Source organism: Sparus aurata, unplaced genomic scaffold (assembly GCF_900880675.1).
Source record: "Sparus aurata unplaced genomic scaffold, fSpaAur1.1, whole genome shotgun sequence".
In the NCBI taxonomy this organism is placed as follows: Eukaryota; Metazoa; Chordata; class Actinopteri; order Spariformes; family Sparidae; genus Sparus; species Sparus aurata.
In genome coordinates this window covers 45001-177500 of record NW_022045117.1, presented here as the reverse complement: position 1 = coordinate 177500, position 132500 = coordinate 45001, and the positions used below count along the sequence as shown (strand labels likewise).

Sequence of the window (132500 nt, the reverse complement as noted above, 5' to 3'; positions counted from 1 at the left end):
CTAATTGTCTCTGCAGTGTCTGAGCTGAGGGTGGTTCTGCTGGGAAACAGCTGGTCTCAGAGGAGTTCAGTGGGGAACTTCATACTGGGAACAACTGTGTTCAACACTGAGGAAGAACCAGACGGCTGTCTGAGAGTCAGAGGACGGGTAAAGGAGAAAGAAATAGTTCTGATCAACACCCCAGATCTGTTGCATCCCAACATGTCTGAATACAGATTGAGAAGAAATGTAGAAGCCTGTGAGAGACTCTCTGCTCCTGGACCTCATGTGTTCCTGCTGGTTCTACAGCCTGAAGACTTCACTGAGGAACACAAACTGAAGCTCTGCAGAGTCCTGAACCTCTTCAGTGATCAATCATTTGATCATTCACTGGTTCTGATATCAACACCCAGAGAGGAGAGTCCAGGTCTGATGGAAAAATACATGTCAAATCCATCGTTAATATACATGATCAGAAAGTGTAGATCCAGCTCGGTGTGGCACCGTGACCGTCAACAGTTGTTGACACTCATAGACAAAATGGTGAAGACGAATAATGGAGATCATCTGAGCTGTGAGGTTTTCAAAGACGTTACATCTCTTTTACCTGCTGGTCATCAAAGTCTGAAACAAGGTGATGGAGTCCTCGTCAACTTGGATCCTGTTAGAGATGCTGGTAAGTGACAGAACTACTTTTATAATATGATGAAAACATCTTATCCGTTATCAGATTTCAATATTAAGTTCAGGTTTTTACATTTGACAGTGTTTTTCTGTTTTACAGGGCAGAAACATCTCATGTCAAGCAGGATGCATTCATTTAAAAACCCATTAATCAACTGTGAGTACACTGAGAATTAGTTATGATGCAGTAAAAGAGGAAGTTGATTTTCTCGAAATAATTCTAATGTGTTTTTTTTTTTTACAGTGATGAAACTTTGGTCCACATCACCTACTCCATCATCAGTGGAAAACACAAACAACCAGTGTAAGTAAACTAAATAAATCCAGCAGTGTATTGTTGCACTGGGCCATAATACCAGGCCCGCTGTGTGTCTTCACTGTGAAAAGATTGTCTCCATAGTGTCAGAGGGGAGAAGGGCTGGATAGATTAACATTATATAGTAACAACATCTATAGTGACAGACCACCAAACATGTTGTTGTTTATATTTTTCATTTACAGAAATTAGTTGGTAGTAGTTAGTAGCCTACATGTATTACAGCAAAAGAGAAAAAGACAAAGAACTTTTGTTTCCCTCCTTGATCAGGATTTATCTGATGGGGGTCCAACAGGGACCTGGATGGATGAGGGGGCGCTGGTCCAAAAAGAGAGAACCAGTGTTACAGGCAGTTTTCAGTCACACTACCTCCGGTTTCCTCTTGTCTGAATTTGGCTCCACTCACCTGCTGCCATCGACCCTAAACTGTGACTTTCCCTCTTTTATTACAGTGTCTGCACTCAGGATTGTTCTGGTGGGGAACAGTGAAGACAAAATGAAAAAACTTGGTAACTTCATCCTGAAGAATCAAGATTTTAATTTCCATTACCATTCCAAGCAAGTTGTGGCCTTCCAGAGACAGTGGAGAGGAAATCCTCTAACTGTAGTCAAAACTCCAGACATGTTCAGTCTGTCTGAGGAGACCGTGAGAGAAAAGATGAAGAGCTGCATCAATCTTTGTCCTCCTGGACCAAATGTTCTCCTGCTGTTAGTGAAACCTTCTGAGTTTACAGAGAAGAACAGACAAACTCTGAAGTTCATCCTGAGTTTGTTTGGTCAAGATGCTTTAAAACACTCGATGGTCATCATCACACATGAGGAGAATGAAATGACTCTCTCTGCTAATGAACTCCTTAAAGACTGTGGAGGAAGACACTACAACATGTCTGAAGACAACCACTGGTCATTAATGCAGAAGATTGAGAACATTGTCCATGAAAACAGAGGAGCCTTCCTCACCTGCAGTGAAGAGACCATCAGACCAAAGTCTGAAGACATCAGAGCAGCTTTAAACCTGGTTCTGTGTGGGAGGAGAGGAGCAGGGAAGACTTCAGCAGCTGAGGCCATTTTAGGTCAGACAGAGTTTCCTTCAGTCTCCAACTCATCAGAGTGTGTTCAGAGTCAGGGAGAGGTGTGTGGACGTTGGGTTTCCCTGGTGGAGCTGCCTGCCTTGTGTGGAAAACCTCAGGAGGAAGTGATGAAGGAATCATTCAGGTGTATCTCCCTCTGTGATCCTGAGGGCGTCCATGCCTTCATCCTGGTCCTACCTGTGGGTCCCCTCACTGATGAAGACAAGAGTGAGTTAAAGACCATCCAGAACACATTCAGTTCTCGAGTCAATGACTTCACCATGATTCTGTTCACTGTGGAGTCAGGTCCTACAGCTCCAGCTGTTGTTAACTTTGTAAGAAAGAACAGAGACATCCAGGAGCTCCTTCAGAGCTGTGGAGGAAGATATGTTGTTCTCAACATCAAGGACAAGCAGCAGATCCCAGAGCTGCTGGACACGGTGGATAAAAATAGCCAGTCTAAAAACAAACCACACTGCTATACAACTGAAACACTGGCACATGCACAGATGGATAAAATCATACAACAAGAGAAACAAATCCACAGACAACAAGCTGAACTTCAGAGGCTGAGTCAGGAAAACAAGATTACTTGTAAGTAATTTGAATTTAAACAGTATTTACAACATTTCTACATGACTGTCTGGATCCTATACTGCAGCAACTGTGAATATTTAAGTAACTCTGTGTCTTTATATTTCACAGGTGCTGATGAAGAACAGAGCCCAGAGTGTCTCAGGATTGTTCTGTTAGGGAAGACTGGCTGTGGGAAGAGCTCTTCAGGAAACACCATTCTGGGAAGAAAGAAGTTTACAGCTGAATCAAGTCAAACATCAGTCACCAAATGTTGTCAGAAAGAACAGACTGTAGTAAACGGTCGTCCAGTCATTGTGGTCGACACTCCTGGTCTGTTTGACACAACTCTGTCTCATGAAGAGGTTAATGAGGAGATGGTGAAATGCATCAGTCTTCTGGCTCCAGGACCACATGTCTTCCTGCTGGTGATACCAATTGGCAGATTTACACCAGAAGAGAAGGAGACATTAAAACTCATCCAGGAAGGCTTCGGGAAGAATGCTGAGAGGTTCACCATCATTCTGTTAACTGGAGGAGATAAACTGGAACATGATGAGCTGTCCATTGATGAATACATCAGAAATAAATGTGATGATTCCTTTAAGAAACTGATCGCTGACTGTGGAGGAAGATACCACGTGTTTAATAACTACAGTAAACAAAACCACATGCAGGTCAGTGAGCTGATCACCAAGATCGACACCATGGTGAAGACAAATGGAGGCAGCTGCTACACTAATGAGATGCTGCAAGAGGCCGAGGCAGCGATACAGAAAGAGATGGAGAGAATCCTGAAGGAGAAGGAAGAAGGGTTGAGGAGAGAGAGGGAGGAGCTAAAAAGAAAACATGAAGAAGAGATGGATGAGATGAAAAGAAGAATGGAAGAACAGAGAGCAGAAATAGAAAAGGAGAGAAAACAGAGAGAAAAACAACTTAAAGAAAAGGAAGAAAACATCAACAGAGAACGTGAGGAGAGAAAGAAAGAACAGGAAATGAGAGAAGAAGAAGACAGGAAGAGAAAACAAGAGGAAGAATTCAAACGACAGGAGTGGAAACAAAGAGTTGAAGCTTTGGAACAAAAAATCAGATCAGAGTCAGAATCAAAGGAAAACATTGACAGAAAGTTGGAGGAGAGCAGAGAAGAGCTGAGGAGAGAACGAGAGAACTGGGAGATAAAACAAAAGGAATGGTGGAAAAAACGACTTGAAGAAGATGAACAGAGACGACAGGAGGAACAAACAAGACTCATAAAACTGAGAGAAGAATATAAACAAGAAAGAGAAAATGATGAAAAGAAAAGAAAAGAAGAGGATCGAATGAGAAGAGAACAAGAGGAGAAAGAGAGAAAAGACATGGAGGAGAAATATAAGCAGAAAATGGAGAATCTGAAGAAGACGTATGAAGAAGAAGCCAGAGAGAAAGCTGAAGAGTTCAATGAGTTCAAAGAGAAATACAACAAGAAGCTTGAAGACCAGAAGAAAGAACATGAGGAACAAATGAAAGACAAAGATGAACAATACGACCTCTTAAAGGCTCTTAAAGTCCACAAAGAAGAAGAGATGAAGAAAAAAGAAGAAGAGATGAAGAAAAAAGAAGAAGAGATGAAGGAACAACATCTTGGTGAAATTTGTAACTTGGTAAAATGTGTGATAAGAAATGAAAATAATCTGGGAAAAATCTATGATTTACTGAAAAACTACCAAGAAGAAATGAAAAAAGTGAAAACTGAGGAGGAAAAGAAAGAACTGCAGGAACAACATGAAAAGCAAATGAATGACTTGATAAAGAAGCTTGTGAGTGAAGAGGGCTCATGGTGGAGTCAGATTAAGTCATGGTTCGGATTCAATAAGTGAAACTCTGAAGGAAGAAATCTTTCACTTGTGTCAAACAAACCTCAGGAGGAGCAGTGGGTTGTACTGTAACGTAGAACATGGACACAGAAAATACTTCATCGGCTGTCAGGTGTCCAAATATTTAAGTGTACAACATTTAACTGGAGGTAACCATAGCAACAGTAATTTTTTCCAGAAACATGCATTTACATTTACATACACTAGTGCAGTGCCCGTAAGAAAAATGTATTCCTATAGAAAAGTGGGAGGTTAAGGAGCTTTTTTCATGGATGGCCAAATGAGGCTGTTTGAAGGTGGGACGTCAGGGATATTTAGGTTTGTTGTGAAATCCGATATTCCAGGGTATAATTGGCCGTTTTTGACTATTTTTGATTTTGCCATTATATTTCACCTTAAAAATTATTTACTTGGTGTCGTTACTTTCAGCACAACCTCACATGTGTGACTGTACAGTTATTTTTTCATTTTGACATACTGTATTAACACAATGGACCTAAAATCACAAAAACCCCCATAAAATCCGAGTAGAAAAAGTTAGATTTTTTTACTTTAAACCACAAATATGTTTAACAAACCATTTTTTATTACTTATAATGCAAATATAAATTGTTGTTTGCTAAATATGTGCATACATTTTAAAAATGTACAAAGTTATATGTAACTATTTACATTTAAATGCAGGCAACGCTCATTCAGCATCTCCGCATTGTTTTGACTCATTAAACAAAAAAACGACTCCACTACACACTAAACACACTACACCAAACACTACATAACACACTAACTACACACTCCAAACACGCTAAATGTCACAAATCTCTCAACCCTCAATATCGCTGTCCGACCATCGTTGCCTGTCATTCATCTGCCTCCGTCCCTCCCACAACTTTCTGTTCCTCAACAACCAAACTTGCTGCTTGCCTTTACCCTAGGTCCGGTTTTGGATGTGCTGATGCGTCCGGTCCGTCGCCTCGGGAGGTGGGCCGTGTGGGCTAGCTGCTAGCTAGCGGCTAGCTACACACGAACATCCACAGATTCCGATTCCACTTTGTTGTCCGCGCGTCTCCGGATCTCCTCAGACCCGAACAGACTCGGTCCGGACTCTTTTAGTCTCATTAATACACAACAGTCAGTTTAGATGCACAGAACAGAACGGGACCGAACTGCCAGGAAAATCCTGGTCCAGCTCGCGCCGCTGCGCAGGTATAAATCTGCTTGTTTCTTAAGGTGGGGGTCGCGGTGGGCTCTGCAGTGATTGGCTCTGGTGCACAATTCATGAAATTTGTAAAGCATTTATGAAATATTTAATTAACGGTATCATTGCAGTCCAAACAAATGCGAAGTCGCACACCCTTGAACCACGCAGCAGCCATGTTGAAACTCTCAGCTCAGTCTGATCCTGATCCGCAGAGATATTTGAGGTATACACACACACACACACACACACACACACACACACACACACACACACACACACACAGAGATTCCTTGCTTTTATAGAGAGCTGTATTAACTGTCTCACAGGGCTAAGGTTACAGCTCACACAAGACAGAAGACAAGTGAGAGAAGGAAACTGTGTTAATATGAATCTCTGACATCAGTCATTGACTAGTTCTGGTTCAAAATGATCTAGAGAGGAACAGTTAACTAAAGTTAAACTACTGTTTGTTTGTGTGTTTCATGAGCCACCCAGTGGACGGCTGATGTAACTGCACTGCTGTGTAAAGAAATTCTGTTCTATTCTGTGATTGTGAAATGTGTCGGTTAAACATCAGCACATGTTCACTTTGTAGAAAGTCTTTACGATGTTTTGTTTTGTTCTGTACGGTTGAGTTGTGAATAATTTCTTGTTTTGCTGATTGTTTTCTTTCCTTTTATTGTTTGTGTGATTTATTTACAAATTAAAAACAGACAACCGCTCAGTAAAGAAAGATTATGAGAAAAAACATGATGTTTGTGTCATGACTGTAGATTCTTGTTCGTTGTGTTCTTGTGTCTGGTTTTGTCTTGTGGTTTCTTGTATTTGATTTCCGTGTCTTTGTATCTTGTCTTGTCTTTCGTTTTTCCATGCCCTCATGTGTCCTTTAAGTTCTCCTGTGTATTTTCTTATGTTCTTCCCTCTGGCTCCCTCTGTCTATTGTTTTGTTCCCTTCATGTTCTCATGTGCTCCTCCCCTTCATTATCTCACCTGTTGGTCCACCTCACCTGTTCCTTGTCTGTTCATCAGTGTCTGTTTATTTAGTCTGTGTGTTCCCTTCACTCCTTGTCTGGTCATTGTATTTGTCAGCCTCTGTCTTTGTCAGCCTCTGTCTTTGTCCATGCTCCCAGTCTTGCTCCTGTTCATGGTCTTCGTGTCCCCATGGTATGTGTTCATTGGATTTTGATTTCTGGTTTTCTGATGTTTGATTTGAACTTTGATTTTTCCTTTTGTACTTTGTCTTGCCTTTTAGTTGTTACTTTGTCTTGCTGTTTTTGGTTGCTACTTTGCCTCTTGCCCCCGTTTTGTCTGCTTTTGGTTTTTGGACTCAGCTTTAAAATAAAGCTCGCTTTTTGTTTCCCCATATCCTTGCCTCTCGTGTAAAACTGCATTTGGGTCCACTTTCCCTTTATCCATAGTCTTCCCTCTAACCCCCTGCCTGACAGTTTGTAAGTGAAATTAAAGGTCAAATATTATATATTAACATATCAACTGTTCATATAAAAATGATTTTAAAAATGCCATTATAGACAGTTAATGTTTATGTTTTTCTTACATGTTTTGTAACTGATTACATCAACTTAAAAAAATCCAGATGAATCTTAAATAGTTCTGTCTGTGATCTTTGGTTTCTTTGTCATGATAAAAGATGAATAAAGTGTTTCCTGTAGTTCAGTGTGACTGCTTTTGTTTCTACCTGCAGGAGACACTGAGGGAGGAAGTGGGTTCAGTCTGACACACGTCTTTATTCACCTCTCTAGTTATTTATGTACTTTATTCTTCTTTAGATAAAACTGTTACTGAGATACTCTCAAGTATTCAAAGTATCCAAAGACTACTACAGTTTACTACACATGTACAAATGTAACAACTTCAACAGCTGAAATACATCAAATCTGAATCAACCTCAGTAATAGATTACTTCAGGACTCAGTGGCTGATGTTATTCAGTTTTAGTCATTTCCACAGATTGAATGTGTCTCATGATGTTCTAACAGTTAAAAACTTAAACAGTCAAGTAATATCCCTGATATTTGTTAATTACATAGATCTCTTTGTTTTCTATCTTTTCATGTGATGCATGTAAACAGTGTGTAGGTTCAGAGGACATTTAGGGTGAAGGACTGTAGTTTTCAGGAGCTCCACAAGATGTCGCCCCCAGGACAGAGAAGAGAACCTGAGCTCTGCACCTGAGCTGAAACATGATGCTGTTTCCAAACTATGTCACATTTCAGACATGTTTTACAAACTTCCTCTTTGCTTACAGGCTCTATGCAACACAGTGAAAAGAGCTGCGGGTTGTCTTCTCCTCTCATCGTGTTAAAGACGATTATGATTTTATTCACACATCTTACACATCATACTTATTATACATCATCCTTAATTTAAAATTTTCAAATTCCAACTCTAAAATAAAGTTTATCTGTAAATCAGTTCTAACTGGGAGGACCATGTAAGCTGACCTGACAGCTCATTTGACCTGGCAGCTGGAGCTAACTTCTAAAACTTAATCTGGTGACAACAACAATAACAACAGTTCGAGATAAAAATGATAACTTACACGTCTGTGTTGGCTAGTGTCCTCCATCACTGCTGCTGGTTGATACAAAATGCATGCTGGGATATTTGATCATCGCAGGTTCGCACAAGTGGCGTCCCGAAATCATCCTCGATGAAAATAAAATGGACGAAGCGAAAATACGTGACGGCATTTGAACCACACTTTAATGTAAATGTTACATTCAGGGCAGCACTTTGGTCATTACTGACAACATTTCACAAGAACAGACGTGAGTGTAGATTCAGAAAGGTCTCAGATATCTGGAAGAGCCTCTGATGTCTGTTTGGTTTGTTGTTTAGGAGCGTTTTGGTTTCCTAATTAAATACAGAGATTAACAGAACTTTAACCAGATAAAATACTTTGCAGAGACGGTTTAACTCAAGGTGGGTATGTCCTCTATTCTTAACAGTGTGACATCATCACCTCAATGAATCCTGCTATAATTGTCCTTCATGTGTGCATTAGTCAGTCTGTTAAAGGTCTAATCTTTAAGAAAGTAGATTTTTGAGTCTCATTTCTGACAAAAACCACACATTGGGATTGTAGGTCAGGTCGGCTGTCAGCCCAAAGCATCAGAATTGACAAGTTGGAGTTCTTTCAAATTGGACCTTTGAACCCGGCCTGTAGAAACTTGCAATTATCCACCACCCATCAGCTGCCCTCATCACAGATGGCTGGAGATCTACAGCCGACAGAGACAAACTGTGTCAACTGGACACTGGAGTAAAGTTTAATATGTTTCTTATATCATCCTACTGTTACGACCCTAGAGGTCATAAATGTTTGTCTGTATCCCTTTTTACCTGAGTGAGAGTATGAGTGTGTGATTGGTTGCAGGTGTATTTGAGTGGTTGTAGGTTGTCCCTGGGAGCTGATTGGTTCCTGCCTGGAAGATGAAGGTTTAAAGGCTGGCTTCTCTCCCATTCCTGTGGGCGCTCTCATCCATTGGTCCAGCATGCATGTTTGTGTACAATCCATGTTTGTTAATACAACCATTTAAATATGCTATTGCTGCTGGTGCTTGGAGGATGGGGAAGAGGGGGAGTCTCACACTCTTGGTGCACCAGGGTTTCCCCTAGGCCCTGGTCGTAACAATTGGGGGCTTGTCCGGGATCTGAATGTCCATGAGGTGAGGTAGATGTGGTTTGGTTTAGTTTGTGTTAGTGTAAGTGGCCTTTAGTTAAGTGTAGTGGTCATCTCTTTTGTTAAGTTGTTGCTACATGTTGTGTGTCTGTCTGAGCACCCTGACCAGATAGCTGCTGGGCACTTTCAAGGATTTGCCATGTTTGTTATTTTGCCTTTCTTATTTTTGGTGGTAATCCTGGGTGGGGGTACGCTTCAGTGCTTGACAGTTGACTAGGTTCCTGGTCTTCTGTGATTCACTGAGTTCAGCGTTTAAAGACGCCTCGAGCTCGGCAAGCCACTGAAGACTAGCTAGGTGAGTTAGCCACCTTTTGTAGGCAGGTCAAGTTGGGGTGTCTCTACAGTTTCCCTTCATTTTATAATTTGCACAGCAATGTGGTTTTGTGTGAGATGGCTGGTTTTGTGTTGGTCACGTTGTGATGTGTGGCCCTAATTAATACTTGTGTGCAGTAACTTTTGTGACTTTTTGGTTGTGGTAACTGGACTCCACTTTTGTTGGGACACTTCTGGTTGCAGCTCCAGTGTAAGCTGGTAACATTTTGTGTTGTGGTGACTGCAGAGTGGTGGCTTTTGTGTGGTTGTTGCAGTCCACTTTTGGTGTGGTCACATAGTGTTACTGATTTAGTGTATTTATTAGTGTGATTGGCATGGTGTCACTCCCCAGATCAGTGGATCTTGAGTGGTGGATGTGGCTTCTCAGTTTGTCTGGTTTTGTCTCTTTTTGTTCCACTCCTTTTACAGTAACGTGTGGTTGGAGATCCCAAGGTGTCCATTTTGAGTGTGGTAGTGGTAGTTCACTTTTGTTGGGTCACTTGTGTTTGCAGCTTCGAAGCTGGCAACATTTGTGTGTAGTGTTGACTACACAGTGATGCATTTTGAGTGGTGGTTGTTGCACTCTACTGTTGTGTTGGGCACTTGTTGCTGTTTTTGTTGTGTTACCACAGTTTGTGGATTTGTTTTTGTGTTCTCTCCTCATGGTGGTGGCCATTTTGTTACTGGGAGTGGTACCCACAGACTTGATTTTAGTTCTGTGCAGAAGTGTTTTTATGTAGATTGGTTTTAAGGGGGAACAGATTTATGATTGCTCAACACCCGACTGCATTAACTTGAACATTTCTTTAGGGGCGAAATGTTCAGTTTTAAGGGGGCAGGTGTTACGATCCTAGAGGTCATGAATGTTTGTCTGTATCCCTTTTTACCTGAGTGAGAGTATGAGTCTGTGATTGGTTGCAGTTTCTTTTGAGTGGTTGTAGGTTGTCCCTGGAAGCTGATTGGTTCCTGCCTGGAAGATAAGTGTTTAAAGGCTGGCTTCTCTCCAGTTCCTGTGGGCTCTTTCCTCCATTGTTCCAGCTTGCATGTTTGTTAATAAAACCATTTAAAAATGCTATTGCTGCTGGTGCTTGGAGGATGGGGAAGGGGGGAGTCTCACTCTCTTGTTGCACCAGGTTTTCCCCTAGGCCCTGATCGTAACACTGCACTTGTCTTGATGAAGATACATCATTTTAAATTTGAGAATGTGAAGGTTAGAGAAGTTCTTGGTAAGAATCAATCAACTCTGATTTTCCCATTTAATGTCGATTTTTCTTAGTTCAAAACATAAAAAAAAAAATGGAATGTGAAGACAAAACAGGTTTAAAATTATTTCAAAGACTATCTGTTGTGTTGCAGAGTTGCCTACTGAAGTAGCATGCTAACCAGCTAACCTTGTGCCTAAAAACCTCGGTCCAAAGCTCCAGTTCAAGCAGTGTAAACATCCACACTCCCCAGGTAGTCTAGTAGCTGCACTGCTAACTGAGCTAACTAGCTAAAAATAATTATATTCATGGAACAGAATACAGTTATCAGCAGTTAGCTGCTACTCTGGTGATATGCTCCCTCTATTTGTTGGCAGTATGAATTCAACAGGGAGCCAATTCTTAATCATTGTACCTTAACTGACCATATGACAACATACTGTGAGAATTATTATATTTGATGATGAACTCTGAACTTCTGAAGTCGACAGCAGGTCTGTTGAACTGATCAGAACCTTCAGAACTGCTTTTAACCTCATGCTGTTTGTCTTTGTTTCTAATGTGTCGGTTTCAGTGTATTTTTTTTTAATGTAATTTGGTGAAGTGTCTTTGAGTATCATGAAAGGTGCCTTATGAATTACATCTTATTATTATTATTATTATTATTATTATTATTATTAGTTGAATCAGTAGCGTGAATGAGCAGCCCCTCCTAAAATAAAACGGTCCTACCTTGACCTGAAGTCTGGATGCTGGTCCTCTGCTCAAGTTTGGCAGTAAAAGTCAGTAAATGAAATACTGGAGAAAGAGAGAAAGAAGTATTCTGTCAGTAATAACTAATGTATCATGTGAAGTTGATTCAAACTCATCAACTGCTAAACAGTGTTAAACTTTAAAATAAGTGCACTGACGGACATGTTGGATAAAGTTAAAGTTCAAACTGCCTGAAACAGTCAGTTCAGTTCAGTCAGGCTGTTTAAAATGTGAGTCTACTTACAGACATACACATTAAGACACATTAAACTCTTTTTACTCAAACATAATTTAAGGTGTTTACAGCACAAAAACATCTGATTTAATCCTCTTACAGAATGTCCCATCCACAACAGCATCTGATTGGTAACACGTCACAGTAAACAGCCTATACACTGAATGATTTGAATCTGCAAAGTAGCTAGTAATTAAATGATTTTCAAATGTGCTGGAGAGGAAGCAGAAAGTAACAGAAAAAGGAAATACTCAAGTTAAGTCTCTGAAAATGTACTGAAGAACAGTACTTGGTCAATTAATTGGTCATCACTGGCTGTTGGACATTTTTACTGTAAATGAATATTGATCACAAATATCAGTTTTCAGTCTCCTTGATTTCAAATAATCACTTCTGGCCCTGAAAAAGCCAAATCAGTCGCCCCCTAGTTCAACCCTGATGCAGCTGATACAATAAAAAATGTTTTTAATGTATAAGTCACATTTTGGATTCCGTGTCAAAAACCGTCATTAAAATACAATATTAATATTATCTGAACCTTTCAGTGGGTTACATTTTTCAACCAAATCAGTCCTGATAATAACGACCAAATATTCATTAATTTTCAGGATTTTAACCCTTAAAATATCAGTTTGTTTACATGATGCCACTCTTTTTTCAATGAAAAAACACAACAAATGGTCATTTTCCATACATTTAATTTCAAGTATTTTCATGGCAGTTTTCACATGGAACATTCTTTGTTCTAAATGATCTTTTATCAGTTGCATGAGGGTTTGCATGTAGTTTTATGATGAGGCAGAGCCCCCTACAGGACACAAGGGAAATACCATGCATTTGGCCTATGGGACAAAATACAGGTAAATTGCCCTTTATAGTGAAAATTACAAAAATTCATCCAGGACCACCGAATGAAAGACTGATAACTGTAATTACTGTGGGATAGGAAAACGAGTTTTAATGGTACAATGTATGTACAACAGTTTTAGCTGTCTGGCTGTGATATACACAACAATTAGTCATATGAGCTGAGGGTGAAATTTAAAAGAAAAAACATAAAATAAACACCTTTGTCAAAGTGTATGTAATATGCATTACAACGGCCAAAAAACACAACATTTCATTTTCATTGTGTCATTAAATCTCTTCATGTGCTCCTTGGTAATACAGTTTGTGTCAAGCCCTGAAATAACTTCTCTGCTTAGAATACAATCCTACAATATCATATATAGTTGTAATCAATATATAGTGTTTTTAATGACAAGTACAAAATGTTAAACTAAGCGTCTCTTCCCATGGCGGGTGTTTGTTCTGTCACTACCAGCTCACCTCCTCTCTCCGTCATCAGTGAGCATCCTCCGGGCTGAAGTAAGTCCCACTCCGCCTCAGTCTGCAGGTTCCATCCGTCTGTCCGTCCTCCTGGAGACACAAACACAATCTGTTAACAACATCTGCTAACGTTCCACTACCAACGGCCATTTAACGTCGGTCACTGACAGCAGACTGACTACACATTTCAACAGCTGAAATAAATCACACAGAAGAAGATATTATCTCCTCCACAACTTCTGTGCTACCAAGATCCAACAAAAATATTAAAATAATGACAAAATAATGAAGTAACTGGAGTGTTTGCTGGTTAACTGCTGATGTCTGGGTTAGCTAGCTTAAATATAACGAGTCATTGAACATCAAGCTAGGAACCTAAATGAATCCTCACATCTGCAGCAGGCTCTACAACTAAATACACACGACTAATACAGTCACAGAATCATTAATAACAGTCATTAGAAGCCCTGTGAACACAACAGAATAAAGAAAAAACTTTTCTACGTACTAAATGAAGATATTGACGGACTTTGACGGAGTTTGTTACAGAGCGACATGTTCCGTCTGACTGCTCATGAACTTTGGGGTTCACCACTCAACTATATGCTCTATAATCTGAATGAGATGTTGCCTCTGACCAAGTCTTTACAGTTTTTTCTAGTTGCTAACGCACTAAAATGACATGCATAGCACAGATAATTAAACTGACACAGAGCAAAACCTCTTCTCAAGTCTCCAAAACATAAAAAAAAATTCTGCTTTACACACATTTTGCAATTCGAAATGGCACATTTAAATGCACTGAACACAGTTCTCTGCATAAGAGACAACAATCTGACATAAAGTCACATGTTTGCTATTTCAAAACACTGCCATTTAAAATAACACTACATGAGCTCATTGGCCACTATATGTGCCACCTGCCAAACAATTGTTACCGTAATTGTTACCACTTCAATCAGGAAGTAAGCACTAAAAGACCACAGGTGAGAGAAAGAGGAGGAGGGAGGGTGAGAATGACAGAGGGAGGAAGAGTGAGAGGTAGAGCTGGTAGAGGAGGTCATGGCCAAAGAAGACGACAACTTTCAAATGAAATCAGAGCAAACTTAGTTGATCATATCATTAACCATGGGCTGACACTGCGAGAGGCCTCTCGCATTGACGCATTTCTTTTCTGCAATTTTCTTTTTCAGTTTACTGTTTTGAGCATATTTTTGTACACACTAAATATATCTGCTGTGCATATGTTGCACTGACTTGTTTGGTGATAAATAAAAAAATAAATGTTTTAACAGCATGTGTGTGTATCTGCAAATATTTCTATGCATGTGAACAATCTGAAGAATTCGCTACAGTTTGAACTATGTTAGTATTATGGCAAAGCATACTAAAGATAGGAGTGCTTTTCATTAAGTATAGTATAGTATAGTATAATTGAGGTCAACGAGCATACAGGTTTATCTCCTTATGTGAGACTTAAAAACATTACCTAAGTGTCAGAATAGCTGCTGAAATTAGCAAGGATTCAACTGGCTAGCTAGGCTAGTTCACACACACTGGTCAAACTGTTAGCTAACACATTACTGATTACCAGCTGCCTGGACACAATATTCCCCAGCAACAGAAATCAAATCATGAGGTGACTTACTGTACTCAGAGGATCTGGTCTTCTCCCATGTCGATCAGTCTGTAGCTACTTCGGTGAGACGTGGATCGATGTGTCAGCTGTCTTCTTCTGTAGCTACTTCAGCGAGCGTCTGAATCGGGAATATCTAAATCTTACCCGCATACAGCAATGCTATTTTTTGATTGGCTGTTTGGTAGCTACATTCTTTTATTGGATTGGCTGGTGTGTGGCAGGCGCCTTCTGAACTCTGCGGGGAACCCTCTTGATTCCTACCTGTTCCACTGTTATTAAAAAATAGCGCGCAACTTGGTGGCTGTTATCCTGGTAATTTCTCTGCGTGAGAAATACAAGGTGTGGCGTGTGAACGTGTTGAAATGCGAGAGAGCTTTGCAACTGTGTTTTACTAACAGTAAAGAGCCATCTGTGAGTTAAACACTCAAGTAAATCCACTTATTTATTTAGTACAAAAAGAACTATAACATAACAACTATCTACGTACCAAATGAAGATATTGACGGACTTTGACGGAGTTTGTTACAGACCGACATGTTCCGTCTGACTGCTCATGAACTTTGGGGTTCACCACTCAAGTCTGCAGGGGCTCCACAAGATGGCGCCCGTCCCAAAGAAACGGACCCTGATCAGAACAAACTGAGAGAAGATCAATGAGTCCGCCTTCAGTTCATTACAGCACAATTAACAGTTTATAGCATTATGGTCAAATATAGCAGCGACTCATAAAACATCACATTAACAGTGGTGATGGTAAATACTTACTGTACAGATCCAGCATGAACCACCAGGACAGCTTCAGAGACATTTGAGGTGAAGGACTGTACTTTTCAGAGGCTCCACCAGATGTCGCCCGCAGCACAGAGAAGAGAACCTGAGCTCTGCACCTGAGCTGAAACATGACGCTGTTTCCAAACTCTGTCACATTTCAAACATGTTTTACAAACTTCCTCTTTGCTTATAGACTCTATGCAACTCAGTGAAAAGAGCTGCGGGTTGTCTTCTCCACTCATCGTGTTAAAGACGATTATGTTTTTATTCACACCTCTTGATGACTCAATCATCAGAAATGTTCTGCAGTCACGCCTTCACTTTACTTTCACTGCCAACTGGTTCACCTGATGACGATGGCGCAGCACGAATTTCAGCAGGTGAGTAAACGACTAAAACCAGAATAATAGAATAAATCAATAAGTGCAGGCTGTCTGTTAAAGAGGGTACAGCTTGTTATCATCACAGTCACTTCACTAACTGAGCTGCTAACAGCTGTTTGTTCACTTCACTGACAGAATACAGACAAACCGTCAGTCCACTTTATAAATGTGGGAAATTCACACTGTCGGTAAGAAAACGATGATTGTGTTGTTTGAATGCAGTCAGAGGAAGTTGTGTCGACTTTCAACTGAATAATCTCTTTAAGCTTCTATTGTTTTATTTCATGTAGGATGAGATAATATTAAAGTCATTCAGTCATTTAAGGTGATCAGCAGCTCAACAGGAGCAGGAAGACGAGTTAGAACTCATTAAAGTTACATCAGGACGTTAAGGACACTTGTGGGGGAAACAAGAGTTTCTCTGAGTTTACATTAAAATACATGTTAAAATATGTTATATGAAGATATTTATCTAAAAATGATTTAACACTGTTGGTACACACCCAACACACAGACACACACACACACAAACATACACACACGTTTTTATTCCTGTGTGATGACAAAGACTGTGATGATGATGATGATGACGACATGTTACAGGACAGTTGGTGACACAGAGTTTTTGACTTCACTCCTCAGAGATCAGAGGACACCGTGCAACAACACTGACACAAGTAAGAGTTCACTGTTTGTACAAAGACATTAACTTCACACAGATTCATGATGACGTGTCACTAGATAACTTTTACTGTGATTTGACTTTATATAAATCAAGCTGACTATCATGAGTTAATCATGGCTGTCTGGGTGAAACAGAGAGTTCAGTATCAGAGAACATAAATTCTGTTCCTTCTTCCCTCCAGGTGAACGAGTCTCTGCGGTTTCCAGCAGAGTGACATCATGGCGGCAGCAGGATCAGGTCAGTCCAGTCAGACTTGATTAGTCCTAATAACACACCGTCTTCTCTCTCTGTCAACATATTAACTTTGTCCTCAGATGTGCTCTATAATCTGAATGAGATGTTGCCTCTGACCAAGTCTTTACAGTTTTTTCTAGTTGCTAACGCACTAAAATGACATGCATAGCACAGATAATTAAACTGACACAGAGCAAAACCTCTTCTCAAGTCTCCAAAACATAAAAAAAAAATTCTGCTTTACACACATTTTGCAATTCGAAATGGCACATTTAAATGCACTGAACACAGTTCTCTGCATAAGAGACAACAATCTGACATAAAGTCACATGTTTGCTATTTCAAAACACTGCCATTTAAAATAACACTACATGAGCTCATTGGCCACTATATGTGCCACCTGCCAAACAATTGTTACCGTAATTGTTACCACTTCAATCAGGAAGTAAGCACTAAAAGACCACAGGTGAGAGAAAGAGGAGGAGGGAGGGTGAGAATGACAGAGGGAGGAAGAGTGAGAGGTAGAGCTGGTAGAGGAGGTCATGGCCAAAGAAGACGACAACTTTCAAATGAAATCAGAGCAAACTTAGTTGATCATATGATTAACCATGGGCTGACACTGCGAGAGGCCTCTCGCATTGACGCATTTCTTTTCTGCAATTTTCTTTTTCAGTTTACTGTTTTGAGCATATTTTTGTACACACTAAATATATCTGCTGTGCATATGTTGCACTGACTTGTTTGGTGATAAATAAAAAAATAAATGTTTTAACAGCATGTGTGTGTATCTGCAAATATTTCTATGCATGTGAACAATCTGAAGAATTCGCTACAGTTTGAACTATGTTAGTATTATGGCAAAGCATACTAAAGATAGGAGTGCTTTTCATTAAGTTCAACAGTGTGTAGTTAGTTAGACAAAAATCTGTAATATGAATGAAGTGTTTGCCATCTGGTGCAACAGTTTGATTTTGATAATGCTATATGTAGTTTTGGTTGCAGTGCTTCATTTTGCAGGATATATGAGGTATTTTGCAGTTTGGGTGTGTGGTTTTGTAAATTGTGTTAAGTATTTTGATAAAACCACACTAGTTTGCAAAATTGTGTTTTAGCAATCGGAGAAAACTGTAATGTGACTGTAAATACTGTTAACTAAGTCTCACTTCAACAATCATTTACTACGTTTGTAAACTAGAGCTCAGGCCTGAAACTGAGACCTGAGTCTTTGACCCCATTTACACTTTTCATTTCAAGTCTCATCAGATAAATATAAATATCCAGACTTGCCCTCCCCTCAGACCCTCCTCTCCTCTCCACGCCAAAACTATGACAGAAAGTTAAATCTGAAAACCAGGGACACTGAAAAAATACTGACATGAAGGAAAAAGTCAGAAGATCGTCACTGAAAGATTTAATTGATCAAAAACTAATGGAAAAAAAAAAGAAATCATATTTAATGTCTGTGTTTTATTTGTTCCGTGTCAGAACAACTTTCAGATCATTTCAATGTCAGTGTTTCCTTTGTCAAGTTCAGGTTTTGTTTTCAATAACAAATTTTATGTCTTTGATGCCAAAATTCACTGTAACTGTTCTGACTCCATGTATACATACTGTACACCAGTGGTTCTCAATTATTTTTTGTCATGCCCCCCCCAGAGGACAGAATTGTTTTCCGCCAGATATATAGAGGTCCTGCGTGTCTGCTGCGTATCTGCTCTGTCCATCTCCGGCAGTCCGGAGCTGGACAGACACGCAGCGCAGTGGACCTGCTGGAAATTTACTAGACTAAAGTGAAAGTGAAACCTATCAGCTCCGCTGGTGAGACGGAGACGTAATGCAGAGCGGATGCGTATCCAGTGGAAATAGACCTTCGAGTCCTGCCCTGCCTCTCGCACCCTCCCCCACACCTCACCACCGCAGCTGTATCTCCGTTTACTTCCTTCAAAAGCTTCGACTACAGTCTCGTCTTTCTAATTCTGAAGCACACATGGACTGATAAGAATGACACAGTCAGAGACAGAAAGAGATGCATTTCTTAATAATTAGTATTTGAAATAAACAAACTCGACCACGAACCTTTTACAACAACACAGTCCAAACCTACAACCTGATACTTTGTCCAGACCCATCAGGTCCAGGTTGCAAGTAGACCTCAAGGGTCAATGTTCATTAAACTGTCGTCTACAACACAAGGTTGTACAATCAAATGTAAGTTGTCACTACTTTTTTAATTTAATGTTTTATTGGAACAGCAGTTCATATAGAAGGTCACATTTTTACACAAAGCCATTTTAAACTCTTCTGCAGTCGACATATTTTCTGTATACAAAAACTATTTACATGTTGGGAGAAGAAAGCTGTGCATAAAAAAATAAGTAATATAAAATATAAGTAAATAAATAAAAGTGTAGACAGGGGGAGATTTATAAGAAGCTAAAACAAGTACCTTTTGCTAGATACAAGCAGCAAAGCAGGGTCTCTCATATCTCCACAAAATCTGGCTGTAAAGGTTTTACATATTTAATCTATTTTGTCCAGAATTTATTGAACACTTTTTCTGAAGACGCGTAATCCTTTCCATGACATAAATGCTGCTCGCTATATCAACCCATTCCTGTATTGTGGACAGTTCATCACTGATATCAAAATACCATACATATATTTATCGGCGCACCTTGTCAGAGGGTCAATATTTCCTAAGAATAATACAGTAAATTCCAAGGGTAGGTCAGTGTTAAGTGTGTTTTTGAGTGCTTGGTGAAACTCCACCCAAAATGTTTTATCACTGCATAATCCCAAAGGTATTCAAAGTCTTTCAGCCGTTCTTTTTCTGTTAGGGAGTAAAAAGTTGTGATTCCTGTTGCAATCCAAGATTTAAATCTACAGTCCATTTTGTTTGGCTTGAACATAGGATCATAAGCACACTGTTGAATTATTTGTAGTTTATCTTCTAGTTTATATTCCTCCCAAATAGTGTTTGAGATTTTTAGTTGAGCTTTGAGAGGTGGGTTCTTTACATCATTTATGAATCCCTCCAGGTTTTTTGAGGTAGTACTGCATAGATTGGAGGGTCATTCATAATGGAAAGTTCAATGTCTTTCCACCAGCCTGGCATGTCGGGGTACATTGATCAATGGTTTAATTTGAGCTGCAGTATAATAAGCTTTTAAATTGGGTAGAGCCATTCCTCCTTCCTGTCTTGGGAGTTATGAGTTTTGTATTTAATCCTAGGTTTTTTCATGCCAAAAGAATCTAGAGATTTTTTTCAATTAAATTCAGAAAAATGTTTTGAGGGAACTTCTACAGGAAAGTCTTGAAACAGAAAAAGATATCGTGGAAGGATGTTTATTTTCACACAATCAATTCTACGACTGAGGCCAAGGGCCGTGATCAGCGTTGGGGCTCATTACTCAAAAAAGTAATATATTACACATTCAGGCAAGTCGCATGCAGCAGCATGTTCTGCTCGTGTTGTTGAAACTGCTATTGTTATCCCATCTCCCCTTGCGGGTGGCGACTTACCAATCGGTGATGGTGAAAGATACCTCGTACCAAACCCCAACCAATCACTGTTCCATTATTGACCCCCCAGCCCGTTGTGTGTGATGCATGCGACTATGCTGTTAAAATTGATTAGCCTAGCAATGTAATGTAAGCAACGAGCTTGGCAAACTGTAATGTGATTACTACATTCAGAACAGCAATGCCTTACACTACTCGTTACTGAAAAGAGTATTGTGATTACAGTTAACGCGTTACAACACTGGCAGTGATGAACTGTGACAGTTTGTGATGTTTCCGGTCAGGATGCTTTCTGTTGCTCCTCTGGCAAAGTTTAAATTTAAAATTTAAAGAGGAGGAAATGAAAAGAACACTCGAGGGCACAATTTAAAAATAAAACAGGAAATCACAGAAACCCAAACAGGAACATGACAGAAGACATTCTTAAGAGTAGAGACGTGGTAAATCGCAGTTATTAATACAAAATCCCAATAACTGCACATGTGAATGATGCCATTGTGTCCAAATCGTGTCCATCAGAGATTACATGAAAAAGAGAGAATGACTGAAGGAATGTTTGTGTTTCTGTATCTTATAGTTACAGATGAACTTCAACCTCGTGAATGCAGGAACAGCCTTGATCTGCCTCCTCTCAGTGAGTCAAACTGAACTGAGTCAGAATTATTCTTGTGTTCAATAAGATTTAAATTCAGTGTTAATAGTTTATCATTCTCAGAGTTTAGTGTGTTCACTGTAAATTGTTATTAGTGCAGCAGTTCTTTATTCATTTTATTTTACATGATGAAGGAGAATGAATAATTAAACTAATTGTCTCTCCAGTGTCTGAGCTGAGGGTGGTTCTGCTGGGGAACAGCTGGTCTCAGAGGAGTTCAGTGGGGAACTTCATACTGGGAACAACTGAGTTCAACACTGAGGAAGAACCAGACCGCTGTCAGAGAGTCAGAGGGCGGGTAAAGGAGAAAGAAGTAGTTCTGATCAACACCCCAGATCTGCTGCATCCCAACATGTCTGAATACAGACTGAGAAGAAACGTAGAAGCCTGTGAGAGACTCTCTAAACCTGGACCTCATGTGTTCCTGCTGGTTCTACAGCCTGAAGACTTCACTGAGGAACACAAACTGAAGCTCTGCAGAGTCCTGAACCTCTTCAGTGATCGATCATTTGATCATTCACTGGTTCTGATATCAACACCCAGAAAGAAGAGTCCAGGTCTGATGGACAAATACATGTCAAATCCACCGTTAAGAAGCATGATCAGAAAGTGTAGATCCAGCTCTTTGTGGCTTCTTGACCATCAACAGCTGTTGACACTCATAGACACAATGGTGAAGGAGAATAATGGAGATAATCTGAGCTGTGAGGTTTTTAAAGACTTAAAATCGGATTTACCTGCTGGTCATCAAAGCCTGAAACAAGGTGAAGGAGTCCTTGTCAACTTGGATCCTGTTAGAGATGCTGGTAAGTGACAGAACTACTTTTCTGATGTGATGAAAACATCTTATCCATGATCAGATTTCAATATTAAGTTCAGGTTTTTTCAGTTGGTGTTTCCTTTTTACAGGGCAGAAACATCTCAAGTCAAGCAGAGGGCATTCAGTTAAAAGAAGATTCAGTTTCTGTGAGTACACTGATAATTAGTTATCATGCAGTTAGAGAGGAAGTTAATTTGCTGTAATTAATACTGATGGTTTTGTGTTCTAACAGTGATGAAACGATTGCCTACATCACGTACTCCATCATCAGTGGAAAACACAAACAACCAGTGTAAGTAAACTAAATAAATCCAGCAGTGTATTGTTGCACTGGGCCATAATACATTACCTAGCAGCAGGCCTACTAGTGTGTCTTCACTGTGAAAAGATTATCTCCATATTGTAAGGGGGGAGGAGGAGCTGGACAGATTAACATTAAACTCTTGATCTATAGTGAAAGACCATCAAACCTGTTGTTTTTATCTAGTTTTTCAATAACAAAAATAGTTAGTTGCCTACACGTTTTCCAAGAAAAGAAAAAAATACAAAGAAGAATTTGTGTTCCTCCTCAATCAGGATTTATCTGATGGGGGTCCAACAGGGACCTGGATGATGAATGAGGGGGCGCTGGTCCAAAAAGAGAGAACCAGTGTTACAGGCGGTTTTCAGTCACACTGCCTCCTGTTGTTCCTCTTACTCACCTGTTGCCATCGACCCTAAACTGACTTTCCCTCTTTTATTACAGTGTCTGCACTCAGGATTGTTCTGGTGGGGAACAGTGAAGACAAAATGACAAAACTTGGTAACTTCATCCTGAAGAATCAAGATTTTAATTTACAAAAACATTCCAAACAAGTTGTGGCCGCCCGGAGACAGTGGAGAGGAAATCCTCTATCTGTAGTTAAAACTACAGACATGTTCAGCCTCTCTGTGGAAGCAGTCAGAGAAAAGATGAAGAGCTGCATCAGTCTTTGTCCTCCTGGACCAAATGTTCTCCTGCTGTTAGTGAATCCTTCTGAGTTCACAGAGAAGAACAGAGAAACTCTGAAGTTCATCCTCAGTTTGTTTGGTCAAGATGCTTTAAAACACTCGATGGTCATCATCACACATGAGGAGAAGAAAACAAGTTTCACTTTGAATCAGCTCCTTAAAGACTGTGGAGGAAGACAGTACAACATGTCTGAAGAAGACCACAGGTCATTAATGCAGAAGATTGAGAACATTGTCCATGAAAACAGAGGAGCCTTCCTCACCTGCAGTGAAGAGACCATCAGACCAAAGTCTGAAGACATCAGAGCAGCTTTAAACCTGGTTCTGTGTGGGAGGAGAGGAGCAGGGAAGACTTCAGCAGCTGAGGCCATTTTAGGTCAGACAGAGTTTCCTTCAGTCTCCAACTCATCAGAGTGTGTTCAGAGTCAGGGAGAGGTGTGTGGATGTTGGGTTTCCCTGGTGGAGCTGCCTGCCTTGTGTGGAAAACCTCAGGAGGAAGTGATGAAGGAATCACTCAGGTGTATCTCCCTCTGTGATCCTGAGGGCGTCCATGCCTTCATCCTGGTCCTACCTGTGGGTCCCCTCACTGATGAAGACAAGAGTGAGTTAAAGACCATCCAGAACACATTCAGCTCTCCAGTCAATGACTTCACCATGATTCTGTTCACTGTGGAGTCAGATCCTACAGCTCCAGCTGTTGTTAACTTTGTAAGAAATAATGGAGACATCCAGGAGCTCCTTCAGAGCTGTGGAGGAAGATATGTTGTTCTCAACATCAACAACAAGCAGCAGATCCCAGAGCTGTTGGATTCTGTTGAAAAGATGAGAGCTGAAGGATCCAGAAGCTTCACAAAGGACATGTTGACTAAAGCTCTGATGAAGAAGGTTGTAAAGCTGCAGAACATGAATGCAGAACTTAAAGCTGAGCTGCAGGATGTGAAAAGGAAGCGTGAAGTTTTAGGTGATGATGAACATCAGAGCAGAGAGTGTCTCAGGATGGTGCTGATTGGGAAGACTGGCTGTGGGAAGAGTGCAACAGGAAATACGATTCTGGGCAAAAATCTTTTTAAATCTAAAGCTTGCTCAAATTCTGTGACCAGGCTTTGTGTGAAAGCATCAGGAGAGATTGATGGACGACCTGTCGCTGTTGTCGACACCCCCGGCTTGTTTGACACGACTCTGTCCAATGATGATGTTCAACAGGAACTTCTAAAATGCATCAGCATGTTGTCTCCTGGACCTCATGTCTTCTTACTGGTGCTGCAGATCGGTCGATATACACAGGAGGAGAAAGACTCTGTGGAACTGATCAAGAAATGCTTTGGCAAGAAGTCAGTAGATTTCATCATTGTTGTCTTCACAAGAGGAGATCAACTTGAAGATCAAACGATCAAGAGTTATATAGAAGATGAACAGGACGGCTTTCTAACAAAAGTGATAAGTGACTGTGGAGGGAGATACCTCGTCTTCAATAATAAGGAGCAGACAGACCGCACACAAGTCAGAGAGTTGATGACAAAGTCAAACGAAATGTTGAGGGAAAATGACGGCAGGTGCTACACCTCAGAGATGTTCCAGGAGGCCGAGACAGCGATACAGAAGGAGGTGGAGAGGAACCTGAAGGAGAAAGAAGAAGAAATGGAGAGACAGAAGGAAGAACTTCAAAGAAAACATGAGGAGGAAATTAAAACGATGAAGAGAAGGATGGAAGATCAGACAGCTGAAATTGAGCAGGAGAGAAAAACAAGAGCTGAACAACTTAAAGAAATGGAGGAAAACATCAACAAGGAGCGAGAGGTGAGAAGGAAAGAACAGGAAAGTAGAACTGAGGAGGAAAGCAAAAAGAAAACACAGGAAGAACTTTATAAACAAGAGTGGGAACAAAAACTTGAAGCAATGGAGAAAAAAATAAAGTCTGAATCAAAGGAAAAGGAAACCATCGACAGAGAGTTGGAGCAGACCAGAGAAGAGATGAAGAAGCAACGAGCGCACTGGGAGAAAGAAAGAGAAGAATGGTGGGACAAACGATGTCAAGAAAATGAACAGAAACAACAAGAGGAGGAAACTAAAATCAAAAAGCTCCAAGAAGAGCTTGACCAGGAAAGAGAAAAATATGAAAAGAAAAGAAAAGCAGAAGATCGAATCAGAAGAGAGCAGGAGGAGAAGGAGCGCAGAGAGTTAGAGGAAAAGTATAAGACAGAAAAAGAGGAAATGAAGAAGAAGCATGAAGATGAGGCCAGAAAACAAGCTGAAGAATTCAATGAGTTCGGAAAGAGATACACCAAAGACTTCACAGCTCTGGTAGAGAAACAGGTCGAGGAAATGCTGGAAATGAAGCAGGAACATGAGAGAGAATTGACAGAGACAGAAGGAAGTCATTCCAAAGAGTACTGTCTGTTAAAAGGAGACAAAGAAAAACATCTGAAAGAACAAATGGAGGAGCAGAAGAAGAAACATGAACAAGAAACAAATAAACTACAAAAGAAATACAAAGAAAAATGTGTCATCCTCTGATCTCCACACTGACATCTTTGAACAGCACATGAACATTCATGAAGGTTTCGGACTGTATCTCAATATTTAGAGCAACAAAATGATGTGATGACACTCTCCAGTTGGAGCCAGTCTAGAACATACACTTTAATTCATCAATTTACAAAAACCCAACATTTCAGTGACAGTAGTGAGAAGAAACTGTCTGCTGGTGTTTCATCAGTTCTGTGTGGCAGCAGGACGCTGATGCAGACTTCAGAAAAGAGCTGCTGGATTCAAGTTTTACAAAACGTCACCAACTCTGATATTTAGATTTGTTTTGTGTCTATACAGATCTGTGTGTTTCTATATGTGGTGTCTGTAAAACCACCAGCATTGTTTTTATTCTTTCAGTTGATGTGTTTTTATGGACTGTAAATAACTATTTGTGTATAGATCAGCTCTCTGGTGCAGGTGCACCTTCACTTTTACCTGCTGTGCATTTAGTTGGTAAATTCAATAAGTAAATCACTGTCACTGTGAGTTCATGTTTCTGATGAGGTCACGTGATTTCTTTTAATGAATTTGCTAATGAGAATTACCCACACATATTGTTACTGCCACTACTTAACAGAGTTTAAACTGTGTCATCCTTTTTATGATTTAAACACATAATATATGTGAGTATTTAGAGAGCAGTCAGCTGTTGTTCTTTTGTCATCAACTGTATGATTCATTTTTGCATCATTATCACCTCCAGCGAGGAGGTTATGTTTTCTCTCATGTTGTTTCCACTGAACTTGGATGGATGACGGGTCTCAGAATAAACCACATTAACTTCAGTGTGGCTCCAGATAAAGAGTAAATGATGAGTAGACTGTGTGTGAGTACAAGTTGATGCAGATCCAAATACAAATCAAGATCTAGCAGATTAAAATATGTTTTATTTGATTTCAGTTGCACCTTGGTGGAGGTATGCATTCTACTGAGTGCTATTGTTTCTTAAGTTGATTATTATTTCAAGTGAAGTGTGATTGCATTATATACATGTTACTGCATCACCTACAGTCTTAATGAATAAATGTGTTGATAACTTGACTTCTGTGTCCTGACTGAGTCTTCACAGTCACAGAGCAGAGACTTTCACTGACCTTGAAAAGACCAGCTGATGAAATAATGTCACCACCAGGTCCGTTTAGTTGATGTTCTGGAGGTTCTGATTGTATACATGATCTTGTAGATAACATATAGTGCTCAAACAACCAGTTATACATGCAGTGCAATTATCAAAATAATGTCAATGCTTGGAATTATGTATCCTATTCACACATTACAGATGGACCAACACATAAAGCTGTACAGTAGATGGTTCCAGTGATGCTCTGGGTGGTTTTAATCAGCAGCTGTCGAGCCTTCATGACAGTTTATATTTGTTTATAATAACCTCTTTCACACTACCTTTTCAAAGCAGGTCTTTTCATGTGTCATACTGTATTTACACTCAGCACTGTGAACGTACTCACAGTCATACTCGAGTAAAAGTAAAGATATGATGTTGAAATATTACTTTGGTAAAAGTGCAAGTCAGCCAGGTGAAGAGTATTTGAGTAAAAGTCTTACAGTAACTTATATTAAACGAATTTAAGTATCAAAAGCATCAGTAAAGTCGATTATCGATTATTAATTGATTATGATACAATAATTTGTCTGATTGATGATAAAATAAATTCAAAATGTTCTACTTTGGCTAGTCAGAGACGAAAAGACAAACTGTCCCCTGAATGCCTCACACATTAGAGTCAACGAGACAAACTGTCCCCTGAACGCCTCACACATTAGAGTCAACGAGACAAACTGTCCCCTGAACGCCTCACACATTAGAGTCAACGAGACAAACTGTCCCCTGAATGCCTCACACATTAGAGTCAACGAGACAAACTGTCCCCTGAACGCCTCACCATATTTAAAACATACACAACATGACTCAGCCTCTCTGTACACGTGTCATATACATGGAGCTAAAACTGATGCAGTGAGTATTTATGATCGTCTGCTGCTCATGTGTGTAGACAGTGTTTTGTCCAGCAGGTGGAGCTCTAACATTAACTGCTGATCTGAAGTCAGTTTTACATCCTCTGATCCTCTTAGGCTACGTTCACACCGCAGGTCTTAATGCACAATTCCGATTTATTGCTCAAATCCGATTTTTTGTTTGGCTGTTCACATTACCTCTTTAAATGCGGCCTGTCTACAGATTGCTGTGTGAACAGCTCACGCTCCTGAAGTGACCCGCATGCGCAGTTGATCATTGATGACATCACGCCACAGCAGTGTTTACGGAAGCGAACATGGCAACGGCAACCGGTAACGTGGGACTGTATGGCTTAATGCTAAAAACAGTGTGTGGTGGCAGCCGGCAAATTTGTGAGCGGGTGATATCACGAAGGAGGAAGAGGAGAAAGAAAATTCATATTTTAATGATGGCTCTATGCGGAGCAATAGCGGCATCATCCATACAGAGGAGTATTTGGATGCGGCGTCGGAGCCAGGAGTGGTGGGATCAGGATGTGGCTGGTTACACCGAGCGGGATCACTGCTGTCCTCCATGTTTGTTTTGATTATGTTCGTGGCTCCCGCTCGCTCCCGCCTGTGGCACACTTTTTTTCAATCAACTTTATTTGTCATTCATTTACAAAACAGTGCAGCGTGGGTCAGAATGACGTCAAAGTCGCATTAAATGCGACCTGGCTGTTCAGATTGCGGTCGCATTAAAAAAAATCCGATACGTATCCGATTCAGGACCACATTTAAATGTGGCCTGAATCTGATTAGAAAATGTCAGATTCAATGCGACTTGTGCTGTTCACACTGTCAAAAGCAAATCAGATATGGGTCACATATGAGTGAAAAAATCGGATTCAGGTCACTTGTAACTGCAGTGTGAACGTAGCCTTATTCGTGTTCCAAGAGCGAGGATCGAGGAGCAGAGAGCGACCAAGGACGTTAATTAGCAGTGTTCATTCCTATGAAAACTTCTCGGTGGTGTTTAGAAGCCAGAAAAATACTACTGTCCTCTTATAAAAACTCCTGAAACAGAAAAAAAACTACTGTCCTCTTATAAAAACACCTGAAACAGAAAAAAAAACTACTGTCGTCTTATAAATAAATAAGTGGATTTACTTGAGTGTTTAACTCACAAATGGCTCTTTACTGTTGGTAAAACACAGCTGCAAAGCTCTCAAGTCTCATGCACTGGGCGTGAGACACACGCATTTCAACCTGTTCACACATTCACACGCCACACCTTGTATATCTCACGCAGAGAAATTACCAGGATAACGGCCACCAAGTTGCGCCGCTATTTTATCCTCTGCGTAATTAATGGAAATCATGCTGGTCTAGTGTGTGTGACAGAGATAATGGTTAGTACTGTTTATTGTTGGTGTAGGTGGCAGGTTTTGAGGCCTAGCTGCACCTCCTGAGGTGAGATGTCTCCAGCCTCAAGGAGCCTGTTGAGGGTATCTCTGGTGGTGAAGCCAACATTTAGCTTCTCTCCTACCAGACAGAGAACAGAAAGAGATAAAGCAAATTAAGAACAGGTAGTCTGAACAATATCTCAGAATCAAAAATCACTTTTTATTCGCCAAATGCATCATGTAGATACACAGGAATTTGACTTGGCAATCAGCACTTTAACTAAAAACAAGACAGACAAACAGTAAGTGCACATAGATTCAGTGAGATATGCACAATAAGTGCAAGTGGTTGAAGGTATTCCTCTATGTAAGCATGCTATTGTACCCATAGACTACATATACATTGTATACCTACATACATTTTATGTCTTTTCCATCACATCAGAGATATCACCCAACTCATAACAACAATCTTCCCAAAAAAGTATATTTGAGGTCAACGAGCATACGGGTTTATCTCCTTATGTGAGACTTAAAAACATTACCTAAGTGTCAGAATAGCTGCTGAAATTAGCAAGGATTCAACAGGCTAGCTAGGCTAGTTCACAGACTCTGGTCAAACTGTTAGCTAACACATTACTGATTACCAGCTGCCTGGACACAATATTCCCCAGCAACAGAAATCAAATGATGAGGTGACTTACTGTACTCAGAGGATCTGGTCTTCTCCCATGTCGATCAGTCTGTAGCTACTTCGGTGAGACGTGGATTGATGTGACAGCTGTCTTCTTCTGTTGCTACTTCAGCGAGCGTCTGAATCGGGAATATCTAAATCTTACCCGGATACAGCAATGCTATTTTTTGATTTGCTGTTCGGCAGCTTCATTCTTTTATTGGATTGGCTGGTGCGTGGCAGGCGCCTTCTGAACTCTGCGGGGAACCCACTTGATTCCTGCCTGTTCCACTGTTATTAAAAAATAGCGCACAGCTTGCTGGCCGTTATCCTGGTAATTTATCTGCTTGAGAAATACAAGGTGTGGCGTGTGAACGTGTTGAAATGCGAGAGAGCTTTGCAACTGTGTTTTACGAACAGTAAAGAGCCATCTGTGAGTTAAACACTCAAATAAATCCACTTATTTATTTAGTACAAAAAGGACTATTACATGAAGTAAATCTTTTCTCTTTGTTTTATATATTTCCATGTGATGCATGTAAACATGTATCGAGAGAAGGTATGAAAATATATTATTACTGAAGCATCACGTGATCACAGAGAACAATTCTATAGTATTTTGACTACAAATAACCAAATGTTAAACTTACCGTCTCTTCACATGGCGGGTGTTTGTTCTGTCACTACCAGCTCACCTCCTCTCTCCGTCATCAGTGAGCATCCTCTGGGCTGAAGTGAGTCCCACTCCGCCTCAGTCTGCAGGTTCCATCCGTCTGTCCGTCCTCCTGGAGACACAAACACAATCTGTTAACAACATCTGCTAACGTTCCACTACCAACGGCCATTTAACGGTCACTGACAGCAGACTGACTACACATTTCAACAGCTGAAATAAATCACACAGAAGAAGATATTATCTCCACCACAACTTCTGTGCTACCAAGATCCAACACAAATATTAAAATAATGACAAAATAATGAAGTAACTGGAGTGTTTGCTGGTTAACTGCTGATGTCTGGGTTAGCTAGCTTAAATATAACGAGTCATTGAACATCAAGCTAGGAACCTAAATGAATCCTCACATCTGCAGCAGGCTCTACAACTAAATACACACGACTAATACAGTCACAGAATCATTAATAACAGTCATTAGAAGCCCTGTGAACACAACAGAATAAAGAAAAAACGTTTCTACGTACCAAATGAAGATATTGACGGACTTTGACGGAGTTTGTTACAGACCGACATGTTCCGTCTGACTGCTCATGAACTTTGGGATTCACCACTCAAGTCTGCAGGGGCTCCACAAGATGGCGCCCGTCCCAAAGAAACGGACCCTGATCAGAACAAACTGAGAGAAGATCAATGAGTCCGCCTTCAGTTCATTACAGCACAATTAACAGTTTATAGCATTATGGTCAAATATAGCTGCAACTCATAAAACATCACATTAACAGTGGTGATGGTAAATACATTTAAATCTGCTACATATTTAATATTTTATTACATTTGGAAACGTTTCACATGAATTAGATTTTAGACTTTTATTTTTTCCCACATCTGGGAAATTTACTCTTCACAATAGCAAGGTGGACAGACATACAGACATACAATAAGTACAACACTAAAGAAATACTAAAAAAGATTTGAATAAGAGAGAAAAAATAAAGTAAAATAAATTAAAATAGAAATTGACAGACATGTTATCCTATTAAAGGGTAACTGCACCAGTTTTACACATTGAAGTGTGTTAACAGGTGTTGGGGAGGAAAAAGGTATAAAGTCCTTTAGGCTCCAGAGGAAGCTGCATGTAATCTGATAAACTGCTACATTGCATTGTGGGTAATAATGGCGGCAGATTTTGAAAAGGAAGAAGAACGTGTGGAATAATGAAGGTGATATCTCTGAATCTGCTCGGTCAGTTGGTTTAGGGTCATTTGTTTAAACCTGGTGCCTACATTACCCACAATGCAGTGTAGCCACTGAGTGACATCACTGGAGGTAGTTTATCAGATCACATGCTGCTTCTTCTGGAGACACAAAAGGCTTCATAATATTGTTTCATGTGAGGTTTGGTTGCTGGTGGACCCAGAAGATAGTTGTTGAATAAAAATGTTTATCTTAAACAAAAAAAGAGAGAATTTTGACAAAGATGAGTGCAGGCAGGTGAGCAGGTTCACATGGGAGCCAGAGTGGAGTGATCTCACCTGGTTTCTAGAACAGGAGTAGGAATCACAGGTGAGGACGTCGTTCCTGTCCACCATCTTGCAGGTCGTCCCAATTTTCTTATTTGTGCTCCAAAGAGCGAGGATCGATGAGCGGAGAGCGACCAAGGACGATAATTATCTGGACATGGCCGTGTTCATTCCTATGAAAACTGCTTTGTGGTGTTTTAAAGTTCAACTATCCGTTTATAAAAACACCTGAATCGTCAGTGTTTTTGGGGCCTGAACACTAGAGAGTTCCTCCAACCAAGCCAGCGTATCTGGTTTAGTGCCTGGCTCACTTGAATGGGGTTAAAATAATTGAATCATGTGACTTTTAACAGTTTATTGGACGAACAGCTCAAATTATGACAGTCAAATGACTCATTTCACGGGGTTGAGGCTCCTCCTGGTGGGCGCTTGGGAAACAAGCGAGCTGCCTTCAGAAGTCTATTACAGGCTGACACACCCTCTTAGTTATTGATTGGACGCTGCAGGAGACAGTGTTGTGCCTGAATGTGTTCAGTGAACGATCGTTCATGAACTCGTTCATATTTTGGGTGAACGTAAACTGAACGTACTGTATTCTGCCTGATGAACGTCATTGTGAACACGTTCATTCTGGAGTTTGTTATCGGTGCTCTCTCACAGTTTAACTTAAGTGCCAGATTTCCATTGAACCTTCCAGGCAAAAACAGTGTGTGCTAACACACACTGTAAACAGGCCTTTATATGTAGCGGAAAAAACATCTGGCAGCACCAGCCACCAGAGTCGCACCGCCGCATGTGTCATCAAAATGCTAAACATGGAGGTAAAAACAAATAAAGACAGCAGCACCTCAGACTCTGCCTCCACCATTAATACACCATCTTCGTGTGATTACTTAAAACAATTTTATGAAAAGGTCAGTGATGATCCAGGTGGGAAAAATCTGACCTTTTTGTGTAAACTTTGCCCGCCGGGTTTCAAGACGCAACTCCGTACGCCAACAACGTCAACAGCAAACCTGAAACGGCACATTGAATTAAAGCACCCGGCGAGCCTGTCAAGGTCTGTGCAAGTGAATAAAAAATCAAAAGACACGGAAACCGTGAGCCAAAACAGATCCTCTACCACCCGAAACACAGCAACACATTGAAAAAAAAAGAACTAGTTTTAGAACTGTGAACTTAGTTCAAAATGAACAGTGAACTGAACTAGTTCATTTTAAAATTTGTGAACCGAACTTTGAACTAGTTCATGTAGAAAGTGAACTTTCCCAACACTGACAGCGGATCAGACTGATCTGACACGTCACAACATGACTGGAGTTCCATACGGAGTGAAGAAAGATAACAGATTAAACTCAAGTGTGTCACATCAAGTTTTATTGACAGTAAAAATCTGCTGACGCTGAGTTAACACTGGACCCCAAAACAAAGAAATAAAAAACTGTTGAGCTTCACGTCTGAATCTTTGATTCAGTTTGTTTGTATTCAGTCAAACGTTTCAAATGTTATACAGTATAACTTATACTCCTTTACATTCAACTGACAGCTGAAGTGACTGGAATAAAAAATCTGATCAGTGTTTTCAATATAATACATTTTTCCGGCTGTATACAAAGTAGATAAATGAGCTGCACCTCCAGCAGCTGTAATATCAAAACACTGCTTACATGTGAAATCATCAGTAACAATATTCCAGTAACTGGATCAATGTAACGGTGAACTGGACCAACAAGTACTTTTACTTTAAAGGAGCAGTCTGTAGTTTTGCTGAAGAAATGTTAATGAGCAGAGAAAGATGTTCATTGGCTGATTTTCCTCCATCAGGTGGCTGAATTAACAAACTGACCTGAAAGAGCAAAACAAGTTCATACTGTTCTAATTTGTTTTTATGTGGCGTACTCTGCCACCTTTCTTTCTGAGTTTGTATCCTCATCTCATTGATATTTTAAATATTCAAATTCTGACTTTGAATTTCTTCTACAAAACTACAGACTGCTCCTTTAAAAATCTCAGTACATTTTCTTAATACTACTTTTGTACTTTTTGCCTGTAACAGAGTATTTTTACAACACAGTGCTGCAACTTTTGCTTCAGTCAGAGATACGAGTGCAGTGATCACTGATCCTGATTAATAAACATTATCCGTCATCACCAACCACATTCTGTACAATGTGCGCACACAAAGAATGTAAAGACACAAGTACAAGTACCTTAACATTTAAAACTTGAGTAAATGTACTCAGTTACACTCCATCACTGCTAATTACATTTTCTGAAATACTGAGTCTGTTTTCTGCTACTTCATATTTCCACTTCACTACATTTCAGAAGCAAATGTTTTACTTTTTACTCCACTATATGTATCTGATTACTTTAGTTACTAGTTACTCTTCAGATGTAGAGTTTACACACACAAACATGAGATCAGTGTGTAAAATATGATGCTGTGTTTTAGATTTAACCGCAGAAAGTATTTAAAATGAGCTCCACCTCAACCAGCTGTAACTTTACCCAGTGATGGAATGTAACTAAGTACATTTACTCATTTACTGCACTTAAATTCTGAGGTACTTGTACTTTGCTTGAGTATTAGCATTTTCTGTTACTTAATACTTCCACCTCACTACATTTTGGAGGCAAACGTTCTTGTACTTTTTTACTCCACTACATTTATTTGATTACCTTAGTTGCTAGTTACTTTACAGATTACATGCTGCATCACATGCCAAAGTATCACGTCTTTAAAGTAATTTATTTCATCATCAGTCAGATAAAAAACAGTGACCGTGATGATCAGTCTGTAGATGTTTGAGGTGTTCTTATTGAACCCATCACTGTTTTCTGTATGAGCAGCAAAATTAGTAACAACTAAAAATTAACCGGTAAGTTCTTACTTAAAACTATTTCAGTTCCATAGTAGGTCTCCTTGTAAAGTCTTACAAATACTGAGGATCTTTTGTCCTCTGAACAAATAAGGGACATGCCTTTAAATTTAAAGCTCCATCTAATCAGAGCAGCCGTCAGTTTACTCAGATCTGTTACCTGCTTTCATTTCTTTAAGGCTGAGGGTCCCAAACTTTACAGATCATATTTACCAAACCAAACTCTCCCACCAACTGCTGCTGCCAACAAAAACAATGAAAGAGCGTCCTCACATGTAACAACATTACAAAATTTCTTTAAAAATGATAATAAAGCACATATATTCACAATGTACACAGATAATACACCATCCAAAGAGATGGATGAGTCTGTTTGTCTGACTGGTGACGTCTCTTTACCTTCTCATGAGAAGTAACGCCGGCCGGCTCGACTGCCGACTCACAGACTTCATCTGATCCGTCAGAACCAGCGTTGTCATCTGCCTCTCAACTGTTCTATGAAGATATTTCTTTTCACTTATCATGAATCACAGTGCTCTTACTTGTAATTATAATTATGCTTGAGATATGGTAATAAATGTCCTTGTACTGTGTGTATTTAGGCCTCATTAGTGGGATCAGCGAGTGAGTGGCTGACAGGGGAGATGGTTCATCTCAAGGGTTTATCCTGAAAACATTTCTGTGCAGTCTGCTTCTTCCTCAGTGATGTACGCAGTGTTGATGCGTCTCTTCCGATGCCTACAATGTATCTGGGCAAATCCAAACAAAGAAAAGAACGAATTAGAAAAATCTTCACAGGCAGACGTCATTCAAAACAAATATAATTAAGCTGAATGTACGGTCAATGAGGAAGTCACACTTAAGGTGGACTTAAAACATTCTGTTTATCCATGATTAACTTTAAACATGTAAATTCACCAACAAATACAAAACAATTTAATTCTAAATGTTAACAGACCAATTAAAGGCTGCTGCAGTGTGTCACACAGCTGCTCCTGATGGACACAGAAAATACAGTTATTGATTAATTTCTTCGTCCACATGTAATCTGTAATAAATCTGCTCATCAGTGATTGTTGGTGAACAACTTATTATCTGACATCTGTATGAACATCTGGAGGCCACACCTCTGTACCTGTGATGTCTGCACTGAATATAAAAACGGAAACAAGGAGCAGAAGAAGAGCGGCTTGCTGTCTGCACAATATGATCATCAGTAATGGTGCTGAAAAAGCTTCATGTCAGTGGGCGTGAAGCAAACATCCATCTGATCTCTACATCAGTGACTCCTGCTGGTACCAGAGCCTCACTGAATCTGCACTCTGACTGGCCTAGAGACCAGAAACTGTCATTTCATTTCATTGTATTAAACACAAAAGTTATATAAACACATCACGAGGGAAAACAGAGGTGATGTGTTTCAATATTTTACATTGTGAAATTAAATGTGCCTTCTGTAACCATGTAGGGTGAACATGAAGGAGACATGACGTGACCTAAACGTCCATGGATACATAATACATTATTATTATTATTATTATCATTATTATTTTATTGTCACCAAATATTGTTAAATAGTCTCTACTGTCTCTGACTCTCTTTGCTGTTTTGGTGTCTTTCTTCTTCTTCTCTGATTATCTGTTCTTTTCTTCTTCTCTTGTTACTTCCTATTTTTTTCCTCCTTCTACTCACCTGATTTTGAGAGGATGTGAGACATCATGTCATCAAACATCATCATCTCGTATTCCACTAAAAAGAAAAAAACAGTGAATTAGAGAACACAGTAAATTTGGACTTAATCCATGTTTCACACAATAACATTGGATTAACAACCGATAATGGAGTCACAGCTTCTTTAAGGTGGATTTAACACATTCTGTTTATCCATCATTAACTTTAAACAGACACATTCACCAGCGAGCTCACAGAACTAAAGGTCCCATATCATACTGTTTTTCATCAATTTCACACAACTGTCAGAGGGCCAACAACTCTGTATTCGATATGTATTGCCCCAAACACATCCGTGGTCCTGAACTCTAGCTGTCTCTAAAAGTTCACAGCACTCTGTTTCTGTGCCTGCACCTTTAAATGCTAATGAGCTCCGTCTGTCAACACCTACTTGGGGAGCTTTGCCTGCAACGTCACTCTCAGGGAGAGGAAGCCCCTTATGCTAACGGTAGCATGTGCTAATGTTTACGGTGGATGTATATATATGTAACACTATGGCTCGCGGAGATTTTTTCGTTCAACCGAACCAGTTTGACCCAGAATCGGACCCAGAAGGAGAGGCTCCAGAAGAGTACAGACTCTGCGGCTGCAGCAGGATGTTTCAGAATGGTTAGTGTGTCTGAATAATGTTCGTTTGTTTGTGTTGTTACAGTTACTACCATGTCACTAACAGCTAACAACTAGCGAAAGCTGTGTTTATCTCCAACACAGTCTCCAAACTCTTGGACACTGTTCGCATCGTCTCTGTCTCCAGTCTGTACATGTTTCCAGACTTTCTACTGTGACAACCAAGCTCCATCGTAATATCATTAACATCAAACTCGCTTCAAACGCCATTGCATAGCGGACCCAAGTGGAGCTAACTAGTTAGCTGATTTCCACCTGACTTCATCATACTCGTCGGCAACTGCAGTTGCTGGGTCCGGTATGGTTGAGACTGATCCTTTTTACGAGGGTCAGTGTCGAGGCAAAGCCAGCGACGAGGTGCTAAACACTGCTGTCTCTCCGCTGGACACACCGAACTTCACCTCGGGGATGGACCCCCCCTCTCTGATATCTCCTATCACCACGCAGAGGAGGTCGGCCTATGATAATGACTCCTTTCGCAACATACCGAAAGGAGCAGAATCTGAACAGCCTGTCGGAGCGCCGTGTTACCAGTGGGTGGGCTGCAGAGACCATACAGGACTCACTTGTTTTCCTCATTCTGGGAGTTGGCAGGCTCAGGGAGGACCAGCTTATATATGTAGAGACCAGAGAAAACGTGTTTTTATGATATGGGACCTTTAAAAATAAATAAAAAGTGAGTTTGTGCCAATAAATAACAGTTTAATTCTAGAGGTTAATACAGACGAGAATATTTCTGACTCAGTTCAGATGAACTTACTGAGACGTGTCCATCTGTCAGATCTGCAGCTCAGATGATCTCCATCGTGCTCTTTCACAACTTGACCCAAGCGTGTCAACAGCTCTGCAGGTTCAAGATCCTTCTGCCACAGAAACCTGTAGTGACAGTCTCTGATCATTTCCTTTAAGGGTGGATGTTGATGATATTTTTCCATCAGACCTGGACTCTCCTCTCTGGGTGTTGATATCAGAACCAGTGAATGATAAAATGATCGATGACTGAAGAGGTTCAGGACTCTGCAGAGCTTCAGTTTGTGTTCCTCAGTGAAGTCTTCAGGCTGTAGAACCAGCAGGAACACATGAGGTCCAGGATCAGAGAGTCTCTCACAGGTTCCTACATTTCTTCTCAGTCTGTATTCAGACATGTTGGGATGCAGCAGATCTGGGATGTTGATCAGAACTATGTGTTTCTCCTTTACCCGTCCTCTGACTGTCAGACACCAATCTGCTTCTGCCTCAGTGCTGAACTTGTTCTCTCCCAGTATGAAGTTCCCCACTGAACTCCTCTGAGACCAGCTGTTCCCCAGCAGAACCACCCTCAGCTCAGACACTGGAGAGAAAACACTGACTTAGAAAAGTGTAACTGTGAAAAAAATTAAGACTTCATTCATTCATTTATAAGCTTTGGCTTCTCCCGCTTTTCCCTTTCGGCCATGTGTATTGTATTATTTGAACAATGATGAAATGTGATGTTTATGAATTGACATGCCCGAAATAAACAACATAAATTCTGAATACAACAGAATTAAATTAACAACAGATAAGAAAGTTCCTTAATTTAGACTTCAGAGATTATGTCATACATTTTAATTTACAACTTGCAAATTCACCAGTGAGCTTGTAAATATTCAAATGTAAAAAAAAGAATCTGGTTCCAGATGTTAATATGTTTCTGATTGAGTTCAGATTAACTCACTGTTGGGTGGCAGGAATTCAAAGCTGCTGCTGTGCCTCAAGGCTGATGCAGATGCTCCTGATGGACACAAAATGTAGATATTGATTAATTCCTTCATCCACATGTGATCTGTAATAAACCTGCTCATCAGTGATTGTAGGGGTCCACTAGAGCTGTCACAATATCAGGTTTTCACTCGTGGCCAAAATAATTCAACATAACGACATTATACATGATATATATAAAGATTGTTAAAATAAAATGCTGTCAGTCAAAGTCATCTTGTGGGTGTTTTGTCTGTTGTCTGTCAAATGAAGAACACTCACAATACAACTGTCTGTACAAATGTCTGTCGGCTCAGACATGATTTTCCACAGCAGCAGTAAATCAATGAGGAGCAGCCACACAACAGGTCTGTGCCACACTAACTAACTAGCTAACAGTTCACTGTCACTGCAGCTCTGACTGCTTTTTCTTTCTCCATTTAATTGCAGGTGACAACCAGCACATCACCTCCACCTGTTACAAACTGCATAACCATGTAGGGTGAACGTGAAGGAGACATGACGTGACCTAATGATAATACCAATAATAATAATGTACATATATATATATATATATAAGTACATTATTATTATTGGTATTATCATTTTATTGTCATTAAATATTATTAAATAGCCTCTACTTTCCCTGACTCTTTGTCTCTTCCTTCTTCTTCTCTTGTTACCTCCTATTTTTTCTCCTACTCACCTGATTCTGAGAGGCTGTGAGGCCTCATGTCGTCAGAGCTCTTCCCGTTTAACATCATTATAATCTTCACTGAAAAGAAAACAGTGAATTAGAGAACACAGTGAGTTTGGACATAATCCATGTTTCACACAATAACACTGGATTAACAACCAGTAATGGAGTCACAGCTTCTTTAAACTGGACTTAACACATTCTGTTTATGCATCATTAACTTTAAACTTACAATTTCACCAGCGAGCTCACAAGATAAAATTAAATAAAAAGTTGGTTTGTGCCAACAAATAAGAAACAGATTAATAGTACTAGATGTTAGTACAGACGGGAATATTTCTGACTATGAACTTACTGTGAAGTGTCTGTATGTGAAATCTGCAGTTCAGATGTTCTCCATCGTGCTCTTTCACAACTTGACCCAAACGTGTCAACAGCTCTGGAGGTTCAAGATCCTTCTGCCACAGAAACCTGTAGTGACAGTCTCTGATCATTTCCTTTAAGGGTGGATGTTGATGATATTTGTCCATCAGACCTGGACTCTCCTCTCTGGGTGTTGATATCAGAACCAGTGAAAGATCAAATGATTGATGACTGAAGAGGTTCAGGACTCTACAGAGCTTCAGTTTGTGTTCCTCAGTGAAGTCTTCAGGCTGTAGAACCAGTAGGAACACATGAGGTCCAGGATCAGAGAGTCTCTCACAGGTTCCTATATTTCTTCTCAGTCTGTATTCAGGGATGTTGGGATGCAGCAGATCTGGGGTGTTGATCAGAACTATTTCCTGCTCCTTTACCCGTCCACTGACTGTCAGACAGCTGTCTGGTTCTGCCTCAGTGTTGAACTTTGTCTCTTCCAGTATGAAGTTCCCCACTGAACTCCTCTGAGACCAGCTGTTCCCCAGCAGAACCACCCTCAGCTCAGACACTGGAGAGAATATTGAATTAGAATAAACCTCCTCAGTGAAGATTCTGTGGTTGCACTTTATTATACAGTACGTTAATGACATGTAACAAGCCGTGCTTTGTCTCAATTTAGACAACTAGAAATAATCTAATCTTTATTAGACAGTAAACAAGAAAAGTTATAGGTAATTAGACACCATATAGCCTACCCAAATTATGCTGTAATCAGAAACCGCATATAAGTCTTATTACTTAAAATATAAGCAACTATACTTGACACTATTATACCAAATTATACTGTATTTACAAACCCAATCAGAGATCCTAATACACTTTTAGACACCATTTTACAAGATCTTAGTCTAACTAGAAATCACACACAATGCCACATCAGATACAAAATAGCTAGTTAGACGCTATTCTACCCTCACTAACAAGTCATGCATTTAATATAACCAACATCGGTCTATAGCTTAATTAGACGAATGTACTGCAAAATTATATTGGGCATGGCCTTTATAATAGTTGGACAAAACACAGAGAGTTCAGAGGAAAATACATTTATTTGAGCTTTATTTACCATAGTTTCACTTTCTTACAGTCATTTATTGATCATTAGAAGAAAACAGTACCTTAACTAAAGTCAAACCACATCGGTTCCCTTGTGGTCGCTACTACACACGTCCCTGGTAACCTGGATGCTCTCTGGAGTCTTGTGAAGTTTGTAGGTGGCTTCCTTGACGCTCTACTCCCATAGTTAAGACATCAGACCATTTAAAGCCATGTCACTATCGAACCCCAGTAACATTAGACCAGCTATTGAAGCTGCCAGGACATTTATCTTTATTTCCCACTGTTAGACCTTTATTACCTACAAAATGACATGTACAGCCTTCTTAAGAACAAACCTCATGTTTTGGCTGCTTATATCATCCGCTTACTGTTACCTCTGCTGCTAAACACCGACTTTATTTGTAAAAGATATAACCATATAAACTGCTTATCTTCACAGTTAATATTATAATGGCCATGGAACAACATGTTTATATGTACCAAATTAACTGCTCATATAAGCTGCTGAACATTACGTGTTACACTGAACATCTTATTGCATGTGCAACACTTCTTATAACTGCTTAAATCTTTGGCTTCATGTTAACAAATTCCAAAACTCAACATTTATATGCATGAGAACAATAAAACAGTATGGTGAGGTCACTAACATTACGGCGCGACGCCATTAAGCATCGTTTATGCTAGGCATGGCAGGGCCGCCATAAGAGGGGTTGGAGAAGGCTGAACGCGGGTAAAGGCATACGGCGGGCCTTGAGGCCACTGGTGAGCCAGAGCATCCATCCCTAGTGGTGGGTTGTCCCTCCCCAGGGAGAAGAACATTGGACAATGGGCCGTCCCCCTGGAGGCAAACAGATCGGCTACTGCCATCTCAAAGCGGCGCCAGATGTGCGCAACAACCTCTGGATGGAGCCTCCACTCTCTTGGCTGAGGGTGTCCCCTGGACAACAAGTCCGCCGCAGTGCCTGAGAGCCTCTTGTGAGCATAAACGATGCTTAATGGCGTCGCGCTGTAATGTTAGTGACCTCACCATACTGTTTTATTGTTCTTGTTATAAGATGTGTTGCACATGCAATAAGGTGTTCAGTGTAACACGTAATGTTCAGCAGCTTATATGAGCAGTTCATTTGGTACATATAAACATGGTGTTCAGTGGCCAATATAATATTAACTGTGAATATAAGCAGTTTATATGGTTATATCTTTTACAAATAAAGTCGGCGTTTAGCAGCAGAGGTAACAGTGAGCGGATGATATAAGCAGCCAAAACATGAGGTTTGTTCGTAATTAGGCTGTACATGTCATTTTGTGTATTAAGTATTAATTAAATTCATTTAATATGAAGACAGTAATAGCTATATAATTTCTTTTTATATTATTTTGGCTGTAATCTGGTAAACAAGGAAGTAAGCTCAGTTGGGAAGCGTAGACAGTCAAGATAGCAGCATGGAGAGTCTGTGCCCACACAAGACTGTCTTTTGTTGTATTTGCAGTATTCGCAGTTTTTTCCTGTGAAATAAAGACACTGGCACCTGGACGGACACTGACATAATTGTGCAAGTGTGTAACAAGTTCATAAATTTCGGAGATACGTTGTTTTTCTGAAAGCTTAGATAGCTCAGCAAACCTCCAGAGAAGGACTTCCAGAGAGCGACCATCAGCTCCTCACCAGCAGCGTGTGTTTGAGCTGGAGCTCGGCTACAAGCAGCTGTGGAGGTTCCAGGGCTCTGTGTGAATAGCCGGCCACAGGGACGCATCTTGAGCCGCACAGCGACCTTTAGCCCTGTGCTGGCAGGGCTATGGAGCACTGGAGGCCATCCACAGGGGTCAGAAAAGCGACCCTATAAGAAAGTCTAACAAGGGTCTACCAGTGAGAAGGACCACTTTATTTTACAGTGCAGTTCTGTTGTAATGTGCCACAAATTACCCTGTAAGTAGGTCTAGTAAGACTGTAATAAAGGTCTAACAATGGGAAATAAAGATGCTATGTCCTTGCAGCTTCAATAGCTGGTCTAATGTTACTGGGGTTGGATAGTGACATGGCTTTAAATGGTCTGATGTCTTAACTATGGGAGTAGAGCGTCGAGGAAGCCACCTACAAACTTCACAAGACTCCAGAGAGCATCCAGGTTACCAGGGGCGTGTAGTAGCGACCAGATGGGAACCGATGTGGTTTGACTTTAGTTAAGGTACTGTTTTCTTCTACTGATCAATAAATGACTGTAAGAAAGTGAAACTATGGTAAATAAAGCTCAAATAAATGTATCTATTGGGATGCTCATAAGTGTACGTGGTACCAGAGCACCCTAGGTCGAAGGTCAATGATCGATTTTGTGATCGTATCATCTGATCTTCGACCGTGTGTCTTGGACACTCGGGTGAAGAGAGAGGCAGAGCTGTCAACTGATCACCACCTGGTGGTGAGTTGGTTTCGGTGGCAGGGGAAATCCCTGGACAGACCTGGTAAGCCCAAACGAGTAGTGCGGGTAAGCTGGGAACGTCTGGGGGAGGCCCCTGTGCGAGAAGCCTTCAACTCCCGCCTCCGAAGGAGCTTCTCTAGCATCCCTGTGGAGGCTGGGGATATCGAACCTGAATGGACGATGTTCAAAGCTTCCATTGTTGAAGCTGCAGCTGTGTCCTGTGGCCATAGGGTCTTAGGTGCCTCAAGGGGCGGCAACCCTCGGACACCGTGGTGGACACCGGTGGTCAGGGAAGCGGTCCGACTGAAGAAGGAGTCCTTCAGGGACATGTTGTCCCGGGGGACTCCTGAGGCAGTTTTGGGGTACCGACGGGCCCGAAGGGCGGCAGCCGCAGCTGTGGCAGAGGCAAAGCAGCGGGTTTGGGAGGAGTTCGGCGAGGCCATGGAGAAGGACTTTCGGGCGGCGCCAAAGCGCTTCTGGAAAACTGTCCGCCACCTCAGGAGGGGGAAGCGGGGAACCATCCAAGCTGTGTACAGCGGGGATGGGACCTTGTTGACTTCAACTGAGGAGGTTATAGGGCGGTGGAAAGAGTACTTTGGTGACCTCCTAAATCCCACTCAGCCACCCTCTGTAATGGAGACAGAGCTGGAGGATGATGGGGTATCGTCGCCAATTTCCCTGGGTGAAGTCACTGTGGTAGTCAAACAACTCCACAGTGGCAAAGCCCCAGGGATCGATGAGATATTAGCAGAAATGCTGAAGGCTCTGGGTGTTGAGGGGCTGTCTTGGTTGACACGCCTCTTCAACATCGCGTGGGGGTCGGGGTCGGTGCCGAAGGAGTGGCAAACAGGTGTGGTGGTCCCTCTCTTTAAGAAAGGAGACCAGAGGGTGTGTGCCAATCACAGAGGTATCACACTACTCAGCCTGCCTGGGAAAGCCTACTCCAAGGTGCTGGAAAGGAGGGTCCGGCCGATTGTCAAACCTCGGATTGAAGAGGAACAATGCGGATTCCGTCCTGGTCGTGGAACAACGGACCAGCTCTTTACTCTGGCAGGGGTCTTGGAGGGGGCCTGGGAGTACAATCTCCCAGTCCACATGTGTTTTGTGGATCTGGAGAAGGCGTACGACCGGGTCTCCCGAGATGTTCTGTGGGAGGTGCTGCGGGAGTATGGGGTGAGGGGGTCCCTTCTCAGGGCCATCCAATCCCTATATTCTCAAAGCGAGAGCTGTGTGCGTATACTCGGAAGTAAGTCGGACTTGTTCCAAGTGGGTGTTGGCCTCCGCCAGGGCTGTGCCTTGTCCCCAATCCTGTTTGTGATATACATGGACAGGATTTCGAGGCGCATGGAGGGGTTACAGGTCGGTGACCTTAAGATCGCATCACTGCTTTTTGCGGATGATGTGGTCTTGATGGCATCATCGGCTGTAGATCTACAACGCTCATTGGATCAGTTCGCAGCTGAGTGTGAAGCGGCAGGGATGAGGATCAGCACCTCTAAATCTGAGGCCATGGTTCTCAGTAGGAAACCGGTGGATTGCCTACTCCAGGTGGGGAATGTGTCCTTGCCCCAAGTGAAGGAGTTCAAGTACCTCGGGGTTTTGTTCACGAGTGAGGGGATGATGGGGCGTGAGATTGACAGGAGAGTCGGAGCAGCGGGTGCGGTGTTGCATGCGCTTCACCGCACGTTTGTGACGAAAAGGGAGCTGAGCCGAAAGGCAAAGCTCTCAATCTACCGGTCAATCTTCGTCCCTACCCTCACCTATGGTCATGAGCGATGGGTCATGACCGAAAGAATGAGATCGCGGGTACAAGCGGCCGAAATGGGTTTTCTTCGCAGGGTGGCTGGGGTCTCCCTTAGAGATAGGGTAAGAAGCTCAGCCATCCGGGAGGGACTGGGAGTAGAGCCGCTGCTCCTCTGCGTGGAAAGGAGCCAGTTGAGGTGGTTCGGGCATCTGATGAGGATGCCACCAGGGCGCCTTCCTAGGGAGGTGTTCCTGGCACGTCCAACTGGGAGGAGACCTAGGCGTAGACCCAGGACCAGGTGGAGGGATTATATCTCTTCTCTGGCCTGGGAGTGCCTGGGGATTCCCCAGTCAGAGTTAGCCAATGTGGCCGGGGAAAGGGATGTCTGGGACTCGCTACTGAAGCTGCTGCCCCCGCGACCCGATTTTCGCGACCAACTTTGTATAATATTTATAATCCATGAAGAAGTCAGAGTTTCTTTAAGATGGACTCCTGTCATCCATTATTAACTTGAAACGTGAATTCAGCAGTGAGCTCACGCATACTTAAATGAAACATGAGAGTTTGCATCCACCATGTACAAGCAGTGAGTGTAGATGTTAATACAGACGAGAATGTTTCTGACTCAGTTCAGATTAACTCACTGTTGGGTGGCAGGAATTCAAAGCTGCTGCTGTGCCTCACAGGTGATTCATCTTCTTCTGATGGACACAGAAAATGTAGATATTGATTAATTCCTTCATCCACATGTATTCTGTAATAAACCTGCTCATCAGTGATTGTTGGTGAATGTTGTCACAGCTTTAATAGACTGATAGAGTTATTATCTGACATCTGTATCAACATCTGGAGGCCACACCTCTGTACCTGTGATGTCTTTTTTGTATATTTACATATTTTTAGGCCCGAGCAGGTCTCGACCTACGAGGTCCCTATTGTTTTTGTAGTGCCGACTTTTTTGTCCCAAATGATCACATTTTTCACTGCCTGAACATACCCCAAAACTCACCAAACTTGGAATATAGCTCACACCTGCCGAAAAATTGTATCATCTATTGTCATCAGTTTCTACGGAAGCCCTAAATGGCCATGCATTCATATATTTTATTTCCTCCGTTTTCCTGTGATAACGACTTAATTTCCTCTGTTTTCCCGAGATAACGGGATCATTTTCTCGAGATCTCATGATAACGAAACTTTGTTTTCCCGAGATAACGATATAATTAATTCAAGAACTCGAGAAAACAAAACATCATTCACTGTAGCAATGTCAGAGGAGCAGGAGCATATCGATCACTGCGTTACATATCTATTCAATCAAGGCCTCACACAGGCATTATGCCTTGCTATTACAGATAATATTCACATTAATGTGCATGATATAAGAAGACGGTTAGCAAGGCTTCAGCTATATCGGCGGCGCAATCTAAGTGAGCCTGATGTAGTCATTGTAGCATCCCCAGCTGGATGATGGTCTCTACTGATGGTCCAAAGTGTTTATTACAGGAACCTTGTACACTGGAACACCTTCGGACTACAAGAGCTTGTACCCTTTATCAGCCAGGTGCTAAGTAAATCATTTTCATCACGTTAGCAAAAAACATGCAGGCACACTTCCAACACGCAGACACACACGATTCACAAGAACACCGGTGTTCTCAGTTCAGAGCGAGAAGCTTTCAAAATAAAAGTCGCGCATTTAGCGTCTAATATAATTAATGAAATAATAACCTGGCTTTAAAGAATATCAGTAAACTAAATGAAAACAAGATGTTCTTATAAACAATTATCACATTAAAGGTTATTTACAGTTGAAACACTAACTGACTGACTCATTCACACACACACACACACACACACTCTTAATTATATCGTTATCTCGGGAAAACAGAGGAAATTAACTCATTATCACAGGAAAACGGAGGAAATAAAATGTATGACTGCATGGCCGTTTAGGGCTTCCGTAAATTTCCACCACTAGGTGGTGCTATACTTGAGGAAAGTGCGTTTTGCCTTATAACTCCCATATACTTTATTGCACATTCAAAAACCTTATATCCACGCAACCAGTGAATTGTGTTGAGTCTCGTGATATAGGCAAGGCATATTTCCGTTTTTTTTCCCCGTCCCTCCTCTTGTTATTTCCTAATTTTTTCTCATTCTACTCGCCTGATTCTGAGAGGCTGTCAGACATCATGTCGTCAAACATCATCATCATCCTCCTGTGAATCATCCTCCTCATTTTCTCCACTAAAAAGAAAACAGTGAGTTAGAGAACACAGTAAATTTGGACATAATCCATGTTTCAAACAATAACACTGGATTAACAACCAGTAATGGAGTCACAGCTTCTTTAAACTGGACTTAACACATTCTGTTTATCCATCATTAACTTTAAACTTACAAATTCACCAGCAAGCTCACAAAATAAAAAAATAAAAATTTGGTTTGTGCCAACAAATAAGAAACAGATTAATTCAGATGTTAATACAGACGAGAATATTTCTGACAGTTCAGATTAACTTACTGTCACGTGTCCATATCTCAGATCTGCAGTTCAGATGTTTTCCATCGTGCTCTTTCACAACTTGACCCAAACGTGTCAACAGCTCTGCAGGTTCAAGATCCTTCTGCCACAGAAACCTGTAGTGACAGTCTCTGATCATTTCCTTTAAGGGTGGATGTTGATGATATTTTTCCATCAGACCTGGACCCTCCTCTCTGGGTGTTGACATCAGAACCAGTGAATGATCAAATGATTGATCACTGAAGAGGTTCAGGACTCTGCAGAGCTTCAGTTTGTGTTCCTCAGTGAAGTCTTCAGGCTGTAGAACCAGCAGGAACACATGAGGTCCAGGATCAGAGAGTCTCTCACAGGTTCCTATATTTCTTCTCAGTCTGTATTCAGAAATGTACGGATGCAGCAGATCTGGAGTGTTGATCAGAACTATGTGTTTCTCCTTCACCCATCCTCTGACAGTCAGACAACAGTCTGGTTCTTCCTCAGTGTTGAACACAGTTGTTCCCACAATGAAGTTCCCCACTGAACTCCTCTGAGACCAGCTGTTCCCCAGCAGAACCACCCTCAGCTCAGACACTGGAGAGAATACTGAATTAGAATAAAACTCCTCAATGAAGACTTTGTATCATATTTATAATCAATGAAGAAGTCAGAGTTTCTTTAAGGTGGACTTCTCTCATCCATTATCAACTTGAAACATGTGAATTCAGCAGTGAGCTCACAAACATTTAAATGAAACATAAGAGCTTGTATCCACCATCTACAAAACAGTGAGTGTAGATGTTAATACGAGAATGTTTCTGACTCATTTCAGATAAACTCACTGTTGGGTGGCAGGAATTCAAAGCTGCTCCAGAGCCTCACAGGTGATGCAGCTGCTCCTGATGCACACAGAAAATATAGATATTCATTAATTCCTTCATCCACATGTTGGGGTCTACTAGAGCTGTCACGATATCAGGTTTCCACTCGTGGCCAAAATAATTCACCATAACGACATTATCCTGATATATACAATATTATGAAAATAAAAAGCTGTCAGTCAAAGTCATCTTGTGGGTGTTTTGTCTGTTGTCTGTCAAATGAAGAACACTCACAATACAACTGTCTGTACAAATGTCTGTCGGCTCAGAGATGATTTTCCACAGCAGCAGTAAATCAATGAGGAGCAGCCACACAACAGGTCTGTGCCACACTAACTAACTAGCTAACAGTTCACTGTCACTGCAGCTCTGACTGCTTTTTCTTTCTCCATTTAATGGCGGGTAACAACCAGCACATCACCTCCACCTGTTACAAACTGCTTAACCATGTAGGGTGAACATGAAGGAGACATGACGTGACCTAAACGTCCATGGACGTGATGTGACGACATGAAGCAGTGAGCTAATGACTGCAGTGAGATTCAGACTCCTCAGATTAAAAAGCAGCATGAGTGGAATATTGAAATGGCTACAAAGAGTCTGACAGGTCAGACGACCTCCATGCAGAAGAGAAGTCGGAGTGAGCGGTCGAGCTGCCGACGCTGGAGCCGAGTGGCACCACTTCTATTAACAAAGTAAAGAGACGTCACCAGATGAGCTATCTCCATCTGTGATTTACTGTCAGGAGGATGTTAACCAAACAGACTCATCTGTCTCACTCAAATGCTGTGTTATGTCTGTACATTATATGTATATATATATGTACATTAATATTATTATTATCTTATTGTCACCAAATATTGTTAAATAGTCTCTACTGTCTCTGACTCTCTTTGCTGTTTTTGTGTCTTTCTTCTTTTTCTCTGATTATCTGTTCTTTTCTTCTTCTCTTGATTTTTCCTATTTTTCACCTCCTTGTACTCACCTTCTGAGAGGCTGCAAGGCCTCGTGTGGCCAAACATAATCCTGGGGTCTTCCACTAAAAAGAAAACAGTGAATTAGAGAACACAGTGAGTTTGGACTTAATCCATGTTTCACCCAATAACACTGGATTAACAACCAGTGATGGAGTCACAGCTTCTTTAAGGTGGACTGAACACATTCTGTTTATCCATCATTAACTTTAAACAGACACATTCACCAGCGAGCTCACAAAATAAAAATAAAATAAAAAGTGAGTTTGTGGCAACAACTAAGAAACAGTTTAATTCTAGATGTTAATACAGACGAGAATATTTCTGACTGAGTTCAGATTAACTCACTGACGAGTGGCAGGAATGGAATGCTGCTGATGCGCCCCACACACTGTAAAAATTGTTAAGCTCAATAAGTTATCATAACTTGTTTTTATCAATTACTTCTAATTAACATAATGAATTGTGAAATTTCAACTTAATTTAATGAGTTATTGGTATTCCAACTCAAGGTTTTAAGCCAGTTGAGTGAAATGGAAATTTCAATGTGTCAACATAACTTAACAGTCTGAGTTTTCGGTGTTAACCTGATCTCTTAGAAACTGATCATGACCGTGGTGTGACAGCAATATTAATGCGCCGTAAAAATAGTGCTTGTTGAAATTTCGTCTTGATCTGATAAGGGACTAATCATTTTGATATAATACTTTTTAGAACTTGAGCAGGCGCTCCACCCGGTTCCAGCTGCCTATTAACAGAAGAAGTGGTACACTAGCTGAGCAGATTGAGGATGGTGAAAAGAGAATTGGCAGATGACTACAGTTTGTTAGCAAGGTCAGGATCAGGTCTGGCAGCTGTACGGTGCGTCATTTGGACTAAGGGCAGTCGAAAAAACAGGCGGGAAACGGAACAATAAAATAAGGTAAGTGGTTGAATTTTTCACATAATTAATCTAACCCAATTTGTAAATTAGTTCTGAAGAAATTAATTTATGTCCGTCACATTTCTTAACACAGGATAGTCGAGCCTAAATTAATTACAGTCCTTAAGCCTTAACTTACGTTACTTTTGAAACTTTCAGTCAAAAGAAATGCACGGAGTTTTATAACATTCACCTCCTCAGAAGCACATTCATGGTGCTTGGCGAACGCGTTGTATGGTACCGATGTAACCTTACGGTTTGTAATAACGAATTAGCGGCTTCACGGCAGGCACTGAGTCAGTACGTTAATTAGTCGTGGCCCGTGTCGTGTGTGTGTATGCGTGCGCGTGCGGCGACCGTTTAGTTAGCAATTAGCCGTAGTAGCTTGAGCTGTGTTGTTTGTAACATTGCTTGAGTTAGCTTAACAGCTTCTCACGAAGCTCTGTCAGTAATTAGTTGTGGCCCGTGTGTGTATGCGTGCGCGCGTGTGTGTAGGAACACAAGCCGTTGTCTCTGCATCTTAAAGTGGTCTCATTTTGGCCATGATTACCTTTAACCCAAATCAACTCCTTTTTCCAGCATTTGGGACTGAAAGCCCCATATCCTGGCCTGGCACATTCCTCTCCTCTCCACAGAGTGGGAAGATGTTGTTTTTCTTGCAATAAACAGATCACCAGAGATCTTCTTTGTAATTTACAACGACTAAAGCACATCTGGTCTGTTCCTCTTCCTCCAAAGAAGATGAACCCCTGTTCCTCAGGTCAGACAAGGTCAAGCCCGATCGAGTTTTCTTTGGTCACACCAAAAGGAAGAAGGACTGGTTTCTAACATAGATGTGGTGATTTAAGATGTTTTACGAATATACATTTCTCTGCCTCTGGAACATTCTCCAGTGGGGGAAGGCTTAATGGGAAACCTAATCTGTGTGTTCTTCTCCTCACATGTCCAACTGTTATTTACGACCGTTGTTGTTCCTGGGTCTGACATACCAGTCCCCCCTTTCAGTCTTCTGTTCTCACCCAAAAGTCTTAAATAACAAATAAACTACATCTCAATTTCTTAAATTTAACGGATCCCGAAATAGAAAAATCTGTCATTCAACAGATCTTTCTTATGTTATTGTGAAGCCCAAATGAAGTTTATTACTCAATAAGTTGGAGGTCAACAGAAACCCCCTCCCCTTTGTCGAGGGAGGAGAGATTTGAAGATCATCATTCCTTGTGTAATACTTGTATTATTTACCAGTTAAATGTCTGATATGTTTTGTTAAAGATAGAAATACAAGGAATATGTATAAGTCCTTGGTTCTACTGTGTGTTGTATACTTTATTGTCATATGTTGTATACTTAAGTGCTTCATGTCTTAATCAGGTTATAATTCTTTTGAATGACAAATGATCATTATCATGTTGCATCTTTTCACGAAGACAAAAATTCGACTTTTAAGATGGTGAAGTTTTGGGAAGGTTAAAACATGATTTCAAAACATTAAATCCAATAGTATAGTTAGATTAACTTTTTGAGAGCCTCAACTCAGATCACAGGAGGTGTGACACTGTCAGCCGGCCTCCCCGTTCAGTCTGCTGCAGGTCATAAAACAGACACTCTCCCCTTCTCATGCACTTTACTTCCTCTCTTCTTCTCCGGACACGCTCTCCCCCTGTCCTCTTCTCCCCCTGCTTCTTCTCCCTCTTCTTTTCTCTTCACTTCTTTGTTTTTCATTTTTATTTTTATTTTTATTTTTAAAGTAATCTTTACTTTTATTTTTGCAACAAGCTCTAAGACAAGCGAATTGAATAACTACTTTAAGTACTCTACTTTTATCCAAGTCTTTAATAGAACAAATTCTTTTCTTTTTGATTTTATACTGTTAAAGTATCACCGCCTGATCCAGAAGAAGTTGAATTAGTGAAAGGATCAGAACTTGAGTACCACTATTTGAAACCACCAAGAAAAGTCTTTTTCAAGACTGTGATCATCTGATGAAGAACGTTGCAAGCCTTGCAAAGAGTCCAACGAAAGAGACTTTGTGTGCTCCCAGCCGAGACCGACTCTGCCCCCAGCGCTCCCAAGGCGGAAAACCCGCTGGGCCTTCGGACCAAGAGTCCTTCAACAGAGTACCGGCCTTCCCTCTGGCTACTGGACCGACGCGCCGTGCCGTGGTCCAACCCAGAACTCTCAAAGAGACCAAGCTTCTGTGCCTCCTGACGCCCAGACAAAACAGGCTGAACGTCTTCATGCAGCTGGATCCACACACGTGAGAATGAGTGGTGTCTAAAGTTCTGACTTCTGTCTAAAGTTCTGACTTCTGTCAAAGTTCTAACTTCTATCTTATGAACTTAAAAGAATTAAGATTAGGGTCTCGTTAGTATTAAAAGATTACTCCCGTAATATTTAATATATAAAAACATGACCCTTTAACTTTACCATCTGCCGACAGTCACACGACTTTATTACTTTCCTAATTGCAGTCTTTACATTTTCTGTTATCTGTTGTTCGTCTAAAATTGTCATGTCTTTTATTTTACCCAAATTATTTAGTCAATAAACATATAATCGTTTGTCTTTGTCTGGAACTTAATTTTAATGTGGAAAACCGATGGATACGTGCAAAGAATTCACTACTTCAGAATATTGAGACTGAATATTGATTGATATTGAATAAATTGATTTTGAATGGACTCTAACTGTCCAAGCCAACTTGTACAGTTAGGTGTTTGGAATAATGTCCTCCGGATTATTCCAATAACTAAACACGGAGGTGGTGCCCCCTTTAACGAGTGTAATATTAATTGCTAGTGATTAATAATCATATATATATCAAAGTAGTGTGTGAGCAGTGTCTCCTACATCATATATTTATGGTGCTGCCCATGTCAGGACCGCACACCATAGTATCCTACACGTGCGACGTCCGTTTAGTTAGCAATTAGCCGTAGCTTTAGCTGTGTTTGTAACATTGCTTGAGTTAGCATAATGGCTTCGCACGAAGCTCTGTCAGTAATTAGTCGTGGCCTGTGTCGTGTGCATGCGGCGTCCATTTGGTTAGCAATTAGCCGTAGCTTAAACTGTGTTGTGTGTAACATTGCTTGAGTTATTTTAACTGCTTCGCACGAAGCTCTGTCAGTAGTTAGTCGTGGCCCGTGGTGTGTGTGTGTGTGTGCGGCGTCCATTTGGTTAGCAATTAGCCGTAGCCTAAGCTGTGTTTGTAACATTACTTGAGTTAAATTAACGGCTTCGCACGAGGCTCTGTGTGCACGCGCATCGTCTGTTTTATCAGCAGTTGGTCGTGGCTCATGCTGTGTTGCTACAGGGCTGCTCCAGGAAAAAATGACTTTACTTAACACTATCTGTTGAACTACTTTATTTTGTTTATTTTAACATTAAGCAACATTATCCGTGTGACGTTAGACTGTGTATTCAGCTTGACATCATCATGCCGACTCAAGACATCGAGAGGAAGCCCAGCTGACACAGGACGTTGTATTAACGTTGGTCCTTGGTTGGATATGGGTTGCAACGTTAACCAACTAAAAGTTAACGTTGAGATAACGTCTAAAGCTGACGTCATTTCAACATAAAATAAATAAATAAGTTATGTTGGCAAGCAATCAACATCCAACGTCTAGTCAACCTCACCATTTTACATAAAATATATGTAGAATTCTGACATTCAGTTGTAGGTCTTTTGACCAAAGCCCAACGTTTTTCCAACGTTATATTTACAACATACAAACAACGTTAAAATCTAACTCCAAGCTGACGTTGTTATTTAGTTCGATTTAAGTTATGTGGGCAAGAAACCAACCAACGTCTAGTCAACCTAACGGCTATGTAGAATTCAGACAGTGGGCTAAATTTACCTTAATTTTTCTTCAAGAGTTGTTGATTAAATTAAAAATTGCTCTTTGCTTTTATGTCACTGCCACACAAACCATCCATACAATCTCTCATAGAATTTTTTAAAACAGTGATATAAGAAGCTTTATTGTCATTGCAATAAGTGGCTACAACAAAAACATTTTTGGGAACACCTCTTGTATTGTAGCAGTTACAATGGTCATAAAATAGCCTACATTAAAAGGTAATAGCCTATAAATTAGCAGAAAGACTATATGTAGTTTAGAATAAGTATTACAGACTGTAATAGTCTGTACCAGGAGTGCAAGTAGGCTACACAAGATAGGGTGGAAATGACTGTAATACTGTGTGACAGTTATATTTCTTAATAAAACAAAACAAAACAAAAGAAAAACCATGTTGATGACTGTCTCACATAATGAATTTTGATCATTTTACAGATACTTATTCCAGGAACATTTTTCAAATATATCATATTTCTGAACATTTTCATTGATGTTTAAAAAATACTCATCAGTGATTGTTGGTGTCCACTAGAGCTGTCACAATATCAGGTTTTCGTTCGTGGCCAAAATAATTCCCTGTAACTATATTAAACATTATATATATAAAGATTGTTAAAATAAATAATCTTGTCCTGTGTGTTTTGTCTGTACAAATGTCTGTCGGCTCAGACATGATTTTCCACAGCAGCAGTAAATCAATGAGGAGCAGCCACACAACAGGTCTGTGCCACATTAACTAACTAGCTAACAGTTAACTGTCACTGCAGCTCTGACTGCTTTTTCTTTCTCCATTTAATGGCGGGTCACAACCAGCACATCACCTCCACCTGTTACAAACTGCATAACCATGTAGGGTGAACGTGAAGGAGACATGACGTGACCTAAACGTCCATGGACGTGATGTGACGACATGAAGTAGTGAGCTACTGACTGCAGTGAGATTCAGACTCCTCAGATGAAGAAGCAGCATGAGTGGAATATTGAAATGGCTACAAAGAGTCTGACAGGTCAGACGACCTCCATGCAGAAGAGAAGTGGGAGTGAGCGGTCGAGCCGCCAACGCTGGAGCCGAGTGGCACCACTTCTATTAAGAAAGTAAAGAGACGTCACCAGGTGAGCTGTCTCCATCTGTGATTTACTGTCAGGAGGATGTTAACCAAACAGTCTCATCTGTCTCACTCAAATGCTGTGTTATGTCTGTACATTATATGTATATATATGTACATTAATATTATTATTATCTTATTGTCACCAAATATTGTTAAATAGCCTCTACTGTCTCTGACTCTCTTTGCTGTTTTTGTCTCTTTCTTCTTCTTCTCTGATTGTCTGTTCTTTTCTACTTCTCTTGATTTTTCCTATTTTTCACCTCCTTCTACTCACCTTCTGAGAGGCTGCAAGGCCACATGTCCTCAAACATCATCATTTGGTCTTCCACTAAAAAGAAAACAGTGAATTAGAGAACACAGTGAGTTTGGACTTAATCCATGTTTCACACAATAACACTGGATTAACAACCAGTGATGGAGTCACAGCTTCTTTAAGGTGGATTTAACACATTCTGTTTATCCATCATTAACTTTAAACTTACAAATTCACCAGCGAGCTCACAAGATAAAAATTAAATAAAAAGTGAGTTTGTGGCAACAACTAAGAAACAGTTTAATTCCAGATGTTAGTACAGACGAGAATATTTCTGACTGAGTTCAGATTAACTCACTGACGAGTGGCAGGAATGGAATGCTGCTGATCCACCTCACAGGTGATTCATCTTCTTCTGATGGACACAGAAAATATAGATATTGATTAATTCTTTCATCCATGTAATCTGTAATAAACCTGCTCATCAGTGATTGTTGGTGTCCACTAGAGCTGTCACAGTATCAGGTTTTCGTTCGAGGCCAAAATAATTCCCTGTAACTATATTAAACATTATATATATAAAGATTGTTAAAATAAATAATCTTGTCCTGTGTGTTTTGTCTGTACAAATGTCCGTCGGCTCAGAGATGATTTCCACAGCAGCAGTAAATTAATGAGGAGCAGCCACACAACAGGTCTGTGCCACATTAACTAACTGCACAGGTCCTTCACTCAACTAAATACAGAGAAACGCCCCACAAAGCAACGTTACAAGACCGAACAAAAGTAACGTAGTAACTGTAACTGTCTTTGGCAACTTATATGAGGAAAACAAATACCACAGCTTTACGTGGAGAAGTGTCTGTCCTCCCGCCTGTCCTGCTGACTCTTCCTCACATTTCTGCTCAAAACTGCGACCGTCAGCCCTCCAGACCGAGACTTCAGGGAACTTTCCCCCAGAAAACAGCCTCCATCCCCGCGAGTGAGAGAGACAGACAGCATCCTGTTTACTGATGGTGATCATGTATAATTATGTAATTTAGCGCAAAAAACTTAACTCCGTCACTTTCCAGGATGTTTGGTGGGTCAGGATCTCAATGACTACACATTATAACAGCATCCATATGATTATAAACTGTCCGCAGGTTTAGATTAACAGGGGAACACCTGGGGAACACCTGGGGAGACATCAACGTCATTAACATGACGTGTACCGTCACACCTCTTTAAGAGTCGCAGCGCCGGCTTTCTGTGTGAATTACACATGTGAAGGGGAGATGCTTCGCTCTGTGTGAATCACCATCGGCGGAGAATTGGCGAACCACCGCTCCGGAGATAATGCGGAGAGGCTGTTTAAAAAGGGCTACTGTTTTACTGTCAGGAGGATGTTTACCAAACGGACTCATCTGTCTCATTCAAATGCTGTATTATGTCTGTACATTATATGTGTATATATGTACATTATTATTATTGTTATTTTATTGTCATTAAATATTGTTAAATAGCCTCTACTGTCTCTGACTGTCTTTGCTGGTTTTGTCTCTTTCTTCTTCTTCTCTGATTATCTGTTCTTTTCTTCTTCTCTTGTTTTTGTCCTATTTTTTACCTCCTTCTACTCACCTGATTCTGAGGGGATGTGAGGCCTCATCATGTCGTCCAACATCATCCTCATGAAGTCGTATTCCACTAAAAAGAAAAAAGTGAATTAGAGAACACAGTAAATTTGGACTTAACCCATATTTCACACGATAACTGTCACACCGCGGTGAGGGTTGTCTCTTTCTGGGTTTTTTGTCTCGTGACCTCCTGTTTTATTTTGGAAAGTAACTCTCCTCTCCTTTCAGGTCACTTGCCCTTCCTCACATGTCACCGGTCTGATTGTCTCCCCTGATTCCTGATCGTGTCCATTTGTTCCCCATTACCCTCATGTGTTTTATAGTCTGCGTCTCCTTTTGTCTTGTGCCTTGTCTCGTCCAAGCCTTGCCTCCCTTGTTGGTAATTCTGTATTCTTTTGCCTCTTAACAAGTGATTTTTTGTTTGATAATTTTATAGCTCATCAGCTTTGTTACTGAGTTTAAGTTCATAGCCGTTTTTTGCCTCCATTGGAGTGATCTTTTGTTTGTAATTTTCACAGCTCAGCCTGGTAGTGTAGTTTAGGTCATAGCCGTTTTGTTTGCCTCCGGTGGAGGGATTTTCTGTTATTACTTTTTGCCCTCATTTTGAGGTTCCCTCCTTTCAGAGCAGTTTTGTTTTTTAGGAGTTTTGTTCTGTTACTTCCACGTTTGGATCGTGTGTTTTGTTGTTCTTTATTAGCCTGCCTTGTTTTTCTAGATTAAATAGGTAATTTTCTACAGCCTGTTCATTTGTCACTCTGTCTAAGAGCTCCAAGAATTTTCAGAATAAAAGCCTGCCTTAACTGTTCCCACTCTGAATCTGAGTCATTTTTCTAGTCCAGGCCTGACAGTACACTCTGGCCGGTATGGACCAAGCAGAGGCGGGACAGATGGCGGTGGTCCTGCGAGCCAAGAGGCCCATCTAACCCGTCAGGAAGAGTTCCAGGTGGCGATGGCGTCTCACCTGGGCCACCTCTCATCCCAGATTCAGGGCCTGCTCGACCAGCTCGCACAGCCAATCACAGCAGCCCCGCCTCTGGTGGCCACTGCCGCACCGGCTCCGACCATGCCGATCGTCGGGATTGGAAGTAAATTGGCCCCACCAGTGCAATTCTCTGGGGAACTGGGATTATGTAGGACTTTACTCATTGATTGTTCAATTCATTTTGAATTAACCCCACATGCTTTCTGCACTGACCAGTCCAAGATAGCGTTCATGATCTCCCACCTGACCGGAAGAGCGAAAGCCTGGGCCTCAGCGGAATGGGCTCGGGGCTCACCACTCTGCAGCTTTCTCACAGACTTCCAGGCAGCATTAATGAGGACTTTTGACCCAGTCACGACCGACCGGGAAAAGGCGCAGGAGCTAAGCGGACTGAGACAAGGCAGCGGCTCTGTCTGCGACTACGCCATCTGCTTCCACACCCTGGTGGCGGAGAGTGGGTGGAATTCCACCACCCTCTACGACGTGTTCCTGAAGGGGCTGGCCTATTCAAGACCTCCTCATCCCCTTGGATCTACCCCCAGACTTAGACTCCCTCATTGTGCTCGCCATTCGAACAGACAACAGGATCAGTCAGCTCCGACAGCAACGGAGCAGAAGATCCGCACGACTGAGAGAACCCCGTGCTCATAAACACCGGGCTGGCTGACTCCCCGCCGGAGCAGCGCCGTCACCTCCCTACGGAGGGAGAGGGGGAGCCCATGCAGTTGGGTAGAGCTCGGCTGACGCAGCAGGAACGACACAGGCGACAGCTGGAAGGCCAGCGCTTTTACTGTGGAGAGACTGGTCATCTCGTCGCCACCTGTCCAGCCAAGAAGTCAATCAAGGCCCCCCTGACGCACCCTCACAACGGTAAAGGTAACACACCTCACCGCCACAGAGCTGGAGGCTCTCATAGACTCAGGGGCTGATGAAAGTTTGATGGACTGGGGCTTAGCAGAGGAGTTGGGCCTCGAAACAGAACTTTTAGTTAAACCTATCAAGGCCAAATCATTAAATGTAAAGGAACTATTCTCCATCACACACATCAGTGAACCCCTCCAATTGCACATAAATGAGCATAGGGAGCACTTATTCATTCAAGTCATCATCTCATGCTCTCTTTTTGGGACAGCCATGGCTGTTTCGCTACAATCCCCATGTCAATTGGAGAACGGAAGAAATCATGGGGTGGGGGACAGACTGTGTGGGAGTCTGTTTTACCATGCCAACCCAGGGGGAGGATGAGGCAGGGATTAACCTCGTTTCTACCAATTTCGCCACAGACTCCGAGTATGCGGACCTGAGCTCAGTGCCCCCCTGCTACCACCACCTCCGTGAGGTTTTCAACAAGACCAAGGCCATGTCCCTCCCTCCACATCATCCATACGACTGCACCATCGAACTGATACCAGGCTCCACCATTCCCAAGGGCCGCCTGTACTCGGCTGCTGGTCCGGAGAGGGAGGCCATGAAGGAGTACATCACAACCTCATTGAAAGCGGGATTAATCCGCCCCTCATCATCACCTGCAGGCACTGAGTTCTTCTTCGTGGGCAAGAAGGACGGGTCCTGCAAGACCCTGCATAGACTATAGCCCGCTGAATGACATTACAATAAAGAACAGTTACCCACTTCCTCTCATGTCTTCTGTGTTCGACCAGCTCCAGCAGGCCAAAGTGTTTACAAAGCTAGACCTCTGCAACGCTTACCACTTGATCCGCATAAAAGAGGAGGGCGAGTGGAAGAGCGGGTTTAATACTCCAAGTGGCCACTATGAGTACCTGGTCATGCCTTTTGGGCTTACAAACGGTCCTGCTGTGTTTCAAGCCATGATAAACAATGTACTAAGAAACTTTCTTGACCATTTTGTTTATGTTTATCTCGATGACATTCTCATTTATTCCCCTGAACTTGACACACACTGAGACCATGTGACCAGAGTTTTGAAAAGACTGTTGGAGAACCAACTCTATGTTAAAGCTGAAAAGAGTGCCTTCCATGCCGACACTGTCTCCTTCCTGAGCTTCATCGTAGCCCCTGGAAGAGTGCAGATGGACCCAGCTAAAATTAGCGTTGTGGCTGAGTGGCCCACACCTGATAGCTGCAAGAAGGTTCAGCAATTCCTAGGGTTCGGTAACTTTTACAGGCGGTTCATCAGAGGCTTTAGCGCAATAGCTGCTCCCCTCCATGCTCTTACCTCCTCCCAGGTACAGTTCCACTGGTCGCCAGCAGCGGAGACTGCCTTCTGGACCCTCAAGCGTCACTTCACCTCGGCCCCCATCCTCACTATGCCGGACCCACAGCGTCAGTTCGTGGTCGAGGTAGACGCCTCCAAAGAAGGGGTCGAGGTGGTTCCCTCTTAACGCTTGGAGCAGGATGGCAAGATGCACCCCTGCGCTTTCTTGTCACAGCGGCTGTCCAAAGCGGAACAGAGCTTTGAAGTCGGCAACCGGGAGCTGTTGGCGGTCAAGGTCGCCCTAGAGGAGAGGAGACACCGGCTAGAGGGGGCTAACCATCCGTTCATCATCGGGACTGATCATAAGAACCTCGAATACATTCGAAAAGCTAAAAGACTTAACTCTCGCCAGGCCAGGTGGGCGCTCTTCTTTAACCGGTTCTCCATTTCTCTCTCTTACAGGCCAGGGTCCCAGAACGTCAAACCAGACGCTCTGTTCCGACTCTTCAACCCCGAGCCTGTTGCCAAGGAACCAGAAACTATCCTCCTACTAACCTGTGTGGTTGGAGCAGTGACTTGGCAGATAGAAAAAGAGGTTAAGCAGGCTAACAGGAGGGCCCGGCCACCTAGTGGGTGCCCAGAGAATCGGTTGTTTGTCCCGGTTGAGTTGCGCCCACAGGTGATCCACTGGGCCCATACCGCGCTGCTTTCTTGCCAGCCGGGAGTTCGGAGGACAATGGTCGCCATCTCCTGGCGGTTCTGGTGGCCATCTATGGAGCCATAGGTCCGGGAGTACTTAAAGGCATGTTTGGTCTGTGCCCGAAACAAGACGTCCTCCCGTTCCCGCATGGGTCTCCTCCAGACCGTGATCCGACATCTCCATAGACTTCGTCATGGGGCTCCCGGTATCTCAAGGTAACACCACTGTCCTCACAGTGGTGGACAGATTTCCCAAGATGGCTAAATTCATTGCTCTGCCGAAGCTGCCCTCTGCCAAGGAAACGGCGGAGGTCTTGATGAACAGCGTTTTCAGAGTCCAAGGGTTTCCCAAGGACATCATCTCTGACCGGGGGCCCCAGTTCATGTCCCGGTTCTGGAGGGAGTTCTGCCGGATCATCAGAGCTACAGCCAGCCTGACCTCGGGGTATCACCCAGAGGCCAACGGCCAGACCGAACGCCTCAATCAGCAACTGAGAGTGTGGCTCTCTGCCAAGGACCTACATCTCTGAGTCCCCTCCAAGAACTGGCGCCACAGTTCGTGGGTCCCTTTCCCATCACCAGGGTCATCGGCCCCGCAGCAGTAAGGTTTCGTCTGCCCTGGTCCCTCCGCGTACACCCGACCTTCCATGTAAGCCAGGTTAAACCAGCCAAGGAGAGTCCAATGGTTCCAGCTACCTGAAGTGATATGGCAGTGTATAAGGTCCCAGTGTATAAGGTCAAGCAGTTGCTGGCAGTACGTAACCGGGGCCGGGGCAGACCTACCTGGTACCTGGGGGACTGGGAAGGTTACGGACCCGAAGAGAGGCAATAGGTCTCCTCACGCCACATTGTAGACCCTAGCCTCATAAAGGTCTTCTACAGGGACCACCCTGAACAGCCTGGGCCGTCAAGAGGCGGACACACCGCAGTGAGGGTTGTCTCGTTCTGGGTTTTTTGTCTCGTGACTTCCTGTTTTATTTTGAAAAGTAACTCTCCTCTCGTTTCAGGACACTTGCCCTTCCTAATGTGTCACCGGTCTGATTGTCTCCCCTGATTCCTGATCGTGTCCACCTGTTCCCCATTACTCTCATGTGTTTTATAGTCTGCGTCTCCCTTTGTCTTGTGCCAGAGTGTCGTTCTATCGTGCACCCCAGCCTTTCGCCATAGTCCTTGTCTTGTCCAAGCCTTGCTTCCCTTGTTGGTTATTTTGTATTCTTTTGCTTCTTAACGAGTGATGTTTTGTTTGATAAGTTTATAGATCAGCTTTGTTCCTCAGTTTATGTTTAAAGACGTTTTTTCCTCCGTTGGAGTGATCTTTTGTTTGTAATTTTCACAGCTCAGCCTGGTAGTGTAGTTTTGTTTATAGCTGTTTGCTTTCCTCCGTTGGAGTGATTTTTGGTTGGAAATTTTCATAGCTCAGTCTTGCAGTGTAGTTTAGGTCATAGCCGTTTTGTTTGCCTCCGGTGGAGTGATTTTCTGTTGTTACTTTTTGCCCTCATTTGAGGTTCACTCCTTTCGGAGCAGTTTTGTTTTTTAGGAGTTTTGTTTTCTTACCTCTGCATTTGGAGTGTGTGTGTTTCTTGTTCTTTATTAGCCTGCCTTGTTTTTCTATATTAGATAGGTAATTTTCTACAGCCTGTTCATTTGTCACTCAGTCTAAGAGCTCCAAGAATTTTTAGAACAAAAGCCTGCCTTAACTGTTCCCACTTTGCATCTGAGTCCTCTTTCTAGTCCAGGCCTGACAATAACACTGGATTAATAACCAGTAATGGAGTCACAGCTTCTTTAAATTGGATTTAACACATTCTGTTTATCCATCATTAAGTTTAAACTTACAAATTCACCAGCGAGCTCACACACTGAAAAATAAATAAAAAGTGAGTTTGTCCCAACAAATAACAGTTTAATTCTAGATGCTAATACAGACGAGAATATTTCTGACTCTGTTCAGATAAACTTACTGTGAGGTGTGCATCTGTCAGATCTGCAGTTCAGATGTTTTCCATCGTGCTCTTTCACAACTTGACCCAAGCGTGTCAACAGCTCTGGAGGTTCAAGATCCTTCTGCCACAGAAACCTGTAGTGACAGTCTCTGATCATTTCCTTTAAGGGTGGATGTTGATGATATTCTTCCATCAGACCTGGACTCTCCTCTCTGGGTGTTGACATCAGCACCAGTGAATGATCAAATGATCGATCGCTGAAGAGGTTCAGGACTCTGCAGAGCTTCAGTTTGTGTTCCTCAGTGAAGTCTTCAGGCTGTAGAACCAGCAGGATCACATGAGGTCCAGGATCAGAGAGTCTCTCACAGGTTTCTACATTTCTTCTCAGTCTGTATTCAGACATGTTGGGATGCAGCAGATCTGGGGTGTTGATCAGAACTATGTATTTCTCCTTTACCCATCCTCTGACTCTCAGACAGCAGTCTGGTTCTTCCTCAGTGTTGAACTTGTTCCCTCCCAGTATGAAGTTCCCCACTGAACTCCTCTGAGACCAGCTGTTCCCCAGCAGAACCACCCTCAGCTCAGACACTGAAGAAAATATTGAATTAGAAAAACCTCCTCAGTGAAGACTTTGTATTAAATTCATAATCGATAAGGAAGTCAAAGTTTCTTTAAGATGGAATTTCTTTAAGTTGAAGAAATCATCAAACCATCATCAACTTAAAACATGTGAATTCACCAGTGAGCTCACAAATATTTAAATATAACATGAGAGTTTGTATCCACCATCTACAAACAGTGAGTGTAGATGTTAATAAAGACAAGAATGTTTCTGACTCAGTTCAGATTAACTCACTGTTGGGTGGCAGGAATTCAAAGCTGCTGCTGAGCTTCACAGGTGATGCAGCTGCTCCTGATGCACACAAAAAATATAGATTTAAATGTAACATTTATATGAAAATTATTATTTAGATTTAGATTTAATATTTAACATATAGATTTTTTTTATTGAGATTTAACATTGACATTATATTTTTAGGGTTAGGGTTGGAGAAGTAAATATCACAAAGTTCACAAATATTGCTGTAAATCTGGTCAAAAGTAACATCGACAAATTCACATATGTTTTTTAAACATGGTTTGCTGCTAAATGTGGCAATCTTACAATCATTGCCCCATAATTGTCGGTTCTTTTCTTCTTCTCTTGTTACTTCCCATTTTTTCCTCCTTTTACTCACGTGCTTCTGGGGCCCTCACACAGATGTTTGACTCCGCCACTAAAAAGAAAAAAACAGTGAATTAGGGAACACAGTACATTTGGACTTAATCCATGTTTCACATAATAACACTGGATTAACAACCAGTAAAGGAGTCACAGCTTCTTTAAGGTGGATTTAACACATTCTGTTTATCCATCATTAACTTTAAACTTACAAATTCACCAGCGAGCTCACAAAATAAAAATTAAATAAAAAGTGAGTTTGTGCCAAAAAAGAAGATACAGTTTAATTCTAGATTTTAATACAGACGAGAATCTTTCAGTTCAGATAAACTTACTGCGAAGTGTCCAGCTGTCAGATCTGCAGTTCAGATGTTTTCCATTGTGCTCTTTTACAAGTTGACCCAAACGTGTCAACAGCTCTGCAGGCTCAAGATCATTCTGCCACAGAAACTTGTAGTGACAGTCTCTGATCATTTCCTTTAAGGGTGGATGTTGATGATATTTGTCCATCAGACCTGGACCCTCCTCTCTGGGTGTTGATATCAGAACCAGCGAATGATCAAATGATTGATCACTGAAGAGGTTCAGGACTCTGCAGAGCTTCAGTTTGTGTTCCGTAGTGAAGTCTTCAGGCTGTAGAACCAGCAGGAACACATGAGGTCCAGGATCAAAGAGTCTCTCACAGGTTTCTACATTTCTTCTCAGTTTGTATTCAGGCATGTTAGGATGCAGCAGATCTGGGATGTTGATCAGAACTATGTGTTTCTCCTTCACCCCTCCTCTGACTGTCAGACAGCAGTCTGGTTCTTCCTCAGTGTTGAACTTTGTCTCTCCCAGAATGAAGTTCCCCACTGAACTCCTCTGAGACCAGCTGTTCCCCAGCAGAACCACCCTCAGCTCAGACACTGGAGAGAATACTGAATTAGAAAAACCTCCTCAGTGAAGACTTTGTATTAAATTCATAATCGATGACGAAGTCACAGTTTCTTTAAGATGGACTTCTCTCATCCATTATCAACTTGAAACATATGAATTCAGCAGTGAGCTCACAAATACTTAAATGAAACATGAGAGTTTGTATCCACCACCTACAAAACAGTGAGTGTAGATGTTAATACAGATGAGAATGTTTCTGACTTAGTTTAGATTAACTCACTGTTGGGTGGCAGAAATTCAAAGCTGCTGCTGAGCCTCAGATACGACGCTCCTGCATGAACACAGAAAATGTAGATATTGATTAATTCCTTCATCCACATGTAATCTGTAATAAACCTGCTCATCAGTGATTGTTGGTGTCCACTAGAGCTGTCACAAAAAAAGTAAATCTTAAGTGACAGTGAACTGTTAGCTAGTTAGCTAGTTGGGCTGCATATAAACAAAGGAAAGAGCAAACTGGAACCATCACAGGTCACTCAGTTCCTGGGTATGACTCTGGACTTCAGTACGGCATCAACTTCCCTGACCACATAGCAGAAAGGGGCTGTGTCTCTGTCTGATGGGCCTGATGGCAGCCACTGTCCAGATAGTCCCACTCTGCCTTTTGCACATGCAAAAGGCAGTCATTTTCCTACTACAATTTTAGCACTTTTTTACTTGGTGTTATTTATTCATCTTTTCAATGCACCATGTTTTTTTTTTTGTTTTTTTTTGCACTCTGGCACTTTGTATGATACTGATGTGCATATCTATTGTATGTGATTGTGTGTAACTGTATGTTCTGTGTTACTTGTGGCTGCAGCATGGGCAAATGGCCCAGAACGAATTTCCCATACTGTGGGAAAATAAAGTTCATCTTGAATCTTGAATCTTGAACCGGTGCAGCAATATCTGCTGAGCCTTGGTCTGAGCCCCCAGACCCCCCCTTCGATCAGAATTTGGGTGACACGGAGACTTTGCGTGGCAGTCCGCTGGTGGAGGAGCCCACAGAACTTGAGGAGGGGCAACAGACTGGGCCCTGTGATGCATCGGCAACTCCTAGCAAGAGATGCCGCACAGGTAGGTTGGGGAGCTGTGCATGCAGGCCTAGGTGTCCCGGGTGCCTGGACCGGCAAACAGTTGAACCAACATATCAATGCTCTCGAGCTCGGGGCAATTCACCTTGCACTTCTACAATTCCTCCCACACCTGCAGGGCCGCCATGTACTAGCACAGCACAGCACAATGGCAGCAGCCTATGTCAGCAGGGTGGACTCGGCTCTCCCCACTTAGGGCAGCTGGCCCACGAATTATGGACATGGGCATACCCACGGTTCCTCTCGAGAGCTACCTACCTGCTGTGCCTTCTAAACACTGGGGTGGACTTATTGCATAGGGAAGGCCCTCAGCCAAGAGAGTGGAGGCTCCATCCAGAGGTTGTTGCGCACATCTGGCACCGCTTTAAGATGGCAGTAGCCGATTTGTTTGCCTCCAGGGGGATGGCCCATTGCCTCCAGGGGGGATGGCCCATTGTTCAAATGTTATTCTCCCTGGGGAGGGACAACCCACCACTAGGGATGGATGCTCTGGCTCACCAGTGGCCTCAAGGCCCGCTGTATGCCTTTCCCGCATTCAGCCTTCTCCACCCCCTCTTATGGAGGATCCGGCTTGAGAATGCGGCGGTGATCCTGGTGGCTCCAAATTGGCTCCACATACCATGGGCCTCAGGGATCACACCACCTCTAAACGGAACTCCTTGGGAGCTCCCCATTCGAAGAGACCTGCTGTTGCAGGCACGAGGCGCCTTGTTTCACCCCTTCCCACAGGGCCTGAGACTGTGGGCATGGCCCCTGAAAGGGCCATAGGCTTGCCAGATCCAGTCATCCAAACACTGGAGTTGGCAAGGGAACCTTCGAGCTGGGCGGCATACGCCTTCCGTTGGTGCAAGTTCATCTCTTGGTGCGAAGTCCATCAAATGGACCCCCTCGTTTCCACATCACAGATTATTCTGCAGTTCTTGCAAGAGCAGCTGGACCAGGGGAGATCCGCCGCCACCCTCAGAGGCATGGTAGCAGCAATTAAGGCTTCACGAGTAGGGAACCCTAGCCTGTCGGGACACTGCTGTGCCCTCATGTCACAATTCTTGAAGGGTACCCAGTGACAAATGGTGTGAATTAAGTCACAAATGGCGCCCCCATGGGACTTGGAAAGAGTCCTGGGGCACTCCAGCATTATCCATTCGAACCAATCGAGGCAGTCGAGCTGAAGTGGCTATCACTAAAGACCGCTCTACTTCTAGCAGTCTGCTCAGCAAGGAGAATTTTTGAGCTTCATGCCTTTTCTGTCCACCAGGATTGCTGTAAGCTGCTTCCAGGGAATGCTGGAGTTATTCTGCGGCCTAACCCTGCCTTCCTTCCAAAAGTACTCTCTGACGCCAACCTGTACCAAACCGTCGAGCTCCGGTGTATCTTAAAGAGTCTCCACATTACACGACCCAGTAGGCCACTTCCCCATACATATGGAATATGCAATGGGTGGAGAGATAGTCTCTTCACTCAGAGAACAAAGGTTACAACCGTAACTGATCATTCTTTTCTTCCTCTCTTGTTACTTCCTATTTTTTCCTCCTTTTACTCACGTGCTACTGGGACGCTCTCACAGATCTTTGACTCCGCCACTAAAAAGAAAAAAACAGTGAATTAGGGATCACAGTAAATTTGGATTTAATCCATGTTTAATAGAATAACACAGAATGGATACTTTTTGACTGACATGATGGCCGCGCGCCGGAGATGCAGCGGCTAACAAGAGTAGATCAAAAACCTGCTATTTAGTAAACTCGGTGTACACAAACAATGTTCTCAATGCTCGTGCTCATGTGTAGAGACCCTGGTGATGCTACAAGCAAAGTTTAATGTTGTGTCGAGCCTTCTTAGTGTTCTAAAAATAGACATTTTTGATGCTAGCTCAGTGCCCCATGCACTCCCCTTGACAATTTACTTGCCCGAAAACGAAACAACGATAAATCTGAAAAGTGCATCTTTCGTTGTAATTATGCATTTACCCAAAGATTTGACTCATATACATTCACAAATAAAGCCTAGGTTGCTTTAACAATCACTTTAACAACCAGTAATGGAGTCACAACTTCTTTAAGGTGGATTTAACCTATTCTGTTTATTCATCATTAACTTTAAACTTACAAATTCACCAGCAACCTCACAAAAAATAAAAATAAAAAGTGAGTTTGTCCCAACAAATAAAAAAACAGTTTTATTCTAGATGTTAATACAGACGAGAATATTTCTGACTCAGTTCAGATAAACTCACAAATGAGCAGACGTGAATCTGGGCTGATGCACCTCACAGCTGATGCAGCTGCTCCTGATGGACACAGAAAATATAAATATTGATTGATTCCTTCGTCCACATGTAATCTATAATAAACCTTTTCATCAGTGATTGTAGGGGTCCACTAGAGCTGTCACAATATCAGGTTTTCACTCGTGGCCAAAATAATTCACCATAACGACATTAAACATGATATAAAGATTGTGAAAACAAAATGCTGTCAGTCAAAGTCATCTTGTGTGTGTTTTGTCTTTTGTCTGTCAAATGAAGAACACTCATAATACAACTGTCTGTACAAATGTCTGTCGGCTCAGAGATGATTTTCCACAGCAGCAGTAAATCAATGAGGAACAGCCACACAGATCTGTGCCACACTGACTAACGAACAGCAGCGTTTCTCCTTTATGCACCTCCACTGCTGAAACATCACCGCTGATGCCCAATCTTTGTTGTTTTTATGAAATGAGACGAGATGAGAGGACAAAACAGGAGGAGGAGAGAGGCCTGTGTGTTCTCTCTAACACTGTATTATTTTGTGCTATGGATGCACTGAAGTGACGCTTAGAAACGCAGAAGATGGCAGATGGCCGTCTTATAACTTTATAAACTAAAGTTGTACTTTTTCTCGCTGATGGTGCTTCATATCCAGACCAGCTCACACACACGAGTATGAATGAATGAATGAATGAATGAATGAATGAATGAATGCTTTATTTCAAACATGTGAAAAATATATTACACTTGAAGAGTTAGTCATTAAAACCCTTTGTATGTTTGAAAAGGAGTAGGAAGAAGCATTAGCTTATTAATTCCTACCCCTTCTCCACTTAGTACCTAGTACTATAGGTTATCTTACTTCCTGTGTATCCTGTTTTTTTTTTGTTTTGTTTTTTTTCTCTCAACAAAATCAATCACCAACAAACAACACAATAACCGCTTGTGTAAAAATAAAATAAATGACAAGTATGGCAAAATGTGAGAACCCTAGTGTTTGTCATACCCCTCTTCTGCCCTGTACCTTGTAAATACCATCTGTTTGTACCGCTGTTTGAATTTGCTCATGGTTGGACATTGTCTGAGCTCCTCCGCTAGTCTGTTCCACAGTTTCACTCTACGTATTGAAATGCAAACGGTTTTTAAAGTTGAGCTTGCATACAGGTGTTTTAGATTCAGATTATATCCCCCTTCTCTCAGAAAAAAACATGCTTGAATATTTACAGGTAATATGTTGTTTGTTGCTCTATACATGATTTGGGCTGTTTGGAAGCTTACCAGATCAGTGAGTTTCAGTATTTTTGATTTTGAGAATAAGGGGTTAGTGTGTTCTCTGTAACCAGTGCTATGAATTATCCTGATTGCTCTTTTTTGCAGAATCGACAGTGGTTGTAGTGTAGATTTATAAGTATTGCCCCAAATCTCTGCACAGTAACTCAAATACGGTAATATCAGTGAATTGTAAAGAATGTGGAGTGATTTGTGGTCCAGAAAGTGTTTTGCCTTACTTAGTACTGAGATGCTACGTGACAGTTTGCTTCGAACATGCTTTATGTGAGGTTTCCATGTTATTTTTTCGTCCATAATTACACCCAGAAATCTATTTTCATGTACCCTTGCAATGTCCACCCCGTTTATCTGTATTATTGCTTGAGTGTTCATTTTATAGTTCCCAAATAACATGAATTTGGTTTTGTTTAAATTTAAAGATAATTTGTTTCTATTAAACCACCTTTTTAATTTACACATTTCTTCAGTGATACACCCCAGAAGCTCCTGTAAATTCTTCCCTGAGCAAAACATGTTCGTGTCATCAGCAAATAGTACCAATTTCAATATATTTGAGACGTTACATATATCATTTATATATAGAATAAACAGTTTGGGACCCAGCACTGACCCCTGGGGGACGCCACAGGCAATGTCCAAGCACGATGAGCTATAGTCTCCCAACTTCACAAATTGACTCCGGCCCTTTAAATAACTCTCAACCCAGTGCAAAACTATCCCCCTGATCCCGTACCGTTCCAGTTTATTGATTAATATGTCATGATTGATTGTGTCAAAGGCTTTCTTAAGATCAATGAATATTCCAATTGCATATTGTTTATTTTCTATGGCGTTAGTGATTACTTCTAATGATTCCATTAATGCCAGTGATGTTGAACTCGAGTAAAGCATTAAACATAAAGACAAGGAACTTTAAGCTTACCTGAATATGTCAGATCAACAAGTATAACAACAAGCACGGGGTTAATGTCAACACTGAAGAAAGCGATGCTGAACACTAAAGTATAATTGATTATTGATCAGTTTTGCTGGTGATGAATTCTATTCTACCATACAGAGCAGTTATTATTGGTCCCTGATGCCAGACTGGTGCTCGGTAGAATTAATTTATAGGAACACTGCACATTAACACATTTAACATTATGTTAACTGAAGGTATAATTTCATGTAAAGAACTCACTGCGTGTAATTCATTTATTGTAACCTCCTGTGGTGCTGCTGAACACTCTGAAGGCATTTAGTACATGTTCATAATGGCAGCAACATGATTTCACTACTTTAATTAAAAGGAGACTGTTGCTGTTTTTAAAAACCCTGATAGACCTGCAGACTTTTATAGTGCAACTGAACAACACTGAATGAAAGTGTTCTGTTTCATACACAACTACTGCTAACTGCTATGTAACATTAACAAATTCACGTTTTTTAAACGTGGTATGTTGCTAAATGTGGCGACTTTACAGTCACTGCCCCATAATTGTCCGTTCTTTTCTTCTTCTCTTGTTTTACTTCCTATTTTTTCCTCCTGTTACTCACGTGCTACTGGGGCCCTCTCACAGATCTTTGACTCCGCCACTAAAAAGAAGAAAACAGTGAATTATTACATGTTCATAATGGCAGCAACATTATTTCACTAATCTCTCTATAAAAGCAAGTAACCTCTGTCTGTCTGTGTGTGTGTGTGTGTGTGTGTCTGTGTGTGTGTGTGTGTGTGTGTGTGTGTTTGTGTTCCTCAAATATCTCTGCGGATCAGGATCAGACTGACCTGAGAGTTTCAACATGGCTGCTGCGTGGTTCAAGGGTGTGCTATTTCGCATTTGTTTGGACTGCAATGATACCGTTAATAAATGATTTCATAAATGCTTTACAAATTCCACGTGCATTGTTCACCGGAGCCACTACAGTCACGTGCGCACCAGAGCCAATCACTGCAGAGCCCACCGCGACCCCCCACCTTAAGAAACAAGCAGATTTATACCTGCAGCGGCGCGAGCTGGACCGGGATTTTGCTGGTGGTTCGGTCCCGTTCTATTCTGTTCTGTGCACCTAAACTGACTGTTGTGGATTAATGAGATTAAACGAGTCTGAGGAGATCCGGAGACGCGCGGACAACAAAGTGGAATCGGAATCTGTGGAAGTTCGTGTGTAGCTAGCTGCTAGCTAGTAGCTAGCTCCTTTATGCACCTCCACTGCTGAAACATCACCGCTGATGCCCAATCTTTGTTGTTTTTATGAAATGAGACGAGATGAGAGGACAAAACAGGAGGAGGAGAGAGGCCTGTGTGTTCTCTCTAACACTGTATTATTTTGTGCTATGGATGCACTGAAGTGACGCTTAGAAACGCAGAAGATGGCAGATGGCCGTCTTATAACTTTATAAACTAAAGTTGTACTTTTTCTCGCTGATGGCACTTCATATCCAGACCAGCTCACACACACGAGTAAAGCATTAAACATAAAGACAAGGAACTTTAAGCTTACCTCAATATGTCAGATCAACAAGTAAAACAACAAGCACGGGGTTAATGTCAACACTGAAGAAAGCGATGCTGAACACTAAAGTATAATTGATTATTGATCAGTTTTGCTGGTGATGAATTCTATTCTACCATACAGAGCAGTTATTATTGGTCCCTGATGCCAGGCTGGTGCTCGGTAGAATTAATTTATAGGAACACTGCACATTAACACATTTAACATTATGTTAACTGAAGGTATAATTTCATGTAAAGAACTCACTGCGTGTAATTCATTTATTGTAACCTCCTGTGGTGCTGCTGAACACTCTGAAGGCATTTAGTACATGTTCATAATGGCAGCAACATGATTTCACTACTTTAATTAAAAGGAGACTGTTGCTGTTTTTAAAAACCCTGATAGACCTGCAGACTTTTATAGTGCAACTGAACAACACTGAATGAAAGTGTTCTGTTTCATACACAACTACTGCTAACTGCTAAGTAACTTTAACAAATTCACATGTTTTTTAAACGTGGTTTGTTGCTAAATGTGGCGACTTTACAGTCACTGCCCCATAATTGTCCGTTCTTTTCTTCTTCTCTTGTTACTTCCTATTTTTTCCTCCTGTTACTCACGTGCTACTGGGGCCCTCTCACAGATCTTTGACTCCGCCACTAAAAAGAAGAAAACAGTGAATTATTACATGTTCATAATGGCAGCAACATTATTTCACTAATCTCTCTATAAAAGCAAGTAACCTCTGTCTGTGTGTGTGTGTGTGTGTGTGTGTGTGTGTTTGTGTTCCTCAAATATCTCTGCGGATCAGGATCAGATTGACCTGAGAGTTTCAACATGGCTGCTGCGTGGTTCAAGGGTGTGCTATTTCGCATTTGTTTGGACTGCAATGATACCGTTAATAAATGATTTCATAAACGCTTTACAAATTCCACAAGCATTGTCCACCGGAGCCACTACAGTCACGTGCGCACCAGCGCCAATCACTGCACACCAGCCACGCACGCACCAGAGCCACTCACTGCAGAGCCCACCGCGACCCCCCACCTTAAGAAACAAGCAGATTTATACCTGCAGCGGCGCGAGCTGGACCGGGATTTTGCCCGCGGTTCGGTCCTGTTCTGTTCTGTGCATCTAAACTGACTGTTGTGGATTAATGAGATTAAACGAGTCTGAGGAGATCCGGAGACGCGCGGACAACAAAGTGGAATCGGAATCTGTGGATCTGTGTGTAGCTAGCGGCTAGCTAGCAGCTAGCTACACGGCCCACCTGCCGAAGCGACGGATCGGAAGCATCGGCACGTCCAAAACTGGACTTAGGGTAAATAATGTCCGCCACGCTTTTTCGCGAACATTGCCGTCACGTTTGCTTTGTGTCTGGTGCAGGATAAAAAAACGGTAAAAACGGGCTTTTGTCACGAAAGTGTCCAAGCAGCAAGTTTGGTTGTTGAGGAACAGGGAGTTGTGGGCGGGACCTAGGCGGATGATTGACATGCAACGACGGTCGGTTTGTGTGAGAGTTGAGAGATTTGTGACATTTAGCGTGTTTGGAGTGTGTAGTTAGTGTGTTATGTAGTGTTTGGTGTAGTGTGTTTAGTGTGTAGTGGAGTCGGTTTTTCGTTAATGAGTCAGAATAATGAGGAGAAGCTGAATGTGGAGCAGGCAGTGCAGCTCTTCATTCAGCTGGAAGGAGCACAGGCAGACCTGAGCATTGCCTGCATTTAAATGTAAATAGTTACATATACCGTAACTTTGTAAATTTTTTAAATGTATGCACAAATTTAGATAAACAACAATTTATATTTGCATTATAAGTAAAAAAAAAAATTTTAAAAAATGGTTTGTTAAACATATTTGTGGTTGTCACAGTAAAAAAATCTAACTTTTTCTACTCGGATTTCATGTTTTTTTTTTTTTATTTTAGGTCCATTGTGTTAATACAGTATGTCAAAATAAAAAAAATAACTGTACAGTCACACATGTGAGGTTGTGCTGAAAATAATGACACCAAGCTAATAGCTTTTAAGATGAAATATAATGGCAAAATCAAAAATAGTCAAAAACAGCCAATTATACCCTGGAATATCGGATTTCACAACAAACCTAAATATCCCTGACGTCCCACCTTCAAACACAGCCTCATTTGGCCATCCATGAAAAAGCTCCTTAACCTCCCACTTTTTTATAGGAATACACTTTTCTTACGGGCACTGCACTAGTTTAATTAAAAGAAGACTGAATGAAAGTTTCCAACTACTGCTGATAGTGATTCTTCTCAAAAACAGGAAAGAAGACACAGTTCTTTATGATGTGTAATATGTGACACTCAGTGTGTTTACATGAGAATCAAGAAAATCGAATTACTGTGTTAGTCCGACTATGATGGGATTTTTAAGATGCATGTATACATCTTAGTCTGACTAAAATCGGACCAGATCAGATTAAAGCACCCAGATTATTGATTGATAGTCACATTACTCCTGCATGCATACGTGGCTTTCTGCGCAGGCGCGAGATTTTTTCCCCAGGGCCGTGAGCCGGAAGTAGAAGGACGACGGCGTCTTTCCTCCGAAATATCCGCAACAAAGAGCGCCACTGTGCATCTAGTTTGTGTAATTATCATGTACACCATATATGAAATGTACAAAGATGTAGCTTCGTCTCGCTCTTCGTACGCCATCTTTCTGGAATGTCGAGGCAGTTTGTTGTTGCTGGTGACGTAAAGAGGTCAGCCGGAGGTGTTTCTGTTACCACTAGTTGAAATGGGTACAGCGCCACCTAGCGTACCGGGTATGACATGCTCCGGACAATAATCCGATTTTCTCACCAGCATGTATACTCGGATAACTGCAGTTGTCTGATTGAGTAGCAGAGTCGAACTATGGCTGTAATCTGACTAAGCTGTGCATGTAAACACACTGAGTGTGTTCAGAGTCTTACCAGACGTAGCAGATGATGAGGCCCCCATAATGTCACTCTGCTGGGAACATCAGAGTTTAAGAACCTGAAGAGAGAAAACATCAGCACGTGTTAATTCTCCTCTTTGTTTACCTGTTTTATCTCGTCTGATGCAGCTTCATGTTGTTAAGTTTGGAGAGCTGCTAGAAACTGGAGTCAGATTCCTTCAACCCAGACTGACTGGATCCATAAAGCTGACTCTGATTCTTAATACTACTAACAACAACATCAGCTTCTACTATTACTACTTTAATTACATTTCACTGCTTCTTCTCTTTTATATGCACATTTAATCTTAGTTGCATATGTTTCTTTTTCGTAATTCTCCTGACAATAAACAAACATCCCAAACCTGTAAAAACATGTTGTTCTACAACTACTTAGTTATGTTGGTGTGTCCTATGTGAGCTGTGTAGTGACACATTTTCTGTGTCTCAGTTCAGGTCTGCATCCTTCGAAGGAGCATTTGAAAGCCAATTATGTCACAACGCCTTGCGAAGGTTGTCCCAATTCAAATGCTCCTTCTTTTCTCACTTTCTGGAGGACGCATTGAAACGATCCTTCGTGGCCTCACATATCCCAAGATTCTTTGCGTGCCCGATAAAGAAAGAAAGAAAGAGAGAAAGAAGATGGCGACCTCAAGTGGCGCAGATCTGTCATTTAAATGTAAGTATTGGGTCTATACTCGGTTTTTACTCATTTGAACATCCAACGCCAGATATGTTAAACTTCAAGAGACCTTAAAACCTCCACATTTCAGTCAAAATAGGTTGTAATGCTCAGCTTGATGCCTTTGGAAATAAAGCCTTAAAAGCTTTTACTTTCAAACATTAGACGTTCAGAGGATGATTTATATCTTATATGTTATTGTGACTGTGGAGATGTTAGTGACTAGTTTTACTTCATGTACATAAACAGACCAAGATGAACAGATTCAGATCAGGCTGCTTTATTTCCAGACTGTAAACTATAAACGTCTAGTTAAACATTTGAATTGAATAAAGAGCGACGTTTATGATTATCCTCATGATGATTATATTTTTTGCTGTATTAGAACTCTTTTGTCTGTTGACGTAACACAAAACATCTTTTACATTTCATCATGTTTTAGGGAGCAAACAGAGAGCTTCATCACTGTCCGAGGTCAGAACAACATTTGTTCACAGGGCGAAACATTCCGCAAACATTTCTGCAGCCCAGGTCCGCGAAAGTGACAAGAAGAGTAAAGTTTGACTGTCAGATCTGTTTGAGCTTCAGGAATTCCTTATTTCCTTTTTAACCCTCCTGCTTGTGGAGGAAGAGGAGAAGCAGCTGGTTTATCTCCGGCTGAGAGGACCGTGGAGAGGTAAACCTGTTATTGAACCCACAGTAATGTTATCAATATTATCATTATTAGCTAGCTAACAGTTTGGGGTTATTAACATACCGATACATTACGTTAATGCTGACATATAAACTGCTGATCACCACACATGGTTATAATTTTAGATTTTAAAGGCATTATTCCTATTTAAAGTGTTTGGTAGATAGTTTTGATGTTGTAATGATTAATTATTATAATTATATTATGAAATTATAATTCTTGCCTCTTTCTTAAAACATTCTTAATGACCTGGCAGCCGTGGATGGAGTCAGAACTGCAGACCCAGTTGATGGAGGATGTGGTGGACAGAGGAGACTGGACCCCCAAACACCCTGAGTACCGACCCAGATGATGTCCCACTGACACCATCCAGCCCAGCAGCACTGCAGGGACTCCTGCTCAGCCTGTCACTGTACATCATCTGTAACTGTTTTAATATTGTTTTTAATAATTGTTTTTGTTAATAGTGAATAATAATCTGTAAATAGTTATTTATGCTGTAACTTTGTAAATAGTTGTAAATGTTAAGACCTTCATAATAAAAGAAAACATTCAATCCCTTGTTGTCCCTGAAAAGTAGCACTTGATGCTGTTTGCTGTTATAAATTGTACTTAAGCTGTAAATACTGAATGGAATAGACAACGTGTAACAATACAAAAATATTTTATTTCATAAATTAATATAAAATGAACAATTATGAACAAATCATTTAAAAAGAACCCATACATTAACTAAATAACAACAGAAATAATGTAAGGATTGTCCTCTGGAGCAGAGAAGAGCCTCTCCATCCTCTCTGCAGCATCATGTCCTCCTTCATCCTCCCTCCTCCTCCTCTTCCTCCTCGGCCCTGGCTGCCTCTCCTCCTCCTCATCGTCTTCATCCTCCTCCTGGTCACTTGGCCCTGGTGTGTCCTCAGGGATGGAGGCAGTTAGGACAGGGGGGGCAGTGGAAGGCCTCTGTCCTAACACCTCATCCATGAGGACAAACCAGGACCCAGTAGCAGCGCTGGGCCTCCCGCTGACCCTCTGCTGTCCCTGGATATAAGCAGTGGACATCGGTGCTGGATTCGACCTTCTCCTGCAGACCTGTTGTTTCCAGAACTGTTCTGAACGCGAGAGAAGCAACAGAAAAGGTCAACACAAGATCACATGAACACAGGGATGCAGAGATGTGTGACATCAGGACTGACACATGGGCTATTTATTATTTATTATTTTATATTTATTATATATTATGTATTATTTATTATTGCCTTACTTCCATCCAGCCGGCGGGATGTTTCGCTCTGTGAACAAATGTTGTTCTGACCTCGGACAGTGATGAAGCTTCTCTGTTTGCTCCCTAAAACATGATGAAATGTAAAAGATGTTTTGTGTTACGTCAACAAACAAAAGAGTTCTAATACAGCAAAAAAATGTAATCATCATGAGGATAATCATAAACTTCGCTCTTTATTCAATTCAAACGTTTAACTAGACTTTTACAGTGTTACTGTCTGGAAATAAAGCAGTCTGATCTGAATCTGTTCATCCTGGTCCGTTTCTGTTCATGCAGTAAAACGAGTCTCTAACATCTCAACAGTCACAATAAGATATAAAATATAAATCAACCTCTGAACGTCTAATGGTTGAGAATAAAAGCTTTTAAAGCTTTATTTCCAAATGCATCAAGCTGAGCATTACAATGTATTTTAACTGACATTTGAGGTTTAATGTCCCTTTAAGTTTCACATATCTGGTGTTGGATGTTCAAATGAGTAAAAATCGAGTATAGACCCAATACTTACATTTAAATGAGAGATCTGCACCACTTGAGGTCGCCATTATTCATTACTTATTTCTTCTCTTCTGCGCGCTATGAATTTGGGATATGTGAGGCTGCGTCCTCCAGAAAGCGGGAAAAGGAGGAGCATTTGATTTGGGACAACCTTTGCGCTGCGTTGTGACGCGGCATTGGCCCTCAAATGTTCCTCCGCAGGACGCAGACCCTGAACTGAGACACAGCAACTGTGGTGTTGGTTTGGAGTCAGTGGGTCACATGACATGGAAGCTGTTGGAAAAAAACAAAACATTATCTTATTAAAATATTACAATAAAACAAATACAGAACACATCAGCAGTCAAAGTGAGTGTGCTGCATGAAATCAGTTTAGTATTGTTTTCATCATAATTGTCCCTAATATCCAGTGTTGGGGAGACTTGAACTACATAGCTGAACTACAATTTGCTGTAACTTGCTGGTAGTTAAACTACATTCATATTTTGTGCTGAGTAAGTATTTCAACTACTTTTTGGGTCATTTTTTGTTGTTTAACTACCCTAACCATCATTTACAAACTACAATTTTGGCCTATAATTGGCTCGCCCTGGCAGCACTCAAATGCTTCACAGAGTGGGCGGGTCTTTGTGTCATGAAGGCAGCGCTCATATATCACAAGCACATCATGGACAACCCTCCTGCTGCCCCTGATGGGTCCCTGAACGCACCAGCCCAACCACGGCCATATTGGAGCATGACCTCACTTCATTCTTCCCAAAGAAGAAAGATGACTAAGTGGATGATGTGGAAGCCTTTGTGAAGTATCCAGATGAGTCCAAACAAAATGCAAATCATTTAAGTGACCGGAAACGGAACCGGCAGTCTGATTAACACTTGAGAGAAACTGAGAGAAACTGAGAGACTGCTCACGTGTCGTATCAACAGGCGGTTCTGCCCGGGCATCTAGTTCTGGTGCCTCTGAAGTTCCTGTGATGTTGACCAAACATGTCAGCTTTTGTTCTTAATAAAACTTGAGTTGAGAGGCATAATTCTGCTGGCATGTGAATTTTTTGTAGGCTATTATATTTTGTTTCATATAAACCATATGTTGATTTATTTAACGATCATTATAATGAATTCAGGCTGAACTACATGTAGTTTTACAAGTGAACTTGCAAAGTAGCTTCCCCAACACTGCTAATATCATGACGTCAGCGTGACGACACACAGTTTCTGTGTAAATCAAACAGCAGGTAATTTGTTGACGGTCCCTCGGTCCGGCTCCAGAGCAGCGGAGGTTCTGGGAGGCAGCTGACCGTCACAGTTGCCAAGTCCGCTTATTATAAGCGACTTTGGGCTTGTTTTTCTGTAGAGTCGCTTATCAATATTGGTAGTCGCGGGTTGCGGGTTTTTGGGCTTGTTGTTAAAGTGTTCCTCTTCCTATTGTATTGCATGTCATATTGATTTGAAATCCTGGAGCTAAAACAAAAAAGGGTCATAACATATAAAAACAGTAAGAAATACGATGATATTTCTGGATTCAGGTTGATATTTGTGTGTGTGCAAAGTGTAATAATCTCTCTCTCTTTTTTTCTTTCTTTTTTTTTTTTTTTTACCACGAACGGAGAAGTCGCTTGTTTTGGGCTTGTTTCCATAGGCCCGCTTGCTTGTTTCTCTCACGATATCTGCCAACACTGCTGACCGTCCTCCTGCTGCCCACACCGGGTCAGCCTGAGGAGGAGGCGCCGCTGGGTGTCTCCGGACTGAATGTCTGTCCAACATCAGCTAAACTAAGTTCTGAAGACACAAACACGGAGTTCTGCTCTGAGACGGTACCACATGTCCTCTGACGTCACGGGCTTAAAATAGCGTCGACAGCTCAGCTCGGTCCAAATGTTCCAGAAACATCTGTCACAGTCGTCTCAGTAAATCTGCTCATTTCAGAGAGAAGTGAAGACACGAAACACCAACAGAACACACGAGGAGCTCTCACACGACCCGTCCAGAGAAGGTTCTGTTCATCTGACGGGACCCGGCTACAGATCCGGACGGGAAGGAGGCGGATCGATGGTTTAATAACTTAATGAGTTCATCATATAAATGTGGAACCTTCTGCAGGTCACTTCTAAACTCTGCTGACCACCAACAACACAGATAAACTGATCTGACTCAGACTTCTTGTTCTTTATTCGAGTTCACTCACCTGCTGAATTCTGCTGTGTCACAAACAGACGAAGAAAGTGAAAGTAAGAAACTGAGAGGAAGGGAGGAGTCTGATGCGATGTCACGCTCAGTGTTGCCAACTTAACGAGTTTGTCGCTATTTAGCGAGTTTTCGGACCCTTCTAGTGACTCTTCTGGTGTGACTGGAGACTTTTGGAGGCTCTCTCAGCGAGCAGCGGGTGCTGCCGTGGCCCCTCCCCGACCCAAAGCGCTCACAGGCGGCCCAGTCCTCGTGCATCAGTCCCTCCCAGCTGCCGTCAGACTGCGAAACGCGCATGCGCGAAGCCGCATCTGGCTGATGTAAATGTCAAATGTTCTTTGTCTAAAATAAATCATTGCACTAAGACAAGTTCATTTGTAGTAAACATCATTAAACATCTAAACATATTTAAGTTTTAAGAATAAAGTGGACTTAACCAGACTATTAGAATGACACAGCTCCCAGGTCAGTTCTTCTTCCTCTCTGCCTTCTAAGCCCCTCCCACAGAGGAGGCTGTTACCTGTAACCACGGTAACAGAGGACGCCGGATAACCAAGATGGTGCATTTAAAGTATCAACAACAACATGATCCCTGATTGTTCTATTTCTGACCCATACAACTGAATTACAGTGACAGTGCAGAGACTTCACTTTCTGAGACTCCTCAGAAAGAACCATCGGTCACAAAAACTGCTTGTGTCATTCTACCACTGCTCAGTAGAGAGTGTTGACACACTGCATGTCTGTGTGTGTGGTGTGTCAGCACTCCAGAGGGTCAACAACACCGTCAAGTAGATCTCTGGCTGCTCTCTCTCCTCCCGAGATGAACTGTACAGTGCCAGGTGCCTTAAAAACCCTCAAACATCCTCAGAGACCATCACACACCGGACATGAGCTCTTTGAACTGCTGCCCTCTGGCAGAAGATACAGGACAATAAAACGCTGGACAAACAGGTTCAAGCACAGTTTTTACCTGAGAGCAGAAGTATCACTGAATGCAATTAAAAGAATCTGTGTGTCTGACTTATCTGTATCAATGCTTTTATGTTTTTATAAATAATTTGCACTAATAAGGAGTTGCATCTCAATTTTGTTGTACAATGTACCCCTTAGCAAAAAGTAGTATACTTGAACTTCATTTTATGAAGTATGCTTGAGTATAAGTATATCAAGTATACTAGGACCATGTACTTGTAGCATACTAGAAAGTATACTAATTTAATACTTCTTCGGACTAAATTGGAACATTTTAAGTTTATAAAAGTATACTTTAAGTATACTTTATAAGGTCATTTTAAGTTTACAGAAGTACACTTTCAAGTATACAACAACTACACTCATCTATATACTACTAGTGTACTAAGTATATACTTCTAGTCCACATTTTAGTTTATTAACATGTAAGTTTTATAACAGGGGTAATGCCTCAAAGCACATGTGTGTAGTGAGAAACATTTTTACTCTGCTAAATTAAGTGTTGCACAACTAAACCTTTTCTGTGATTACATTAAAATATTGTAAGTATTAGAACTTGTAATGTTGCAAGCTCTAGCAAGAAACTCACCATTTATCACCATACATGTCCACATTTAAACAGACAGGAAGTCTCTCCCAGAAAACACCCTTTCACTCACGGTGCCAACATTTTTATCATCTTGTTAATTTGACACAATTTAATCACAGAACAAGGATGTCAATTAACCTGCAACCGTCTTACACATCATCTTATTCACAAACACATTCACAAACCATAATTACACCAACAACAACAGAATACCCAAGAGTCTTTGTGCCACAGTCCACAGTATACTAAAGTACAAGTATAAGCTTTAGTATTAAAGTATAAGTCTAAGTATTAATGTACTTAGTCTTAGGCTATTCTTTATACTTTTCAGTATAAACCAAGTATACTTCACTATACTTTTCTTAAGTATATAAAATGTAGTATATAAAAAGTACACTTCAAGTATACTGCCTCAGTTTTAGTATAAAATAAGTATACTTGTAGTACACTTGAATAAACTACTTTTTGCTAAGGGACACTGACAGTGAAGATCTATCTATCTATCTATCTATCTATCTATGTATCTATCAGAGAAACAAACAACATTCCTCAAATCTCGACAGATGGAGTTACCAGGTAATCATCACCTGCTGCCTTTACTGAAGCATGAGTAACGTTTTGTCTCTAAACCAGTTCAACCACTTCAGAGCTCCTGAACACAAACTAACGGTATTATAACTGCCCACTCACTTGAAAGACACTTTTGCTAACCAGTAGCCATAAACAGCTAAACCCCAGAGTTTGCAACATGTAAATTATAATAATAATTATACACAGTCACTTTATAAGTATTTTTGCACTACTCTCGCAGTTAAATGTAGCATTTGGTATTGGTGTTGTTGTTGTTGTTGTTGTTGTTTGTTTGCATCTCAGCTTCTTGGGAAACGTTAACTGTGTACTGAGTATATGGCTGGAATGACAATAAACCCTTTTGAATCTTGAATTTAACAACTTTTAGGACAGCCAATAGCAGCTCACCTTACTGAGGAGTTGCAACAGTGGTAACGCTTCAAATACTGGCTGATGGAGGAAATGGTGGTGTAAAGAAATACTCAAGTAAAGTACAAGTACATCAACATTGTACTGAAGAACAGTAATTGAGTAAATGTACTTAGTTACGTTCCTCAACTGCTAAATACATTTTCTCAAATACTGAGTCTGTTTTCTGCTATTTCATATTTCCACTTTCCATTTCAGACGCAAATATTTTACTTTTTGCTCATGTATCTGATTATTTTAGTTACTAGTTACTCTTCAGATGTAGAGTTTACACACACAAACATGAGATCAGTGTGTAAAATATGACGCTGTGTTTTAGATTTAACTGCACAAAAGTATTTAAAATGAGCTCAACCAGCTGTAACTTTACACAGTGATGGGATGTATTCAATTGAAAAATGTTTATTTGGACATGTTAAAAGACAAAATAAGACAATAAAAAAACAAGCTTTGAAAACATCATGCATACAACAAAATCACCAAAGCCCACCAGAGAAAAGCAAACAAACAATCAAGCAAACACTTAATGTCTGAAAAGGAGCAGAAAGGAAGTGTGAACTTATCGAGACCTACCCCTTTTTTTTATATCTATCTTATAGACATACAGATAGTCAGTGTGGTATGCTGCTGTTTTTCCACCGACACACGACGTTATGTGCCGCTTCAGATTGTTATGGCACTGAGAGACTGCTGGATGAGTACCGCTCCATGATGAATATGCAGATATAATGCCACTGGGCTGGTGTGACGACAAGTACTGCCGTAAATGTATACATTTATTTTGTCAATGCTAACTTAACACATTACCATAAGTAAAGGAACGTATGTATGTTATGTTGTTGGGATGTAAGCATATAGACAGTAATTACACATGGAACTCTTGCGATATGATAGTAAAGTAATGTGTCTACATTTCTGCCTATAAACTAGAAAGAGCTAGCCTTAGCTAATGTGGCTAATGTTAGCCCAGCCACCGTAGCCAGTCTGACTAATCGATAGCAGAAACTTTGAGCCAACCAACAAAACAATAGTGACAAATTTTAATTATTAGGAGAACACAATAATACATTACTTAATATAAAATCTACGTTGCAGGACATTACATAATAGATACATAATATGCCATAATTGGTTGGCTCAAAGTTTCTGCTATCAGTTAGTCAGACTGGCTTCGGTGGCTGGGCTAACATTAGCCATGTTAGCTAAGGCTAGCTCTTTCATTAGCTGTAGTTTATAGGCATTTAGACATGTGTTAAGTTAGCATTGTCAATAAAGACCAAAAAAATGTATACATTTGGCAGTAGTGTTAAAACACCCACATCCCCCACGGGTGCGCGCCCCTGGCTGTTGATCAGAACTATATGTTTCTCCTTTAAGTGTCCTCTGACTGTCAGACAGCCGTCTGGTTCTTCTTCAGCGTTGAACTCAGTCTCTCCCAGTATGAAGTTCCCCACTGAACTCCTCTGAGAACCAGCAGAACCACCCTCAGCTCAGACACTGGAGAGAAAACACTGCGTTAGAAAAACCTCCTCAGTGAAGACTTTGTATCATATTTACAATCAATGAGGAAGTCACAGTTTCATTAAGGTGGATTTCTGTCATCCATCATCAACTTGAAACATGTGAATTCACAAATACTTAAATGAAACATGAGAGTTTGTATCCACCACCTACAAACAGTGAGTGTAGATGTTAATACAGACAGAATGTTTCTGACTCAGTTCAGATTAACTCACTGCTGGGTGGCAGGAATTCAAAGCTGCTGCTGCGCCTCACAGGTGATGCAGATGCTCCTGATGCACACAGAAAATATACATTTAACATTTAATATTTAGAATTTTTTTATTAAGATTCAACATTGACATTTTATTTTTACAAGAGAAGTACATATCACAAAGTTCACAAATATTGCTGTAAATCTGGTCAAAAGTAACATTAATAAATTCGCATGTTTTTTAAACGTGGTTTGTTGCTGAATGTGGCGACTTTACAATCATTGCCCCGTAATTGTCTGTTGTTTTCTTCTTCTCCTGTTACTCACCTGATACTGGGGCCCTCGGAGACATCTTTGGCTCCACCACTGGAAAGAACAAAACAGTGAATTAGGGAACACAGTAAATTTGGACTTATCCATGTCCGACTTTGTGTCCAAGCCGGCGTTCACTCAGACACGCGTTGAAGCAGCACGTTCACCTGAACTGAAACAACAGTGTTCAGCTGTCGACGCCACACTGATGTTAAAGTCCTCTCTCTCTGCCACACACACACGTTTCCTAGTGTTTAGTTTAATAGTCACTGTAGTTGGATAATTATTATTTTTTTTAAAGTATCATTGATAATTGATCAGTTTTGCTGGTGATGAATTCTATTCTACCGTACAGAGCAGTTGTTATTGGTCCCTGATTCCAGGCTGGTGCCCCGTATAATTAATTTATATGAACACTGCACATTAACACATTTAACATTATGTTAACTGAAGATATAATTTCATGTGAAGAACTCACTGCATGTAATTTATAGTGAAACTGAACAACATTGAATGTAAGTTTTCTGTTTTAAACACAACTACTGCTGATAGTGATTCTTCACAGGAACAGGAAAGAAGACTCAGTTCTTTATGATGTGTAATATGTGACGGTGTGTTCAGGGTCTTACCAGACGTAGCAGATGATGATGAGGCCCCCATGATGTCACTCTGCTGGGAACATCAGGGTTTAAGAACCTGAAGAGAGAAACATCAGCACGTGTTAATTCTCCTGTTTGTTTACTTGAGGACATGAAACACTGACAGAACACACGAGGAGTTCTCACACGACCCGTCCAGAGAAGGTTCTGTTCATCTGATGGGTGGATCGATGGTTTAAGAAGTCAGTGAGTCCATCATATATATCTGGAACCTTCTGCAGGTCACTTCTGAACTCTGCTGACCACCAACAACACAGATAAATTGATCTGACTCAGACTTCTTGTTCTTTATTCGAGTTCACTCACCTGCTGAATTCTGCTGCGACACAAACAGACGAAGAAAGTGAAAGTAAGAAACTGTCAGGAAAGTCTAGTGACTGTTTCTGGTGTGATTAGAGACTTTTGGAGACTCTGATGTGAAAGCGCTCATCATTCCTGCTCTTATCAGCGAGCAGCAGGTCCTGCTGAGGCCCCTCCCTGACCCACAGCGTATCAGTCCCTCCCAGCTGCAGTCAGAGGTGGAGATGTTCAGCTTTTGCACTTAAATAAGTTAATTTGTAGTAAACATCATTAAACATCTAAACATGTACTCTCTGTTGACCAGCTGAAGCCAAATGTGGATCTCCGGCTGTGAAAACTTTGAATAATGTCCAGAATATCTGAAAACTGTGAAATAATGTAGGTTTGTTGAAAAACTGGCCAAACTGAATTGTCAGCTTTAATTTATTTGAAGTCTCATTTGAAGAGAATGAAGCTTCATAACAGTTTGGTGAGAATGAAGCACTAAAAACAGAATATAAGCTTTGAGACAAACTGCAATGCAAGCTTAAATTTGTGTTGAAAAGCAGCTGATGGAGTATGAAGAGATGTTACAGTGAGAATGAATCAAATACTCTGAATCAGACCGAGAAATTCAGTAAATCTCAATATATTGATGATTGGGAACATTCAAATATGTGAATCGAGTTCCTGGCTTGTAAATATAACAACACAGTAGTTACAGACTACAGACTTCAGCTTTAAGGGTGTTTTACTCACTTTTTGTGTCTCCAACAACATTATTCCTCTCCTGCACATAGTCAGTTATGCAAATTAGGCAATGATGTCATTTAGTGACCTCTGGTGTATTTTATGACAGCCAATAGCGACTCACCTTACTGAGGAGTTGCAACAGTGGTAACTCTTCAAATACTGGCTGATGGAGGAAGTGGTGGTGTAAAGAAATACTCAAGTAAAGTACAAGTACACCAACATTGTACTGAAGAACAGTAACTGAGTAAATGTACTTAGTTACATTCCTCCACTGCTAAATATGTTTTCTCAGATACTGAGTCTGTTTTCTGCTACTTCATATTTCCACTTCACTGCATTTCAAAAGCAACTATTGTACTTTTTACTCCACTTCATGTATCTGATTACTTTAGTTACTAGTTACTCTTCAGATGTAGAGTTTACACACACAAACATGAGATCAGTGTATAAAATATGATGCTGTGTTTTAGATTTAACTACACAAAAGTATTAAAATGAGCTCAACCAGCTGTAACTTTACTCAGTGATGAGATGTAACTAACAACATTAAACTTTCTGTCTGTTTAAACAGATTTTACACTTTGAAGCAAAGAAACAAGTTTACATTTATAAATGAAACACTTCATAACACTGATTTAAATCAGAATGTTTATCTGAGACGTCATTATGTAATATTAACATAAACATATGAACAAACTTTAAGCTTTTCATTGACAGAAAGTGTAGAACCAGTAAATGATGAGAAGTTAAAAACAAACAGATCAGCAGCAGAAGATCTAAAACTGACTTCAGATTGATGTTAGAGCGCCGCCTGCTGGACAAACACTGTCAACACAGCAGAGGATCCACTAAATGAAGCATCAACCTAAATATGCCGAGTGTTCAGAGAGAATCTCTCTGATCCTCTGTTGCTTTTTTGATTCTATGATTAATCTGCTGTCTCGTTTCCTTCAGCTGCATCTTGTCCTCGAGTCTTCTTCACTGAGATAAATGAACATTATCTGATCTTTCCTCGATTCTCCCTCAACTTTGACAGCATCTGCATCATAAAGTCACATCAGATGTTCTTATTCTGCTCTAAAGATATCTGAGGATACATTAGACCAGTCTGCACAGTAAACTTTTACTGTTCAAACTCCTTTTATTAGAGATATGAAGATATAAAAAGAGTTCAGACACTGAACAGAAAAACAGGATTTTAATATGATATCATATTACAGGAATTCAATTAACAAATTAGATCTAATCAGAATAAAGAAATTCCCACACAGCTGTGTAGACCTGAAAGCAAACATGTTATCAAGTTATAAGAAATCTTTTTGATGATTCAGTTCCTTTTTCATTGTTACATTTTAGCACTTTTTCATTTGAAAGTGGCAGTAAAAAAACAAACAATACATTGATCATATGATGATTTTAGCCTCTACAGCGCCCCGATTCAAATAATCATCAAAGAGGCAAAACCACGTTGAAATATCTCACCTCATTCTTAATTCCATATCATCTATCCGTCAGTTAGACCCCCGACTCCACCACTCTATACGTAGTAAGAGATGTCAGCTCTGTCTGTTCTCTCCGTCGTCCTGAAGAAACCAGCTGCAGATCCAAACAGTTTAAATCATTTTCTTACAATCTCAAATCTACCATTTCTGTAAAATACTTGATAAAACATTTACAGCTCAGGTTTACACCCCCTTGAATCTCAGTAACCTGAGTGAACAGGTGTGTTCCACCTTATACAGTCTTGTTAGAGATCATTAATGACCAGCTGATGGCAGCTGACTCCAGACTTTTAACAGAACTTGTCTCCTCGCTTGAGTCACTGGCCTCTCATCTGAACTGGTTCTGGGAACTCTTCTATTTATTATGTCTCTACTACCTCTTCTGCCCTCTCTGTCAGAAGCATCAAACTCATTTCTAATGTTAGGGGGAAAATATCCAGCCACCGAGCCCACCTCCACTCTCCCAGCCACCTCCCTTTCCTACTGCCTACAGGAGATCAAATCAGATCATTTACAACTTTTTCAAAATAGACAGTGATAATGTTTGAACATCGCATTAGTTCAGGCAGGCCACGAAGTCAAGCTCAGCTCACGATCCAGCCCCCATCCTCTCTCTCTCTGTCTCCTTCACTCTCAGTCTGTCCTGTCAAATGAAGCCTCGAGGCTTTAAATATTATTTACAAACTACATTTTACTAAAGTCAAGAAGGCTTTGGTCATTTTTACAGATAATAACAACAAAGTTCAACAATCGCAAAGATATAAAACAAAGCAACATTCAGACTACAGACAACCCATAATACATAATAACAGTGTTAGACTGGCCCTCTCTGATCTAGTGATTATGTAAAGTGTAGTCTTTCAATATACGACAAAACTATCTGTTTTCATTATCAGATATATTATTATTGTGTCTGAGCCAGTACTGTATTTGTAATGACAGGCCTCACATGGACGATGTGTTCACAATAACAGGAAGTTCCTCTCATCACAAGAACCAGGATTAAAATGAAGGCTGTAACCGCTCACAGTGTCAGATGATGTACACATGATTAATAATGAAGAATATATGATCTGTGTTCAGCTACACAACTAGAAGATCATCAGGTGTCCAGTATCAAAGTAATGTAACACCTAACTGTGATCTACAGCTCCACCTAGGGCTGGGCTGAAAAATTTATCACGATATAAGTGTTTCATGTCAGTCGATATTGATAATTATTGATTTTTTCTTTTTTTACCCATTTGAAATAAGTAAAATCTGAAAAATAACCCTTTAAATTGTGACTACAGGTGAGGTTTTTGGAGAAAGAAAAATCATTTTCAAGACAAAATAATGCAGAAGCTGACATTGCTGCTTGACAATATGTTAAAGGGATAGTTAGTGTTTTTTGAAGTGGGGTCATATAAAGTACATATCTATAGTCGATCTGTTTCCTACCGTAATCAACGATCAGTGCAGCTTCAGTTTCGAGAAGTAGAGACCCGCTCCAGCCCAGACGCTCAGCTTTGTACTGCAGTGAACGGGTCCAGTGCAAAGCGAATTTTAACCACCTAAAACGGGCCCACCTTAAAAAAATGTGAGTACGTTGTATAGAAAAAATGCTTTACATCTCTTTACGCTTTACATCTCCGTCAGACCGCCCTTTCTTTTGGCACTACATTCTCTCAACCGTAGAACCTCCATATCCCCACGCATTAGCGCAACGTTACGCTAATGCGTGGGGATACGGAGGTTCTACGGTCTGTGTCTGAAATTAAGTTTAGTTTTCATCGAAAGTAAACAGAGTTGCTGCATAAACCTCTCGTCCAGCAACTGGGCCTCACACTGTATTTTGCCGCTCGCAGATCAGCTGTTTCTGACGGAGTTCATTGAAATTATCGAACGTTCTATTGAACGTATTTTCTATTGATATTGATCACGTGTCTATCGCGATAGCTATATTTATTGTTTTATCGCCAAGCCCTAGGACCTCCTTTGTTTCAGGTCAAGAAAAAACGAATTCTGAGTGTTGGCTCTGCACACTTCATCACAGGATGATACATTTCTTTTTAATTTTTTTATTAACTTGAGCAATTTCTCTTTCTTGTTTTCTCAACAATTGCTCCATCTTTAGTCTAAGGTCAGTCATTTCTTTTTCCGTTGCTTCAGTCTGTGTTCTGTCCCGTTTCATTTCAGAAGCCTGTTCTGCCATTTTTCTTTTCAGCTTTTTAATTTCTTCCTCATGTTTTCTTTTAAGGTCGTCCTTCTCTTCCTTCAGCTCTTCAACATCTTTCAAAATCTTCTTTACATCTTTTTCCATTGCTGGCCGTGTGGTGTAGCAGCCGCCACCATTTTCTGTCACCATGGTGTCAATCTTGTTCAGCAGCTCTCTGACTTGTTCACGGTTTGTCTCATCTCTGTTGTTGAAGACGTGGTGTCTCCCTCCACACTCTTCTATCAGGTGTTTGACAAAGTCATCACACTCTTCCTCTATGTACCTTTCAATTGGTTGATCCTTCAGATCGTCTCCTCTGGTGAACAGAACAATGATGAAATCTGCTGAATTTTCACCAAAGAGTGTCTTGATCATTTTCACAGTTTCTTTCTCCTCCGGTGTGAAGCGACCGATCTGCAGCACCAGCAGGAACGCATGAGGTCCAGGAGACAACATGTTGATGCATTTTGGAATTTCCTGTAGAATTTCATCATTGGACAGAGTCGTGTCAAACAGGCCGGGGGTGTCGACAACAGCAACAGGCCGTCCATCAATCTTTCTTGTTAATTTACAGCAAGTCTTGGTCACTGATCTCTGACTGGCTCTGGACTCAAAACACTTCCCTAAAATGGTGTTTCCAGTGGCACTCTTTCCACTGCCGGTCTTTCCAATCAGCACCAACCTGAGAGGCTCTCTGCTCTGATTTTGACCTCCTGTCTGTTTCATTTCCACATCTTTGCTTTCAGCTTGAAGTCTTTGGACATTTACGTCTTGAACTGCAGCTTCACCTCTCTGATCTTCAGCCAGCGTTTCCTTTGTGAAGCTTCTGGAACCTTCTTCTCTCATCTTTTCCACAGTGTCTTCAGACTTTGGTCTGATGGTCTCTTCACTGCAGGTGAGGAAGGCTCCTCTGTTTTCATGGACAATCTTCTCAATCTTCTGCATTAATGACTTGTGGTTGTATTCAGACATGTTGTAGTGTCTTCCTCCACAGTCTGTAAGGAGCTGATTCACAGTGGAACTTGATTCATTCCCCTCATGTGTGATGATGACCATCGAGTGTTTTAAAGCATCTTGACCAAACAAACTCAGGATGAACTTCAGAGTTTGTCTGTTCTTCTCTGTGAAGTCAGAAGGATTCACTAACAGCAGGAGAACATTTGGTCCAGGAGGACAAAGACTCACACACTCCTGCATCAAGAGCTTCACTCGTGTCTCAGACAGACTGAAGATGTCTGAAGGAGTTTTCACTAATGTAAAAGTTTTTTTCCTCCACTCTCCGTAGTCGACCTCACATCTCTTAGTTTCTCCCTGAGATGTAAAAGCTTTCTTCTTCATGATGAAGTCTGACAGAGACGTCTTCTCGTCCTCACTCTGTCCAAGAAGAACCATCCTGAGTCCATGTTCTGTAAAACAACCACAACAAACAACATCATTATTATTTCAATGATACAATTATTGTTTACCTGAAATGTAATATGAATTTACTTTGAACTATCAGAGTTTGAACACTGATGCATGATGACTCCTTCATAATACTGTGTAATTTAAACAGCCTCCAGTTTACCTGTGAAGGGTCAGAACATGAACATCATGGCTGTCATGCTTTGTTTTACATTTTTAGTATTCCATTATTTTTTGTAAATAGAGCAGCAATAACCCAGTTCACTCAACTCAGCTTCACTGTATATACTCCACACAATAATATTTGGTGCACACTTCATCAAACATCTTTCTTGTTCTTACCAGCAGCTCCTGCAGGACTCATCAGCTCACCGACTGCTCCTCCTTGTTTCAGGCTCTGAGGAGTTTGAGTTGCTGTTGCTGCCTCCTTCAGTAAATCACACCTCAGAGGTTTTCCAGTGTTCTCTTTTGCAATTTGTCTCATACGTATTAAGAGCTCTGGACGTTGAAGGTTCTTCATGCTCAGAGACCCGTATCTGCAGGTCCTGATCACCTCCTGCAGGACTGGATGGTTGGTGTAGTGTTCTGTGGAACCTGGACCCTCCTCTCTGGGTGTTGATATCAGAACCAGTGAATGATCAAATGATCGATGACTGAAGAGGTTCAGGACTCTGCAGAGCTTCAGTTTGTGTTCCTCAGTGAAGTCTTCAGGCTGTAGAACCAGCAGGAACACATGAGGACCAGCACCAGACAGGTTCACACAGGTTTCTACAAGTTTTCTCAGTCTTTCTTCAGGGATCTTGGGATCCAGCAGATCTGGGGTGTTGATCAGAACTATTTTCTGGCCCTCTATCTGTGACCTTCCCATCAGACAGCCATCAGGTGCTTTGTGAGTGTTGAACGCAGTTTCTCCGAGTATGAAGTTCCCCACTTCTTTCCTCAAAGACCAGCTGTTCCCCAACAAAACCACCTTCAGCTCAGACACTGAAATCAAAGGGAAATAAAACATTTGGATTATTATGACAAAAATCCCCATCTTTAATCCAAAGAGCAATACATATAGTTTTTAAGCTTTTGATTTGTCTTAGTGACTTAGGCAAAAGAGCATGCAGATTTAACAGAACAGCTTTTAAACAAAACTAAATGTTACTATATCTTTTGCATGTTTCTATAAAGAAATAGAAGAAGAAGACATTTAATGAAACACTAAAGCAGCTACTTTTGGTTTCACTCACTGGAGGGAGGCAGGAAGTCTATGCTGTGGTTGCGCTTCAGAGGCTCCACGTCACTTTTCTCTGTCAGAAAAAGAAAATGCACCGTCAAATCTAAGTCCTGCATTCATTGATTTCACACACCAACAATGTTGTTGTTTAAATTAAATACAGATTTCACTGAGTGTTGGCCCACACAGAGCAGAGGATGCAGGATGTGGTCTGAGGTTAGACCACCTGTATATGGAAACTGTTTGGTCCACTTTAACCTTCTTGGTACGACCCACACTGCAGCACTACAGCTTTCTCACTCCACATGGTGACTGAATGAACAGGCATGAGCAGGGCTGGACTGGGACAAAAAATTGGCCCTGGCATTTTTGGCTTAGACTGGCCCTTCATTATTAGTGGAGCACAACCGACTAGTAATTTATGTATGTGTTCCCCGAAGGAATGTATTTTACTATCATCCCAAACCCAACTTTAATTATTGTGGTGAGGTGTGCATATTTACTCACTTGACTGGAAAAAACACTCACAAACTCTTTCAATCCTATGAACAACTATGTTACACCCCTGCTGACTTTAGATGTCTATCAAATAATGATTGTGGAAAGTACATTTACTCAACACATAGTTCTACCTCCTTAGGTATATTCTATTTCAAGCGTAAAGTATCATCAACATCCTAAATATCAGAAGTGTAGCATCTATTGTTAACTCCACCACTCCTGTCTGTAGTTCAATTCTTTTATCCTTTTTATTGAAATCATCTCTAATATGTATTTTCTGAATTTCTCTGATATAGCAGCTCAATTCTAATTCTTCAGGTTAAAAGGTACTCCGTCCTTGAAAAAGCTATAACATGCATTTGTGTCAGGCTAAAAACAGGCTGCTTTATGAAAGCAACTATGTCTTAAAAGCATTTGACAGTCTTACTATTATTCAATGTGGGCGTACATTTTGCTAATAATACTTTTATACTATTTTTTTACACCTACTTTAGTAATGCTTTAATTGCAAAGCTTTTATTTATCATTCAGCACTTTTAAAATCTGTTTTTTATAACATGTTTACAGAACTGCCAAGCGTCACGCTTTGAGTGTGACAGTCATGCAATTTGACCCATTCTCACGCCACACTTGACATTTCTCATGCTTGTATTTCCCCATTCAATACTCTATATTAATTTTTTCCATGATAATAAACTTTGGTCCTCGGCTTACCATAGTTCGAGTAACTCTGATTGACTGACCGAGATAACCAATCCACAGAAGGCACCACGCAACATAAACCAATCAGAAGCAACGTAAGGCGGGTCTTGGCGTCTCTAACTATCTTTCACACACAACAGCACCGACATTTAAAACCCACTCGACGTTCTCCTGTGTGTGAGAGAGAGTGTGAGTGTGTGCTTCTTTGTCTTGCATTTGTAAGTTGCAGTGCGCTTTTTAATTAATATGAAATTAAATATATTCTATTTGAAGGCATGTTTGTTTTTTGCCTGTTTATCTGTTAATGACTGAACTCATTGTAATAAAATGATTCTTTCAGAATTTATTTGATTTAAAATTTGTTTTGGTAATGCGTCCTGAAGGTCTTAAATTTGAATTTTTATGGTCTTAAAATGTCTTAAAAAGGTCTAAATTTGACTTACTGAATCCTGCAAGAACCCTGATAAATGTATTTTGTCAAAATTCTTGTTACAATTTTTATTTCTAATTTCTGGTTAATTAAGACTAGCATTAGGAGGCCACAGTGCAGGGAGAGCCGCTGGCATGGAGGTGAGGACATCAGTCTTAAGGAATAAAACGACATTAAAACAGGCCAAATTTTTTTCGCCGCCGGAACGCATCATCTAGCTAAAGTCTCACTCTTGTTATTTTCTGAAACTTGGCAGCCCTGTGTTTAACCACAGCATAGAGGGTTGCAACAAATTCCAACTACTATGTAGCATTTCAACACACCTTTAACCTAAATATCTAAAATGCTATGATGGAGCCTAAAATGGACACTTGCCGCTCATCCAACACTTCTCAGTCTTGACCGTTTGTTATTTCATCAGAATCAGGTGCCGTGGCTGCCAGATTTTGTGGAATGATAGAGCAATCTTTACTGAAACAGATTTCAAGCCAGCGTCCGATCCAGAAGCGGCCGCTTTTCTGGTATTCTCAAATCTATGGCAAAAGCAATGCCAAAATGCTTCTCCCTCTGCCATATCAGAACTCCTATCGAGCCTTCGATCTTAGGAGATCTACCAAGTGCCACCCCGAAAAACAGCTGAAAAACTACTCTAGGACCCCTAGAGCTGTGAGCCACCCTCTGTCTATAGTTGTTCACTCACATAAGGAAAAACAATAAGTCATCATTGAATCTAAACTAAGTAAACTCAAAAATCAGAATGTGTTGCCATCCAGATACCTCAGTTACTACCTGCTTACCGGTTGTACTACACTGTCAGTCAGCATCTCCTCTCCTGCCTGCTGCTGTCTTCACCTTCAACCTGCTGTTGCTGGACCATTGCTGTCTCAGAGGATGTGGAGGCTACAGCAGCCGCTCCAGCGAACATGTCTGTGATCTTTGCACATTTTGCAGCATCTACAGTGAGATTCTTCAACCTTGTAGCGTGCAACTTCTCCGCACCCAATTTCTTCCTCTTTGGTTGCTCCATGTTGTCAGTCTGCACGCTCAACACTTTGAAACTAGTGGGAGTTATAGGAGACAGTGCAGGGAGGAGTAGGGCTGCTTTCGTACTATATCCTGATTGGTTCAGTCCAATGTCTATATTGAGATGGACCAATGGGCCGTCCCCTCTAAATTGTGCTCTTAGAAAAAATTTATTATTTTTTTTTTTCAAAGCGGAGGGCTGAGAGATTTCATTGGATTAACCCAATGTCTTTGAAGAAAATCAACCAATGGGCCGTAGTTGGTCAATAAAAATTGATTTATAATATATTTTTTGATCAAATTATGACAGCCCTGCCCAAAAATGTGCATTGGCCGGCATTGCCCGATACGCCAGATGGCCAGTCCATGCCTGGGCATAAGTGTACATATAGAGCCTTGATAAGGACTGTTCACACTGCAGAACAGCTGAAAACGTTTTCAAACCATCATAGTCCCAGAATATGAAAGCTTTTACAGTAGTCGAGCTGCTGGTCTGCACTGAAAGAGTGTTAGCCTGAAGTTTTGGGGTTACCCAGATAATGTTCATTAGATCACCTCAGGGCACCGCCCTTAAAGGGAAAGGAGCCAATTCACCAAATTAGTCTCATCAAAAGGTACTAAACTGTTTGTAACTGTTTGATTAATAATTAACTTGATAACTATCTGTTTGTAAGAACAGAAGCAAAAGGTGGCTAGGGTTCAAGTACCACACCGCATGGCATATACAAAGGAAGATTACAAACAAAATGGCTGAACGAAGGGTTGGACTCAAGATGCATCCAAGATGGTGGATCACCACTTGTTTCATTGATAGGACAGAACAAATAACAAATTGTGTGTGTGTGTTTCCAGGTTAGAAAAGATGATTAGTTGCATACAAGACTCTGAGTCTGTGTGAAGCATCATTAAACTAACGTTAAATTAGCTGTGTAGCAAAACAAGCTAACAATAACCTGACCTGAGATCACAATAACACCCAAACAGTGAACAAACACAAAGATTGAACACATGTGCATCTATGCTATGCTGTGCGCTATCTAGGCCCACTTCAGTGTTGCCTTTCTTTGAAGAGAAAGGTGCTGGTGATTCCTTGGCTGATGAGGCAGACAGGAGAAGGTTGGAATCCCAGTGTTGAACAGTTCTGTTCTCTGTGCAATGTCTGATGAAAGACAGCAGGTGGAGGAAACTGGTCGCTCCTTTCCTTTTCAGGGAGAGCAGCTCAGTGCTAACCCTGCTGGAAAAAACAGCAGTGACCAGCACCAAAACGCAACATATGCTGGTCTTGCTAGTGGGTGGTCACCAGCATATGTTGCATTTTGGTGCTGGTCACTGCTGTTTTTCCAGCAGGGAACTTATTCATGTTCCTCAGATTGTGAAGTTAGCTGGTAAGCTTTGCGTTGCAGCTGCTGGTGCTGACTAAGCTGGAATACTAGCAGGACCTCGTGTAGCTGCAGTGAGCAGAAGTTCTTTGGGCAGCTGGCACCAGAATAATCCAAATATATTGGAAACGACCAGGATGCAAGGCATATCATTTCAAACTAGAGTAGAAGGCCAAATTGAGTGATCACAAGTGAAACATAATGCTACACAAAGAAAAGTCTGTGTTTCCTTGTAGATTTAAGCCAAACGACTACTGCAGCATGAAGGACCGCATTCTGCCTCTGATCTGAGAGTCACACGTCTGCCTTAGTAGAATTGATAATTCAGCTTCTCAGTCTCAGTTCACATATTCAGCTTTAGTCAATAAAACATCAGACAGAAAAGTGAAATCAGTCTGTAACAGCTTCCTTTAGCCAGCGACTAATAAAACATCTGGGAATGATTTTACATCCTCAGCAGCCATTTTTACTGTGACAGACCTCCTTCAGTACAACTACACTGAAAAAAAATGATTTTTTGGCCCTGTAATTATCATTTCAATTGTCTATATAAATTCTACAAAAATATATGAATTCAGTGCTTTTACTTTAAAATAGCAGTTTTCATGTAGTGCATTACTTGGTGATTGTTTGTAATTATGTGTCCTCAGTTTTGTATGTAAATTGAATCCTTCGATCCAAGTAATATTCACTAGACCAGTTCATTGGCTTAATTAGTTGATATTTCCAAGTAAAATGTAATTGAGTGACATCAGTGAATCTGGCAACCTCCTCTGCATTCGGAGCATGACGTCAAAGCCCCTCCCCACACATTTGAGCGGTCTTTCGTCAGACACGTAACCTCCATGGACCACATTTCAACCAGGTTGGCAACTTTGTTGACTGAGACGGGAAGAAGGTGAATATGGAACCATGAATGTAAGTTGTAAGCGAAACAAACGTTGTATGTTCCTGTTGGCTCACCTACTTCAGTTAGTTTCTCCGCACTGAAAGCAGGCGGCTGCGGCGCTCGCACATAGTGCATTTTCCTGCTAGCTAGCTAGCTAGCTAACTAGCTAGCTAACTTTGCTGGCGTGAACTTGCGTGAATATTCAGACTCTGACTCTGTGGGAGCCATAACTGTGCTGGAGGAATGTATTGGTCTGTGCGTAGGTGGCTGTGAGTCAGGTGTTCAGGGTCCGTCTGCAAATTGCAACATTAAGACATCTAGCCCCTATTACAGCCTTTGAAAGAGGGGATATTTTGGGGGAAGGGCGGGACTGCAGGGACCAAAATAAAACCAATGTTGGACTCCATGAATGAGGTAAAATTTCAAATTATTTTAATTACATAATCTAATGATGAGGTCATACACACTGAGAATGTATCACTCTTTTATTTAATCTGATCAGTGTCTGTGTTGGCCTGAAACTGTTCTCCTTATCCTGTCACTGTGGCCACAATTAACAATTTATGTACATGATTTTCCCACTGCCCATAGACTCCTAATACAACCATTTCCCAGAATATTACTCTTGTGTGTGTCGGAATTCCTGTCCTTGCCTGGTTTATTTTGCGATAGGAGGTACTTTTATTTTGCGAAAAATTCATTTGCAGGTCCAGTGATGAGGCAGAAAACTTCCCTCACTGGGCAGAAACAGAGTTTCTGGACCCACAGATTTTGACATGCACTAGACATCAACTCTTGTCTCAACACACATCATTAAGAAATTCATATTAAGTTGCACACTTCACAACGTTAGAATGCAGTTGCAGGCTTACATTCCTCATGGGTAACTTTCTGTTTACAACTGTATGTGCTGTTATGTATGTATGTTACATATGTTATGTATTCTCTGCAATAAATTTTCTTTTTGTGTTTAATAGCATCACGTCGATGGCAGAAGGGACATTATCATCCGTTGCCTAGTTGAGTATCTTGGAGAGAGTGGAGAGGAGCTGATCAAAGACTATCAGGTATCTGATGATCATCATGACCATATTAAAATGATTGTCTAGCCTTATAATCTGGTCTTCACTTGTGATTTTATATTGAAGGTCAAAGATTCTCTACACTTGTGATGTTTTTTAAAAGAGACTCAAGATGCATATTTTTAATCAGGCTTTTAACTGATTTCTTAGATTCTTTTTATGCTCTTACCGTTTTATTTTTTTAATATTTAATCTTTAACTTATCTATCTTAAACTTTAACTTGCCTTTTGTCTCTGTTTTTCTGACTATTTAACGATCACTTATTAACTTTATTTTATGAGCAAAAGAGTATTTAATTTAATTTATACCTTTTATAACCTATTTTACTGATTTAAGCATGAGCGATCCCGTCGCCGGCGACAGGATTTCCCATGTTTTTTTTTAATTATTATAACTCTTGAACAATTTGCGCAATCGAAAAAAACAGTGTCTGAAACCGACGGTTTCTGGAGCAGACGCTCTGCGCTTTTCAGCGATATGCGGATCATTACGGTAATCGCAGGCAGAGTGTCACAGCGGCTCCTAAAGAGACAGAGGCTGTTTCTGCCGGTGTATTTTTTACATTATACATATTACAGATATTAGCTTCTGAGCTAACGAGCAGACTGAGACAACACAAATGAAACGTATTGGCAAATAAAACAAATGTCCTCAAAAAAGGACAGAGCTTCTGTGTGAAGCAGCATCAAAGTTGAATAAAAGTTTATTTTTGAGGTTCCCATCTTTCTTGTGTTTATTATCATTTGCCACAAAAATAATTTTAAAGCAAAAATTTATCCGATTAGTCGACTAATCGTTTAAATAGTCGGTGACTAATCGACTATTAAAATAGTCGTTAGTTGCAGCCCTAGCCTGGGTGGCAGGAGGGCTCTGCACCTCTGTTTGGAGCCTCCTGTCTGCCCGGGCCAGGGTGGTCACTGTGGCGGCACTCCCTGTGGTTGATTTGAGTACACTAAATTGAGTATACATCCTGATAGTGGCTTATTTGTTTTCACAGGACGTCAGCCAAGAAGCAGTGAAAGAGGACTGCAGCAATCACATGATGAAGATCACTGTGATCCATCCCAATGTGGCACAGGAAAACCAAGATCCTGTGTACGTGTCAGTCGTCATTGAGGGGACAGAAGTTCTGGAGGACTGCGGAAGTGTGACAAACGCTTGCCTCCTGCTCATGGGTGTCATCTATGCTGTCAACTTAAGTTACCCACTGAAACTGAAATATACGTTTGAAGTATTTCAGAAGCTGTTTCTGGAGCTTGACATCCTTAAATGTCAGCAAAGGTCCACTCTCTCCACAAGAAGCTTTTAGCGTGAGTATTCCAGTGTTATTTGTGCTTTTGTCCAGCACAAACAATTTGTTTATATTTTGTGTCAGTGATTTCATGTGTTGGTCAGTTTTATACAAGTTCTTTTTGTCCTGAACATCTTGAGAATGTCCGCAAAGGTACTGATTGCAACTGTAAATGGACAGAGTTGATGTATGTATTCTTTACTGTTCTGAAAGTTGATTAGAAGAAAGGGGACAGTGCAGGCTGAGTTTTTGAATAGCATGTTTTTTTCCCCCTGCTAACGCCAGCTATCTGATTGGTTGAAACTCAATGAACACTGTGCTCAATCTTTTGAAGTTTGTAATGGAGCCTAATTGGAATTACAGAATTGGAAGTGAAAAGTCAACTGTAACACTGTTTGTTTGTATGCTGGAATATCAGTCCTAAAGTCAGTTGGTGCTTTGTCATTCCGCATTTAATTGTTCAAATTCTACACTGCTTTACTTTTGAGCTTTATAACGGTCTCTTACCTCGCTTGATGTATGTACTCTGTATATACAGTATGTACTGTTTTGAAATTTGATGGCAAGAATTTCTATGGCCATGCGTTTGTGGTTATAATGTTTATATATATGCCATTTCAAATGTGAAATAAAAGTGTTTCAAACATCCCTTAAGCTGCAAATATTTGTTTTTGGAAAATATTGAATTATTATTTAATAGAATAGTAAAAATATTTATTTAATTCAATTAATATTAGCTAATACATTCATAATAAATATTACTTAATAATTACATAGAATATAACAAGGAAAAGATGAGTAAGAAACATGCTGAAACCTCAGCAACGTTTACTTGGGTTTTGTAATTAGATGCAATGGTAATCTGAGTGAAAGTTACAATCTATAGGTGAGTATTGCCAGTGCAATTTACTTGTGTATTTTTCATGAAAAATAAGTGGTTCTAGTAAGTAAATATTACTTAGAAATAGCCTGAGTAAAGATTACAAGCACTTTCTGCGTGGAAGAACTTGCCTAGCTTTTTTTAAGTAAATGGCACTCCAATTTTTTTTCAGTGTACAGTGTCGACACAATGTGAACAAACGTCGACACATTTGTATGTTCTGCCGTGAAACACTCGACTCACCAGATGTTGTTGTTGACTCTGCTGCAGCTTCACTTTGCAGGAAACCAGTGACAGTAACATTCACCTGGAGTTGCCCCGCTGACACGTGTTGAGGAAGAAAAGGAACAATTAGTCAACTAAAACTAAACTTTCTCTGTAAAGACGTCTTGTCCCTGTTTCTTTCTGACAGACATTTGATCAGAGTTTTGAGTCTGTCTTCAAAAACTTTGTGAAACTCTGTCTCTGACTGGCTTATTATTTTACAACAGCCTTCTTGTAAATTCAGCAAATGTTCTACATGAACTTCTTTCTGTCTTTGGTTAAAACATGGAGTCTACTGATGCAGTGATGTTTGTCTGCATGTAGAGCAGGAAGTGACATCTGATCACAAGTCGGCACATCAGAATTGTTGAGTTATTCCCTTCAGATCATGAAATACACATGTTACATTCAGTAATAAACAGCCTCACAGTTTATAATGATGCAGTGCAGTGAGGACACAGACGTTTCAAATCTTCCTCTTTCAGTCTGCACTGAAGTTTATGAAACTGACTGATAAATGACAGATTTGTAGAGCAACTTTAGGCTCATGATCAAAAAAAGGTTTTATATCCTGTGAACACTTGTGTTCATTTTCTCACACTCCCTCTTTGTTGTTCTTGTCTGGAGCTCCACATGTGTTCACATGGAGGGAGTCGACCCTTCACATGATGACAGGTGATACTGAGCAGCTCCACTACCAGACTCTCGCTCACAGCAGAGGCCAAGATAGGAAGTGTTTATTGTTTGTTCTAACTGTTGCTGTAATCATCTTTATGATTATCATAGATCAGCTTCCTCGTTGACCTTTAGTCTGTACGTTAGATTCAGGAGTGATTCATGTTTATGGATCTGATAACAGAGTTAATAACTCTCTCTCCACCACATCAAAGTTTAGACACGACTTTCTTTCAAACTTACATTATTAGACAACATCCTCACAATTAACTCAACAAAATGGAAAAAATCTCATAATATTTTTTAGTACATTTGATGAATAAATTTCATATATTAGGAAATAAACCTGATTAATTCTCTAATGAGTTTCTGTGGATTAACATGAACTTGTTACTTACCGTTGGTGGCTCTTGCATAAGTCTTGTGTGGTTTGTCGGCCATCTTTTCTGTCCAGTTTAATGTGAATCTGCAGTATCAGCCGTCTCCTCCGCTCAGTCTGTGTCCTCACTGCAGACAGGTATCAGGTATCAGGTCCATGTGGTGCAAACAGTCGATACACACCTGATGATTTATTATTTAGTGTTATTTATTGGTTTCTATATTTGGATTTATATTTCATTGAGTCTACTCACCTGCTGACATCGAGGTGCTTCGTTCTCTGTCCAGAATCAAACTCCACCCTGGTGACACCAACACACCTGAGATCACCTTTACTGCAGCAGAGTGGGCAGGATGTTACCAGACATGATGTGAATCACACAGCTGAGTTAATGATGAACTCGTCCTGAAGTGACACGACAGCACTGATCAATAATATCATCCGTCATATTCATGCAGGGGTGTGTGTGTGTGTGTGTGTGTGTGTGTGTGTGTGTGTGTGTGTGTGTGTGTGTGTGTGTCTGTGTCTGTGTGCAGATTCATCAAAGCAACATCTAACAAGAGCTGTTTAGACTTTTAATAACAACCTGGGAGACCAAACATTATTAAAATGTTTGACTTCATATATTAAAAACCTAAAATGTGTCATCCAACAAGATTCATATTTGATCTAGTTTAATCTACAAAACTATGTTATCAATCAACAACACTAGTATTTCATACTAAGTACTAAGTACATACTAATCTGTTTTACTTCAGATATCTTGTTAATTGTGGGAAGAATTTAAATGTTACTTTAAATAATGAGTTGACTCATCATCCAACCTGAATGATTGATTCTTTCAGGTTACAAATGGAGGCCGGTAATAAAGAGGAAAATGGTTTCAAGGTTATCTGGAACACAACGATGTGTGTTGTTATCAGTGAATCAGATTGATAACAGGTTTATTATATTCTAACAGGTCAAAGACTCTTTGGACTCATCATCTTACCTGCCAGCTGCAGCTCTCCTCATCAATCTGTTTTAACTTGTTCTGACAGTCTGAAGCACTTTAAAGTAAAACTGAAGGCTGAACGTCATTCAGATAAACTCCTGATTCTGTTAAACATACAGAACATGAGAACTTCCTTCTCAGGTCACAATGTGTCTGTCAGGTAACAGCAGAGGTGGAAAGTTTCTTACAAACTGAGAAGTGGATTTAAATATGATCTATAAGGACTTTTGCTTTTGCCAATAGCTTAAAGAAACTTGAGATTTATGAACGAACAAACACTCCTGAACATTTAAACTGATCCTTTATGTTCAGATTACAAAATGGTGCTCAGGTAACAGAATGTCTGACATGAAGGTCATTTATTAACAGAGGAGATAAGAGATGATGATTTGTATGAGAGTATAAAACAAACAAGACCAAAGAAACTCAGGATGAACTTCAGAGTCTCCCTGTGAGATCTGAAGGCTTCACTAACAGAACATTTGGTCCAGGAGGACAAAGACTGATGAGCATCTCTTCTCTCTCAGTGTCCTCGGACAGACTGAAGCTGTCAGGAGGTTTCACTGTTAAACTTCTTCTGTTCCTCTCTCCACTGACGGCCACACAGTGTTAGACTGAGCTGTCCTGGTTATCAATATCACTGTTTCCAATGATGAAGCTGCAGAGTGTCGTCTTTAGATCCTGATGTTTCCCCAACAGCACAATCCTGACAGAGAGAGCTGTAATAAAAAATAGATTTATTATTATGTGTTTTATAAGTGATTGAACTATAAATACACACAGTAAAAATTTTACATTAATTTCCCTGTATTTTTAAGTAACATAAAAAGGTAGGTAAAGTTACAAAATTAAACATGTGATTTTACATGTCTAATGTAAAATAACACGAAAAATGTTACTGTGAAAAACCACAAAATTACATTTATTTAAAGAAAATTAAATTTTTTCCACATAAAAAGACTGTTAGAATACACTTGCAAGCATATCGTATTTTTACAAACATTTATTTTTCATTTAATAGATAGATAGATAAAGTTTAACGTAAAAATGTAAAAATATTTCTAAACTTTGATAGAATTAGTGACAATTAACAGTAAAAGAAGTGTTAGTTATATGATTTAAATACAAATATTTAATGTCATTTTACAGATGCACTTTTCTTATAAAGTTATGCAACACTCAAAATACAGATTTATACTGTACATACCTGATTAAAAGTTGGTAAATTAAATCAACGTAGAAATGTAAAAAAAACATTTTCTGTTATTTTACACAACTTTACTGTTCATTATCAGTAGTTGTATAATAGTACTTTGTACAACAAAACCTCAAAGAGGTGGATGAACTCAAAGAAACCACTTAGCTTCTTAAGGTAGCGCATATGGTGAGCATAAATAAGGTCAGAGAGATTTTCTTTGTTTATCCATCACTTTTTGCTGTGTGAGTGGGGTGTTCTCCTTTTTCTTTTGGATGTCACTTCCCCTACCAAACCCCTCCTCCTGCTGGTAAGCCTCAGATCAGGCAGGTGCACACATAAGGCCCAAGGGGTGCTTGAGCCCCTGCCTTTTTTACCTCCTATTAAAAAGTGCCCTTTTTGTGTGTTTTTTTTAAAATGAATAAATAAACTTTTGTGCAAAGGGATGTCAAAAAAATGCGGTATAAAAACACCACGGTTATATACCGTACGCATTTCGTACCTAATATGGTGTTATGAGTGTGTTCAGCCTAAAGCCGCTTCTCTGTCTGCTGCGGCTCCGCTCTCTCTCTCTCTACCAACTGTCGCTACTTTCAAATTAAAAGCCCACCGCCAAGAACCCTGTTCTACACTCCAATGGGGTGCAATGTAAAGCTCTTATTTTGAAGACAAAGAGATAGAGAGAGAAGCCGCTGCCTCATCAGAACTCCACCACCACGTAGATGAGACGTGACAGTGGAGCGACTTGAACCTTTGTGAGTTATAAATCCATGAACATAACTTCCTTGTGGGGGCTAACAAGTCACCTTCCACTTATTCAACGTGCTTAAATATGAGTCATATTTCAGAAGAGTGTCCATTTGTGCTTGTTAAGCTAACTGCTTGTTAATGAGAGTTAAGAATAATGTGACAGCTGTCTGTGTCGGCTGTTTATCTGCCACAAATCTTAACCCTTGTGCCTTCCTTAAAAAAACTTCCTCTAACCACCTTCGTGGCAAAAATGTACACGCACAAAATCTGCCATAAAATCCTCATACATCAATATTTTTTTCTGCTTTTTTTGCTTGAATCCCTTAATCAACTTGTTCCCTGATCAAAATAATCAAATATTCATTAATTTTCAGGATTTTAACCCTTTAAATGCCAGTTATATTATAATTATCTATAAAAAACCCACAAAAATGTATTATTTTCCATATAATAAGTAGTAGGCTGATGGGGCTTTGGTGGTGATTAGAGTCTTTGATATATCAAAGATTACCAACAAAATTGATTTGATTGCATTAGTATATTTTATGTAGTAACAAATACTCCCTCTAACCACCTTCGTGGCAAAAAATGCCCCATTGACTTCCATTAAAACCACATTTTTTAATCGCACTACCATTACAGTATAAAACCATGCATTCTGTAATGTCAGCATGCCATTTTGAAGAAAAGTAGTTATATTTGACATTTTTGATGTATTTCACCAGATTGAACCATTTTCCCATTGTAGGCCGATGCATGAAATTCTTGTATTTTTGCCAGTTATATTATGGAGCCGGGTGACTACCAGGGCCCTGTGTGTGTGTGTGTGTGTGTGTGAAATGTTTTTAAATCAACATCTGATTCATCAGTGTGAACTCTTATTGTGCAAACTGCAACAACTTTGGAAATTTAGACAACAAAAAACAAAATAGAACATATGAAATATGAACAAAATATGAAATATAAACAGACATATCCAGGCATTGAATATACGACGTGTGTGTGTGTGTGTGTTTGAGAGAAACAGATACATGGATACTGTGTGTGTGTGTGTGTGTGTGTGTGTGTGTGCGCTTGTGTGTGTGTGTGTGTGTGTGTGTGTGTGTGTGTGTGTGTGTGTGTAATCTGAGGGTTAAATGAAATACAAGTTTACAGCTGCTGTTGAAATATGAAAGTTATTGTTTCTTCTTCTTCTTCTGGACAGAAAGGAGGTCTCAAAGTGTGTGTGTGTGTGTGTGTGGTCCTGCAGCATGTGACCTAGTGTTCCCTACAAATGCACACTTGGTGGTGGAAGACCTCTTTTTCAGGCCTCTGCACAACCAGCACACACCTCTCCTTCTAGTGGAGCTGGTCAATGGCGCTGTCAGGATGAGAAGTCTCATGTATGCCCGAATCTCTTGAGCATCCACGTCACTCCATCCTGACACTGAATGCCTCCCGTATAAGTTTGTCATTTGCAAAATGAGCTGGATCAGGTCAGGAGTTAAAGGAGAACTTCGGTCGATTTAAACATGCAGCTTCATTGCTCAAGCTACCCTTGACTTGCCAGTACCGAAGACGCGAACAAATTTGGTCCAGCCATTACAGAGCTCCGTGAACGCAGATTTAGCATTGAACGCTAACAGCATGGGGTCAGCTCTTTACACTGTGTTTTAAGCGTCTTAACATGCTCCACATCTCACACCAAAAGTTATGCAACATCAGCAGACACCTTAGCACACAGCACTGTAGGGTGTATGACTCAAAATGAATAAAAAAGTAGTTAAAATAGTGTGTTTGTGCAAGGAGCTACTTACCTGTTTGTTGACATCCGTGTGTTCCGGTAGCTAGACCAAACTAGCATATCCATCGAGTGTGCACTTAACAGGCTTAACAGGCTATTGTAAGGCTCATGGCTCATGACAGGCTGTAACATGGACATGTACATTATGAACATAAACACGAAAATGCTGGATTACGTTTCCGTCTCCGCCAGTGAGGGAGTAAGTACACGCTCGACGGATTGACTAGTTTGGTCTAGCTACCGGAAGACGCCGATGTCAACAAACAGGTAAGTAGCTGCTTGCACAAACACACTATTTTAGCTTTTAGCGTTCAATGCTAAATCTGCGTTCACGGAGCTCTGTAATGGTTGTGTAGCCCAGGCTCTAAAATGACATCCCTTTAACATTAGAACTCTCCCTTTTAAATAATTCATTTAAATTGTGAATAAACAATTCAATGAAAAGACAGTTAAAATCCTTAAAACAATTCATTTTATTTTGAAATAAATAAATAATTCAGTTTATTTTGAAATGAATAGGTAATTCATTGAAGTTGATTTTATATGCACCAAAAAAAAAAACGATTAAAAGTGGTTTAAAAGTGTTTTAAAATGAAGAAAGGAAGACAAAAGAAAACCTGCAGAACGGGTTTCCAACCTAGCCAATCAGTGAACCCCGTGAGCCCCAGGTGATCAGCCCCGTAGTTTTACTTCCTGTCATTACTTCCTGGTTACGGACGCTGATACACTTGCCGCCTCGGGTGCTGTCCGATCCATGTGTAGATAAAACCGTTGTCATCCACTGGACCAGCGTGAGAGAAGATTTGATTTTCGCCGATCTGGCGAGGTGAAATGCTGTAAAGATCATTCATAGACTGATCCCTCGGTCAGGTTTTTTGTGATATCATCAAATGAGGTTCCAGCCACGTCCCAATGTCCATTGGAGTGCTTCCTGCTGGTTTTGTGTGAGGTTTCCAGAGATCCAGAGATTGTTTCCTGATCCCAAGATCTATAGATTCCCAGTGTGAGCTGGGTGGCGAGCTACATCGAATCTACTGGTATTGAACTGTGAGAGTGGTGAAGGATTTTCCAGATTCCCCTTCTTCACGGACTGTGTGGTAGGACAAAACAAACACTGATTCTCTGACCTTGAGTGGAAAAAGGGCCCCAACGTCAACTTTGGGACCAGAGGGTTTTATTTCTGCCGGCTTTATTATTTTAGTTTGTTATTTTTCATTGAATGTTTTGAAACAAACTGATGTATTTTCACTGTGTTATTCATTTATAATAACAAGTGGCCACACAAACTCAAACCATTGTTGCCTGTGTCTTTTGAGTATTCACAATATAAGGGCTCTTACAAACTTAAAGTCTTCTGATACTGGGGCAGATATTAGTATTGATTATTACTTACCTGTGCTCTGTTATTACATTGTAACAAGGGTTACAGATTTGGCGAGTCTAGCCAGGAGAGCCCAACTGAGTGTGTAATTGTCAGATTTATTATGTGCATACAACCTGCTACATTTGAAGGTAGGTGTTCAAAACCAAGTACGGCAAAATGGAAATAGTGATGCAGGAATCAGTCAAAGTCCCCTGTTCAGTCGTGGTTAGTGGGTTAACTGAGACAACTAGTGATGATGAAGTATCCACTTATCTTCAAAAATATGGTTCAATTAAACGCCATTTATGCATAGATGATCCCAAATCAGATTTCCACAAACATATCATCGTAGAGTTTACACATGACACAGCTATGGAAACATTGGTGCCCCTGTTGCCCCTTAAGCTTCAGAACCCCACCCAGACCGACACTGTATATGAAGTGAAGAGCTTGGCAAGTGTGTACACACTAGATGCCCGAAGCAAGGCTACCAAAACATACATGGAACAGCTGTGTGATATTGCAAAACTAAGTGGAACACCTTTGGAGCAAATGCTTAAAGAAGAACTGGCACATCTTGCCTTGTCTACAGACAGCACATTGTCCCCCTCTCCCCAGTCTCATCAAGAATCTTCACCTAAGCAGAGCCCACTCTCCCAACCAGAACCACCTGACCAGGAAAATGTCTCATCCTCTCCACACCCTCACTCTGTGGAACCCTCTGACCCTGCAGCTAGAAGATGTTCTCTTGATGCAGTTCAGCCTCATACCTCTTCGACCCTCATTAAAAACCTGACCGACTTTACCTTGTTACCGACTCCATCAGTCGTCACTAGTGGCACGACCCAGTCCACTATCGATGTGAATCCCCCCGGCATTCAACGAGTGGTGGTTGAACACGTTGTCCGCAGCAGTGAAAGCCCATCACACCTTGCTACACCAGGTAGGCTTCGAGCTTTCTCAGGGAGATATCCACGTCCTAATAACGAAGCAGACTATGACACATGGCACACTAGTGTGGAAGTCCTCATGAAAGATCCCTCAGTTTCCGACGCGCACTGCACGCACCGCATCCTTGACAGTCTCCTCCCTCCTGCTTCTGAGATCACAAAGCATCTTGGCCCACAGGCTAAACCTTCTGCCTATCTGGAACTACTTGACTCTGCCTATGGAACAGTTGAAGATGGCGATGAACTCTATGCCAGGTTCATGAGTACACTTCAGAATGATGGGGAGAAGCCATCCACTTTTCTACAGAGGTTGCACGTTGCACTGAGCACGACTATGAGACGTGGTGGTGTGTCGTCTCATGACTTTGATCAGCAACTTTTAAAGCAGTTCTGCCGCGGTTGCTGGGAAAATACACTAATAGTTGATCTTCAGCTTGAACAAAAAAAGAGGAATCCACCATCCTTTGCAGAACTGTTGCTGCTATTAAGAACAGAAGAGGATAAACAGGCGGCAAAAATGAGTCGTATGAAGCAGCATTTGGGCAGCGCCAAGCCAGCTTATGGTGTCAGTAAACAACGTGTCATGTCTCATCTACAAACGGCACATGCCATAACTGATTCTGCTCAAAGTACTGAAGTTGAGACACTGAAGAGACAAATAGCAGATATTAGTGCTCAACTTAACAGCATGACGACTGAGAGCCAAAAACAGAAACTGCCCAAACAGAAAGCGAAGTCCCTTGCTTCCAGCGCCAAAGCTGAGGCTTACCCCATGAAAAAAAGAGGAACAAGTCAGCAGAGCCCCACTGTCAAAATGAGCAGCAAACCACGCCCTTGGTACTGCTTCCAGTGTGGGGAGGATGGTCACATCGCCTCCGCTTGTGACAATGACCCAAATCCTTCCCTCGTAGCCGTAAAGAAAAAACAGCTGAGAGAAAAACAGGCTACATGGGAATCCTCTAACTCCCCTAGCGATAAGGCACATTTAAACTGATATCTGCTCCCATAGAGGGACATATGGGAGTGACACCTGACAAATCCAGTCCCACAATTGGAAAAATTGCCTGGAAGAGAGCTCAAAATAAGAGGAAGCCCACAACACTTCCTTGTGGCCTTGTGGGAACTAAAATTACAGCTCTGGTAAATATTGCAGGAAAAGCCACCAATTGTCTTTTAGATACCGGTTCACAGGTGACCACTGTCCCCCAGTCTTTTTATGAGCAACACCTGTCAAATCTAACCATCCATCCATTAGGCGATCTACTTGACGTGGAGGGTGCCAACGGCCAATTAGTCCCCTACTTAGGATATATTGAGCTTTCTGTTACGTTTCTTAAAGACTTCGTAGGGACTGACATTGAAGTCCACACTTTGGCATTGGTTATTCCCCACCTCCGCTCCGCAGCCCATGAACAGGTGCTTATTGGCACCAATACTCTTGATGCCCTTTATGCTGACCTTCAAGATGACCTGAATCTCTCCACTTTCCAGCCATTGTCTTGTGGCTATAGGGCTGTCCTCAAAATCCTCCAAATGCGCCAGAAAAGCTCCACCAGTCATAGCCTTGGCTGGGCAAAGATGGTTGGAAAGACACCTGAAGTTGTTCCGGCAAGACAGACCGTCATCCTCGAAAGCATGGCTAATGTCTCTAGTGCTCATTCTGAAAAGTACGTCATTATTGAACAGCCATCAGCCTCTTCCTTGCCCAGCGGCCTCCTTGTCTCAGCTAGCCTGGTCAGCTTGCCAAGGAAACAACCTTGCCACTTACCTGTTGTTTTGAAAAATGAAACAGATCATGACATTATCATTCCGTCCAAGACAATATTGGCAGATGTTAATACTGTTGTGCGAGTGCTACACAAAGAACAAACTATAAAGGAACCAAGCCCCCCTGCCGTGCAAAGGGAGCCCCCTCAAATGACAAAACTGAGTTTTGATTTCGGAGACTCACCTTTACCTCCTGAATGGAAAGAACGGGTAACAAACATGTTGAACTCCATGCCAGACGTCTTCTCCCATCATGACCTGGATTTTGGACATACAGACAAAGTCAAACACCGGATCAGGCTCAGTGACGAAACACCATTCAAGTATAGACCACGTCCGATACACCCCCATGATGTGGATGCCGTGAGAAAGCATCTTCAAGAGCTCCTTGACTCGGGAGTTATACAGGAGTCTGAGTCCCCGTTTGCTTCCCCTATCGTGGTTGTCAGAAAAAAAGATGGCTCTGTTCGTCTTTGCATAGATTTCAGAAAGTTAAACCTTCAGACGATCAAAGATGCATATGCCCTCCCAAAGCTCGAAGAGGCATTCTCTGCTCTCGCTGGTTCGAAATGGTTCTCTGTTCTGGACCTTAAATCAGGGTACTATCAGATTGAAATGGAAGAATCAGACAAGCAGAAGACCGCGTTTGTTTGCCCACTAGGATTTTGGGAGTTCAATAGGATGCCCCAGGGTATTACAAATGCACCATCAACATTCCAACGATTGATGGAGAAGTGTGTTGGAGAGATGAACCTAAAAGAGGTTTTAGTGTTCATTGACGACCTGATTATTTTTTCATCTTCCCTGGAGGAGCACGAACAACGTCTGAAGCGTGTTTTGCATCGACTGAAGGAATATGGACTGAAGTTAGCGCCAGGGAAATGTAAATTTTTTCAGACTTCTGTCAAATATCTCGGTCATGTGGTTTCTGAAAAGGGTGTGGAAACAGACCCAGAGAAGGTAAAATCCCTGACAACGTGGCCTGTCCCCACCAACCTAAAGGAACTCCAGTCTTTTTTAGGCTTCGCGGGATATTACCGAAGGTTCATTCAGGGGTATTCTCATGTCATCAAGCCCCTTACTGAACTAACCTCTGGCTATCCACCCCTTAGGAAGGGAAGTAAAAAACCGAAGAAAGCCACAAGCCAAGAGTATCACAACCCGAAAGAGCCTTTTGATCAAAGATGGACACCTCAATGTCAGGAGGCATTCGAACTGATAATCCAAAAGCTGACTTCAGCTCCAGTCTTGGGTTTCGCAGACCCCCAGCTTCCGTATGTTCTGCATACAGATGCCAGCACCCTAGGTGTTGGGGCTGCACTATACCAGGTTCAGGATGGCCAACCAAGAGTCATAGCGTTTGCTAGCCGAGGGCTCTCAAAGAGCGAAAGGAAGTACCCTGCCCATAAACTCGAATTTCTGGCCCTTAAGTGGGCAGTTACAGAGAAATTTTCCGATTATTTATATGGAACGGACTTCACTGTGGTTACTGATAGTAACCCGTTAACTTACCTCTTAACCTCAGCCAAGCTTGACGCAACAGGTTACCGGTGGTTGTCCAGCCTGTCAACCTTCTCCTTCCGACTGCAGTACAGAGCAGGCAAGCAAAACTTGGACGCTGATGCCTTGTCTCGTCGTTCTCATGGTCCACCAGAGGATGACCCGGCATCACTAAAAGAAAGTGAGAGGATCCGGCAATTCGCTTTGTACCATCTGAGCGATGCTGACACACCACACACTGTTCCTCAAGAGGTCATTCAGGCTATCTGTGACCGACACATGATCACCAGTGTCAGAGATACCAAGGCTGAAAGCCCCAACCCTGGGCTGACACTAGTTGAATCTCTTTCTCATCAGCCTACAGCTATTCCAGACTGTTTTCAGGAAGAGCAAGTGGACGGGTTCCCTTTTATTCCCTCATTTTCTGTAGAGGAACTCAGGGAAAAGCAGAGATTAGATCCTGCAATCAATGAAGTTATTGTTCAAATGGAGACTGGCAAAACCCCACCTCCCACCCTCAAAGCAGAGCTGCCTGAGCTTCCTTTGCTGCTGCGTGAGCTCAACCGGCTGGAGCTGCGGAATGGAGTGCTCTATCGACAGAGGCAAGACGGACCCAATATCACCTTCCAGTTAGTGCTCCCTGAGGAGTTAAGAGCAATAGCCTTGCAGAGCCTCCATAATGACATGGGTCACCTTGGAGTCGAGCGGACAGTCGATCTGGTAAGAGCCAGATTCTACTGGCCAAAAATGTATATGGCTGTTGAAAAACTGATCAAAACCTGCGAGCGATGTGTCCGCCGCAAAGCCCTTCCTGAGAGAGCTGCTCCGCTGGTAAATATAAAAACCTTTCGACCTCTGGAGCTTGTGTGTATAGACTTCTTATCCTTGGAGCCCGATCGGTCCAACACAAAGGATGTATTGGTCATTACCGATCACTTCACGAAGTACGCAGTAGCCATACCAACTCCAAACCAGCGCGCCCGTACTGTCGCAAAATGTCTTTGGGATAATTTCATAGCGCACTACGGCTTCCCAGAGAGACTTCTCAGCGATCAGGGCCCTGACTTCGAGTCGCACACTATAAGAGAACTCTGTGAACTTGCTGGTGTAAAGAAGGTGCATACTACTCCATACCATCCACGAGGGAATCCGGTTGAGAGGTTCAATCGCACTCTCCTCCAAATGCTTGGTACCCTTAGTCAATCCGACAAACTGCATTGGAAAGACATTTTGTAAAACCTCTCGTGCGTGCCTATAATTGCACAAAGAACGAGACGACCGAATTCTCCCCCTATGAATTAATGTTTGGGAGACAACCAAGGCTTCCCATCGACTTAGCTTTTGGGCTACCCACAAACACCAATAAGCTGTCTCATTCCCAGTATGTCAGTGATTTAAAATGTCGTTTGGAACAGAGTTATAGGATTGCCACCTCCAACGCACAGAAGAATGCTGATCGAAATAAGACCCGATTTGACAAACGAGTCGTAGACTCAACCTTGGAAGTGGGTGATAGGGTCCTTGTTCGCAATGTCAAGCTGCGTGGAAAGCATAAACTAGCGAACAAGTGGGAGGACGATGTCTATGTCATCCTCAGAAAAGCTGGCGACTTACCTGTGTACACAGTCAAGCCCGAGGGCAAGAATGGGCCAGTGCGCACCCTACACCGCGACCTGCTCCTCCCTTGTGGTTTTTTATCTGCCACTGTGACGAATGAACCTGTCAAACAGCTCCCTGTCAGGAGGCCCAGGACGAGACAATGTCACACCACTGAGAGTGAAGAGGAGGAAATCTCTGACTCAGAACTTGTACCCACTCGGATATTTTCCCCTTTCCAAACACCAGAGCCTGACATCACCGAGACTCACAAGTTGAGGAATGCTCCATGTATGATCAGACAGTCAAATGAACCGGATGTGTCATCTGCTCCAGCTCTCTCTGATTCTCCAGCATATGAGCGCCCAGCCGAGGACAGAGATGAGCTATCCAGGCAGAACGTACCTGAACAAGTCAGCCTACCCGAACAAGTACATGAAACAGACCAAAATGAAAGTGATTTACCTGATGTCGAATGTTCTGTCGAGAACAGTAACTTACCTGAAGACGTATACCCTGTAGAAGGAAACAGCTTACCTGATAATGTCAACAATACCCAGGATGAACAGCTTCCAGTGCTCTGGGAGGTGTCAGAGAGTAAAGGGGAGATAGAGGGGACTGGAAGTGGAAAGTCTGAGGCGAAAAGAACGGATGAGTCGGATGATATGGAAATGGAGAGTAAAGAGACAGAGAGACAGACAGGAATGGATACCTCTGTCCGGAGATCAGAGAGGACACGTCAACTGCCAAAGCGACTTGACTATGCGGAACTTGGAAAACCCTTGGTCACAGTGGTTAAATCATTCTTTCATGGACTGACCACAGCATTAGCCGATGCCTTGAGTGAAGAGGAAAGCTCCCTATACCCCCCTGACCTGCCATTCAGATAAATCATATTTGACTGCTGCCATGTACAGGGACGTACATGAATTCAGGAGGGGAGGGTGTAGCCCAGGCTCTAAAATGACATCCCTTTAACATTAGAACTCTCCCTTTTAAATAATTCATTTAAATTGTGAATAAACAATTCAATGAAAAGACAGTTAAAATCCTTAAAACAATTCATTTTATTTTGAAATAAATAAATAATTCAGTTTATTTTGAAATGAATAGGTAATTCATTGAAGTTGATTTTATATGCACCAAAAAAAACGATTAAAAGTGGTTTAAAAGTGTTTTAAAATGAAGAAAGGAAGACAAAAGAAAACCTGCAGAACGGGTTTCCAACCTAGCCAATCAGTGAACCCCGTGAGCCCCAGGTGATCAGCCCCGTAGTTTTACTTCCTGTCATTACTTCCTGGTTACGGACGCTGATACACTTGCCGCCTCGGGTGCTGTCCGATCCATGTGTAGATAAAACCGTTGTCATCCACTGGACCAGCGTGAGAGAAGATTTGATTTTCGCCGATCTGGCGAGGTGAAATGCTGTAAAGATCATTCATAGACTGATCCCTCGGTCAGGTTTTTTGTGATATCATCAAATGAGGTTCCAGCCACGTCCCAATGTCCATTGGAGTGCTTCCTGCTGGTTTCGTGTGAGGTTTCCAGAGATCCAGAGATTGTTTCCTGATCCCAAGATCTATAGATTCCCAGTGTGAGCTGGGTGGCGAGCTACATCGAATCTACTGGTATTGAACTGTGAGAGTGGTGAAGGATTTTCCAGATTCCCCTTCTTCACGGACTGTGTGGTAGGACAAAACAAACACTGATTCTCTGACCTTGAGTGGAAAAAGGGCCCCAACGTCAACTTTGGGACCAGAGGGTTTTATTTCTGCCGGCTTTATTATTTTAGTTTGTTATTTTTCATTGAATGTTTTGAAACAAACTGATGTATTTTCACTGTGTTATTCATTTATAATAACAAGTGGCCACACAAACTCAAACCATTGTTGCCTGTGTCTTTTGAGTATTCACAATATAAGGGCTCTTACAAACTTAAAGTCTTCTGATACTGGGGCAGATATTAGTATTGATTATTACTTACCTGTGCTCTGTTATTACATTGTAACAAGGGTTACAGTTGGACCAAATTTGTTCGCGTCTTTGGTACTGGCAAATCAAGGGTAGCTTGAGCAATGAAGCTGCATGTTTAAATCGACCGAAGTTCTCCTTTAAGAAAAGGTCAAAAGATGATGCTACATTATGGATTCTTGATATTGCATCTCCCATGGGCCCTGGCATCATGCCGGTGGGTGCCTGCATGTAGCACAGAGTCTCAGCATGAGATGGAGACCACACTTGCCCGTCCACTGACTTTTAGGATGGACAGGATCCTCAGTGCCCGCTTCACTCTCAGAGGATGGGTCAGAGGCACTCACAGACGTGGAAGACTCCAGCGAGCCTTCTGTGTCAGAGTCCCCCTCGAAGATCGTGGTTTCCCCTGATGAACCCTGCAGCTCGCTGTCAGATAAAGGCTGCATGACCATTTCTAATGCCTCTTCTCTTCTGAAATGCCTTTTCATTTTTGCACCCTCTCTGCTCACTAATGAAATGACCCCTCAGACAAGTTGCATGTTTATCTTTGGCTGTGACAGCAGCCAGGTGCATAAACACACTAACCGTTGTTTTTGCTTTGTTTTTGAGAACAGCAAAGCATGTTTTCACTCAAGCACCTTTTCAAAGACACATGAAACACATTCCTCAAAAGATGACCTTTTTTCACCGCTGAAGTGATCAGTGCATGCTTACAGATTCTCACACACACACACACACACACACACACACACACACACACCACACACACACACACACACACACACACACACACACACTCTCACTCTCACTCTCTCTCACTTTCTATCTCACACACACACACAGACACACACACACACACACACACACACAACATGCACACACACAACATGCACACACACACACACACACACACACACACACCACACACACACACACACACACACACACACACACACACACTCTCTCACTCTCACTCTCACTCTCTCTCACTTTCTATCTCACACACACACACACAGACAGACACACACACACACACACACACACAACATGCACACACACACACACACACACACACACACACACACACACACACACACACAGGCCCTGGTAGTCACCCGGCTCCATAATGTAACTGGCAAAAATACAAGAATTTCATGCATCGGCCTACAATGGGAAAATGGTCGAATCTGGTGAAATACATCAAAAATGTTAAATATCACTACTTTTCTTCAAAATGGCATGCTGACATTACAGAATTCATGGTTTTATACTGTAATGGTAGTGAGATTAAAAAATGTGGTTTTAATGGATGTCAATGGGGCATTTTTTGCCATGAAGGTGGTTAGAGGGAGTATTTGTTACTACATAAAATATACTAATGCAATCAAATCAATTTTGTTGGTAATCTTTGATATATCAAAGACTCTAATCACCACCAAAGCCCCATCAGCCTACTACTTATTATATGGAAAATAATACATTTTTTGTGTTTTTTTTAAAATAAATAATTAGTAATTCAAATAATAAAACTGGCATTTAAAGGGTTAAAATCCTGAAAATTATTGAATATTTGATCATTTTGATCAGGAAACAAGTTGGTTAAGGGATTCAAGCAAAAAAAAAGCAGAAAAAAATATTGATGTATGAGGATTTTATGGCAGATTTTGTGCGTGTACATTTTTGCCACGAAGGTGGTTAGAGGGTGCAAAATGCATTACAGGAAAATAAAAGACATGTAAGAGTAAAAGACACTGGATTTCAAAAATTTGACTAAAAGGAAGAGTTCCTACAAAAATCCATGCCACAAGCTGTAACACAGCCAAAATGATCGCTAGATCAAAAAAAAAAGTTGAGAAAAATGTACAAAAATGCCCGAGGAAGGCACAAGGGTTAAACTTCTTCCAGATGTTGAGTTTATTGTGACTTTGCTGTTGTAAACATTGTTGTTCTACTAACAGTCACAGTAGTCAATTCTTGGTTTTGTCACATGTTTAGATGTGTAGCCTGTATTTCTAGTTTGCACTTGCCCTCCAATAAACAGCCTAATAATAAACCAGTGTTTTGTTGCTTTTAAAGAATTGCAGCTGAATTGCATGTCTTCTAAACCTCAGTATTATGATAATGTGAATAAACTCATGTTGACAATAACTTGTTGACACAAAAGAAATGGCAGTTACATATCACTCACAGCTACACAGCATACACAGCTAAGAAGTTGGCTTTCTATAAGTACTTTGTTTATTAATTTTACATTAATCAATCTACATATTGTGTAATTAAGGCCCAAACAATTTTTCTCGCGCACGCTATGCGCGCGCACGTACTGTCCTTTTCTGGCTTCGAGCCCCTGCCCCTCTATAATCATGTGCACGTCCCTGCCTCAAACTGTATCCCCCTTTTCATTTGGGCTCCCTTCTTCTTTTCTGTTGTGCCAAACCTCGTGCTTACTTTTAATAATAAAGTGTTGTACATGATCATTGAACTCTGTCTCTTTCCCTCCCTGAGTAAACGAACCTGAGTGTCCTTTTCGTTTTGAAGTTAATAATTGACCTTTAGTACGGGTCCTTGGGCCCTAACCCAAGGTGGCGTTGTTGGTATTTTGTGTATAACATAGTAATAACCCTCGTGTTGCCACACATACAGAGTCACTTTATAAGTATTTTTGCACTACACTAGCAGTTACATGTAGCATTTGGTGTTGTTGTTGTTGTTGTTGTTCTATGTTGTTGTTGTTTGTTTGTATGTATCTCAGCTTCTTGGGAAACCTTAACTGTGTACTGAGTATATGTCTGGAATGACAATAAACCCTCTAGAATCTTGAATTTTACAACTTTTACGACAGCCAATAGCGGCTTTCCTTACTGAGGAGTTGCAACAGTGGTAACACTTCAAATACTGGCTGATGGTGGAAGTGGTGGTGTAAAGAAATACTGAAGTAAAGTACAAGTACATCAACACCTACTGAAGAACAGTAACTGAGTTAATGTACTTAGTCACATTCCTCAGCTGCTGAAAATGTTTTCTGAAATACTGAGTCTGTTTTCTGCTACTTCATATTTCCACTTCACTGCATTTCAGACACAAATATTGTACTTTTTACTCCACTACATGTATCTGATTACTTTAGTTACTAGTTTCTCTTCAGATGTAGAGTTTATACACACAAACATGAGATCAGTGTATAAAATATGATGCTGTGTTTTAGATTTAACCACACATAAGTATTTAAATCAGCTCCACCTCAACCAGCTGTAACTTTACCCAGTGATGAGATGTAAATAGAAAAGAATAGAAAGCCTTTCTTGTCATTGTACATCGAGTATACAACGAAATTTAGGAGTGCTTCTCCTATCAGTGCATTGATAAAAGGGTAAAAACAATAACATACATCGTGCACCGAGACGGAGAGCCAAGGGCATACCTTGCGCGCCACCATCACCCAAAAAAAAAAGTACATTAAACTTTCTGTCTGTTTAAACAGATTTTAAACTTTGAAGCAAATAAACAAGTTTACATTTATAAATGAAACACTTCAGAACACTGATTTAAATCAGAATGTTGTTTATCTGAGACGTCATTATGTAATATTAACATGAACATATAAACAAACTTTAAGCTTTTCATTGACAGAAAATGTAAAAGCAGTAAATGATGAGGAGTTAAAAACAAACAGATCAGCAGCAGAAGATCTAAAACTGACTTCAGATTAATGTTAGAGCGCCACCTGCTGGACAAACACTGTCAACACAGCAGAGGATCACAGAGGATCACAGAGGATCACAGTGGATCACAGAGGATCACAGAGGATCACAGAGGATCAGCTCAATGAAACATCAGCTGAAACATTCAGAGTGTTCAGAGAGATTCTCTCTGGTCCTCTTTTGCTTTTTTGATTCTATAATTAATCTGCCTTCTTGTTTTCTTCTCCTGTTTTACAAATTCACCAGTGAGCTCACAGAATAAAAATTAAATAAAAAGTTGGTTTGTGGCAACAACTAAGAAACAGTTTAATTCTAGATGTTAATACAGACGAGAATATTTCTGACTCAGTTCAGATTAACTTACTGTCACGTGTCCATATGTCAGATCTCCAGTTCAGATGTTTTCCATCGTTCTCTTTCACAACTTGACCCAAACGTGTCAACAGCTCTGCAGGTTCAAGATGCTTCTGCCTCAGAAACCTGTAGTGACAGTCTCTGATCATTTCCTTTAAGGGTGGATATAGATGCTCCCAAAGTTCTTCCTTTTGGTACAGATAAGCCACTCCAACTGATGTTTGACCAGTATTTATTTTCTGCCTTTAATTGACAAACACCGTGAAAAACATAAAAAATGAATAAAATGAATATTACAAACACAAATATTATTAGTGTAAAATAAAATACAACCACATACCGTGTGTCCCTTGTGTGCAAAACTTAGCAGTGGTTATCATCCTTTTTAATGTTGCACTGCTACGCTTCAGTACCAACTCTTTACTGCATGTAGCTTCCAGCTGAACACAGTCTTTCTATCTAATTGGTAATTGAGCATTTGAACACAGCACGCTGCGCACTCAGTCCTGTTCGCTGGCTTGGCCAGAAGGTGTCACCACAAACAAAGGAACCAATATACTTTTTCAAAATACCATTTACAATATACAAAGGGAAACAAAACAAAGGCAATAAAGACATTTAGATCTGTTGAGAGCACATTTTCTGCAACAGCTACAGACCTGGACTCTCCTCTCTGGGTGTTGATATCAGAACCAGTGAATGATCAAATGATTGATCACTGAAGAGGTTCAGGACTCTGCAGAGCTTCAGTTTGTGTTCCTCAGTGAAGTCTTCAGGCTGTAGAACCAGCAGGAACCCATGAGGTCCAGGATCAGAGAGTCTTTCACAGGTTCCTACATTTCTTCTCAGTCTGTATTCAGACATGTTGGGATGCAGCAGATCTGGAGTGTTGATCAGAACTATTTCCTATTTCTTTCTCCTTTACCCGTCCTCTGACTGTCAGACAGCGGTCTGGTTCTTCCTCAGTGTTGAACTTGTTCTCTCCCAGTATGAAGTTCCCCACTGAACTCCTCTGAGACCAGCTGTTACCCAGCAGATCTGGGGTGTTGTCAGAGGTGTAGCAAGCTTTTCAAAAGAGCGGGGGATGGATGTAGTGGTGTTTTTTTGTTTTTTTTTGGTGGTGTTTGGGGGGGGGGGGGGGGGAATGTGACGCTGTTACTGTGATGATAAATGACAGTTAAATATTGAATCTGTGTCTATAATAACCACTCCCTGACATAAAGTTATTATAGATTATAATGTCATATATCATCACAGTAACAGACAGACATACAGATTGTCAGAGCGGTATGCTGCTGTTATTCCACCGACACACGACGTTATGTGCCACTTCAGATTGTTATGGCACTGAGAGACTGTTGGATGGGTACCGCTCCATGATGAATATGCAGATATAATGCCACTGGGCTGGTGTGACGACAAGTACTGCCGTAAATGTATACATTTATTTTGTCAATGCTAACTGAACACATTACCATAAGTAAAGGAACGTATGTTATGTTGTTGGGATGTAAGCATTTAGACAGTAATTACACGTGGAACTCTTGCGATATGATAGTAAAGTAATATGTCTACATTTCTGCCTATAAACTAGAAAGAGCTAGCCTTAGCTAATATGGCTACTGTTAGCCCAGCCACCGTAGCCAGTCTTACTAATCGATAGCAGAAACTTTGAGCCAACCAACAGATTTTAATTATTAGGAGAACGCAATAATACATTACTTAATATAAACTTATCCAACAGTCTCTCAGTGCCGTAACAATCTCAAGCGGCACATACCATCATGTGTCGGTGGAATAACAGCAGCATACCACTCTGACAATCTGTATACCAGTCTGGGGATCGGTATATGCCGCTTCACCTTCAGCCACTTTTGGATCTCGACGTCACTCTTCACACACGTACAGATATATTCAGGAAACAGAGAGGAACCAGAAACAACGTCTGTAACGTTCTCTGATGATAAGAAATATAATTTGTTGACTTTTTCCAATTTTATGAAATTCTCTTTTCTGAAAGTTGTTTTTAAGTCCATAAATGGACAGGCCCCACAAGCGGTGTCTCAGACCTTTAAAAATGCAGACAACTGTAAGACAATGCCAAGGAGCATAACTAAGCAAAACCGTAAAGTTCGAAGATACAGGACAACATTTGGCCAGTCATCTTTCTCAGTGCAAGGTATACACCTATGGAATTCTCTACCATCAGAAATTAAATCCCAAACAGAATTGAAGACATTTAGTGTGAAAGTTAAACTGTGGCTCAAGCAGCAGCAGAAATGTGAACATTAACTTCTCTCAAGTCATTGTCCATACAGTACTTTATTCTATGTTTAATGCTAAATTTAACTTGTGTTTTTATCTGAAATTTATAACTGCAGCTGTGTTTATTTGTACCTATTCACTGTATTATCCACTGCCTTTGTATAATTGCACTTATTGTATACAGATTATTTTATTCTATTCTAAAGCCTGACCAGGGACAAAGACTGCAAATTAGCTGAAGCTAGACGTCTTATGTGCATCACATTTTCCCATTCTCTGTGGCAATGCTGTATGTATCGTCCCTGTTAAATAAACATTGAAATAAAAATAAAAATAAAAAAAACTACTCTGTATATGTTCAGTATACAGGTCGGCACCAAACCACAGGATGGATTTATAATGTTTTTATGTGTTTACAGCTGCTGATGTATGTAACGCTGTTACTGTGATGACACATGACAGTTAAATATTGAATCTGTCTATAATAACCACATCCTGACATGTTAATGTGGCATCTGTGTGAATAAAAAACACTAACGTTGTTTTTATAAATATAGTGATTTTTAATGATCTAAGTACTAATAATAACAATCATGGAGACAAAAAATTAACAAAGTCTGTAAATCAAGATCAGAAACTGCAGCAGCAGTGAGCTGCTTTCTTTTCTGTTAGCAGTGAAGAGATAAACTCCATGACAGAACATTATAACATATGATAATGTATACAATAACATTTAATGGTAAAAAAAAAAGTAAAGTTGCAGCAGACTACCATTATAAATATGCACCATATATACTCTTCATTATTATCATTATTATTAGTACTAGTAGTATTTTTCTGAATATTCTTGACTTTGAATGGGAGCAGCTGTAACGCTGTAATTTCCTGTCGGGCATCAAGAAAGTATTTCTGATTCTGATTCATATATTATGAAGTCAGTTGTCCATATTTAAACTTAAATTTAATGAAACAAGTTGACAGTATGGGAGACAGATGTCACATTTACATGTCAGGATCTGGTTATTATAGACACAGATTCAATATTTAACTGTCATGTATCATCACAGTAACAGCTTTACATAAATTAGCAGCTGTAAACTCATAATAACATTATAAAACACATCCTGTGGTTTGGTGCCGACCTGTATACTGAACATATGAGGAGTAGTTAACTTTTATAATCATCAGCAAACTTTACAGATGTTGTTTCTGGTTCCTCTCTGTTTCCTGAATATATCTGTACGTGTGTGAATGTGTAAATGGGAGGTATTACCTGATGGTACTTCGTAGAAGGAGCTTTATAAACTTCACTCCATGGGTGTCATGTGTGAAGCAGCAACAGGAGAGGGAGCGGAGGCGGCTGCAGCGAGCGTAAACACAGAGCAGCCAGAGAAACTGAGCGGCTGTAGTGAGGCCTTTGTGCTAAACTGCAGAAAAACTGCAGAAAAAATGTTGAACCCTCTCACTGAGAAAACACACACATCCCCAACGGGTGCGACGCCCCTGGCTGTTGATCAGAACTATGTGTTTCTCCTTTAAGTGTCCTCTGACTCTCAGACAGCGGTCTGGTTCTTCCTCAGTGTTGAACTTGTTCTATCCCAGTATGAAGTTCCCCACTGAACTCCTCTGAGATCAGCTGTTCCCAGCAGAACCACCCTCAGCTCAGACACTGGAGAGAAAACACTGACTTAGAAAAACTTCCTCAGTGAAGACTTTGTATCATATTTACAATCAATGAGGAAGTCACAGTTTCATTACGGTGGACTTCTGTCATCCATTATTAACTTGAAACATTTGAATTCACAAATATTTAAATGAAACATGAGAGTTTGTATCCACATCTACAAACAGTGAGTGTAGATGTTAATACAGACAGAATGTTTCTGACTCAGTTCAGATTAACTCACAGTTGGGTGGCAGGAATTCAAAGCTGCTGCGCCTCAGAGGTGATGCAGATGCTCCTGATGCACACAGAAAATATAGATTTAACATTTAATATTTAAATTTAAATTTAACATTTACATTTTTTTATTGATATTCAACATTTACATTATATTTTTACAAGAGAAGTAAATATCACAAAGTTCACAAATATTGCTGTAAATCTGGTCAAAAGTAACATCAATAAATTCACATGTTTTTTAAACGTGGTTTGTTGCTGAATGTGGCGACTTTACAATTATTGTGCCATAATTGTCTGTTCTTTTCTTCTTCTCCTGTTACTCACCTGCTACTGGGGCCCTCGGAGACATCTTTGACTCCACCACTGGAAAGAACAAAACAGTAAATTAGAGAACACAGTGGGTTTGGATTTAATCCATGTTTCACACAATAACACTGACGAGAATATTTCTGACTCAGTTCAGATTAACTCACAAAAGGGCGGCTGTGACTCTCGACTGCTGCACCTCACAGCTGATGCACATGCTCCTGATGGACACAGAAAATATAGATATTGAATAATTTCTTCGTCCATATGTGATCTGTAATAAACCTGCTCATCAGTGATTGTTGGGGTCCACTAGAGCTGTCACAATACCAGGTTTTCACTTGTGGCCAAAATAATTCACCATAATGACATTATACATGACATAAATATTATGAAAACAAAATTCTGTCAGTCAAATTCATTTTGTGGGTTTTTTGTCTTTTGTCATAATACAGTTGTCAGTACAAATGTGTGTTGGCTCAGACATGATTTTCCACAGCAGCAGTAAATCAACGAGGAGCAGCCACACAACAGGTCTGTGCCACAATAACTAACAGCAGCATTTCTCCTTTATGCACCTACGCTGCCAAAGTTTTTGTTGTTTTTATGAGATAAGACGAGAGGAGAGGACAAGAGATGGTACAGGAAGAGGGGAAAGGCCTTTGTGTATCTGTATCTCTAACATTGTATCATTTTGTGACATGGACGCACTGAAGTGACGCTTAGAAACGGAGAACACTCTGTCCCATAACTGTAGAAACTAAAGTTGTACTCTTTCTCGCTACTGATGCGTCATATCAAGTCCAGATCACACACACGAGTAAAGCGTTAAACGCATAAACAAGGAACCTAACACTTACCTGAATATATCAGATCAACAAGTGTAACAACAAACATTGAGTAAATGTCAGGATTAAAGAAAGCGATGCTGAACACTGAGTCATGATGATCATTCTCATAGAAGGAAAAACAACCAAAACTTCACATGAGCATCAAACAGTAAAGTTACAGCAAACGCAGTCATCTGATAGAAATACGCAGGAAACACAGATCTGTGAAATAAACAACATTTGGAAGATCCACACTGATATAAAGACAGAAGGTTTTCCACATGCACTGACTGTTTCCTTCATCCTGGAGATCTCACTGTGCGTGATGCTGTCAGCTGTCAATCAAAGACAATCCACAGGTTCCCTCAGAGATATTTACAATTATTCATATAATTGTTCATAAAAGATCTTCACTGTGGTGATATAGGTTGATTCCAGAAAAAAGGCAGATGATAATAGATCATTTAAGAATCATTGACAGCCAGCTAGCCACACCCAGATGATGTAGACATTAACCCAGCGGGTGACACATAAACTAAAAGCTTGTTGTCAGATCACACAGGTGATGACTCTTTCTTTCCACTCTCTACTAACCTACACAAAACACAATCCTATGCACGTCCTCGCACGCCTCTGCTGAACTGAATACTTGGAGTTAATTTTGTGTCCAAGCCGGCGTTCACTCAGACACGTGGTGCAGCAGCACGTCACCTGAACTGAATCAACAGTGTTCAGCTGTCGACGCCACACTGATGTTAAAGTCCTCTCTCTCTGCCACACACACACACACACACACACACACACACATACACACACACACACACACAGTTTCCTTAGTGTTTAGTTTAATAGTCACTGCAGTTGGATAATAAATATTTATTTTGAAGTATAATTGATTATTGATCAGTTTTGCTGGTGATGAATTCTGTTCTATCGTACAGAGCAGTTGTTATTGGTCCCTGATTCCAGGCTGGTGCCCTGTAAAATAAATTTATATGAACACTGCATATTAACACATTTAACACATTTGACTGCGCCCGTTTACAAAACATTGACTTAGTGGTCAAAAATCATTCTTAAGGTGTGGGGAGGCACTCCTGATATGCAAATATACACACTAAAGCAACGAAAAGTGAGTTTTGCATAATATGTCTCCTTTAACTAAAGGTATAAATTCATGTGAAGATCTCATTGCATGAAATTTATAGTGAAACTGAACAACATTGAATGGAAGTTTTCTGTTTTATACACAACAGGAAAGAAGACTCAGTTCTTTATGAAGTGTAATATGTGACGGTGTGTTCAGGGTCTTACCAGACGGAGCAGATGATGAGGCCCCCATGATGTCACTCTGCTGGGAACATCAGAGTTTAAGAACCTGAAGAGAGAAAACATCAGCACGTGTTAATTCTCCTGTTTGTGCACTTGAGGACATGAAACACCAACAGAACACACGAGGAGTTCTCACACGACCCGTCCAGAGAAGGTTCTATTCATCTGACGGGACCCGGCTACAGATCCAAATTGTCAGCTTTAATTTATTTGAAGTCTCATTTGAAGAGAATGAAGCTTCCTAACAGTTTGGTGAGAATGAAGCACTAAAATAGAATATAATGTTTGAGACAAACTGCAATGCTGACTTGAATTTGTGTTGAAAAGCAGCTGATGGAGTATGAAGAGATGTTACAGTGAGAATGAATCAAATACTCTGAATCAGACTGAGAAATTCAATTAATCTCAATATATTGATGATTGGGAACATTCAAATATGTGAATGGAGTTCCTGACTTGTAAATATAACAAAGCAGTAGATACAGATTACAGACTTCAGCTTTAAGGGTGTTTTACTCACTTTTTGTCTCTCCAACAACATCATTCTTCCCTCCTGCAATTATGCAAATTGGGTGATGATGTCAGATTTTGACTTCTGGTGACTTTTACGACAGCCAATAGCAGCTCACCTTACTGAGGAGTTGCAACAGTGGTAACGCTTCAAATACTGGCTGATGATGGAACTGGTGGTGTAAAGAAATACTCAAGTAAAGTACAAGTACATCAACATTGAGTAAATGTACTTAGTTACATTCCTCCCCGTCTGTTTTCTGCTTCTTCATATTTCCACTTCACTGCATTTCAGAAGCAAATATTGTACTTTTTACTCTACTACATGTATCTGATTACTTTAGTTACTAGTTACTCTTCAGATGTAGTTTACACACAAACATGAGATCAGTGTGTAAAATATGATGCTGTGTTTTAGATTTAAGTGCACAAAAGTATTTAAATGAGCTCAACCAGCTGTAACTTTACTCAGTGATGAGATGTAACTAACAACATTAAAGTTTCTGTCTGTTTAAACAGATTTTAAACTTTGAAGCAAATAAACAAGTTTACATCTATAAATAAACACTTCAGAACACTGATTTAAATCAGAATGTTGTTTATCTGAGACGTCATTATGTAATATTAACATAAACACATGAATGAACTTTAAGCTTTTCACTGACAGAAACTTTTGAAGCAGTAAATGATGAGGAGAGTTAAAAACACACAGATCAGCAGCAGAAGATCTAAAACTGACTTCAGATTAATGTTAGAGCGCCACCTGCTGGACAGATACTGTAAACACTCAGGAGCTGCAGAGGATCACAGTGGATCACAGAGGATCACAGAGGATCACAGTGGATCACAGAGGATCACAGAGGATCACAGAGGATCACAGAGGATCACAGTGGATCACAGAGGATCACAGAGGATCACAGAGGATCAGCTCAATGAAACATCAGCTAAAACATTCAGAGAGATTCTCTCTGGTCCTCTGTTGCTTTTTTGATTCTATGAATGAATCTTCTCGTTTCCTTCAGCTGCATCTTGTCCTCGAGTCTTCTTCACCAGGATAAAGGAACATTATCTGCTCTTTCCTTGATTCTTCCTCAACTTAGAAATCATCTGCATCATGAAGTCACATCATATGTTCTTATTCTGCTCTAAAGATATCTGAGGATACATTAGACCACAGCAGTCTTTTACTGTTCCAACTCCTTTTATTAGGGATATGAAAGAGTTCAGACACTGAACAGAAATACAGGATTTTCACATGATATCATATTACAGGAATTCAATTAACAAATTATATCCAATCAAAATAAAGACATTCCCACACAGCTGTGTAGACTTGAAAACAAACATGTTATCGAGTTATAGGAAATCTTTTTGATGATTCAGTTACTTTTTAATTGTTAAATTAGTAGCACTTTGCCTTCATTTTAAAGCGGCAGTAACAAAACAAACAGTACATTAGCCTCTATGCCCCATTCACATAATCATCAAAGAAGCACAACCATGTTGATATTTCTCACCTCATTCTTAGTTCCATATCATCTGTCAGTTAGACCCTTCACCACTCTACTCTATATTTAGTAAGACCACCATCTCTGTCGTCTCTCTGCTGTAATAACTCCAATACTGAAGAAACCAGCTGCAGATTCCAACAGTTTAAATCATTTTCATACAATCCAAATCTACATTTCTCTCTAAAATACATAAAGCTCAGGTTCAAACCCACTTGAATCTCAGTAACCTGAGTGAACAGGTGTGTTCCACCTTATACAGTCTTGTTAGAGATCATTAATGACCAGCTGATGGCAGCTGACTCCAGACTTTTAACAGTACTTGTCTCCTCGCTCCTCTCATCTTAACTGGTTCTGGGCTCTCTTCTATTAATTATGTCTCTACTACCTCTTCTGCCCACGCTTTCAGAAGCATCAAACTCATTTCTAATGTTAGGGGGAAAATATCCAGCCACCGAGCCCACCTCCACTCTCCCAGCCACCTCCCTTTCCTACTGCCTACAGGAGATCAAATCAGATCATTTACAACTTTTTCAAAATGGACAGTGATAATGTTTGAACATAGCATTAGTTCAGGCAGGCCACGAAGTCAAGCTCAGCTCACAATCCAGCCCCCATCCTCTCTCTCTCTCTCTGTCTCCTTCACTCTCAGTCTGTCCTGTCAAATAAAGCCTCGAGGCTTTAAATACTATTTACAAACTACATTTTACTAAAGTCAAGAAGGCTTTTGTCATTTTTACAGAAAATAACAATGATCAAGTTCAATATTAGCAAAGATATAAAACAAAGCAACATTCAGTCTACAAACAACCTATAATATATAATGAAGGCATTAGACTGGCCCTCACTGATCAGGTGATTATGTAAAGTGTACTCTTTCAATATAATACAACAAATCATAATTCTGTTTTCATGTTCAGATATAAATGTTGTATTATATCTGAGCCAGTACTGTATTTATAATGACAGGCCTCACATTGATGACATTGTTCTCTCTGTACAATAACAGGAAGTTCCTCTCATCACAAGAACCAGGATTAAAATGTCGGCTGTAACCGCTCATAGTGTCAGATGATGCACACATGATTAATAATGAAGAATATGATCTGTGTTCAGCTACACAACTACAAGATCATCAGGTGTCCAGTATCAGAGTAATGTAACACCTGACTGTAGTCCACAGCTCCACCTTTGTTTAATGCCAGGAAAAAAAAATATAACAGAGTGTTGACTCTGCACACTTCATCACTGGATGATACATGCCCTTTTTTTTTTTTTTTTTTCCCACGACAACTCCTCCATCTTTCTTCTGAGGTCATTCATTTCTTTTTCCATTGCCTCAGTTTGCATTCTTGTGTCCCGTTTCATTTCAGAAGCCTGTGCTTCCATTTTACTTTTCAACTCTTTCATCTCTCTCTCATATTTTCCTTTAAGGTCGTCCTTTTCATTCTGCAGCTCTTCAACATCTTTCAAAATCTTCCTAACATCTTTTTCCGTTGCTGGCCGTGTGGTGTAGCAGCCACCACCATTTTCTCTCACCATGGTGTCAATCTTGTTCAGCAGCTCTCTGACTTGTTCACGGTTCTTCACATCTCTGTTGTTGAAGACGTGGTGTCTCCCTCCACACTCTTCTATTAGGCGTTTGACAAAGTCTAAACACTCTTCCTCTATGTATCTTTCAATTGGTTGATCCTTCAGATCGTCTCCTCTGGTGAACAGAACAATGATGAAATCTTCTGAATTTTCACCAAAGAGTGTCTTGATCAGTTTCACAGCCTCCTCTTCCTCCTCTGTGAAGCGACCGATCTGCAGCACCAGCAGGATTGCATGAGGTCCAGGAGACAACATGTTGATGCATTTTAGAATTTCCTGTTTTATTTCATCATTGGACAGAGTCGTGTCAAACAGGCCGGGAGTGTCGACAACAACAACACGCCGTCCATCAATCTCTCCTGATGCTTTCTGGCAAGACGTGGTCACTGATCTCTGACTGGCTCTGGACTCAAAACACTTCCCTAAAATAGTGTTTCCACTGGAACTCTTTCCACTGCCGGTCTTCCCAATCAGCACCAACCTGAGAGGCTCTCTGCTCTGATTTTGACCTCCTGTCTGTTTCATTTCCACATCTTTGCTTTCAGATTGAAGTCTTTGGAAATGTATATCTTGAACTGCAGCTTTACTTCTCTGATCTTCAGCCAGCGTTTCCTTTGTGAAGCTTCTGGATTCTTCTTCTCTCATCTTTTCCACATCGTGTTCAGACTTTGGTCTGATGGTCTCTTCACTGCAGGTGAGGAAGGCTCTTCTGTTTTCATGGACAATGTTCCTAATCTGCTGCATTAATGACTTGTGGTTGTATTCAGACATGTTGTAGTGTCTTCCTCCACAGTCTTTAAGGAGCTGATTCACAGTGAAACTTGTTTCCTTCCCCTCATGTGTGATGATGACCATCGAGTGTTTGAAAGCATCTTGACCAAACAAACTCAGGATGAACTTCAGAGTTTCTCTGTTCTTCTCTGTGAACTCAGAAGGTTTCACTAACAGCAGGAGAACATTTGGTCCAGGAGGACAAAGACTCACACACTCCTGCATCAAGAGCTTCACTCGTGTCTCAGACAGACTGAAGATGTCTGAAGGAGTTTTCACTAATGTAAACGTTTTTTTCCTCCACTCTCCGTAGTCGACTTCACATCTCTTAGTTTCTCCCTGAGATGTAAAAGCTCTCTTCCTCATGATGAAGTTTGATAGAGACGTCTTGTCGTCCTCACTCTGTCCAAGAAGAACCATCCTGAGTTCATGTTCTGTAAAACAACGACAACAAACAACAACATTATTTCAATGATACAATTATTGTTTTCCTGAAATGTAATATATGAATTTACTTTGAACTATCAGAGTTTGAACACTTTGCATGATGACTCCTTGATAATACTGTGTAATTCAAACAGCCTCCAGTTTACCTGTGAAGGGTCAGAACATGAACATCATGACTGTCACGCTTTGTTTTACACTTTTAGTTTTCCATTATTTATGTAAATGAAGCAGCAATAACTCAGTCCACTCAACTCAGCTTCACTGTAAATATCACTCCACACAAACTGTGTTGATCCTAAGTGCTCTGCATCACAGAGAGGAGACGATGGGCAGTTAAACTTTGAGATGAACTGATCTTCACTGCGGCAGCTTCAGAGCTGCTGCACACACTGAAGCCTGCACAGGCCTTTATAACATAAATGATAAAGACACATGTTCACACAGTGAACAACGTTTAAGGCTGGATTCTGTTTTCAGATTCAGCCATGCAAAAATGATGATCCCATTAAATCATTCTTTGCACTTCTTAATAAATAATATTTAGTGCACACTTCATCAAACATCTTTCTTGTTCTTACCAGCAGCTCCTGCA

General features: G+C 41.0%; 5 protein-coding genes and 3 long non-coding RNA genes across 9 annotated transcripts in view; 3 read left to right on the top strand and 5 right to left on the bottom strand.

Annotated features, from left to right (window-relative positions):
• The window catches only part of LOC115577803 (FK506-binding protein 5-like), a 13031-nt gene extending 8375 nt beyond the window's left edge, over window positions 1-4656 (top strand). The window contains exons 4-8 of the mRNA XM_030410685.1: window positions 17-655; window positions 764-824; window positions 908-967; window positions 1250-2643; window positions 2755-4656. Coding sequence (XP_030266545.1) covers window positions 17-655; window positions 764-824; window positions 908-967; window positions 1250-2643; window positions 2755-4478 — 3878 coding nt within the window. The 3' untranslated portion in view covers window positions 4479-4656. The remainder of the gene's footprint in view (window positions 1-16; window positions 656-763; window positions 825-907; window positions 968-1249; window positions 2644-2754) is intronic.
• Window positions 4657-16609: 11953 nt separating this feature from the next.
• LOC115577811 (uncharacterized) lies at window positions 16610-21064 on the top strand. Its single transcript, XR_003983284.1, has 3 exons — window positions 16610-16680; window positions 16870-16925; window positions 21022-21064. It is a non-coding gene; the product is annotated as an uncharacterized LOC115577811 (long non-coding RNA).
• Window positions 21065-21257: 193 nt separating this feature from the next.
• LOC115577808 (GTPase IMAP family member 8-like) lies at window positions 21258-26476 on the top strand. Of its 2 annotated transcripts, XM_030410689.1 has the most exons (4): window positions 21258-21902; window positions 22006-22062; window positions 22149-22208; window positions 22662-26476. In XM_030410689.1, the coding sequence occupies exons 1-4, from the start codon at window positions 21449-21451 to the stop codon at window positions 25418-25420; spliced, it is 3330 nt and encodes a 1109-aa protein (XP_030266549.1). In that variant the 5' UTR covers window positions 21258-21448; the 3' UTR covers window positions 25421-26476. The 2 variants fall into 2 exon arrangements, with proteins under 2 accessions (XP_030266549.1, XP_030266550.1); XM_030410690.1 differs by lacking the exons at window positions 22006-22062; window positions 22149-22208.
• A 6542-nt stretch (window positions 26477-33018) lies between these two features.
• On the bottom strand, window positions 33019-86131 carry LOC115577805 (uncharacterized). Its single transcript, XM_030410688.1, has 23 exons — window positions 85790-86131; window positions 85634-85700; window positions 85020-85058; window positions 84715-84771; window positions 64441-65010; window positions 64122-64160; window positions 63740-63796; window positions 62902-63471; window positions 57088-57153; window positions 55826-55882; window positions 55489-55542; window positions 49329-49382; window positions 48305-48361; window positions 47487-48056; window positions 47129-47209; window positions 45604-45660; window positions 39675-40244; window positions 39329-39397; window positions 38600-38656; window positions 37664-38233; window positions 36238-36294; window positions 35504-35540; window positions 33019-35294 (listed from the first exon to the last, which is right to left on the bottom strand). The coding sequence occupies exons 2-22, from the start codon at window positions 85662-85664 to the stop codon at window positions 35527-35529; spliced, it is 3696 nt and encodes a 1231-aa protein (XP_030266548.1). The 5' UTR covers window positions 85665-85700; window positions 85790-86131; the 3' UTR covers window positions 33019-35294; window positions 35504-35526.
• On the bottom strand, window positions 72773-80878 carry LOC115577807 (uncharacterized). The gene is made up of 3 exons (XR_003983282.1): window positions 80417-80878; window positions 75071-75134; window positions 72773-72789 (listed from the first exon to the last, which is right to left on the bottom strand). It is a non-coding gene; the product is annotated as an uncharacterized LOC115577807 (long non-coding RNA).
• Window positions 86132-90436: 4305 nt separating the features above from the next.
• On the bottom strand, window positions 90437-91683 carry LOC115577802 (GTPase IMAP family member 9-like; the record flags this gene model as incomplete). The annotated part of the gene is made up of 1 exon (XM_030410684.1): window positions 90437-91683. A coding segment is annotated over exon 1 (1155 nt), but the record flags the coding sequence as incomplete, so codon positions are not given.
• Window positions 91684-101441: 9758 nt separating this feature from the next.
• LOC115577806 (uncharacterized) lies at window positions 101442-102846 on the bottom strand. Its single transcript, XR_003983281.1, has 3 exons — window positions 102770-102846; window positions 102536-102698; window positions 101442-101519 (listed from the first exon to the last, which is right to left on the bottom strand). It is a non-coding gene; the product is annotated as an uncharacterized LOC115577806 (long non-coding RNA).
• Window positions 102847-130342: 27496 nt separating this feature from the next.
• LOC115577799 (GTPase IMAP family member 8-like) overlaps window positions 130343-132500 on the bottom strand; it is a 5555-nt gene continuing 3397 nt past the window's right edge. Inside the window, exons 3-4 of the mRNA XM_030410683.1 lie at window positions 132487-132500; window positions 130343-131895 (exon numbers count right to left, since the gene is read on the bottom strand). The exon at window positions 132487-132500 is cut by the window's right edge and continues 628 nt beyond it. Of these exons, the coding sequence (XP_030266543.1) occupies window positions 130343-131895; window positions 132487-132500 (1567 nt within the window). The remainder of the gene's footprint in view (window positions 131896-132486) is intronic.

What these genes read in the sequence shown, in the direction of transcription:
- LOC115577805 (XM_030410688.1), bottom strand. Translation starts at nt 85,664, where the DNA reads ATGGGGGCCTCATCATCATCTGCTACGTCTG. An exon ending in TGAGATATGGACACGTGACA is followed by an intron (nt 47,210 to 47,486) that starts GTAAGTTAATCT and finishes TTTTCTTTTTAG; the next exon opens with TGGAGAAAATGAGGAGGATG. An exon ending in TGACAGCCTCTCAGAATCAG is followed by an intron (nt 45,661 to 47,128) that starts GCGAGTAGAATG and finishes TGTGTCCATCAG; the next exon opens with AAGAAGATGAATCACCTGTG.
- LOC115577808 (XM_030410689.1), top strand. Translation starts at nt 21,449, where the DNA reads ATGTCTGAATACAGACTGAGAAGAAACGTAGAAGCCTGTGAGAGACTC. An exon ending in GGATCCTGTTAGAGATGCTG is followed by an intron (nt 21,903 to 22,005) that starts GTAAGTGACAGA and finishes TCCTTTTTACAG; the next exon opens with GGCAGAAACATCTCAAGTCA. An exon ending in GGAAAACACAAACAACCAGT is followed by an intron (nt 22,209 to 22,661) that starts GTAAGTAAACTA and finishes CTTTTATTACAG; the next exon opens with TGTCTGCACTCAGGATTGTT.